This window comes from Natrix helvetica (genome assembly GCF_964273705.1).
Source record: "Natrix helvetica genome assembly, chromosome: 1".
Taxonomy (NCBI): Eukaryota; Metazoa; Chordata; class Lepidosauria; order Squamata; family Natricidae; genus Natrix; species Natrix helvetica.
In genome coordinates, this window is record NC_138548.1 from 39,787,355 (window position 1) to 39,931,533 (window position 144,179).

Consider the following 144,179-nt stretch of genomic DNA (forward strand, 5'->3'; position numbering starts at 1 on the left):
GCCCTCTATAACAGTGTTTCTCAGCCTTAGCCAAGAGGAATGATGGGTCAGTGGCTTAATGATGCTGGAGAGGGCCTGTGCTCCTGTGGCTTGAGTCCTAGCACTGTGTGGTGGGATGAGCTCTCAACATTTACCTCAGCTTCTGCCCACCTATGAGTTTGAAACCATTTTTTATGCGAGTAGATAAACAGGTACTACCTAGGTGGGAAGAGGAGCTGGCACTTTGTGGGGATGGTCAAAAGCCTGCCAGCTCTGTGCCTTCCCGGATCAATGCCCATTTGCGAGGTAACTTTGTTGGCGGGAGAAGGTCCCTGAATGCTGTTTGTTTTTCTTTCTGGTGTGGAGCTAGCTCACCCCCTGGGTGCACCTTGTAAAGTGTGCGAGCATGAACCAAACGGGTATAGCAGTCATAGAAAGCCAAACGACTATGTACTCTCTATTGGCATTGTAGTCTCCTGGATAAAGTAACATCGACATATGCTAAACAAACAAACAATGATTGACCAAGCAAGCAAGCAAGCAAGCAAGCAAGCCTTGGCCACTTTAAGATGGGTGGACTTCAACTCCCAGAATCCCCCAGCCACAACATTCTGGAAAGTGAGGCCCACACATCTTCAAGAGGCCAAGGTTGAAAAATATTGCTCTGCAATTATGGTATTGGCATGACATGAAGTGAAAAAAATAAGTAACAAAGGAAGGAAAGAAAGAAAACAAGAACATGAGTTTCTAGTTCCAAGAGGTCATAGAGTTGAGGGAAGCATGATGGAAGAGTACCCATTTCCTTCCTCCTGCATAGTTTCCTAACTATAGAGGTGGGAATTAAATTATCTGGATTCAACTGAAGACTAGAAGGTTTCTGGACCTTTCATAGTAGAGCTGGTGTCTTTTTTCCAGCTTCCCATGAAAAAAAACAGAAGTTCACTTAGAAGCTTCAAGAAATACTTTTCCCCTTTTACGTTTGGCCATTTTGAACTTTTGGAAGGAAGCACAGGTGCAGACACTGAAGATAATAAGGCAAGAAGGCTAGAGAGATTGGGAAGCAGCAACACTTGTAGGTAGAAAAAAAAAAGACAAATGGCAACTTTGCAGCAAAGGACACAAAGGAGAAGGAAGATAAAAAGTAGGAAACTCATGGAAGGTAAGTGCTCAATGCCAGACTGCTTCCTTTAGATGTATGATGTATGTATGTATGTATGTATGTATGTATGTATGTATGTATGTATGTATGTATGTATGTATATCCAAAACCCTCAGTTCAAAATCTGGGTGCTCCAGCTAAGGCTGGGAAGGAGCCCTCTTTGACTGAACTCTTTCTTGGACAGTGCCTGTTTCTGCTCCCTCCTCCAAAAATTTGGTGACTGCTGGTTTCAGCCTACTTGGACTAGGGCCAGGCAACGTTGAGGCCTTCAGCCCAGGAAGGCTGAATTAGGTGGGATCATGAGCTTTGCATATGGCCATTTTTGTTCTTATAATGTTTTAAAGGAGTTTAAGTGTTTCCCAATGTGGGGCCCACACCCCATAGGGGGGGCAATTTGATTTTTAATGGGGGCATATTTGAACCTTGTTTAAACCAAGTTAATGGCCTTTCAGGCTTCCTCCACATGAGTAGAGTTCACCTTTTGAGTAAAGTAAGAATTATATGTGGGAGGGGGGAGGCACCAGGATTTTAGAGAGGCTTAGGTGGGGCGTGGCCAAAAAAGTTTGGGAACCACTGGTCTAAAGGTTGTTCTTTTATGGGCTGATAATGAGTTACAAGAAATACACAGCTCTTGTGATGTTAAGACTGCAAAATGTAGGAGTTGGTCAATTATTTTGAATCAGTATTATACATAACAGTATAATAAGTAAATGTAAAGGTTCTCCTCGCACATATGTGCTAATCGTTCCTGACTCTAGGGAGTGGTGCTCATCTCCGTTTCAAAGTCAAAGAGCCAGTGCCGTCCGAAGATGTCTCTGTGGCCATGTGGCTGGCATGACTAAATGCTGAAGGCACATGGAATGCTGTTATCTTCCCACCAAAGGTGGTTCCTATTTTTCTACTTGCATTTTTACATGCTTTCAAACTGCTAGGTTGGCAGAAGCTGGGACAAGTAATGGGAGCTCACTCCGTTATGCGGTGCTAGAGATTCAAACTGCCGAATTGCCAACCTTTCTGCTCAACCAGTTCAGCGTCTTAGCCACTGAACCATCACATCCCTAACAGTGTAATACATGACATTATTATATATAAACAATTATGTAGGAGTGGGTCAGTTCTTTTGAAACAGTATTTCTTTTGTTTGTTCTTCAAAAATATACTTGGGGCTCGTTTAAACTAATCCAATATATAGCTACAATATTGGTTGCTCTTTATAATTGTTTTTAATGTTCTATACTTTTTTACATGACAGGCAATATGTGAGTACTTTAAGACAGAAATAAAAATATGAGCCATAGTTTGTCTAGTAGATGAAGTTATGCTTGTGTATCTTATGCCTTACGGGAGGGCACATTGTTGTTTTAGGCTTTAGGTTAAATAGTGGCAAGTAAGTACTTCTGTGTGATATGCATGTACAGTATATGTCAAATGCATACGTATCTTTATGTATACATGAGCTGCAGATCTCCAGATCATCATTAGATGGCAGCAGAGAAAACTCTTATTCCATAGCTTGGTTGCTCATCAGTTATAACTGGGATTACAGAGTAACAAGAGGAAAACATTAACCATTAGATCAAGGAGTGTATTTTTCTAACCATTTTTTTCTATTCTTTCTCAATAGTGTCATGTGATTTAGTGAATGCAGAGAAAAAATCTGCTGATATAGAACGACTAGCTTACAGATACACGGTAAAATCATTTTAAAATGCTGGGTTTCAAAAACAAACCCAGTTAAAAAACTGATTTATTCCACCCGGATTATTCTTGGCTTTAAGTGAACTGGTAAAATGTCTACAGATCCACAATGTGAGGCTTGCATGAAGCAGCTGCCCTGGGACCATCTGCAAATGTAGAGGAGGGCAGATGAAAGCAGCAAAGCTGGCTGAGGAATTCTGGGAATTGAAGTCCCCCAGGCCTAAAGTTGCCACGGTTGGAGACCCCTGGTCTAGGGTATTTGGGCAATATCAAGCTCTGTTGCTACTTTTATAACATGCTGGTGTTGCCCAGCCTCCATGAGTCAATTAACTCATACCCTTCAAGGCCAACTCAATGGACTTCTTAGCTTATCAGAAGAATGATCCATAGAAGCTAAACAAGGCTGAATCTGCTTAGTGCATGGATGAGAGACCCCTATGGACTCTAAAAACTGAGGGAAAAAATCCACTTTATTCTTATGGCCAGGGAGACTATCTGGACATGTCTATAAAGTCCTTAAATATTAAGCTTGACTTGAATATCCCTAAAATATCCCTCCTGAAAGCTTAAGTTGAGCACAGTACATGTTTTACCTCCCATCTTTTCTTTAGATGGGAATGGTGCATCATTTATTTCTTGAATAAATAAATATGGAGATCCTCTCATCACTTTGTGAATCTAACCAGGGTAATTTGTAGATGAAGTACCATATGACATCCCCTCCCCCGGGGTGTTTTTTGTGTGTGTGTGTGTTCAGATTTAAGCAAAATTTAATGTGCTTTTGGATCTTAGCAATGATTGCGTGACAGCAGACAGGAACTTTAGCAATACTATTATCACCTTTTGTGGTGAGAACTATGATTAGGAAATGAGATTCATGCTTTTAAAGTAAATAAAATTTCCCATTCCCTTTTGCTTCTCCCTTTCACAGCAAAAGTGTTCTGTTGACTCCAGCACAGGATCTGACTCTGATGCTAATGTAGAGGTAAGATGCCCAATTGATAGATAAAAGAGAAAAGGGTTTCTTTTCATACCACTGGGGTCCGAGTTATATGCTTATATTTTGCATGCAGAACTTAAACACACTCCTGCTATTAAAATATGCAATAACAATTGTTGCTTTAGTTTGTGGATCCTTACGATGGAGATGATGAAGACCTCTCAAGCAACTCAGACTGTGATTTGGATTTTGATGACTCAGCAGTGGTTTCTCTGAGTGACCCCATCATAGAGGGACAGGCAAGGAAATACCATCTGCCACAAAATTATTCTGAACTGCTTCAGACTCCAGCATCAGAACCACTCTGGTTTGCAACTCCAAATTCTGAAATGTCAACTTCTGAAGATACATTGCAGTCCATGTTAGTTGATTCTGACTACAAATTATGTGAAGAGCCAAATGGCAACAAGAAGCAAAGGCGACCTGCTCTAGAATCTGGAGAAAAGTTAAGAAAGAGGTTGCGGGTGATTTGAGGTGACAAATAGCTTAATTTAGTATACCTGAATTTGGCCAGCATGAACAGGTATTTAATGTTGCTGAATATTCCCACTGCAAAGGGCTCACTGGTGGCACAAATAAATAAGGTAGAAATGTACATGTTCAAGTATTTTTTATTTATTAGATTTGTGTAACGCGTCTTGTTTTTTAATCTTCAAGTAATTCACTCTTCTGAAAGATTGCCTTCCATCGGGTCAATATAAGAAATATTTCTTTTATCTCACTCATATTTGGAGGCTGAGGAAGATAAACTTTTATTATAAATGAATCAAGGGGGGCCTGATTGTATGCTCTGCCTTCTTGATGTAAATCAGACATACAGAGTTACTCTGAGTAAAGAACATATCTGACAAAGGAGAGATACTCCAAATTCATCTCTAAGTCACAGAATTCTTAGGTAAGAGATGAAAGATGATTGAACAAAAAGATGGGCAGGCTATATGAAGCTCAACGAGCATTAAAAAGTTGTAAATTGCAGCTAACTAATATTCATTAAATGTAAGAAAGTAACCTTTCATATCTGCCAATGGGACATTTGAGGTCTCTATCTCTCAAGGGTTTTAAAAACAAGCTGTCTAGACACCTGGTCAGGTACTATTTCTAGACAAAGGATAATGGTGCTCCAAATACTAGGAGTCCCTGCGGATTTTACTCCACTGCTGACTATAGGGGGTGATGGTCATCTCTGTTTCAAGACCATTGACCAGGTGTTGCCCAAAGATATTTCTGTATGTGGCCAACATGACATCACAAAGTGCTGTTACTTTCCCACAGAAGTGGTACCTATTTATCTATTTGTATTTGCATACTTTTGAATGCTAGGTTAGCAGGAGCTGGGGCGAGAATGGGAGCTCACCGCGCCACATGGCACTTGGGTCGTGAACCTGGGCTGCCAAGCCCAGTGTCTTAACCACTAAGCCACTGTACTGTTCCCCAAATACTAGACCACTGCTTATTTATCTTGCTGCTTAAGTTTGAAAAAATCAGAGGAAGCAGCTGCTACCTTAAAGTTGATCTACATTTTTTGAATGGCACCTATAATGAGTGGGACCCATGTAAAGGAGAGAATGGATATGTGATTGTAAGAGAAAAGCAAGTAGTAAGCAAGAAACGAATGAGAGAGAAAAAAAGTTCCTTGCTAATGGACAGTACATAAACCCATTAAGCCATTTTTAGTCAAAAGAAGCTTTTATTATAAGCAACTTGTTTCTAGGTACCCCCAGAATCAAGTATAACTTGAATAATATAACATGTAATGTAATGCTGGCTTTTATTGGAAGAGAAAAATTAAGATTAGATGAACCAATGGAGAAAGTTAAGTTCCAAGTCTTATATTTGCCCTATTACTCCTAGCTTTGTTATACATTTATTACATGAATGTAAAAATTCTATTGGAGCGTAACAACAAATGGCAATGAATGAATATCTTAAATTAATGTAGTTTAATACATAAAATCTAAAAGAAGTGCAGGATTTTTTTTCTGAAGCTCAACCTAGGTGTAGGCAAGAAACAGAACCGAGGAAAAGGTTCTGTGATTTCTTCCTTCCTGTTTAGTATATGAAATCAATCCAGGTTTGAATGCCTCCTTGCATTACAGAATGTCATTAATTACTATTATCTTAGCTGTTCATTTACAATTGATCTGTTCAAGAAAGTACAAACTAGAAGTAATGCTGTAAAGTTGCATTTAATTATTAATTCAACATTAATATAGAACCATTTTACTCAGTGCACAGGACAGCCACACCACGCTCATAGAAGCTACGAGGATCTTCCTTGGTAGCAATTTCAAAGTCAACCGTGAAGATCAGATCAGCCCGAGTAAAATTTAGATAAACAGGCAGGGTCACCTGTAGAATAAGTTCAGAAGTTGGTTAGAAGGATGGAAATACACAAGGAGAATAAAAATACAGCATGCCTAGCTGAAAAGCAGAAGTGAAAGGGCCCCCTTTCTTACCACATTAGACTTTTTATCAGCATTTGTCTGTTTAATCCAGCGAAGTTGAGTTATGGGCAGTACGGTTGAAATAGAATTGGAAAGTGACAACTTGTTGTTATTACAAGTGGCTCCTTGAAGTTTCAGTCCTACAAAGGAAATAGAAGAATGCTATTTGAAATGGCACAGAAGGACACTAAAACTCTGCAATGTTCAAATTTACCACTTCCTCAATGAGAGTGCGTGGTTAATATATAGGTTACATACAATAATACAATACAATAGTAGAGTTGGAAGGGACCTTGGAGGTCTTCTAGTCCAACCCCCTGCCTAGGCAGGAAACCCTATACCGTTCCAGACAAATAGCTATCCAACATCTTCTTAAAGACTTCCAGTGTTGGGGCATTCACAACTTCTGGAGGCAAGCTGTTCCACTGATTAATTGTTCTAACTGTCAGGAAGTTTCTCCTCAGTTCTAAGTTGCTTCTCTCTTTGATTAGTTTCCACCCATTGCTTCTTGTTCTACCCTCAGGTGCCTTGGAGAATAGCTTGACTCCCTCTTCTTTGTGGCAACATACGGTATTCATTTCAACAAACAGAAGGAAGTAATCCAACATCAAAGAATGATATTAGAAGCACTTCATCAGAACATTTTACGACAGCAATTTTCAATTGTTTCACCTTGTCCAATTTAAAGTGTTTGAAATGTATTGACTGAAAAAACATGCAATCGCTTTCATATATTTATTCAGTTCCTCAAATGAGTTCAATGCATGTTTTTCATTCATTATTTTCACATTCTAAATTAACAACCATCTTGTAAGATACTTTATACCAAGAGGTGGTGACTAACCCACAGACACCCAGTGAGTCCCACTGTTAATTTGGTTCCCCATTGCTCTCAGTCTGGTACTTGGATTACAGGTAGTCCTTAACTTACAACAGTTTATCAAGTGACCGTTCAAAGTTACAGTGTCACTAAAAAAAACCTGACTTATAACTGTTTTCATATTCACAACCATTGTAGCCTCCCCATGGCTATGTGAAAAAAAATTGGATGCTTGGCAACTGGCTCATATGTGTGACAGTGTTGCAGTGTCCCAGGGTCGTGTGATCACCTTTTGTGACCTTCTGACAAGCACTAAGTCAACGGGAAAGCCAGATTCATGTAACAACTGTGTTACTAACTTAACATCTGCAGTGATTCACTTATCAACTGTGGGAAGCAAGGTTGTAAAGTGGGGCAAAATTCACTTTAAAATGTTTCACTTAGCAACATAAATTTTGGGCTCAATTGTGGCCATAAGTTGAGGACTACCTGCATTACGATACACAATACAATACAATAACAGAGTTGGAAGGGACCTTGGAGGTCTTCTAGTCCAACCCCCTGCCTAGGCAGGAAACCCTATACCGTTTCAGACACAGATTCTCAAATTCTCAGCTTGTAATGGTCACATTTTAAAATGTGTAAGGGTCCTCTGCCTGGATATCCCTACTGTAGTTGATCGTTCTTTAAAAAAAATTACTGTAATAGTGAAATATAAACAAAAACAAAGAAAACATGATAGAACAAAAGAACGGCTACCAAATATATATTAAGAGCATTATGAAGCCTCTCTGGCTCTTCTCTTCCGTATGTATCTCCAATTGATGGCCAAAGTGGTACTAAATGATAAAGATCATTGCTGGTTTCAGTTTAAGTCCTAGAAACCATATTCCAAACGTCTAATTTGTCTTGCTCTGCAATGTATTCTATATAAGGGAGCCATTGCTATTTAAATTTGGCTATTATGGATATAATCAGTTCAGCCATGGCAGCATATCCTCCAGTTACTATATGAAATATTCCCTGCCAGGTTTCTGTTTTCCAGTCTTGTGCCAACTTCCTTCTTGAAGCCGTCAACTTACATTTTAGTAAATTGTGGTATTTTAAAATTTTGCTTTCCAAAATTATACCTACTGAAAACATCCGTGGTTGCAGATAATAATTTCCCTTTATTTATTTGGATCCTACCTTTTATTATTTTTACAAATAATTTAAGGCAGCGAGCATGTCCAACACACCTTCTTCTTCCATTTGCCCCCCAAAACAACACTGTAACTGAGTGACTGGCCCAAGGTCGTCCAGCTGGCTTTCCTGGCTAAGGCAGAACTAGAACCCACAGGCTCCCCTTTTGGCGCCTTAGTTTGGACCAATTGCTCAGGAAGCTTCCAAGGAGAAAATGATTTCTTAGCAGCCACTTGGGATTGAGGCTGTTTTCCTCTTGCAATATTCCTTGCGATCAGTCACCAACATAAGGCACATACAGCTTAACAAGAGAAAGTTAACAAGTTTGCTTTTTCCTAACTGGAGAAACAAGCAAACAAAAAGCCGGGGGCAACTAACCGGTTACTCCAAAACTGCAGGCATCCAATACTGCATTCTGAGTGGTGGTTACATTGACTTCCAGGCAGAGTTCTTCCAGAGACCAGCTGTTAGCTTGAGCTACATATTGCCTTGTAGCAGTAATGTAGGCCTCGGGTACAAACAGGCCTCCCAAGCACACATGGATGTTCTGTAAGTAACAAACGTGTAAGTAGGTTAACGTGATGGATGTTGTCGCATGAAATCAATACTGATAGGCGATTTTAATGAGAATTTTTTCTCACATTTTTTATGCACCCCAATTTCCTTCTTAAATTTTTTATAGCACTTGCCAAATTTTATTATCCCCTTCATAGGAGTCCTAGGCCAGAATCAAGATTTGCTGGGATTTTTAAAAATGTTCCATTAATCTAATTAGTTAGCCTTCTCTGCCGTTGCACCCCCCTCCCCCCTCCATGGAACATCTTCCCCCAGAAGTGAGGTACCAACACAAAGAGAGGCGTGTAATCCTGGGGGTGCTTAGTGGCCTGAAAACACTCCTGCCACCTTTAAATGTTTAACTCTTCTTTTTCTTGGCTCCCAGGTTACTGAATTTGGTATGCATTATGTGTTTACATAGTTTTTATACTTTTATCTGTAAACCACTCAAGAGTTACTTAGTGAGATGAGTGGTACCTAAATTTGAAAAATATAATTTTTTTCAGTTTAAAGCAGCACAATTTGTAAAAACATAGTGTTTTGACAATGTGATCAGAACTGTTTTAGGATTGAAAAAAATAAAGTGGTTTTGGGTGCATATGCAACTGATGGGGTGTCCTTCCCAACTCAAGGGCATTTTGCTTCAGTTTGAGAGTTTGCCCTGTGCCTCTAGGATATATGCATTTCAGAAATTGAAGCCAGAATTGGGAGATCTGTTGTCATAAGTCTTCTACAGTAGTACATTTTAAAGGATTCTTGCAATTTTATTTCCTGTCTTTCATTCAAGCTTTCTATCAAAGACTAAATCAGTGGTGGGTTACGGCCGGTACTCTCCGTTCCAGTACGGTGCTCCAGAGGGCCCACCCGCCGTCCTTGCCTGTATTTGACCCAAACGGGCCATTTGCGCACACGCATGGAGCATACGGTGCCTGTGCGACGCTCCACCGAGCAGCTGGAGCGTCGCAGGTGATGGGTATGCATGCACGTGCACATGGTGGACGCCCGGCCCCGTCGCAGCGGACCGGTTGCGACGGGATCCAGAACCCACCACTGGACTAAATGCACTCGTTCCAATAGTAAAACTACATTCAAACGGATATGTTCTATCCCTTCGTAGCATTTTGAGATGAACAGTACTGCACTTAACCGAAAATCAATTCCAATCTACCTTTAGTTCCTTTGCACCACCTGAAGCTGCGGCCTGCGAGATATTTTGCAGCTGTTTAATTCGGTCACTGAAGTCAGACACCCACTGTATGACTGTCCTGCCAGCAGGCACTGTATAGTGAGACCAGCTATGAGGCAATATACCTAAAAGGGAAAAAAAAGTGTGTTTTTTGTAAACAGAAAGACCAGAATTTCAAATTCAGAGGCAGCCACCCTACAACTTGTATTCAGTTCCTCTTTCAACTTAACTTTAAATCTACACTTTGGTCCAACTGAAACTCCAGTAAGTCTGATATTGTCGTTTGTAGAGAGAACTGCTAATGGCGCAGGAAATATTGGATTACAGAAATCATTTTGCCCAAAGAGAAGATCACTTTACGGGATAATCTTGCTGTAAAAAACATTTGCTAAAAATCAGAACAATGGACTTCATACCAAGTGTCACAATCATTAGAATCTTAGAATAATTAACAGTGGCATATAAACCAGTAACTAAGTTTTATAATGAGCTTGTGGAATGTGATATTATACATAAGCTCTGAATAATGATCTCTCATGAAGTAAAAGTTGTTTTCAAAATGTGGAATTAATTTCTTTGAAGAAGGTTGGTTACAAATATTATGCTGTAAGCATTTATATGCTTGGACTTTTTCCTATTATTGCTACATTTTTGGCTGAAAGTCATTAAATTATTAGCATAGATTGAGAATGCATATATTCTCAACTATATCCCTGTATTTGGAAGCTATCAAAATTTGGGGTGATGGCCAAAAAAGCATCACTGTGCAAGAGGGAAAGGAAGAACATACACTGGATTGCCATCATGTTATTTGTAAAGATGTAATAAAATGAAATGTTGATAAAGAAGCAAGGAAGACTTTTGAACAATTTGGTCCCCTTCGTTGCAGTTGTATGTATAATTTTCAGGCCTTTTTCCTGTCTTTTATCAGATCAGAAATTATCACATCACAATATATAAAAATCATCTTGTTTAGTTTCATAACTTAAAAAAAGCCCCAAGAATTTGGGTTAATCTACCCCTCAGTGTAAAACAAGCTTTTATAGACCTTTCATAATTAACAGGACTGTGCTTTTTTAATGTACAAGATTTGGAAAAGCCTACCTTTTACCAATTCATTAATCAGCATCCGAAGATAATTGGTCTGTTTCTTCTTTCCTTCACACACTTGAACTACATCTGCAAGATCTTGGCGAACATCCTGAAGGAGTTTTGCTCCCATTTTCACTTCTCTTTCGAAGAATCTGAATAATGGATCCTTGGTTTCAGAAAGAAAAATAAGATATTTGATATATAATAACATAACATAATATAACATACCTAATATAATTAATATAATATAATTAATATATAACATAATATATAATATAATATATATTAGCTTTGATAATAAGACTCATGAACATTTAATTCTTTGGGACTAAATCTTTGGCTTTTGTGTGCCTTATTTGTTCTGGAAAATGCACCATTTTTTACCAATCAAAGAATGTTTTTTGTTGTACATTTTACGATATTTTAAAATAATATTTGTACCTGATTATATTTCAGGATTATATGATACTTTTTGTAAACCAGTGTCTATAAGTATAATGTAATTTTTTGGGTTGTTCTCCCCTCCCCCCCCCAGCTTTTTTAAAAAAGCATTTTATTTTCATGGACATTTATTTTCATAGTGTTTAATTTTTTAAAATTGTTCTGTAGTTTAGATTTTTCTTTTAACATAATTTGAAAAGATGATTTTTTTTATTACTGAGAGAAGCCTGGCAAATGTAATTAGAGGTTTCTTAAATGTAAAACTCTTTTGGGGGGTAATTTTAACAGTTTTTTTTAAAAAAAAAAACATGGCACTATTATCTCTGACTCCTCTGCTTTCTTGTAGTATAGAAGAGGGTATCTGTAAATAAATAACTCCTCTAATTTGCTTAAATAGGTGGGAATGTGCAAAGTAGAGTTAAAGCTTTCCTGCAAAGAGAATCACCCTGCGTTTCTATATATTGCTTCCAGTTTTTTTACAGTACAGTTGCGCAAAAAAAATTGTTCTTGAAAAGCTCAAATTTGAAATAATCCATTTCATGCTGAGAAAAAGCAGTTTTGCCTTCCAAATGGGATGTTTTATGAAGTTCCATTCTTAAAATGAAACTTTTGTACAATCCTCCATAGAATAACGTTGCAATAAAATAAATAATGAGCTCTTACCTTAATGTTGTCCACAGTTCGTTTTAGATGATTCAGAGTTTGTGGAATGAGATGGAGCCAGTTGGAAGCTGTAGCGTGCAGTGTTCGCATCCAGGAAGGACGACCGTCTGATGTAGAATCTGTTCGTGCTTTCTTCTCTGTCTCTGCATAGGCTAAATCATCTTCATCCTCCAACATCTGCATTTTCAGCATTTTACTGATCATATCAATCCCTGAAAGGAAGAAGACAAAGTACCTTTGCTCTTTTGTCACAGTGAAATGCTTAAAAATTTTAGAGAGATCTTTAACATATGTGTTTCTATTATGTCTTAATTATTACTAATTTGGTTTAATTAATGCATAATTCATTTTTTAAAAAAGCAAACTGCAAAACTCTTCAGCTGTTTTACCATATACTGTTTGTGTTGGGCCATGCATTTTCTAATGAGATTTGCAGATTTAAACTTTTCATAGGCCGAATTTGCTATTATCTTGATTTTCAGAATTCATTCCCTGTTTGATTTACCCATTTTATGTCCAAATACCACATTGAAGCGGCTTACAAATGTACACCATTATACGTGATTGTTTTAAGAAAGACCAGGATGTTTCTTATTCTGTTATTTCAACATGCAGAAAATTGTTTTATATATGTCAGCCTTATTGCTTATAAAGATGAAGCAAGATATTTACCTTGTGTGGTGAGAAGAACTTTCTCAGCATTATTTGGTAATCCAAGCCAGGAAGGAGTCTGTGTATCTGGCAGCAATTCCACCCACTGTACAAATTCTTCACGTCTGTCAAATCAACAATGCCAGATAGTGACCAAGATATTCATAACTATAAGGAATACACACGCGCTAACTCAGATTTAACCCATGCTTAGTTTTAGAAAGAAAATGTTAATACCGGATTCCATCTGGCATTTGAATATCTTTATGCCCATCAACTTTGGAAGCCAATTTGAATTCGCTGTCGAAGCTTAGTGTGGTGAAAAGTCGCTCCAGGAACGTGTTCAATAACCGTTGGTCAAATTCGTTATCAATGCGGCCGCCATAAATTGACTGAGCCATCAGCGTCTTCAGGGCAGACCACGGAATCTTGTCAGGTGAGATGTTCTGACGACCCTGAGATTGGAGACATCTTTGTGATCAAAGGAACAGCTAACCCAGCTACAGGGGCAGTGGTATTAACAAGAGCTAGTTTAATAAAATACTGCTGATCCTTCACTAGAAAATTTTGTCTCCTGAAATAAGGGATGGTCTCAGCAGAGCATCTGGATGTTAATGACATTTGGGCTACCTTAGCTGGGTTCTGGTAATTAATTATTTTTACCGGTTTGCTGTTATTTTGCTGGACCTTAAGTACCTTACTGCCAAAATGAGGGTGGGTGGGTCTATATATTAATTATATAAACAAAAGCCTTTGGCTATCAGTTTCAATCAAATCCAATAGATATGGGTGATGTTAAGTCCAATATAGGAATGATGTATACTTCCTTCTGCTGCTTGAACAAAAAACTGTTCATATCCTTTGGCTAACTTATAATTATTGATTTGTCCTTTTTAAGAAGTAGAATTTTTCTAATCATTTCACGCAAAGGAATAAGATGGGAATTCACTTACCTTTGCTGTATCATCAAGCCACGTATCTATTGTATCGCAGGCAGATCTTAAATCAGATTCTCCAAATTCGTATTTTTTCGACCAGCCAAGAGGAGCATATCGCAGACGCTCTTGAATAATAGCATGGAACCATGCAAGAAGGAAATAGAGACGTGCACGCTCGTTTGGTGACTAGAGGAAGGAGACAAACCAATGGACAAACCATTCTTATTTTGAGTTCAATGGAAAAAAGAGCAACCTAATTAACAGAACACAGTAAGACTTTATTTGAGATTAAGTATATTTTCAAATTCCGCATCTTTTATTTCAGATGAAAGAATCAACCCCTTTTCCTTACTTGCTGTATCTTATTTTCAGGTACTTGATGTATAAACTCATTTAGATGAAGAAAGGGCTTTTAGAAGAGGATACAACACAAAAGTCAAATCATGTGTTAAACGAACAAATGGTATTTCCTTTACTTTTGTTATTTCTCCAAACTTAAAACAGTCCTTTACTGGTTAGAATATAAAGTGGCTGGGGCATTTGTATCTATGAAGCAAATGGAAATTGTTGTACGTTCAGCAACAGCTACTGAGCAATGCTCTGAGCAAAGCTTCTTAATGGATTCATTCACTAGCACTTTTTAGTAAAACCATATTAGTGAAATTTTGAGTAATTAGTTTAAAAACTTACCTTGCACATTCTAGACACAGGGATGCTGCTAAAGGTTCTCAGCATATTGGCCTTTACACCAGGTGGTGGTTCAAAGACAAAAATTCTTCCAGCACGTAACAAGTTGACTGGCACCTGAGCACAAAAGACATTATCCAAATGTGAGAAATGTATTAATCAGATTTATATAATTGCCAATGTCGCGCGTAATGACCATGGAGCACTTTTAATAATCCTTTGTTTGGGGAAGTGCTCTTTGCTCCCAAACCTGTACTGCTGGACAAACTAAAATGATTCCGTTGTACTGAACTTTTAATTTATCACCTTAGCATGGAATAACTAAAAGAAATAAAAACCACATAACTTGACGGGAGATCAAGATCTAATATGAATTGGACAACAAAAACATCTAAAGAAGTGAACACAGTATTTTGGGGTTGGTTCCATATTAAGACCCTTGACTTTGCACACACAAAGAAGTACTAATTTCTCTCATTTAATAAAGAAAAAATGAATTATGCATAACAGGATAGAAACCTCACAAGATGAGGATAAACCTCCTCTTTTACAATAGCAGAATTTAGAAAAGAAATGCGATGGTTATTTTTTTTTACTCTTGATTGCTTACTTTTGGATTTATCTCCATTGTAAGGAACAATCTAAAGCATGCATGAGGTTGAAGGGAATGCAGCTTCTTTTCCAGTTGCATCAGCCATCCAGGTGCCAAGTGGACATTCTTCAACATGACCCATCTGAAAAACATATTTAAAAAAAAACCAGACAGATCAATGCTTTAGAAGTCTCTATCATACAGACGCCAAATTGATAAATTGCAAATCATACCATTAAGAAGAACCCACCTGCCTGACTTCACAGCTGTATTGATTGCTTTATCAGCTTGGTTAAATCCTTCAGCAGAACCTAGAAGGACAACATTACCATGTTTAGAAATGTGTACCAGTCTTCCGCCGCATTTGGTATGACAAAATATATGAAAATGTTACCAATAGCAATAGAGGTGATCTGTGTATTTTGCTCTGCAGCAAGGTCTTCAACATGTCCACTAGCATCATAGCCAGGTACAGAACACATCAAGACAGGTGTGTTAGGCTTCACCTAAATTCCAAGCATAGGAAAGAAAAGGGAAAAATCAGGTATGTTTGCTTCAGAGGAAGAGGCAGTTCTTCTCTTTGTTTCAAGAAGTTTTCAGTTTTTCTAATACTGAGAAAATCTCAACTCTACAATGTCAAAAGTGCCAGAAAAGGGCCATAATTTCTATTTCAGAAAGCTAAAAGCATTTTAGATAGACAGAATGAGTTAGATCCTACGCCATTTAATAAATTAAAAAAATCAGCATTCAATGCAACGTTTACTTTAATAGCAGACTTTAAAACATCATCTGCATCATTCTGTGATTCTGGGGACCAATGTGTGTGTGTGTAATTAAAATGTTTACTTGCCTCAGTATCTACAATGTGTGCCAGGTCCAAAGGCTGCTCCATAATGGACATAAAACTTTCTCCAAGATTTGTGGAAACAAACTGATGTGCCATGGCTAATAAACGATCAGGGCGGAAAGCTTGGATCAAAAGCAAGCGGTGAATGGCTTGTCCAATTGATGCTGAGATATAGAAAAAGGAAAAATAAAACCTTCATGTTGTATTTGGATTGTTCTAGCAATTCGAGACTAAGATGATGGCAATATGGCTAATAGGTTTCTGTTTCTTTCTCTCCAAGAAAATAAGGAGGTGTAGGAATAAAACTGCTTTCATCTTTACTCCCCTCCACAGACTATTTAGGGAGAGATGGCATTCCGTAAGAAGTCCAGGTCCAAAAACATAGGTCTGCTATTCCTGATCATGTCACTAGGAGGTCTCCTCCAGCTTTCTAGAAAACCATGAAACTACATAACAGCCTCCGATTCTGAAAACATTGTCTAGCGCTGCTCTTAACACGATACATTTCACGTAGGTTCTATAGTATTTCACATGAAGACTAAAAAGATAATCTCTATGATAATTGGGTATAAAGCGATCAAATGCAGGACCCTTTCTAGCAATTGTATTTGTTCATTCCTCCTATCATTCTAAATGATACTTTGTGTCTATGTGTATTATATAGCCATAAGACAAAATGATCCTTTAGAAATTACCTTGGGGCAAGTGGGATTACACTTTTGTAAATTCCAGTGGGGGGAAAAAGGAAAAAGAACCCTGTGCCAGGAAAGGTATGCAACAGTCCCACATGATGATCTGGATGGTGAGTTATCCTTGATGTTATCTATTACCCAAGGGTAGAGCAGTTTCTTTAGGAATGATATTCCAAGCACTAGCACCAGCTCTGTACCAGATCTAACCAGCAGGTAATACAAATTGATGCCCTCACAGAAGGAGATCAAATACACCCTGTGAGCCAGCTAATGTTTTTCTAAGCCGACCAGCCCTTGAGTGACAGGCGAATCAAAATACCAACTCTGTACACTGATTCCTCTAAGGAAAATATTCTTCCATTCAGTCAAAAATTCACCAATTCCAAAATCCATGGGCTAACAATCTATGTTTACTCCATTTTTTATCAGAATTCACTCTTAAGCGCACTGACATTATAAAGACAACACATCTCCCTTTCTATTGATAACATCTTTATTGTAGGCTATTAGTAAGTCTGAATGGTTCTTCATGCAATTTCTTCCGGTGAGTGTTCCACAAACATTTAACAAAGCAAAACAGAGATGGAAGAAATATATGAACTTACTTGCAGTTTTGTCGTCTGTCCAAAGATGGGGTACAGTCTGCTCGGGTGAACTGCTTTCCAGCCAAATGCAGAATTGCTGTAGGTCAGATTCAGTTAAAAATTATTATTTCTGAGCAATATATAAGAATCTTGTATTAGATCTAAGACCAATGAGTTTCTTCACATGAAGACAGATCAAGGATATTATGTTTCCCTAAAGAACACGTTCCCTCTGTGAGAAGAACATGTTTTTATACATAGTGATATACTTTCTGATTAATATACAGCTCAGTCAGCATAAGCTATCCAACTCACATATTGGTAACAATGTGTATGAAATGAAGTTGGCTATAAGCTGCATATATACACAATGAAATGTTCTTATCTGCATTAATGAGTCACTTTAAAATTCAATAGTTTTTATATTAAAAAGTAATCTTACATCATCAGATTTGATTTTAGAAACAAGGTCCTTAAATGAAGAAAAGCAGCTTAGTCTCATCATAGCTTCCACCTGTTCTAACGTCAGGCCACTAATTTTGGGGAGAACCATATTGGTGAGTACAATTTCTTTCCCTCTTAGGAAATGCTGGAATTCTGCATCATATGTAGGCTCCCTTCAATTGAAACAAAAGAAAATCACACTGAGAACAATTCTCTCAAAGATAAAGAAACCTAACTATCCCCTAAGTATAATTCTTTGGATTACTGATATATACAAGAAATCTGGGAAAATCATTAATTCTGCTTAAGTGCGTATGTCTGTTAGTATGCATAGCAGTTTAAAATTGACAATCTTTTGCAAGAGATTTAGGTAAAGGTTAAACCATGCTTTTCATCCATTTTTTTTACAGCATATCTAAATTGGCCTTTCTGACATTATTTGTATTGATTTGAACAGAGATATGGAATTCCCTGTGTCCCTCTGTCATCTTAGGTCACACGAATTAACTTTAAACCTATAAATGCTACTGCTGGATACAACTTTAGTCTGATTTTCAGAGTGCTTTTTGTTTTGCTTTTCATGAAATTCCTGTAATTCTTAAATTTTGGAAAGACTTCACTCTTCAATACTGGCTTGTTTAATAAGTGAATTTGCTTACCCTATAGTGCCTTTCAGTTTTATTCTAGCCAACAGCATTGCAAAGGTTATGTGATCCTGGTGTAGCATGCCACGAGCAACTCTATTGAATGCCACCTAGAAATACAAAATTAGGAAGATCAGCTTTGTAGAAAGTTTGTGAACAGGGGAAAAAAAATGTCTGAAATGTTTTGAAGTACAAAATATGCTTTTTCTTAACCTGGAACAGATCTTTTGTGATAATAGAAAGACGTTGAGTGTGGTCTGTAATTCCCTTCAAGTTTCGGTTCTCATACAGGACATTATGATAGATATCCAGGAAAAACTGAAGAGAATACTGATACAGGAAGTGTATCTAAAGTGGAATTCAAATGGAACAAGCGTGTTAAAAACAACATGTTAACTTGAATGGAAATGGCATCTTGCAGTATTTAAAAAAAAAGAAATCTGGAAAATAGAAATCTAAATCATTGTACCTGCTTCAATGACTCCATTGTGAAGTAAATACTGCTGCATGCAGTGGAAAGTGGGAGGTATTGCTGAGACACTGTTTCCACCTCTTGCATGACAATATCTGTTTCTTCCACTTTTCTAGTAACCTCAGCTGCCTCTTTCTTTAAGTTCTCCAAAGTGGTTATGATGGTATCATCATCTAAGATACGTCCTTTTACTTCATTGAGGGCTTGGAGAAGAGATTTTTCTAGCTGCCGCAAACGCAGCTGGAATTCACCTTGAAGAAAAATAGAGACCCTTAAACAAAACTTGAATCACATTCTGACCTGCTTACCTTTTAATAGACAAAGCACAAAGCAACAGCAAAACCAGAGGTCTTCAAAGTTGGCAACTTTAAGTCTTGTGGACTTCAACTCCCAGAATTCTTCAGCCAGCAGAATTCTGGAAGTCTACAAGTCTTAAAGTTGCCAGGTTTGAAGACCTCTGAGCAAAACAATATTAATGAGTTTCGCTTTTTAATAGAGATGAGAATAATTTAAGAGTCTGGGCTGACAATTGCTGTGAAATTCTTATATTTATTAAGTTTATGTACCGCCCAGAATCATTTGGAATAGTGAGAAAAGCATACAAAATAACGTACATACATATATATTTTGGATTCTATTTAACTTGAACTCTGAGTTGATCTTACAAGAATTTTTAATCAACACAAAGAAATTTTAAGTATCCTGCCTAAGTAAATTAATTTTTTTTAGAAGCATAAGGTATTTGTGTAAATAATGAAGGGTTTTTTTAGTTATGGAAGTTTGTCTAGGAAAATAATTGCTTTAAAAAAAAAGACTTAATGAGGGAATGAGATCTGTTTTCATAATCTTCTTAATTAGTTTTAAAAAACCTAAGAATCTGAGTTCTTTTTCTGGTAGCCATATTCAATAGAACTGAATCTCAATTTTACAGAATTATAATGATCAATTGTTTGCTAATAAAATTGATCCTACTACAGAATAGAAATAAAATTCTATTCCTTTCTTTCTGCCGTTCTCTAGGTGCTAAAAAAGGTTCAGGATTCGATTTTTCAGTGACTATACCTTGAAGTTTGAGAAGATCAGAACGTTTCTCATCCACATCTGGCCTTTCAGCTTTCAGTACTTCATTCAGGCATTGACTCTGTAAGCTGCTACGAGTTACTGTGAAGTTGACAAATGTCACACGAGAACAGAGATCTGGTGGAAACTCAACCTATAAAACACAAAACGTTCAATGTAACCTTTAAAGAGCCTCTCCTAACCACTGCCATCAACTACTGGCCTCGTAAAACAAGTTTATTACTTACTGTTGGGTCTCTGGTGGAGAGGAATATTACAAACGATGGTGATAAATCAATATCTTGATCTCCCAAAGTGATAAGAACTCGACCACCAGTTCTACGGACTTCACGGTTCAGCACAGGATTCAGAACAGGGTCATAGCTTTCCACATCCTAAACAAGATGACCAAGTGATCAGGCATACATGGAATCAAGTTGAAATCCTCTTAAACTAGTTTCTGAAAGAAAGCTATGACTTACTTAATGACTGCACTGCTTAGTGACCAAAATTCTAGGCCCAAATATATGTCAAGGATTACTTAGTTTTTCTTCACATATTCTATTTGCTTTGAAGAAAACTACCGTAGGTTCTTTCCAAAATAATTTACTCAGATTTGTTGACAATAAATTAATGAAGATTGTTTTTCTTATCCTGTCTTCCATTTGGATAGGTTAAGTGCCTTAAATTCAGGCTCATATTTTTTTTAGAGAAATCTAGCATTTCAATAAGTTGAATCTTTTAAAAATATAGATTTAAATATACTGTCTTCAAAACATGGAAAGGAAAACAGTCGTGATGAAGGTTGTGACATCATGGTCCAATCCATGCCTCTTTTGTAGTGGGCTTGTTGTTCGTAACATGTGTGAATATAAGGGGAGGGATTCCGGTCACAACACTGCAACCAACATTTTATGGTTTGAGGACCCTAACATTTTTGTTCAGAACTGTTTACATTTTTCAATGTGATAATTTCAATAACTGTTCACTGATGGAAACTATTGTAAGATATATTTATTCTGCAACCTAATTTCTGCTTACCAATTACAAGAAACAGCACGAATTTTAAGGTATCAATTTTAGGTAAGTTCAGAAGTAATGTGACCTAGGACAAAGGGGGATATTCTTGTCAATTTATTATTATTAGCGCTGGTTGCTAAGTGTTTTTAATTCAGTGGTTTCATGAGGTATTCAGACAACTCTAGATCTTGTTCTTTACAATATTACATGGGTTCCATACTACCAATTGTACTTGCATTTTTTCTACATTTGAATTAGAGATAAGTGCTGTTAGTTTTAATAAAAATAAAAATTATATGAACTCTCCTTAGTTTTAGAAGGTAAAACATGCAACAGCAACAAACCTGGACAAGCAAAGGATTACCAAATCGCAGGGCACTTTCCAAATTCTTTCTGAACGCATCATCCAAAAAGCTAGTACGAGTTATTTTACGGTCCTTGTATTCATTCATGATGAATTCTGTAGCTTGGCCCGAAGGATCAATAATTAAGGGATACCTAAAATGTAATTTATTATTAAGTTTTTAAGGAAGCTACCAGAAAGATATTTTACTCATATATTCACTGGAATAATTTTTAAAAAGTTAATTTAACACTGTTGTATTAGATATTTTTCCAATGCCACTGCTACAGTATTACATTGATGATTCAAATTCATGATGTATATGTTGAAAACTGAACACTTCATTCATTATTTACATCAAAAAATAATTCTGTTGCCTTTACATTTTATTTTTTGAGCTTCCAAATTTCTATTGAATTTGCTATTCTATTGAATCTTGCTCTTCTAACAGCTTTACTACAGTTAAGCTGTTTGACTGCCACTCGGGAGTTTTTGAGCAGAAATAGTGAATATTTATTCAAAGCATGTAAGATATATATTTGAAAATTCCATTTTAAACTATGCTATGCCTAATCTGTTAGAACACAATCTTCACATACCTAATAAATATTTAACATAATTTTTGCCCATCTTCTTATAAATCTTCAAAGTATCCTAGACATTTTGTAATTATTCTTAAACAATGCTTGAACTGATTGATATCTTATTTTGAACTTTTTTTTGAAACTATTAAATCATAAAGGAAGGCATAGCTGAGAATGTTGTATAAATATTCTGATACTGTGGCATTTCCCAGAATCTTCTGATGTAGTATGGCTAATACTGAATGGTTAATAATTGTAAGCATCTTTTCCCCTAAAAATAGCACTGGGAATAATACATTTATAGGTCTTATTTCATATATCATGAAAGAAAGTCATGTTCCAAAAACGTAGTGTGCATAGCTATATCACTGTTTTAATAAACCAGTGACCCTGGTTTTACTAAAGAAAAATATGCCATCTAAGTCTCTCTTACATAAGATGAAAAGAAATTCTCATCCCAAAAGTTACCAGCAATTCTGTCCTAGGAGTATAGCAAAACTAATGTTTCTCTTAGAAATAGCTGAAAATCATAAAATCACAAGAACAAAGGTTTAGGCAGGAATAATTACCACAAGTGTTAAAATACTAATTTTCTGAACAGTTTTTTGGATGAAAATTTGTCTGAAGAAGAGTAAAGTACCTGTTAAATCTCTTGAGCATAATTGCATTTTCTGTGCACAAGTCATCTGCAGGGAGAGAACTTGCTTGCCAGCGAAGACGTTCATCTGCATTCGACAAGTATTCTGTTCTAGCAATATCTGTACGGAACTGTAAAATGAACATTGGGACTTTCTCAAGAGAAGCCAAGAATTGACAAACATCTGTGGGTTAATAAATGAATTTTCGCGCCCAAACAAAATGGCCTCTGGGGCTAAAGAGCCTATGGGATGATGCCACGAGGTAGCCGAGGTAAGCGTGGGCGATGCAGGCCCTGCGGCAAGGCTTTGGGGCCAAGGGTGAAGCCGCGGAAAGGCAGCGGTGGCCAGAACGTCAATGGCCAGGTACAGCGGCAGCAGCGGCGTTTTCCAGCAGCGAGGCGGCTCCACATGGCTTTTAGGGGCTCCCTGACGCTTTCGGAGGCTCCTGGTGGTGGCAGTCAGCAGAGCAGGTGGCAAGGCAGAGGCCTGGGATTCCCTCGCTGAGGAGAACATGGCGAGCAAAGCCTCTCACGCCTATTGCAGTCTGTGCTGCTGCTCCAAGAAGCCTCAGAAGCCCGGAGGCAATTCAAGGCAAGCCTCGAAGAAACGAGGCAAATACTCTCCAGCCTCCAGAGGCTATTGAGAGCTCTTTTTCGAGCTTCAGCCGAAGCCCAGTCCAGAAATCAATTTAGACGAAGTAATTTTGTTTGTTGTTTTAGAGAAATCCAATTAAATTGAATTAACTTAGCCAAATATTCAGAATTAGTTGAGGAGAAAGCGATTAGCACAGCCAGTTCCAATCGAACTGAGTCTAAAAAAGCGGGAGCATGCTCCTCAGAGGCGATGACATCACTTTGGTAGACTCAGTTCTATTGGTTACTGACTGAGTTAACCCGTGCATGACCGCTGTCTCCAGCAATTTGGGAGAATATTGTTAATCCTTCAGCAATACCCTTCATCCATTGATTGCAATTTGGGTCCAAGTATGCATATCTTTAATCAAAATGGGTGAGTATTGGAGAAACATATTTCAAATGATCCAGGCTGTTCAGCTGTAAATACTAAGGCAACTATATATCAAGGAACAAGATACTGAAGTGGTGTTCCCAGCTCCAAACTGTTGGCGCATAATGCCACACAATAAGTGACTCAACTGTTTGTAATAAATGGTGGTGAATGATTTTATGATCCATTAATTTTTTTTTACCTGAATATTTGCCTGTTGCAAGTGATGGGACCAGGTTGTGAACAGGTTTTGCCGCATCTGCTGGTCAAAGTAACCAGCGTAAGCAATAAATGCTCCAGAGAGCAAACAGTCTCCTGCAATTGTGGACATCTGATTCTTGAAGGTTTCACTTGTTTTCTCCCATCTTTCACGTTCAGCGGACAAGCTCTTCAAAAGAGCTGTGCTACGATTTACCTGGAAGTGAAGCAATGAATATATTCAAACAAAAACCAAATTCAAACATTTTGATGTCATTTCAGGGCAAACACAATTATTAAAAACTTGGCCCTAACACAATATCAGTGGGAAATGGGGGGGAGAAAACAAGAGCAAAGTATAGAGCTCCAGGAAAACTCTAAGAAATTTTAATCATAGCTGAAAAAAGTTCTACAACATATCATAAACTGTGATTAGCATCAATATTACATTTCCCCATTAATTCTCTATTTTTCAAAGAGCCCTCCAATCAATAACTGAAATGTGTAGGCTGTTAAGTGCCAGTTAAGGAATGCGGGATTGCAAAGGTAGCGGGGGAGGGCCTGGGAGGCTTGGTGCAGACCACATACAAATTGGGGGAAGGGCAGTGCTGCAGAGAGGTATGAATGTAGGAGGTCAGGTGTGGTGTATGCAAGCAATGGAGGGGAAGGAGGACATAATGCGTGTGAGCGAAGAAAAGCAAGGAGTGCGGGGAAGCTTACCCAACTGCCAGTTTTCCCATTGAATTTGCTTGTGGGAAGCTGGCAGGGAAGATCGCATAAATAGCGATCACATGTTTGTGGGACACTGCAACCTGATTTTAAGTGTAAGCTGGTTGCCAAGTGCCCAAATTTTGTTCATACGATCATGGGGGCCAAAACTTTGAGCACCTTTGAGGTCCTTTTAATACATAATAATAAAATAATAATTTTGTTCATATTGTCATTAATACTGAATGGTTGCTGAATGAATGTTAAGTGCGGGCTACCTATTCTGACACAACAGTCAAAACAAGCGTCTAAGATTCGGTGGTAATTTAAAATGGAATTCAGTGCTCACAAGAAAAGTAAAACTCTTGACTTTGGTCTAATCAAAGCTCAACAAAAATTAACAAACATTTAACAAAAAGTGGCAGTCTCACCTTTGCTTCCACAGCAGCTAGATCTGCCTTAATAGCCTGAGCTTCAGAAATCAGAACAGCATATTCCTCCTTGTAACGAGCAATGCTGGTCTCCAGGTCTCTAATCATCTGCTCAACTTCATTGGCCTTCTGCTGGTTGTCTTTGGCATCATCTTCAAGTTTCTGCAGTTCATTCCTCAGGGGCTCTACTCGCTTCAACATGTCAGCATAGTTCAACTAGAAAAAAAAAAAAAGACCAGGCGCTCAATTTCACACAATTTGGGATTTTACAGTCTTCCATAAACCCTCATGTCAATAGTCTGATGTGAGAAAGTTGCTAAGATGAAATCCAGTGGATTAATTTCACTGAAGAAATATTTTTTGTTTGTGAAACTGAAAGGGAGGAATTCTTCCTCTCCCATAGAAACCCACCAACTCCAGTAGGGGGTAACCTCAGGTTTTGAAGATGTATGCGGAGCTATGGATTTCTGTGGGGAGGACAAATTGGAGGAGAAAATTCCCCCCCAAATCCAAGTCTGCAGCTTCACTCTTTGATTTGGACAGTGGGAATGCTGAAGAATGCTTACTTCAGCACTAAATCAGACTATAAAAAACTGAAATGAATAGAATAGAACAGAACAGAACAGAAAAGGGAGTCTGTTTACCAGTTCTGAATGGCACTGAAAGGGTTTTTCCCTTTCTGTCCTACAAATACTTGACAAAACCTGCTTGGTAGTGTTTTCCATTTTTTTTAGCATTTTTCTTTCTTTTGGTCCTAACATTTTCGTTTGTTTCCTTTTTCTTTTTTAAATCCAAAACGGCTTTTTCTACAAAGCATTTTGCTTTCCACTGACTGCTTCATCAGCTTGCAGGAACGAAAAAACCCTCTGCAGCCCCAGTTCATATCTCTTTATTTTGAAAATACCATCCTTCCAAACAGATTGCTTACCTGTGCAATAGCCCATTTTACCATAGGCCCACAAGCCAGAGAAGCTCTGTTCACAATTTCATAATTGTAGCTTGGGTTTGATAAATAGTTCTTCTTCATCTTCTCTCGGATGGCATCACTAGAAGAGCAAAAGAATTTACAGAACCATACAGGCAAATATTCATTCGATATACACATTCCAATTGTGCGACTATCACCATCACCACATTAAGTAGAGCTAAAACTACAAATACCTTATATCTTCAATATTGAAGTTGACAATGCTGCTGATGAAATTATCTTTGAGAATAACTGGCCTGATCTTTTTCCAGTCACTTGTCTCCTCACCCAATAAGAGACAGATGGATTCTAAAGCCAGTTTTACTGCAGTAGGTGGATTGGCCATGGTTCTTACTTCAATAAGATGCTGTTTCTTTATAGAGCTCACCGCTATTTAAGGGATGGAAAAAAGCACTGAGCATGCAACATACACTTCAGGCTGCTGATGGGAATGGAGAATAAAATTCTCCTTTATTAGAATGAAATTTAGTTCAAAGACTGCAATTTTGTCACTGTTGTAATAATATATGGACTGCTCTAAACAACAGTCTTCATTTTAATTGGTCTCACAGACCTCAAGCACCCTTCCTCAACCAGATACAGGTTAGAGATGGCGGGCAAGAAAGAGATATGGTAAAGAAATGACTCTTTCCCCCCCAAAAAGATTTATTTACATATACAGTACGAAGCAAAAATCAGTTCCTCATATTTTGTATCTGTAATATGGCCATCTTTCAGAAGTCTCTGTGAACAATTTCATTCCGATCCCAGAAGCAGCTAAAATACATTTCCAAATTATTCACCTGATCTCCTCAGCAGAAAAGTTTACAATGGTTGGGATGAAGTTTTCCCTCATTATGATGGAACGTATCTGTTTCCAATCAGTTGTACTTTCACCCAAAAGTAGACAGATTGATTCTAGTGCCAGCTTCACTGCCGCAGGTGGGTTTGCCATAGAACGGACCTCCACCAGATGTTGCTTCTTTATTGATTTAACAGCTAAGCAGGAACAAACCCAATCAGCCAGGCATGAAAGAAAATGATTTAAGAGAAAACAGCAAAAAGCAAATTCAGAGATGATTTGAACTATTTTGATTTTACACACATACACACACACACACAAATTAATTTTAATTTAAACAATTTATGGGTAAAATCAGTAAGATTTTTTTATTAGCACTAGTAGTGCTCCTAAAGCACAGGGGGAAAAATCACTTTTCAGATATACCATCAGCTACCATGAACCATCTAATGGTCTTTCACTGTAGCCATCTTCTTCCTTTTTAAAGTCATGTTACAGTCTAATATTTTGTATTTTTAACTCATAATAAGGCCATCAAAAGCTACAATAGCTTAAATGGCAATATGGGCAGGTATTCTGAAAAGCTGTGCAATTATTTCTTTGTGTGCAGTCAGAGGAGAACATGATTACTATTTGTTCCAATTATTATCCCAAAGCTTAGATGTAATATTGTTTTTTTTACTATTAAATTTCTGGGAGCAATGATATACCAAAACCAAGCCACCACTGAAAAAGTTTGTTGAATAGCAGATAGCAGAGCATGCTGCAGATTCAAGCTGATATATATATATATATATATCTATGAAAACACACACACACACGCTCACTCCCCTCTTTCATTATATCTGCCTACCATTCTGGGCCTCAATAACTGCAGGCTCTACTTTATCCAGATCTTCTTTCACACTCATTTGTTTATCTGCAATGCCCTCTTGCTGTTTGTGTAGCTGTTCTTGAATTTCTTGGCTCATAACCTAGGGAAAGTTATACAAAGTGTTATTAGAATCTCAACCACTCACGCAGTAGTCATTTTCATGTTATTAAACCAATCACGGTCCTCACCTTTTTCTTCTCTGCTTCTTGTTGATCTTTTACCATCTTTTTCAATTTATCATTAGCTGCTGCATTCTTCACTTCAAGCTCCTGGCTTTTTATTCTTAAGTCACGGCGCAGTTCTTCCACCTGGAATAAGTAAGATATTCTCAATAAGGTCAACGTGCATTAATGAAAAGTGCCATAATAACTTCTAGGGCAGGGGTCTCCAAACTTGGTAACTTAAGACTTGTGGACTTCAACTCCCAGAATTCCCAGCTATGCTGACTGGAGAATTCTGGGGGTTGAAGTCCACGAGTCTTAAAGTTCCAAGTTTGGGGATCTCTGCCCTAGGGATTGTCTCTCTTCTCCCCCCCCCCCCCCAACTTCTCCTTCATTTAGGTTTCTACCTGGTCCACAGTTTCCTTGATTTTCCTGAGTCCGACATTCAAATGCATCTGCTGCTCTTCCAGTTCACTTCTCTTTTCATTGAATAAATTTGCATAATGGTTGATGAAGTCCAAATAATGACGAGGAGTGATGGCCATTGTTCTGCCACCTCGTTTTGCTAGTCGAGCGTTAGCCTGCCATCAAATAAAATGTTGATACCAATCAGTAGGTTTTTAAAATTCCCTCCGCAAAAACCAAATGCAATATTGTCTTCTAGGATTGTACCCTATTGCCTGATAAGAGCACATAAAGGCATTATCAAAATAAAAAGCTGAACCTACCTGATGAAGTGTCTGATGAACAAACACGCAGCTGTTTACAATAGCTTCTCTGTGTGATGGCAGCTGTGGCAGCTTGTCATAGACAACTGGCATGTAATCCGGCACAATGTAATTTGGTTTCTCAAGATCCATTTTGCTAGTGAATTCTTTACCAACTTGATAAAGTGCCTCAGTGGACCAGTCTCCAAACCAGTTCAAAACACACCTAAAACAAGGTAAGACAATATTACCACCTTTTGAAACAAATGAATGAAAATTATTCATTCATAATATATTAATGGTGCGGTACCTATTGAAGAGAGCTGGAGATGTAGCTGCTCTATCTTTCAACCCTTCTGAAGATGGATTCATGGTAAAGACTACATGGAGATTTCGGATCACTTGGCTAGTGAACCACTTATAAAGTTCTTCATGTGAATCCAACATTAAGCCTTCTTTCTGGGCTCCTTCCTTACACTGAGTCATAAGTGTGGCGTATTCGTCTCCTTCAAACAGTCCAGGGACCTATATTGAGAAAATGCACATTAGAAATCTAATTGATTCTGGAAACTCTTAGAGAAGGGCTGAATGCCAAGTTTTTGGCAACACAAATACATAGAGTTATACAACAGTTTTACGGCTGACTGGCTGGTCTTCAGCTCAGAGATTAAATTTCAACTAAGCACGGTAACTGATGGGACAATAGCTTTTTTCATTTTTAAAATACAGAAATATAGATCCAGCTTTTCCCTAAGCTTTTCATTAAGTTACCTCTCCATTGGCCAGAAGCGTGTTCATTCTCTCCAGAAATCCAGAATCAAGTACATTTGATTCATCCATTATGAAGGCAATTTTCTCATTCTTGCAGCCAGACCGTCTTAATACCGTTCTTAGATCTTCATCAAAATCTTCACCAGTGTACTTTCTATGTACCTGTGAATCACAATTGTGGGTCAGTTTTTGTTTTTATGCAGTCTATAAAAGCAAAATAACATAAAATGCTTTTAGTTTTACTATTTGAAAGATTGGCTGTAACAACCTTAATTTGGTAGACACTTAGGCCATTCATCCATGCCACAAATCGAGACAGCGTTGTTTTTCCTGCTCCACTGACACCAATGAGAAGTAAGTGCCCCTGAGGTTGGCGGAAGATCCTGAAAAGATACTTCATTTAGTGAATATAATGCAGGCTACCAGTATAACCCATTTCCCTTTGTTGGAAATATTTATTCATTCCATTCAATGGAATTTTCCTACAGGTGAACATACACACAATTATAGTCTTACGGTATTTTATAAACTTTTCCCCATTACTAAGATAACAGTATTGGAGATTCGTCTGTGGTATGCAGTTATCCAAGAAATCATTAAATAGCATTCCTTCTTAAAAAGGAAATTAGATTAAGTTACTAATATACATTTTTCTTAGTAATATACATACCTATCAATTCGTAGCACATGATCTAACACTTCATTGAATAAAACAAGTGGCACATCGAGTTCTTCTTCATAGAAAACTTTCAGTCTTGCTTTCACATAATCTCTTAACTCCTCTTGATCAACTGGGATATAGTCCTAACAAAAAATATAACAAATACTGGTATTTCTGTATGTACACACACATACATAAATGCTGAATCTGACTATGCTTAGGTTAGTATCTTAAGATGCTTAAAATGTTCATATGTGAAGATGCTTGATTCCCCATTAAAAACTGTTTCATATTAAACATTCACTGTCTTGACCTTTCCCCCAAAATAAACAAAGCTGGTAGTAATGGAGCGTTTATTTCCACATCATGATGCTGCAAGAAAAGTACTGATGCAAAATAAATGGAAATAATAAAAAAGTAGCATTGAAATTCTGAACAATCCTAAAGGAATATCACAATTTATTCATTCTATACACAGAAAAAGATGAAACCGCTTTAATATAAAATAAAATCTCGACCCATATTTTCATTTAGGTTAACTTTTTCCCTCAAGGATATAAGAATGAAATAATTACTTAAATTAAATTTACATTTTAACATGAGAGTCAAGAATCATATTCAGCTACACAGGCTGGGTTTTGCAAACATTTCATAGTAAAACTGGTCAACTAATATTCAAACCAACATACCAGAGTAAAACTAAAAGAGTTGCCCTCAATGACCTTTATGTGCTATTCACCAAAGCAGCTGTCTAAATCACGTTTACATGGCATGTATCTGTTAAGGAGAATGCACTACTTTTTTACTTTTTTTACTGCTTCGGATGTCCAGGGAGATATAAAGTTCTGGCTTGCTCTTCCAGTGACCTCAACCAGAACAAAACGGATTAAGAACAGTTGCAGGAACTGAATACATATAGTTTAATGAAAAGAAAGACTAGGGGGGACATGATAGCATTGTTCCAATATCTCAGGGGTTGCCACAAAGAAGAGGGAGTCAAACTATTCTTCAAGGCACCTGAGGGTAGAACAAGAAGCAATGGGTGGAAACTAATCAAGGAGAGAAGCAACTTAGAACAGAGGAGAAATTTCCTGACAGTGAGAACAATGAATCAGTGGAACAGAAGTTGCCTCCAGAAGTTGTGAATGCCCCAACACTGGAAGTCTTTAAGAAGATGTTGGATAGCCATTTGTCTGAAATGGTATAGGGTTTCCTGCCTAGGCAGGGGGTTGGACTAGAAGACCTCCAAGGTCCCTTCCAACTCTGCTATTGTATTATTGTATTATAACTGTAGTTATTATCCTTTTTTGACTAACTTAATAAGTAAAAAAATTTCCATACAGAATTTTAATCTTCTGAATCAATAGCAGATGCAGAAAATGGTAATTTTACATCTTTTAAGTATACCCAATTGTGTTTTGTTGAAAATACCTATTGACGGTGAAGATTCTCCATGCCCTAAGATATCTCCATGTCATAAACTGAACATTGTGCAACTTAACCACAGAGAAGCTAAGTTTTTCCTCTTACCTTTGAAAGCCAATTGCTGTAGAGAATGGGCCTGCACATGGCTTTCTCCTTATCTATATTGGGGAAGTGTTTCAGAGCAACCATATCAATATTTTCATCAGTCCATCGTCTCTCCTCATCTTCCACAAGCCTGGATAAACGCAGGAGATTGAGAGAGGAAACAGACAGGACTTAAACCAGGATAAAAGTAGAGAAATAACAGCATAATAGAGCTCTGAGAAGAAGAAAGCTGGAGGCAATCCTCACAATTGTCTTCCCCCCAACTATCGTGCAGGAAAGATCCCAGAAAAACCTTTTAAAAGGAAAGGTTTTGACAGCATACATTTCCTAGAAAATGTTTACATTTTATCCTTTCTGGACAGTTCTTAGGGGATTCATCTACAACAACATGCCTACAATTTTAAAAAAGGGGGAATTATTTTAAACAGAAGTCTAGTACACAATATTTATTTGCTACAATCTCAGTACGTCTTATTGAGTCTTAACTCTTATACTGGCAAATAAAATTAAAACAAACGTATAACTTTGCATCCCTAAGATTTACCTGTCCTGGAACAGACGCAAGGCTTCATGTGCCCAAATTCGAATGAGTCCTTCAACGGGCAACGTTTCCAGCGGTCTCAGAGCCTCAAAGATACCTCGCACCCACCGAGTCATTTCACGAGGTGAATAGATATAGTGTGGCTGAGTATCTTGAGTAAACCTTTCCTGTGTGGGGAAAAAAATATGATGAGTGCTTACTAGCATTTCTCTCCCAATCGCTTAATCACTTAATTAAAATCTATGAAAAACCTTCAGCCTTGTTACCTGTGACATTGTGTAGAACTCAACCATTGCAGCAGTGAGGGGCTCTGCATATGTACGGAGAGATGGAATAAGTCTCAACATAGCACGATTGAAAGTACCATAAATCTGAGTGAGTGAAGCTGGTCCAGGGTAGTCCACATATACAACAGGAACATGGCGCAAGAATCTGAAAAGATATTCAAAGGACTTAACTTAGGAAAACTATCTAATAGTATTTTATTAGACTAGAGAGCCAATTTGCTGTAGTCGGTCAGACCAGAAAGCAAGAGATTGTGAGTTCTAGTCCTACTTAGGCACAAAGCCAGTTGGATGACCTTGGGGCAGTCACTCTCTCTCATCCCAAGGAAAGAGACAATGGCAAACCACCTCTGAAAACTTGCCAAGAAAACTTCAGGTACTTGTACAGGCAGGCACCAGGAATCAAGACAGACTTCAAGGCACAAATACAAGGCACAAAAATGTAGACTGGCTACATCACGGGTGTCAAACTTGTGGCGTCACGTTGCCATCACATGACATTTTGTGACTTTTCCCCATTCGCAGAGCTAGGGTAGGTGTGGCCTGCGTGTGACGCATCCAGCCCATGAGCCACCAGTTTGACACCCCTGGACTCTAAGAATTGACAAGTATACACCACAATAAATTGTTTCACAGAAGGTTCTGAGAATCATGCAGGATAAAATATTTCATCATTTCTTTCTATTTGTGAGTAGACTTTCTAATGAAAATATCATTCCGGGGGCCAAACTACAGGAATACAGTATTATATTGCACCAACAGGGCACAGGTATTGTAATATTACATAGAGAACTAAAAACTTGATTGTGGGAGAAAGCATTAGAGGATGTTAGATTTGCTATTGACTCCTCCTGTTCAGTGCCATTAAAATGCACATTGTTTAAAACTGTTATGTTTCATACAAACCCCATCAGACTCAGTTGGCATGAACATCCATATTGTATTATAGTCATATTACCTATGTGAAAGAGGCTTTCTTCCAGGATCTGTAGGTGGATTGCAGGCACCAACAAACTGAATTCGTTCCAATTTCACCCAGGTCTGGTCTGATGTACGGTAGAAACCTCCATGCTCTACCATCTGATGAAGTTAAGAGTCTTGGTTAGAAAAGAGATGGACCTATCACGCTGTTCCCTTTTGGGAAACACATTATATGCAAAGCATGGAGAAAGGCAGAAAAAATGGACAAAAGATATTTTAATTAAATCTTTTAGGAAAACATTTACACCTTTTCATCACACCTTTCTATTTTTGCTTTGACTCCATACATTGCCTTTTTGTTTTGCAATTTAATCCTGATACCCAAAAAAGATATTTTTTTTCACTTATTAATACTTGCCTGTCTGATAAAGGATATGACCCTCTGTGTGCCATATTTATCCATATCTGGCAGGTTGATTTCATCACAGAAGAGTACCAGCCATTTTCCCAGCTGAACCGGAGCTAGTACCACACCATTAGGTGTACGCCTGTACTCACAATAGTGATCAAATGTTTTCAGGAGAAGTTCTGGAGTGGTAGCACTGGAGAAATTCAAGCCAACCACCTGGAAAGGCAAAAACAATTTGAGAACAGGAAATAAAAATAAGAACCAAAAACAACCTTCACCTGCATAACATTTTAGAAAATGCTGCAATCTGTTGTTGATGGTCGACTATTCCCAAATCAACATTTTAAGCTATGTTTTAAAAGTCTGGTTCTTGAAAAATATGGGTTCCAATATCGATTTTATGTATAACAAAGTCACATTAATTCATACTGTGGCGGTATTCTGCATTGGCTTATAATGTCCTTTGAAGATGATACGGCTATTATAATTACAACCAATAGTTATATTGTGTTAACTGTGCATGTAGAACAGGTCTTAACAAACTTGAATCAGCAATATTTCCTCTTGTTGATTCTAATTCAGGGTGCCAGTTTTATTTTACTTAAAATCTTAAGTGATTAATGATCAATACATCTCAAAATCTATCTATTGAGACAATCAAGGGCATCCAATTTTCTGGAATGAAGTGAATGGAGCTGTGGAACAAGTTCTCAATCGCTATTGGAACTACTACTTTGTGATTAAAGAATTATATTTCTCCTGTTCTGCTAGAAGGAAGAGTAACTCACTAAAATATTTTCAAACATTCAGAATGGGGAAATACCTCCATGTCAGGCAAAGCCCTGAGGGCACTAAAAAGAGTCATGGTCTTTCCAGATCCTGGTGGGCCACAGAGTACCAGTGGTTTGTGCTCTGCAAGCCAGGTATACAGCAATGCTTCATGGCGGACAGTGTCAAGTGTTGGCACAACAACATCAGGAGCTGCAACTTTGTGAGTCTCAACTTCGATCTGTGGGACCTTTGACTGCCAAGGCACCCATTCACCAGTGATGGAGACCTATACAAAGGAAAATAGAATCTGCTACTTTCTGCTTTTGTTGCAGCCAAAGATTTTAACTCTAACTAGAACTTTTAACTGTTCAAAAATTAAGAAATTGTCAACAAATTGAAATTGTTCAAGGAATTGAAACGGCTTTTAAAATGATTCCACATAAAATGTACTTGGATTCCTCTCAGTTCTGAGAAAGCATTATTGTCTGTGTAGAGGACATGTCATCCAGATAGACACAAAATGACCAACGAAATATATTTTTCTTTAGAATGCTTACTTACTCTCATATGCCATTTTATAGTGCTTAAGCAACAAATCCAGGAATGTGTTTTTGATACTCTAATTAGTATCAAAACGTAATTTTATTAAGCGCATGATCTCAAAAGATAGAGGTGTGCATGGTAAATTAAGTAACAAATATTTTGTACACTGTTGCTAGGCCTTTGGAACTACTTGTAATATCGTACAGATAGTCCTCGATTTACAATAGCAATAGGGATTGGAATTCCTAAGTGATATGGTTGTAAAGCATTTCTGGAACTGACAGCAGTCCCAGTTGCTGTCATTAATCAAATTCCACAATCATTAGGTGAAGCAACTTCCTGCTGACTTCTTTACAAACAATGTTTGTAAGGAAGCTGGCAGGAAACTCCCTTGCTGAAAGCAGATTAAGTGGCTGCTGCTGAATGGGAGAGGGAACATGGGAGGGGAATAGGGGAGGGCTGGGGATATACGCAAGAAGGTGTGGGAGAGGCACAACATAATTCAGGGAGGATGTGCAGGGCTGTGTGACAAGTGGAAATTGGGGAGTGTGCTTGAAGATGTGGGGGAGATATGTGAAGGGTGATTTGTGAGAGGGTGAATGAAAAGGAGGGTCTGTGGGAATGCATGGGAGGCACATTGCAGGTTGAGGAGGCTGTGTGAAGGATGGGTGGCAAGGGTAGATGAGAATGTGAGGGATCCAAGAATTGGTCATAAACCACTATTCATTGAGCACAGTCTTAACTTCAAATGGTCGCTGAACAAATGGTCATAGGTTGAGGACTACCTGTATTTGCGGTACTGATTACATTTTTTTCAAGCATTGCAATAAGCCAGCAGTCACAGTAAGTTGATTTTTTTAAAAAAAAAAGTACTGTAAGAATACAATTGTCTTTACCTCATAATCAATTATGGGTATATTTGGTGCACTAGGCAGGGGCACTGTTGTTATTCTTCTGATATATTCACCTAGCTCTGCTCTCATTTTCAGACGGCTGTCTCCCGAGAACGACCACAGGATTGCATACACTAGGTATCTCTGAAATGACAGTAAATCATCAGTGCTGATGTGAGGAAACAGGATTGTACTTAAGAAACACATGGAAATCAGCACCAAGGGTTTAAAAAGCCTGGTAATTTTATTGCCTCAGGATTATAGTCTTTCGGTGAGACAAGACTTACCTGGATGTAGCGTTCTAGCTGATCTATTTGCATTGGAAAATCTGGATGGTTGGCATTATACTGTGCTACGTTGCGGCACGCTTGGTGAAGCATGGAAAAGAGAGAACCGAGACATCGTAGTCGGGTGAGGTCCATAATGTGCTCCAATTTAAAAGCATGTTCAAGTGCCTTTGTCACCAATCCATTAGATGTGAAGTATGGCTGCATTATTGTAGCTGCATCTCTTTGAATCTGTCAACAAACCATTTCAGTAACATTACAGCTAGAAGTTACCAAACCGGAAAACAGAGCTAAACAATTACTCATTTGTGTAGTGAAGCGGGGAAATCTAGACTTCTAGGTTTACCTGCAGCATTGGAGATGCTGTTTCTTCGCTTTCATCTTCTTTTCCCTTTCTCCTGCGCTGAGCTTCTTCTTCACCTTCATCCAGAGGAATACTTCTCAGTCGGGCCAAGAAATTATTGAAAATCATGTCAGTACTTAAAACATCTTCACTGAACCAAACCATGCCGCATCGTGACACTGTGGCTAGAGTGGCATATTTCAAATCTTGAACTTCAAACATGATGCGCACCTATGGAAAAAACAAAAGGGTGGTTTCTGAAAGCATTTAAACCAGACTTCTTTATGGTTTCTGTTTAAAACATCTTTCTTCAACTACCCTTCTCCTCCTTTCGCGTTTAAGGTAAGCAAAAAGCAAAGCATCAGAGAAAGAATCTCCTGGCATGGGCAGTTGAAAGCTACTGCAGAAACTCAGTGGAAGAGTTTTCTTTAAAGATATTGGGAAGCCAAGTTGCATGGACAGTACTCCAGGCTAGAAGGACTGTAGACATTCTGAATACAGACTCATTCTGGACACAGAATCTAAGTATTCACAAGGAACAGATATTCTCACTTTTGTTGCCAGCAGTTTAGACATTAATGGCTGTGTGGTGCGTTATTTTGAGGGGACAGCACATTTACAGTTATACAAGCTGTACGCTCACTACTTTACATTGTAACCAAGTGTCATTTCTTCAGTGTTGTCACAGGAAAAGATATACATAAATATTTACAAAATGTGAGGGGGTGTACTCACTTCTGTGATATACTGTATGTGCTAGACACTGCCTAAGTCCCTCTCTGTGTAGATAGGAAACAGTGAGATTTAATATCTTCCCACAACCTCAGAATTAACTGGCGGAAATTTCTACAGAAACCCAGGTAAAAGAAGCAACAGGAATGCCTCTTTCAAGAGCCTTGTTCATTTCTGTAGGTAAAGGTTTTAAGCAGGAATTTGAGATTAATTTTTTTATTGATTTTGATATATGTGTACTGATTAAATCTGTGTAATTACTTGTGTCATAATCTCTACAGGTAAGCCTTGCGCTTAAGGACCACAACTGGGACCAGAATCTTGGTCACTGAGTGAAGTGATCATTAAGTAGGCCATCACACAATCTCTTTGCTCAACAACTGCAATCGCAACACCTCTAGTTCTGGTTGTTAAGTGATTTCATGAGTCCCAGGTAAGGTGTGTGGAATGCCTCAGGGAAGACCCTGGAAGGCCTGGTGCAGATCAGGTGCAAGTGTCTCCCAGCTCATAATCTAAAATTTCTCTCTCAAAATTCAAGCAGCAATTTAGCCTGAGCAGGTAAATACTTGTGCACAACCTGTACCAGGCCTCCCAGGGCCTCTGCCACCACCGAGGCCTCCCATCCTTACCTTACAGCACTGCCTCCCTGCTCCAAGACTGTAAATCCTTTGTGGAAGAAAATCCTATCTCGATTTTTCAACTTTTATTCAGCCAACCCCCAGAAACCAGGGGGAATCCTCTTGTCTTTGGGGGCTGACTGTGAAAGCCCTGTGCTGCAAACACTCTGTGCCAAAATACTGCTTGGATTTTGGCATGGACCCTCGACAGCCAGCCTCCATAAACCAGGGAGATTCCTATTGGCAGCGGCTTGCGATCTTCCCTGCCAGTTTCCCTACTAACTTTTTGGAGAAGCCGGCAGGAAAGATTACAAATGGCAATTACATGATCGCGGGATGCTTGGCAAACAATCGTTAAGTGCAAATGGGTTGCCAAGTGCCCAGACCACAATCATGTGCCCGCGGAAGCACTACAACAGCTGTAACTTTGGGTTCGAAGTCCCTCCGTTCAATGCCATTGCTATTTCAAATGGTCAAATGAACATTGATTATATTAATTATAATAATTAATGATCATTCAAATGATCGTTAAGCAAGGACTATCAGCATATAAATTGGGGAACAGTATGGATTGTTCATAGATCATACATCTTGTATTCATAAATCTAGCTTTATCGACGTTAAGTTGTAGTTGAGTGATAAAAAGGCAAATTGCAGCAGACTAGTAGCATCTTATGATTTGAGTGGTTCATTCAATTCCTTTTCTCTTTTTAATTAAGTTATCAATGCTGCTTTCCCATGAGTTGGGCAACTCTGAAGTTACCCCTTTTTTGCACTTTGATATTTGAAATTCAGAAAGGCTTTCACCTTTGATTATTTTTTCTGATCAGAATACATCAGCATGCTACTGTATAAGAACCGAGTCAATATTCTGATAGTCTGTTGTCCACATTTAGCTACATTAAATCACATGGAAATACCACCTTAAATATGAAATTACTGTGGATAGGCTTACATTTGGTGGAAGACTGAGACGTTCCCCATTTGGTAATGTCAGCAACTTGTTGTCATCCAGAACAGAATTCAAATTTTCAACCCACTCGGGATCAACATCTCCATCAAAGATAATCCACTGTCGTTTTTGTAGTTCCCCTCTCACATTATCTATAATTCTAAATAAGATAAGAATGTAGTACAAAGTTAGGCAAATGTTCAATCAGTTTAAACACCTTCTCTGGAAATCTTCCTATTTACTTTCACCACATCTTATATATTTCACACTTACTTTCTCAAGACATGGGTAAACAACCCATCTGTCCACTCTCTGGTGTTGGGATCCAAAGTACCATAGAGATGGTCTTTGCTGATAGCTTTGGGATCAATTATATGTGGAACACCTTCCACCCCTTCTAGTCTCTCCAGAGCTTTCAGAAGTACTCTCCAAGCCATGCTCTTTCCACTTCCAGAAGGGCCGACCATCATCAAGCCATGGTTGATCTGGGTAATTTGATACAGCTGAAGAACCTACAAAAAGGAGTAGAATGGGGGAAGATCTTTAATCTAGAATGACAACGGTTACAATAACCTTGCTTAAATTTTTAGAGAACTATTTACAGCCAAATCTCATAGGATTTTATATTATGTTGTCAATAACTGTTGCAAAGCCATACCTTTTCCACCCACATGCTACCAATATCTTCTCCATCACCATACGTGAGGTACATTTCCTGACAGACTTTCTTAAGTTCTTCTCGCAGTGCAGTCATTTCTCCTCGGTGATACTGAATGCCAGGGAACACGTCTGACAAGAGACTGAAAAGCAGTGGTATATCTTCTGCAACCAGTTTGGGTACCATAGTTTCACAGACACTCTGGATCAGAATCTACATGGGAAAAACATTTATTAGACAAACTAAGAAGCAAAGTTATTTAATAGTGCAGGGTTCAAAGACTGGATATAATAATGTTACTATACTGAAGTTTAAACTGGACATTATATTTTCCTTGGGTTTTTTTAAGATAACTTGAGATTCTATCAAATACTATTTGTGTGGTGGTTGGTCCAGGTGCATTTTTGTTCAAACAAATTACTGTGACTGTTATTAACTGATTAACTTAACATTTATAGTAGTCCAGAGCATTAAGACTACAACTAGTAACGTATGTAAAAATGGGATCTGTTTCAAGTGGAAAACAATAATGGGCTCTTCTAACCATTTTGGAAATTTTCAAACATAGGCCAGCTACTTTGTATTTGAAGTGTATAAAGCTCAAAACGAAGCCTCAAACACATAACAGTTGTTTTGCACTCCAATCTGGGTGTTTTGAATTCAAAATGAATTGAACCTGAAATGTTATGCACACTTGTACTGAATATTAATTGCAATCCAAATCAAAATCCTTGTATGTTTTTGCACTTAAGGATCAGTGTCTTACATAACTGTAGAGTGCATTAACCACTCCACGTAAAGTATAGGGCATACCTCCTGTTCTGGTAAATTTTCAGCAATTTCTCCTTCATCAACAACTTCACCACGCTCTTCCTTCTCTCGTTTTATTCTCTGAATCCTTTCTCTTTTCACATTGCCAGCACTGATCAGTACACTTTTCAAAGCTCTCAAGCCGAAATCATAATGGCTTTGAGAAGAGAGCTGTTCATCACAGAGCCTAAGAAAATAAAGATGTCACTCTCACCACTATGTTTAAATAAAAACATTGGCTTCAGAGATGAAGACACATTATTATCACATTCTAGAACATTACTTCACAATGTTTCAGCTATTTTATTAAGTAGTTCAGATACTTTCATCTGTCTCTAGAAAATACATAGCAATGTAGGCAATTAATTAGCAGTTTTCAGCTACTTCTTCATGTATTTTGATCTACATATAATAAAATAAGAATGGTAACTACAGTAATGCCAGCATCTCATTTAACAGTAATCCAAGAATAAATCATCCTACATCCCACTGCTAACAACGATACTTACTTAAAGAAGGGGACAATCTTGTTGGCAAGCACTTCAGCTGTCCGAAATCCTTGGGAATACAACATAACCTGAGCAATCAGTTGACGATCAGGCTTTGTCATGGCCAAACTACGGAAAAGTTTCTTCAAGTTGTCTGGAAGATTTGATCGACCAGCATAGCCAGGGTTCATTGTGATGAAGATTGCCATATCTGGGCTCACTTTCACTTGTTTGTTCAGCAATTCGCAGGTAATGGGGGCAGCAGCTGAAAGCAAGCATCTATCAGTAAGTACACTTTTCACCCCACCACTTTTCAACAACTGACAGAAAAGGAATCCAGAAAGGCTGCGGAAGATTACTGGTATGTGTATGTATATAGTATATTTTATATATTTTTAATTTTATTTTCATGACTTCTATAGCTGAATAGCTCCTATAATGACTCTAGGCAGCTCAGAACAATCCATATAAAACAAAGTTAAAAACACAAAAGGTTCACAAGTACATATATTGCTCAGAGGTGATATTCAGCAGGTTCTCACCAGCTCTGGAGAACTGGTAGCAGAAATTTTGAGTAGTTCAGAGAACCAGTAAATACCTCTGGCTGGCCCTGCCCCCATCTATTCTCTGCCTCCCGAGTCCCAGCTGATCAGGAGGAAATGGGGATTTGTATTAACCTTCCCCTGGAGTGGGGAGGGAATGGAGATTTTACCATTCCTGGAGTGGGGTGGGAATGGAGATTTTACAGTATCCTTCCCCTGCCATGCCCATCAAGCCACACCACGCCCATAGAACTCATAGTAAAAAAATTTGAATCCCACAACTGATATTGCTATATTATATTATGAACCAATAGATTAAAAAATATTGAGTGTAGTGTTTCCAAAAGTAATTATATTTCATAAAATAATAACAGCATTGAGATACAGAAACTATATACTTGAAAAACTTCTAAAGCACTGCAAAAAATAGCTTTTCTTTTAAAAATACATACATTTGTCATAGTTTGGATTTGAGTGTTCTCGCAAGGCTTCCTGTATGCACTGGACTTGCTGAGAAACAGCAGAAAGCATTCGCTCTTCAAGTCTGTTGAACTCATCAAAGCAACCCCATGCACCTACTTGACAGAGGCCCACAAAGATGCGGCCCATTGCCTAAAGAGAAAAAAAAAACCATGTATACATGAATTTGAAAAGGACGGATAAGATATTAGATGTAAATCATCATCTGTAAAATCGGGGATTTTCCTCATGGTTTTTAAGAGGCAAAATTGCTATACAGTCTGAGTCTTTCATTAAATATTATAGACATATACAGGAGCTTCCCTAGCACCAAAATTTAGGCTCATAATAGATAATTGGATGCAAGATCCTGTTTATTAATTTGGATTCCAGAGTACAATTGGAATTGTACCTATTGTACCAGCCTCCCTGTTCTACAGCAGTTTTCCTCCCTCCTCTGTGGCTTGATTGTTGGTGGTGTTCTCCAGGATTATGGTCCTGAGGGACTTTAACTTGCTCTTCCAAGAATTTAATCAAGGTGGCTGTTCATGGCCACCATCACAGGTATGGATCTGACCCAAGACATCAGGGGCCTGATCACGGTGCTCGGAAATTAAGAGATATTGCCATACTTTTGTCATGGACTGATTAATTTCTGATCACCCTGGAGTGTTCCAATGCTGTTCCTTGACACAGGGAGGCAGAATCTATTTCCCTGATATAGTCATGGTGCTTGGTAGACCCTGCTGGATTTCAAAGACTGCTATTAGGGCTATTCTTAAGGTTTGGTGCACAGTTCAGTTGACACCTTCTTGCAGTTTGGAATGGGAGGAGAGCTGGACTAAATTAAGCCTATATGGTCTCTCTTCTCCCATGTACCCCGCCCTTTGGAAAATCATCTGAAAGCTGCAGGTGTATCAGAATGCAACAATAAAATCAATTTCAGGCGTATAAGCTTTATTTTTTCAGTACACTTAATGTTACTTTGTGGATTTTTGAGTTGCGTTGGCTCCCATCAAATTTTTGTGTAATTCAATATATTAGTTGCTACATTTAAATCTCTTAGGAGTATAGGACTAGGATATTTCAGGTGCTTGGTCTCCGTTTGTCTCTGCCCGTCCTATTTTGGAGAGGATACAGTGATAGAGTGTGAGATTGTCAGCAAGGATGCAAGGGAATGTATTTGAGGTGCAGCACATGTTTGGAGGTGATTTGAAGCACCGGTCAAGGCCTGCTTGAAACGTGTGAGTCAGGGAGGAAATGCAAGAGGCTGCAAGAGGTATTGTGTGGGTTAGGCAAGGTGCTTGAATGTGTGAGGTAGATGAGTGGCTGTACCATATGGTGGGGATCCTAACCCTATACAATGAAAAACCAAGAATAACATGTGGTGATTTTTCCAAGCCGGTTTATTTAGCGTTTCCACACCTATAGATAAGATCTTGCAAAATTGAAGCACTTTACTACCTGCATCTAACATATACTCTGATAACTATATGTGTTCTCCCTATATGGGGCTGTGCTTTAACCCTTTCCTTCACACAAAATATCTGGGCTACATTGTCTCTTAATGCACTTCCTCTATTCTGGGAATCAATTCTACTACATGACATCCAGTGACTTGTGATCTTCCCCGCCAGCTTCCCCAGTGACTTTCTGGGGAAACCAGCAGAAAAAAACACAAATGGCTATCACCTGATTTTAGGGTGCTTGGTAACCAGTCATAAGTGTGAACAGGTTGCTAAGTACTCAGATTATGATCATATGATTACAGTGGTGCTGGGGAAGCTGGAACTCTGAGGACCAGTCATTACCACCATTCGTTCAGCACCATCATACCTTAGAATGGTCACTGATCAAATAATGTCTATCTATAAATCAAAAAAATGAACACATAAAACTGGCTGGGATTGTTGTTCTTTCCAACAAACCATGTGACTTAAAAATAGGAATCATGTTGTTTGGAGTTCATTTTATTTTCTAAAAGTAGGTTATGTTGAATTTAATTTTTGAATGATCAAGATTGGAAATTGTGAAGACATGACTCAATTAATTTTAATCAGTGAAGGCTTTACAGTTAGCCTATAATTAACCCTAATCCTAACATTATAGTATTGCTAGATTTATGCAAAAATACTAGCACTTTTGACATAGAGATACAACTCAAAACTTTTCTAAAATAATCTAATTATAGATGGAAATGCTATACCTGGAAATCAAATGTTTCATCACAGTTGAAAACAAGAACAAATCGTCCAAGCTGATGGCCAAGAGCTTTAACAGATTCTGTTTTACCAGTTCCAGCAGGTCCTGTTCAGATATAAAAGAGGTAGATTACTTCTGCTCTAGAATTACAGCATAATCTTGACAGGAAAATAATGTATGAGCAACAACTTACCAAATGGAGATCCTCCCAGTCTGGCCTCCAAAGCTTGTGTCATTGTCAGGTAACAACGATCAGTGAGAGGCGTCTGCACCAGTTTATCTTGGACTCCAAGGTACTCAAAGCCATAGTTGAATTTGGCATTAGCCATCTGAATGGATAGTTGCTGCAGTACGTCAGTTTGTTTAGGATCAAAGTAGAACCTCATCTGGCTCAACCAATCAAATGATTTGGAGTTGTCAATTTTGCTCTTGACCAATGATCTTGTAACATCTCTTTGGTGAACCAATTCGGTGATCTTTTGAAAAAGCAATAATCAATCTTAGTATGTGCACATAATTAAAATGTTATTAGGTCATGAAATGCATATGTAAAGTAACATGAATGTCTGACCAAGAGGCAATTAGTTAAGATGATAACTTACCAGGTGTTCCAGTTTTCTTCTACGGAGAGGAGGCTGCTCCATCAGTACAGAATCTGCAAGCACAGTCAGTGTCGCTTCGACATTGGTTAGCACAGATTGTAGAGGGGTACTATCACCACCTCCCCCCATGCTGTTCAAAGCAGACTCCACATTTTCTGACCAGGCAATCTGAGCTGAAAGGACAACGAGTTGGGCCTAGAGAATTTAAAAAAAAAATGTCTTAAGTGTTATCGGTTATTTGGGCTTCCTTTCTCTCAAAGCATTTTATCTTATTATAATGCAGAAAGTAAAAATAAATAAATAAATAAATAAATACCTGATATTTGTCAATCCATGAGATGTAAGTAGCTGGATCAATTGAAGTTCCTTTGCCGAAGATCTCAATTTCTGTTTCAGACTCAGCAAGAAGTTTGGCAAGTGTTACCCTCATTTCTTTTTCAACAAGTGTGAGCCATTCATTGATCTTGGGATGCTCAGTGATTGACACAGGAGTTTTGAATATCACCTGGAAACAGAATTGTAAGCTTGTTATTGGCTTTAAGAGAAAAATGTTTTATGCCACCAGTTCCAGAAAACACATCTATACCTCTTCTCCCTCACGCGATGATATTCCCAGAACAATAGAGCTGTCTTCATTGAGGATAATGCTCGATACACCAGCAAACATCTTCTTGAAATGTTTCTGCAGTTTCGCTACATTTTTGCTGTTTCCGATGATTTCAAGCAAATCTTCATCCCCAACAAAATAGAACCTTGAAAATAAAGTTCAGTATTTCAATAGATCCACACATCAAAACAATGAAGCTTAGACCAAAAACAGCTGTGATTTTTCTTTGCAAATTGATCAATCAAAGCAAAAGAAAAACTTAAAACTATTGCTTATTGAATTTAGAAGTCATTTACACTTATGTAGATGAACAATTAATTCTGAATTAAACTGCTTACCGAGGGAAAGAAGCCCTCTCTCTCTCCAGGTATTCTCCCAAAGCTTTTTGGATCTTTCCAAGCAAGTCTGCTAATCTTTCCAGAGATCTCTGTACCCCCTGAATATTCAAAACATCCATCACCAAGGGAGACTTTGATACCTTTTTCATCAGAGCCAGAAATTCTGTGCTGATGCTGAAAAGCCAAGAGGAGAGAATGCTGATGCGCAAGACATATAATATCTTCCACTTTATTTACTTATATTTTTATACTGCTGAATCTGAATCCGCCAAGACTCAAAACCGTTAACAAGTGTTCATCATGATGTAATATAAATTAGGTCATATACAGTGAATAAACCAAAATTAAAATAATTGGATCTAAAAATGCAGTCAGTTCTTACCAACTGCAATAGGGATTGTCAAGTTAAGTGGTGTGATCAATAAATGTGATGTTAACTGACTGCACTATCTACCTCAGTTCTGGATGGGGTCATTAATTGCGATGTCACATGACCACAATTTGCAATTTCCTGCAGGCTTCCTCATTGATTTTGCTTGGTGAAGCCTGTTCTGAAGGTCGCAATTTTTGATCACATGACCCAGAGATACTTCAACCATCATAAATGTACACTGGTTGCCAAATGCCTGAATTAGGGTCAGATGAGTCATAATTCTCTTATATTCATCATAAATTCAGATAGTCACTGAATGAGTTTTCGGTAAATGAGGTCTACCCAATGTTACACAAACCTGATGGAATACTAACAACTGATCTAAGGAGAGGCTGGTCTATAGAAATTAACACATAATCAAAACATCATAAGACACCGGGAACAACCAGTAGCCTCTTCGGTGATAATTCCATAGAACAACACACACATACATACATACATATATATACATATATGTTACTGTGAAAGTCCGAAATCTGGTGAATGTCGACATTCACCGGTGAATGAAAGTCCGAAATCTGGTGAATGTCGACATTCACATAGTCGCTTGGTGTATGTCCTTATCCTCTCGACACCCTTACCCTAATACCCTTACCCTAATACCTCGGCTCCTCGCTTCCTTTTAAGCGTCTTCTATTCGCGGGCTTTTTTTTTTTTTAAACCTGTGATCCTGCCCGGTTAGAACGAGTAGTTTCCAGGACCGCGAATTGAAAAGCCAAAGGAAAGCATTACGCTGAGATTTCGGACTTTCACAGTAACAATATGTCACCGTGAAAGACCGAAATTGGTATGTGTCGACATTCGCCGGTGAATGTCGACATTCACCAACATTCACCGGTGAATGTCGACATTCACCAATTTCGGTCTTTCACGGTGACATATATATATGTAGCCAACACCAGGAACCATTTTGTAATATTTCCAGTTTCCAAGTAGACTTTACAGGGAATTATGTAGCGATTGTTGCAATGGTGATAAAATTACTACTACTGAATTGTTCCATAAAAAGTTCAAAACCAAACACAATATTAACGTTCTCATGTTTACATCCAAAATTGGGAACAGACCATTACCTTTGGAACCTCTGAGTTTCAACTGGTAGCAGATGTTTGATATCAGCACTACCCGTGAAGATGCCTTCCAAATATACCCATCGCCTCTGGACATCAATCCAGACATCAAACAGTGCCATAATTCGATTCAGTTTGTCTTCCCAGCTAAGGGCATCTTCTTCAAATACCTAGAAATAAATAATAAGCTTCAATTAATGAAACAAATTCACAGTAGGCTTAAACTACTAATTAAGGCATCTATTAATTTATGAGTCACAATAAAACAATTATATTTATTCAGTAAAAGTATTGATTGTATCTCCATAAAGATCACAATGTGATATACAATAAAATATAATAAACAAATGTTAAAACTTTTAAAAATTGCATTTCAAGCCTGAAATTAGAATGTTAAATGGCCAATGTAATTTAATTGTTTTTCAAAATATGCATAGCTTTTGCTACATTTTATTAAACAGGCTCTGCAAATGATGATGTTTCTCTTAGAGATGTTTAAAAAACAGGCAGAGTAGTCACACAAGGAGATATTCAGATAACTGGGCAATAAAACCATTCAAGCTATGAACTGTGATTGCAAACAATTGTCATTCACTGTGAATAGCCTAGCTGCCACATTTTTCTGCTATTGGGACCTCTGGATATTCTGCCAATGATCATAATTTATAGATAGTTTTGTATAGAAGCTTGCACTTTGTGCTTATATTTGTAAAGTTTTTCAAGAATAAACTGAAGCATGGTTTAACATATACTGTTCAAAAATACTGTGATATGTAGAAGATAAAATAAATATAGCTAGTCATTACCTTGTAGTATGGCGAAAGCTTCATTGCAGATACACTGTTGATGTGCTCCTTGACCTTGTTGAAGAGGTCATCCCAACCACGAATCAAACGGCATTTGTTTTGATAGTTGACCAAGTCCAACTCATAGGTATTCCATACTTCACGTATCTTTAAACAAAAGGAAGCAACAATGAGACCTAGAGCTTAGGGTAATAAAGACTATAAAACGTCTTTACAAAACCCTGATACAAAATACAATTAATTCATGAAATGGTATAGAAATTAAAAATGAATTGCTACCTGTTTCAAGAATTCTTCCAGTGCCATCTCTCCTTGCGCCACAAGTAGCACATCCTTCACAATCAATTCATTCCTTTGCAAGTCAACATCCCAAATCTGCCCCAGAGTTAGTTCAGAAACCACCCAATTGACATGCAGCCTCTTCATCAATTGTTTCCAGTGACGATCCTTAAGAGCTTCTGATTTCAGCTCAATTACCAACATATTTATCTGGAAGAAAAAAGAAAAAAAAAGCATAAAAATCTTTCTTTTAAAATCAACATACTGCTTACATTGAAGTAGTTTTCAAAAGCAACCTTACCTTCATGTAACCCTTCAGAAGTCTCTGAACATATTCATAGGATGCATACTGACGCAGCCGAGCAGGAAAATTTTTCAGCTGGTTTAGTAAGCCATCTAAACTTTGGCGAAGCTGTGGAAACAAGAACAATTTAGAAAAAAATGGCAAATCTTGAAGTCTATGAATCCATGCGTCATTACATACTTTTTAACATATTTTAAACTAAAGGAGTCTTTATCTGTGATGCTGACCAGCTGTATACCTATTATGGTTTTCAAATATAAATGATCATATTAATTCCCTGTAAAATTTCTTAGCCTTACTTGGGCTTTATTCTAACCCTACTTATATGATTGCTATCTAGTATTGTCAAACTGATAGAAAGTAGATATATCAAACCAATTTTCCAAATCTACTCTGGAGTCTTAGGGGATGTTGCAAAACTAAGGGTACACTAAAGTTGTAGCTCAAAGAGCCTCTAAAATTGCATCAGGCTTTTGTCCCCCCCCCCCCCCCCCCCCGTAGTTAAAGTTAACTCAAATCATCCAGTTCCAATCTTTTTGAAAAGAAGGAGCTGACGTCTTACCTAAGATACAAACCAATAAAACAGAAGTGATATCAAAATAATGCTCATGTAATATATGTAATAGTAAAATAATGAAAGAAAACTTATCTAAAAAATCTAGATCTCTGTAATATGTTTCATTTCATAAAGCAGCTCTTCGTGTTTTTAAAACTACTTTCCCCCCTCTGGCAATAGTGTCACTTCTATTTTTTTTGTTTTATTTTACTTCATTCAACAAATTACTAGAACCACTCAACTGCCCATACAACTCTGTGACGATAGGTGAACACAATCAAACTACAGCAATTCAATTCAAAAGAAACTGTGTCAAGGACCCTAACATAGTATCAACACATCAAACACCATACCAATCAATGTCCTGACCCCAGCCTGTGCTTGTTTAAACATTATTTTGACATGGATATGCCACATTTCATTCAGTGATCAGAACAGTTTGTAGTAATGCAAGTATTAAAAATAAAAAATAAAATAATATACAATAAACAATGTAGTAAAAATTAATCGAAGGGTGTCACACCAAAAATGGGTGCAATGTTCAAATACCCTTCCCAACTAATATTCATATTAAGTATGTATAACGCTATACTGAAAAAGTCAATTTTGATGGAAGTAGGAACTTAAAAGATAGTAGTATGGAGTATCAGTCATCAATAGGTTATCTCCAAAGGTTCTTAGTTTCTAATATGGTTAAATAATAGAAAAAAAGTGATTGAAGTTCAGTGATTTATCCTTGTGGACTCTTAACAGGCATACTAAAGTTCCTAGGCTTCTTATTAAGAGATTATCCAATCTGTTCTAATGAATGTTTTCCCACACATCTAAAAAAAAGGGTTTTAAATTTCTACATTGTAAGAGGTAGGGACATAAAAGAAGATATATATTTAAGAATGGATGATGCCCCCTGCCCCCCATTTCTACATTCACATGAATAGCTGAAGTAATCTACCTTTCTGGGTTGTACAGAAACCCAAGGTTGTTCCTTCATTTGATCAATCTGTTCCCAAACTTTTGAAAGTTCAGACCAGACTCCTTTAAGGTCCTGTAACTCTTCCAAAGCAACCTGTGATGGAAAAAAGTTAAAAACATCAATACATTAAAATAGGTATAGATTCAGTGATAAAATATATAATTTCTGAAGAACCACTGTCATTATAGCAGGACATACGTATGGAACGTTTCTAATTTGAATCTCATAACTATAAAACATGCTTTAACAATTCTTGGAATTCAAACTGTGATTTTGCTTACTTGGACACGTTCTTCACTGCCACTGAGAAGTCCTGTATCAGTAAGCTCCAGGGCTTCTTTGGCCTTTGCGCATTTTTCACGGTCATCTTTCAATCTTCCAAATTTTCCTTCATAGATGGTAAGTGCTTGGAGAGCCTCCTCTGGACGTAGGTTGCCCTTAAGAAGGAAGTTATGAAATTTTAATATAAAATTTAAAATGTTACTTTAGAAGTCACTATTACATAATTTGACACTGGCACTTATCATATTTTAGCCTTACAGCTGCTATAAAACACCCTTAACTAATTTTGGGATATACCTTACGTATTCCGAGGCTACGATTGAGTATTGTGTAATTCTACCCAGGGAATTTGAAACAATGTATACTTGTCAGGTATACATTGCATTAGGTCTATTGTTTCAATCACTGTGTTCAACCAGAGCACCAAAATTAATTATAGGTTTGTGGTATCATCAAGGAGAGCCACCAAAACAATATTGAAGCCATGCAGATATATGGAGTGAAAATAATAAAATAGATCTACAAATGCAAATTTAAGCTAAAAGATAAAAAAGAACTGGTTGAATTAATGGAAACTTACTGTTACAGGCTTTGTTTTCTCCCAGTCTGTCAACAAGTCCACTGTGCGGGTTTCTACAGCTCGATCTTCTTGAACAATCTTCATCTGCAAGTTTGCTACTTGTTGCTGAATGGCAGAATCCTTCCGTCGCATAATATCATTAAAAGCACCCCATTCTCCTTCAATATTGTCAATATACAACCAGGATGAAGGAAACTGGAATCTCTGCTTCTCAAGCAAGCGTTGGCCATTACGGTATAGCTACATGGTCAGCAAAAAGAAGATATATGGTAAGATCAAAAGATACCCAAGCTGGAATTTTAAATTAGCAGCTGCTACTATAATATGAAGAACATAATCATTTTATTAGTTGACGAGGTATTTGGGTTTTTTGAAGTCTAAAATTGACCAAGAATTTATAATCAGGATGTATCTTTTCAAAACATTTTTTTAAAAAAATATGCCAAACAAGCTTACCTCAACTTGTTTCTCAAACTGCTTGATTTTGCGTTTCAGTGACTGCACATATGTGATAAATGTGACAGCATCAGATGTACTAGCTGTATCCACTGAATGTTGCTCCAATTCTTGACGGGACTACAAGAAATGGAATAAAGCACTAAATTATAATTATATCAGGAAACATCAGAACAACTTACAACAGTGAAGCCTGCTCTAAAAATTGATAGGTCAGAAAGGAGATGCCACTGTTACTAATGTTCTCTCCCCCCCCCCCCCGATTCCTAAATCAATAAAAACTATGAAAAAAGACAACTCTTTCATCTTACCTATAAGTATAATATTAGATAGGATCAATTAGTTTACCTCTCTTTTGTTTCTGTTTTGGGTAACTTAATATAATAAATGACGATCACATTTACTATAGACTATTTTTACCTTGGAAATCTGAGAATGGAATTCTGTCATGTTTTGGCCCAGCATTTGACCAAATTTGCTGAGAACTTCTTTATGCCAGGAGTCATACTTCAAGTTCACTTTGGATTGAACCTACACAATGAAGATAATGATACTTTTATTCGATACCTTTCTATCTCTGTAACACAAACACCTACTTTTATATTTGTATTACATTTCCTCATTCATTCTCATTCTTTTAATTTTTTTGCATGTTAAGGGAAAGTAACTAAAAAAACGAGCAATATTTATGGTTTTGACTTTTAAAATGTGCTTTACAATCTGATTAGGTACCAAATTAACAAACGGACAATATTACTCAATAGCATGTTTGGAAATGTTTACCTTTCCATAATCTATGATAACAGGCCCAAATTCCTTCCTAGTTTCTGCATTGTCAAAGGTTCCTCTGGCTTTTCTGATTTGAACCAACAGTGCTTGCCACTTGTTTAAGTCTTCTCCAAGTCGGTTATAGATATTTTCAGCTTGCATGTCCCATAAACACTGGTACTGCAGCCAAACCTATAAACCAAGCACACAGAAAGAAAATTAAGCAATTTTAAGAAAGAAGTCATCATTTCTGAACAAATTGAAAACTACTTTTATGAATTTAAAGTCCTTCAAAAAATACAAATTCTCCAACTTATAAAATTAATGTACATGGTAGGAGCGTTAAGGCAGAACATTCAGCAATAAATAATCAGTCAATCACACAGAATACTGATACGTTATCTCAAAATGAACCCCCAAGAAACAAACTACAATCCTACCTTAACATATTGCTCCACCTCTGTTACAATCCCCTTGACAGCAGAATAAGCTTCCTCCAGAGCTGAAGGACCATCTGGCATCCGTGTCAAAGCATTACGATAAAACTTTTCTTCTTCTGATAACTCATAGTGAACACCAACCTAATCAAATCCAGAGTTAAATACATTTTTTAAAAAAATAAAACAATTAGCAATTTCACTAAAATTCTTGAATGTCTCAAGAATTCTTTGAGTTAAAAGTATGCGTGTGCTATGTTTTACCTGGTATCTCTGACTTTGGATTCTAGGCAGTGAGAGTATTATTGTCTTCCAAGCAAACAATTCTTGGAAGAGTTTGTATCTGCAGTCTTCAATTGGTGGATTCAAATAGATCACCTGATTGGTTATTCGTAGTTCATGTACAACATTCTATAAAAGTATAAAGGCCATGTTTAGTTTTCCCATACTAGATAAAAGACATAGTATTCATTTAAAAAAACCTTCCAATGTTATAGTTGGAGAAGAGGTTATAATGTGATAGACTAGGCTGGCCAGATATACCGTATTTTTTGGAGTATAAGACGCACCTGTTTACCCCCAAAAAGAGGGTGAAAATCTGGGTGCGTCTTATACTCAGAATGTAGCTCCACCCACCCGCTCCGCGCGTCACATTTTCAGGGGGTTCCATGCGGCGAGGATCCTCACTTTCGGAACCTGATTCCCGAAGCTGCCTGGGGAACTGCGATGAAAGCCTTTTCAATGAGTTTTTGGGCTGTAGGGTCCCCTCCTCGATTCCAAAAAGGGCGCATGCAGAGGCCAAACAAGTGCATCGTGTTTCAGGTGGCAGGCAGTTCCAGCATGCGCTGCCACCTGAAAATGCTTTCCTTCCCAGTTCCAGGTGCACATTGCAGAGCCACACACCCTCCTCCTCCTCTACATACTCGCCGCCTGCCTGCCACCTGAAACACGATGCACTTGTTTGGCCTCAGCATGCGCCCTTTTGGGAATCGGGGAAGGGACCTTATAGCCCAAAAATGCTTTCATTGAAAAGGGTTTCATTGCAGTTCCTCAGGCAGCTTCGGGAATCAGGTTCCGAATGAGGCAGCAAAGATGTTAGCCAGATGAATACTGATGGATGCTGCTGGGAAAGAGGCAGAAAGGTTTTTTTTCCTGATTTCCTCCCCCAAAATTAAGGTACGTCTTATACTCCAGTGCGTCTTATACTCCGAAAAATACGGTATTACTGCATCTAAAACTGACCTATTCTATGAAATTATTTCATTAACTGTTTAATGTTTGCAAAGCCTAAGCACCAGAGTCAACGTGTTTTTACATATTCCACCACTTTATTCTTCTATTCTTTCACAAATCATATTCACATGAAAAAAGACTTTAGGACAGAGGCCTGTCCCTTTTGACTATGAAACTTACATACATTTATCTTATTTGTTTGACATTCCAATAGAAAAGTCAAATTCAGTGAGATAAAGACAAGAGAATAAATATGAGAAACATGAACAGAAATTAACATAATCCATACGCTGGAAACCAGATTGAAGGTTTGAGAAAACTATTAAAATATTTAGCTATTGACTAGTCATAGTAGAATGCAGAATCCCACTTTTCTCTTATCCCGAAACTTTAAATAAATTGCCAATATGACACAAGCTAAAAAATTTCTAGTAAAAATCTGGATCATAGCTTCTCTGAAAAATTATATTTACTGCATTTGTGCAAATATGAATAAATTTCAACAAAATCACTACTAGTGTCCTTCAACAGATAATAGTATTCAAACTGCACAGATATAGTTTAAAGTTAAAACTTCACTTACTTTGATTTTGGGCTCTCCACCTGGTTTATGACTGACTTGTGGAGCATCTGTATCCATATCTACTTCGGCTTTGTCATCAGCTTGACCAAGAAGTACTTGTGTCCATGCTCTCAACCCAGCTTGTAGACGAACTCCTAGTATTCTCTCAATCTAGGATGCAAATATGTTCAACAATTGTATCACTTGACAGCATTGTTTATTTTTATTCGTATTTTAAATGAAATTTGTTTGCCAATGGTTCCACTGAAAGGCTACAGAATATGCAACAGAAGGGCTAGTTAGACCCAGTTCACATAATACATGGAGTCATAATGACTTAGGTCTGCGACTGCCATTTTTAGCAACTGATAGAAGTTATGATGGTAGAGAAAAAGTAATTCTATAGCCAGTCCTCACATTTACAAGCGCTGCAGCATCCCCATGGTCTGTGATCAAGATTTGGGTGCTTTGCAACCAATGGATGTTTATGAGAGTTGCAATGTCCCATAGTTATGTGATTGTCATTTGTGCGCTTCACACCCAGCTTCAAGAAGCAAAGTGAATGGAGAAGCTGACAGTAAAACGCAATTCATAGACACATAGTGTCTTGCTTAACAACTGCAGCTAGTGAGGTCATAAGTCTGTGTAGTGACATGGTCTCACTTAATGACTGATGCTTGACTAAATTGCCAGTTTCAATTGTGACCATTAAGTGGGACTACCTTAACATAAAACAAGTATCAATATGACTGCATATTACATGAAAACTGTGTCACTGAAAAATTTGGAGAACAGAAAATCCCTTTAAATTTTAAAGTAAAATATGGTTAAAAATGATATTTCCAAACATTATTTGTGGGCTACTGACTAAAATTTGACATTTTAAAATGTTACCCTTAATATGATTCGAATAAGTCTGAACAGTTTAGAAAAGGCGCCAAAGTAAAATCAAAATAATTGACGACCAACAAAATATATCCTTTCCACTGCTATATTGGATCACGTAGCTTAACAGTTTTAGCAGTGTGCTTAATAACCAAGGAAAAACATATTTCTAGAACGGGTTGTTTGTTCAATTCTTATTGTCTTTTATCTCATAGAACATTTAGTCATTCTTCAATATGCATTTATGCATGTTGTCATCTGAACAGAAAAACTGATAAAAATAGTATTCTTATCAATCATAAGCAAACAGATCAAATTTTAAAAAGATTTAAGCATAAATAACATTGTACTACTATGTATGTTTGCAGACATACAGTGAGGACTATTTTCAGGCAAGTATATCAACTTGCAATTTAGAATAGAAAGGAAAGAAAGAGAACTATGGATTCAATCACCTATTCATGTTTTTCCCCAAGATATAAGCCAGAGAGCTTAGGAAGAAATACAGTCAGTGAAGCTTACCTCCATATCTAACTTATTCACCCAAATTGGCAAATTGGAATATGAGTGAAGATTCAGATCATCCACAGCCTTCTGAACTCTGTTTAAAATTTCAGAGAATGTTTTGTGATCATACATGCATGTTTCCAAGGATCTGACTTCCAGGTCTATTTTCTCTTCAATGATAAGCAGGTCATCCACCTAGAAGATAGAAAACAAGCCTTTAGTACTTAACAATTCTTCTCCCCCAAACTTTGGAAATGTCATTACGTAACAATTAACTTAATAGTCATTGGGCAAAGCAATTATGGCTGTCAGAGAACACAGTGGCCAGACACTATCAAAGCTGACACCAGCCAGAGTAGAGGAAAACTCAAAGACATAGTGCAAGATCAGGTGTGCAGAGATCTGGCCTACAGAATCACCAAGAGTCAACTGTATGTATAACATTGTCATCATAATTTACAGAGCTAGTTTGATATAGTGGTTAAGGCACCAGGGTAGAAACTAAGATTCTGTGATTCTAGTTCCACCTTAGACATGAAAACTGCCTGGATGATTTTGGGCCCCTCCCAGCCCATGATGCCAGGCTTCCGTGATAATACTTGGTTAATCCGAAAAGTGGATGCTAGAAAGGGTGGGTGGGTGGGTGAAGTACCATAAATTGTATCCGCTAAGTCACCTAGATATTTTAGTATATTTAGGAATTGATACGTCTATTACTTTGATCTGTAGAGAAATGTCTGCAGAAACAGAAGATATAGTGAGATTTTTTAAAATAAGCAATACTCTCATTGAAACATTACTGGGTCACCCATCCATTTAAAACCCCAAACTTGAAACAAGGCTGACAATAAACTAACCTTTTCCTGGAAGTTGAAGACCGTCTCTGCCAATCGCTGAACGTAAGGATCAAGTTTGTAAGATTCCCATACCAGTGCAATGCCCTCTGCAATCAAAGCCTGCACTTCTTTTTTAAGACCCGCAACCAAGAGAGAAATGGTATTTCGTTCTTCTACTTTTTCACAAGTACGTTCGTATGTGCGAACACTCTCAATCAAAGAGATGGCGAAAGGATAGAGCTGATTGGCTTGGTGAGCTTTGTTGACTATTGCAAGAGGAACCCGAAATCCAAGCCACTTGAGGTTACGGACTTCTTTGGATAGTGTAATTATTTCTGGGAGGAAGTTAACCTTTAGCTTGAGGACATTTCCTGTTCTGCCTCTCACACGAGTGCTCTCAATGGTAAAAATGCGCCCAGAGACACCAAGGTTTCGCTGCTGAACCTTCCGAGCCCAATCATCAAATATTTCTTGAGTGTTGAGCTTCATACGGAAGCTGTCTCCATCTTGCTTTAGCTTCTGTCCTTCTACATGGTTCTCCCAGCCCTTCCCAAGAACATCTTCAACACGCTTCATGTAAGCCGTAAGTTGCCTGTCAATCTGTTTAGCCCAGATGATAGACCCTGCGACAGGAGGCAAATCTCGAACATGACTCATTTTGCAAGCTTGACTTTGAGGATACTGAACTTTGAATTTGTCATGAAGTGATTCTATGTCGTCTTTCACACGTTGGATTAACTGTGTTTGGTATTCACGGATGGCACCTCTAATATGCGGCCGAACAAACAGAGCATTAAATCTGGAGAAGATTCTGAACATTTCATTGGCATTCTTGGCTGTGCCAAGCTGATCCCTGAGGCGAGCAGTAATGCGGGTTTCAACTCTATCAATTCTTTCATCGTATCGCTTCATTGCAGCTTCCCAGGCTTCTGTACCTTCTTTGGAAACATCCAAGCCATCTACTTCTTTCACGTTCTCATAAGCAAGATTTACTTCCTCAATTGCATTAGCATCAGCGGCGTCAAACAACACTTCTGCTACTTTCATATCTTGAGGCTCAGGCACATCTCCTTGATTTTGCTGGGCCACAGCGGTAACCTATTTAAAGTCATAGCAGTTAATATGATAGTTATCATTCAGTATTCAGAAAAGTAGGCTTCTAACACTCAAATAAAAATTGGGTCTTAATATTCAACAAGGTTTCTAAAAAAACAGTCATGACCCGTTCATTTAAACCCAAGATGCCAGCATGCTTGCTATGAGTTTTCACCATCTATTTTACTATGTCTTTGCAATATTTATCCCCACTTGCCAATTGTGGGAGGATTTTTTATGCCATTCAAACAATTATTTATGAAGCTGACTTACCCCTTTTCAATTAAAAAGAGCCTTCACTAGAAGCCTATGAAACAAACACCTGCAAGATTAAATGCATGCTTAAGATTTGGAAAACCTATCAATATTTTAACAAAAAGGGCAATATGTATTACCTGAGGCCGTAGGACTCTGACAATGACTGCTCTTAGCTGTTCATGCTGTCTCCGAAACTTCCTCATTTGATCAAGACGAGCCTGCAGCTTTCTGTGGGCAGGATTGATACGCCATACCATCTTTAGATTCTCTTCTCGCTTTCTTTTCACAATGTCTCTTAGTAGGACCTGAAGTTTCTCATACTCATCATCCCAAGATTGGAAGACTTCAAAGCATGCAACCATGACCTGAAATAATATTGAATAAAGGAAATGAATATATACTGTAACTTTTTTTTAGTTCATTATGCATTACATAGTTTACTTAAAATCCATCTTAGTACAATAGCAGAGTTGGAAGGGACCTTGGAGGTCTTCTAGTCCAACCCCCTGCCTAGGCAGGAAATCCTATACCATTTCAGACAAATGGCTATCCAACATCTTCTTAAAGACTTCCAGTGTTGGGGCATTCACAACTTCTGGAGGCAAGCTGTTCCACTGATTAATTGTTCCAACTGTCAGGAAATTTCTACTCAGTTCTAAGTTGCTTCTCTCCTTGATTAGTTTCCATTCATTGCTTCTTGTTCTACTGTCAGGTGCCCTGGAGAATAGTTTGACTCCCTCTTCTTTGTGGCAACCCCTGAGATATTGGAACAATGCTATCATGTCTCTCCTAATCCTTCTTTTCATTAAACTAGACATACCCAATTCCTGCAACCGTTCTTCATGTTTTAGTCTCCAGTCCCCAAATCCTCTTTGTTGCTCTTCTCTGCACTCTTTCTAGAGTCTCCACATCTTTTCTACATTGTGGCAACCAAAACTGAATGCAGTATTCCAAGTGTGGTCTTACCAAGGCATTATAAAGTAGTATTAACACTTCACATGATCTTGATTCAATCCCTCTGTTTATGTAGCCTAGAACTGTGTTGGCTTTTTTGGCAGCTGCTGCACACTGCTGGCTCATATTTAAATGGTTGTCCACTAGGACTCCAAGATCCCTCTCACAGTTACTACTATTGAGTAAGGTACCACCTATACTGTACCTGTGCATTTCATTTTTCTTGCCTAAATGTAGAACCTTACTCTTTTCACCACTGAATTTCATTTTATTGGATAGTGCCCAATGTTGGCTATTCCTGCCAGCTTGGCGTCATCTGCAAATTTGATGAGTTCCCCATTTATTCCCTCATCCAAATCACTGATGAAGATGTTGAAGAGTACTGGGCCTAAAACAGAGCCTTGGGGTACTCCACTGCATACTTCCCTCCATTGAGGACTACATGCTGAGTGCGGTTAGTCAGCCAGTTACGAATCTATCTGGTGGTGATGCTGTCTAACCTACATTCTTCTACTTTATCTAGTAGTAGGTTATGGTCTACCTTATCAAATGCCTTACTGAAGTTCAAGTAAACTATATTGATGGCATTCCTCTGGTCTAATTTTGTCACTTTGTCAAAGAATGCAATAAGATTAGTCTGGCATGATCTGTTTTTGACAAACCCATGTTGGCTTTTGGCTATTACTTTGTTTACTTCTAGGTGTTCGCTAATTCGTTGCTTGATTATCTTTTCCAGAATCTTTCCTGGTATTGAGGTCAGGCTTCTTGATTTACAGAGAGACACAACTAGTAATCAGCCATTATGAAACAAATACTATTTCAGGGCTGTTTGATTATGTCTCCAAAATGTCAGAATGTTTTAAATTGAAATCTGCACAAAAGCTATCTTTGAAAATAGTTATGCAGAATCACCACACAGTCAATATGAGTAAATCTCTTCAATGCTATGGTTTTTGTGCAGTAAAAAATAAGCTGTGTGTCTTTTGAGTTCAAGCTAATATTCTGTCCCAATGTTTGGTCTGTTCCCCCATCATATCTGCATGTTAAGCAAGACTTACCTTCTCAAATTCTTCATAGGCAACATGCATCAGTTTTCGTGTGCCCAATACTTTGAGTAACTGGGAACTTAAGTCTCTTGAAATGGCTTCCACTAAGCGCAGAGCTCTTTGAATAGGATATTTTGTATTTCTGATTTTTCTCAGGTGAGTGAATATTGCCACCAATGCCTGTCGTATTTTATCCAGTTCGGTTGCAGACAACAAATCATTTAGAGGGAAGTCTTTCATCAATGGATTATAATCATTAACAGTCTCCAATGCCTGTTTCAGACCTGGGTGTTAAAAAAAGAAAGAAAATGGATTTGATTTTTTAAGTGTTAAAGCAGTTAAATATATAAATATATAAGTATATATAAATATACATATATAAATATAAGTACACATACACACACACACATACAAACACACATCTGCCAAATTCTGCTTCTGGATAGCTCTTACCTGTGTCTGTATCAAAGCTAACAGTAGCATGAAAACGTTTGCCATGTTTCAAAATATCTAAAGTTAATAGAACTTCAGGGCTTTCACGCTTCTCCTGAATACGGTAAAGAGCACGTTCCAAATTTAGCCAGAAGCTGATTTCTTGCAAAGCGGTACCTGATGCAGGATCTCTATCCAATTTGGTCACCTAAAAAAAGCAAAACAAAGAAACATATTTAATGAATTAAGCCATAATTTAACGTGATGTGCAGAGTGTTTCTTTTCCTTATTATGCTTCAGTCGCTTTAATATATAAACAGTGAACAGAACAATATGAACTTGTGAACATCAACCTATCTATAGAAAAGCAATTATAGCAGAAAACTTTACTTACTTATTGTATGCAAGTAATAAAAATTTGGTAGAATTCAAAAAGTAGTCAAAAATGAGCAGGTTAAAATATTGTGGGATATATTAATACAAACTGATAAAATCTTGGCTGGTAACACAGTAGATTTAACTGTGGCTGAAAACTAGAAAGTGTGGAGAGTTAGTGTGGCAATAGCAGAATTTAGTAGAATAGAAGACAAAGAATAGGATAAGTTCACAATATATCAAGGTCTGAAAATTGAAATATTATACCATAAATTGGCCATGGTGACCCCACTGTCTATTGGCACAGTAGGTGTCGTATTAAAATATATTAAATAGCATTTAGAAATTATACACATTGACAAAATTTCTGTCAGTTACAAAAGGCCACACTGCTTGGATTTGTGTGTAAACTACACTAATATATTATGCTATCCTAGGTTCTTGGGAAAAGTTGATGAGTATGAAGACCAACACAGCTAAAGAAATGTCAACTGTGATTTCATACTTTTATACATATATAAAAATAATAATACATTTCCCAATTTACCTTTTGGATTTCTCTAATCCAGCGATTAACTCCAGATTGTAGCTGGTTGAGAAAAGTTGGGTCCTCAACTTTATCACCAAAATCTGTAACCTTTGGCTTTTCTCCACGTTCATAGCATTGCTTGGCAACATTAGTGATAATTGGATGAATTGGTAAACTAATCTCTGGTATTTCAATATTCTGCTGCAAATGCAGAAGTCCCATTTCAAGCTCTGCAATTTTTTTCTCCACTGAGGGAGCCATTTTATCCCCATCCCTTAGGAGAAATACAAAATAAAATAAAAATAAAATCTACATATGTAATTAAGGCATTTACAGTACATAAGCATGCAATCCAGAATATGTTGCCCATCAACACAAACAAGATATTAAGATATCACTACAATTTAAAATAAACTTGATAAAAGAATGAGATGTGCCACACAGTTAACTGCTGTTGCAATGTTTTCACGGGGAATGACACATTTCAGAAAGTTGCCTCTTTCCTATAAGGAGCCATGGGAGCAGCATCAAATATAGCTTGAAAGCTTCAATCTTCCAAAAAAAACCACACCCCTTCTTTAAATGTCTTCTAACAGTTAGGATCTTGACTATCAATAACTTTACACGTATCTTCCCATATTTCTTCTTCTTTTCTAATTCACTCGTCCATATCAGAAATACAAATTGTACCAACTAGCGTAGTTACCTGTCTGCCTTGCCAGATTCTCTGATGTAAGACTTGAAGAATGGAGCAACAGCATTGCTAATGAAGGAATGCAAAGTTTCATAGGGAGAATCTTCGCTGAGAGTGAGAACTCTGAGCTGGGATGACACAGGCTTGTCTGCATCAATTATTGGTGCCCGCTTAATGAAAGCCAAACTATAGATTACAAAAAAATAATAATTAGTGAGCATTTACTTAGTTTAACATGAAGACATTCAAGTCTTTTTGGCACTGTATGCATGTGCGCTGGTCACCTGGTGTTTCAGGGTCTGGCACACATGCATGCACGAAGACCAGCTGGCGGGTGCGCATGCGCACCCCAGAAACCAGAAGCTCAGCTTTCCGGTGCATGCATGCCAGAACCCAGCAGAGCAACGGGTGACGGCTGGCGTGCCCGGAGAGATGGCTCTGTGTGCCACTTCCGGCATGCATGCCACAAGTTCACCATCACGGTCCTAGGCAGTTTTAATTTTTGTTAAGTGTGTATCTTATTTCCACTTCAAACATGTACGCAACTAGCTAGTAACAATACTAAATAAATATATTATCAAAACCTAAACATTGGTTAAATACTTTTGTAGTATCACAGAACCTATTTTATATTGTCTGTCTGTCTAAGTCAGTCAGTCAATCATCTAATTTATATGGCTACGCAGCTCACAAACAAGTAACTGGGTGGTATTCAACAAAACCAAAACAAAATCCTACCAAATTACTTGAAAGGCCCCATGTCTAATAACAGCAATTTGCCTGATGAGAAGTAACTTATCCTTGAAACAATGCTCAAAACTACTGATTTCCATGAACAGATTCATGCAGTTTTCTTGTCCATAATATAGAAATGATTTGAGATTGCCTTCTCCTGGGGAGGTTTTGACTTCCCATTTAAGCCTAGTACCATAGTATTTTCTGGTAGTCTGACCACAAAAATTAAACTATTAAAAGAGTATTTAAACCAGGATCAGACAAGAAAGCTTTCCCAATGTGAATCGCCACACCACAATGTATGTGCTGCAACCTAAAATGATAATAGGACAATTCAGCATCAAATTATTAGAATTTTCAATTTTTGAGAAAAATAAAACCCTTGAATAATTATGTAAGCTTTTGATGTGCTTAACAGTTTTACTAAGCAATTGATTCCCATTAAAAAGGAGGGGATTGAGCATCTTGACCCTATTCTTTCCAGTGACTATATAATTCCTTACAACCTTGGAACAAAAAAAAAAGCCTAATAAATGTAGTTTCTGATTGCAGGATACTTATCCAGATCTTCTTTCAATTCAGGCCTTATGGGAAATTAAGATCATTACTCATATGACATATGTCATGATTCGCCTTTTCAATATTTTTGTGTCAGAAAGTGAGATATGCTTCATAGAATCATCTAACTTCAACACTGGCATGAAAAATCTAAATTTACGGTTAAATGATGAGAGTACAACCAACCTGTAAAGTTCACTCTTCAAAGTAGGGCCTTCTCTGTAGTGGGCCCCACCCTTTGGAATGACCTCCCCCCAGACATCAGAACTACAACCGACCTTCGCTCCTTCCGTATGAAGCTGAAAACCTACCTGTTTCGACTAGCTGACCTGGCATAACTCTACAACCTCCCCAGCCCAGGGCATTTTTAATTGTAATTTTAGTTTTTAAGGGTTAATTTCACTGGGGTTTTAACTTTTTAAGTATTGTAACTTATTTATTTATTCTTACCTCCTCTATACGCTATATAATACCTTTGTACGTCGCCCCGAGTCCCTGTGGGGAGAGGGGGCGACTAATAAGTTCAAGTAATAAATAATAAATAAATAAATAAATAAAGGAGAGAGGAGTAGAATAATCCTGCTCTCTAATTTGTCTTCTAATGCACTAACAGAAATTCTGTCTTTTTAATTTAATTCCATTTAATTTATAATCTGCACTGAATATGGATCTGTCATTTTCAGGTAGGCATGTATGTTAGACATATTTAAAGGCACAAGACTTCATACTGAGCAGCATATTTACAGGGAGTATCTTGACTGACCTGTTTGATTTTATACCATAATGAATATCAGTGCTTATTCCGTAAGAAATAAATTCTTTTTCTTCCTCTCCTTCGTCACCAACATCCTCTGCAAAGAATTAAGAAACCTTACTAGCATCAGTTTCTCCACAAATACATGTTTTTATTTTGATATATGAAAAAGAAAAAAAAGAACAAGGGGAAACATTAGCAAAATACAGGAAGTCATGTGATTATTTAAAAGAGATCATTAAACACCAGCTGCACAAAACAACACTTTCCATTACCTCATATATAGAAAGCAAGCATGTTTCAGTAATTGAAAACCTCAAACTTGAGGTCATACAATCTCTTCAAAACTGAAGAGTAATATTTTTCTTGCTTTGTAGAGGCTTAAATTTAGAAAAGTATAAAAGCCAGGAAAGTGCTAAAGAGATTGGGAAGTTGGCGGGGGGGGGGGGGGGGCTCCAGAAATGAAGATTCCTAAAATTAGAATTGTTTATTGCTGTTATTTATACTATTTTACATAAATTGTCTTTTCATGAAACATTTTTGCATTTGAACTATGACGGTTTATAGTTTACAAATGAAGAGCTTTCTGCAGAATTCTAATTTGTCAAGATTCAGTACAAATAACATTTACACTTAATAAAAGCTATAATTCTCTCAAATATTAGAGGATTCTTTATACGGGAAAACCTCATAGCTTAAGGAAAATGGGACTCGATTAACAATTTCTTAGCTGACAATGCTATAGTAATGACACCACTGCAATGCAGCACTGTGACGTGCTCTCTGGGAGACACACCCAAATGGGGAAACGGAAAGAAAAAGCAATGAGCTTGAACAATACATCCCTAGAGACAAAAATACTTAAGTGAACTTTCAGCATTTCTCATAGTATCAAGGACTCAGTTGACATAATTGACAAATGTGCTTATTGTTTTATTAAAAAGCTAAAATACTTTTAGCAAGGTTTACCAGATGTTTGTGTTTTAGAAAGGGGGAAAATCCAATTCCTGGAAGTTGTAAGATTCCAGGGGGTATAAAGATGCTCCATTGTATGCACAACTTTTTGTCAGAAAGCAACATACTTTGTTTCTAAAAACAGACTGTTCTTTAAAGTGCTTCAATATAATTTGTTACTATTTCTGCTTTATACCTTATTCTAAGTCAAGCTTTATTTTTAATGCAATAAAATAAATGATGAAATTTACAAAAAAAAGAATTACATTTTGGTGTCATTCAGGTGAGAAATATCCCATATTATCAGATTACTCCTGAAAAGTCTCAGAAAACTGTAATTACTGCAAAATACCGAGACTGGTTTAACTATTGTAATAAGGATTACATGAGTCTCTACTGTGGTGAACTATCTGCACTGCATACCAATTGCTTACTGATCATAATTTAAGGCATGGTCAACACTCCAAATGGTTTAAGTCTGATTATCTGAGAAACCATGTCCTTTTATGAACCTCTGTGGACATTAAAATGCTTTTATCAGAATTAAATCTATCTGGGTTACAAGAGAAGACCTTTTTCCTATATTCCCAGACTAAGAAAATTACTACTATGGGTTTCATGATTGGCCTAATTATCTAAGCACTGACAAAATATTTTAGGTTTTAATGATGTAATACCTTTTAAATATTTGTTAGCTACCATGACTGCTTGTTTGAAAATAAAATACTGTGAATATAATACCAGAACTTGCAGCTTAAACTTTACAAAATTGTATTACATCTCAAGTCAGTAATTTGGGACATACAATTTAGATTTGCTTGATAAGCTTAAGAGATTTGCATGATATGATTCTTAACATTCTGAAGCATTTTCAAAGGCTCTATTAAATTACAAAAAAGCAGTCTAGACTTTTGTTATAGCTATTTGTCAGTGGCATAATGAACAGAATTAAAATGCTTTAAATTGCACTATTTTGATTATCATTTACTACTAGTTGATCTCATTTAAGTGATACTAGCAATTACTGTACAACACATTTCAAAAAAAGGCTCTTCCCAGATTATCATAAAGGACCGAAAGCTAAAAATTCCTTACTTTTCATTACAGGTTCATTTGGAAATAAGAAGGGTGATTTAATCAGGCAAATAATGAAGTTATTGCCTCATCGTTACCATGTTTTAAAATGTAATCCACAAGATAGTTACAACAAAATCTGTAAAACTATTAACAAAGTCTATAATAACTTTATGAAAATTGTTTTATTCATAAAAGAAAAGACCATAAAAAAATCTACAATTCAATTTGGAAAGCACCCATACCTTTCAAAAATACTTAGTCAAAAAATGAATCCTACCGCTAATTTAGATGTTCTGGAGAATTAACAGTACATGGAATTGAATAGAGAATGCTTATTAACAGTTGTACAATTCTTCAACCACAAAGAACATTTAGAAGAAAGCATGTGTTTACTATAGTAATTAGTACTGGAGTAATTAGTGTTTTTATATAAAGCAAAAACATTCTATATTACTTTCTGAAATTTCAACAATACCTATCAATATTTTAAATATTACAAATGATTACTTCTAATTTTATAGGAACTATCTCCTTTTAGAAGTCTCCTGAATGACTTCTAAACCTGCCTAAAGAAATTGCAGACATTTGGATGACATTCTTTCTTATCACCCCCGAGTTATCAAATTTAACCAATTAGTAATTGTATTTGGCCATTAATATTTTCATTTTTAGAAAGGTTAAAAGTCACCTCTTGAACCAAGCCTTTCATAATGTGTGCTTTTAGATTTATATTTGTTTCTAATCTTTTATAAAACCAATAATTGTTTGGACAAAGAAACTGAATTTTACTTACAGAAAGTTTGCCTTTATGCTATAATAATATTCTTTTAATTGCAAGACACTTATCTGTAAGCCATGTAAATATATAAACTGCTGTGCATATGCAACTGCGATAATGCTGTGGGGGCCTTATTGATGTCCCATCCTGAGAACCTTTTTTGTATTTATTAGGAAATGCAAAATATTAGTATGTTTTCACAAACATTTCTTAATCTTGTTGTTAAATATTTTATAATGAAAAGGCACATGAACAATATGTAATAGAGGTTATTGTGCAAAATACAGATATTTCAACTCAACAGTTAAAGAAGTGTTAAGGTAGAACGGGTCAATGACAGATTCTAGTATATTAGACTGACAAAGGAAATCTTGATTGTTTGATTTCCTAGCTATCTGATGACACTATTCTCACTTAAGGCCAGTATAATCCTGAATGGTTTATTAAAAGTTCACTCCAAAATAGGTACTATTGTCCATTTTCTCTTGTATCTTATTTATTCATACACTGATCAAACTGTTATATCCTTTGGACACGCCTAAAAGTGATAGTATGTGATGGGGCAGATCGCTTTGGCGAATCAAAGGAACTCTCCCAGATAGTTATGGCCCACATTTTCAGGCAACAGAATCTGCCTCAACCTATGAAGTTTTACAAGGAGTCATGGAAGGAAGACATGGATTGTGAGCAAATACTTCCACACTGGAAGGCGAAAATAATCAGGTGCGTAAATCAGCTTCTTAGGATCTGGCGTTCAAAAATGAAACCTGATTTTATTGATAAAACAAACATGGCCGATTCGGGCAAGCCGTGTTTATTATTGTCATCAGCTGGGCATCATCCTTTAAGGCCCTGGCAAAGATTCAATTACTGCCAGCATTCGCCAGATCGAAGGGAGATAAAGCCCCGTACAACGAAGGACACACGCACCTCCCCCCCCCCCTTTCGCCTGTCTTTCAAGGCCGGGACAGGAGTTAGATAGAGGGAAAGGCAGAGGGACTTTTTCCAGACGGGCTTCTTCTATTCAAGAGCTAATGGGTGAGGACTGCAAAAAGTCGGGCGGCCACAACTAAAGGGAGCAACACGACCCTCTCAAGGAAAGGGGCTGCTGTCATCGAGTCCTCTGGGCGGAGGCAGCTATGCCCCGGCCGACGATGCAGACAAAGGAGCAAACAAGCCGGGCCGCCATTTTGACAGCCGCCTGCCTGCCTGCCTGCGGCCACACCCTCTCCATCCTTTCCACCCCGCGGAGCTGCGGCTTAACCGCTGGGCGAGACCCGCTCTCCGTTCTTTCCTCCGCTCCCAGCCAATTCCTTCGGCAGCCCTATCCGAGTGAAGCCCCGGGGGCGGCAAGCGCGGGAGCACCGCCGCGGGTGACTCACCCTTGAGGGTGGAGCGCTCCACCAGCACTGCGTGGACTTGCGGGTCCGAGAGGAACTTCCGCATCTGTTCCACGGCGCCCTTCTCCTCCAGCGCCGCTTCCAGGGCGGCCGGGGCCTCCCCGCCGTCTTCCAGCAGAAGCGGCACCAGCTTGCGCAGGTGCTTCTGCAGCACAGACACGTCCGCCACATTTTGCACCGCCGAGCCGGCCGCTTCTAGGCCGCCGCCGCTGTCCTCCCCGCCGCCGCCCGAATCGGACATGGCTGATGGGCTTCTCGGCTGTCGAGATGGACGGAGCCGCCCTTACAAAAGCGCTCCGGAGCTTCCCTGCCGCGGAGTTCTGAAACTTCGCACTGAGCCCCGCCTGGTCCACGACGCCGTTCTTTAACGGTGCCTTCCTCGCGACAGCCCCGCCCCGGAGGATCCTGGGAAGTGTAGTCGGGAATTATGCGGCTCGGAAGAACAGGCTTTCTCTGCGGCGAAGTTCGATGGAGTCCTCGGCGAGCGAGTCTAGAATAGAACAGAGGTCTTCAAACTTGGCAACTTTAGCTGGCTGGAGAATTCTGGGAGTTGAAATCCACAAATCTTAAAGTTGCCAAGTTTGAAGACCTCTGGAATAGAATAACAGAGTTGGAAGGGACCTTGGAGGTCTTCTAGTCCATTCCCCTGCTTAGGCAGGAAACCCTATACCATTTCAGACAAATGGCTATGCAACATCTTCTTAAAGACTTCCAGTGTTGGGGCATTCACAACTTCTGGAGGCAAGCCGTTCCACTGATTAATTGTTCTAGCTGTCAAGAAATTTCTCCTCAGTTCTAAGTTGCTTCTCTCCTTGATTAGTTTCCACCCATTGCTTCTTGTTCTACCCTCAGGTGCTTTGGAGAATAGCTTGACTCCCTCTTATTTGTGGCAACCCCTGGGATATCGGAACACTGCTATCATGTCTCCCCTACTCCTTCTCTTTCATCCAAAGTCACGTGAATCGTAATTGGATTTGTAAAGTCCTAATTAATTATCCCCAAGGCATTGTTTAGTTTGTTTCCGATGCCATAATACAACCATGCTAACCGAAAGATCGCGAAATGCTTAATAAACTAGCTTTTCACTCTGCATTTTAGTTATAGGAGTTTGTGAATCGCTTCAGTTTGTATTTATGCCACAATTGTATCTTTTATATTCTGGACTTCCCTTAGTCGAAGAAAAAACAGCCCCTGTAGATCAGGCAGCTCTAACGTTAGCTTTAACTACAGCCAAACTCAGATCTCACAGCAAGTTTGTTAGGTTCATTCATAGTAAGGTGACCAATTGTCCTCCTTTAGGGAGGACAGTCCTTCTTTTGTAAGTTCTGTCCTCCCTCAAAAAGTGTCCTCTTACATGTCCTCCTTTTCGATATTTGAAGACTAATCTGTTGCGCGTTATGTGACGTATTTGTATTTGACATGACAATTTGTCAAGGCTCGGTATAGTGCGGTATAAAACGCGATTATGAGATGCATGCGCTCCGGACAGGAGACCTTGAGAGCGCACCGCATGTAAGTGGCTTTGTTTACATCTTACCAAAACACGACACGGCACATACGCACTCAGTAGACTCACGGCACGTCGGCAATTGAATGACTCACGGTAATTATTTCTTTCTCAGTGAATATTCAATTATACAGAGGTAAGTACAATTCACGTTTTATTAATTCATTATCTATTTAATAATTTCCAAATATGCATAATTTTATTTACAAGTTTATACAACCCTGTTGTCAACAGAAGTGTAAAATAATTTAAATTTTAATTTTAGTGAAGTTTATAAGCTTATGTTATTAAAGTTTCAGTTGTAATAATTAATTTTATTTATTCATAATGTGCTTGCATCGTTCGTGTAGCTTTATATTTTATTTTTAATTTTTAATTTCATTTAGGGATGGAAAAATCAAAAAAGAGGAAATGCCATTTCAACGATCAATTGAAAAAGGAATTTCCATTCCTCATATCAAAGAAAGATGCCATTGTTTTCTGCAATATTTGCAGAGGAGAATTTTGTATTGCAGTTGGGGGCAGAGCAGCTATAACAAAACACTTGTCCACCAACAAACATAAGCAATAATTAGATGCATCAGCTTTCAGTCGTAAAGTAGCAGGTTTTTTTTAAACTTCAAATTATTCTGAAGATGAAAAACAGTTAGCTGCCATGCAGGGAACATTTGCATTTCATACCATAATTCACAATCAAAGTTTTCGTAGTATGGATTGTACAACTAAATTATTGAAAAAGTTTTGCAATGCTAAATTTTCATGCACCAGGACAAAATGCGAGGCTATTATTAAATCAGTATTTAAAAATTACTGTGATAAAATACAGCAGACTTGAAAATTGCAGTATTTGTAACGGTTTTATCTGATGCATCGAATCATAATGAAACCAAATTGTATCCAATACTAGTAAGATATTTTAATATTACCAAGGGGATTCAAGTAAAAATTTTAAATTTAGAATCCATTGAGGGTGAAACTGCTGAAATTTTGTCAAACCATCTATACAGAGTAATAAATGAAAACAATTTGAAATTCAAAGTTGCTGCACTAACAGCTAATAATACAAACACAAATGTTGGTGGGCGAAGACGCAAAGGGGTGACTAATGTGTATGTAAAATTACAAGATTTATTCCAAAAGAAAATACTAGGAATAGGTTGTAATGTGCATATTTTGTCAAACGCAATCAACACAGCGTCATGTGCCATGCTAATTGATGTAGAAGTAATAATAACTACAATTTATTTGTATTTTAGTCATTTTACCGTTCGTGTGGCTACTTTAAAACAATTTTGTGAAGAAGCGAATGTTGAATACAAAGAACTTTTAGGATGTTCAAAAGTTAGATGGCTTGCTCTAACACCTGCTGTAGAGCATGTTCTACAATTATTTGAGCCTCTCCGTTCATATTTTTTAAGTTTAGACAAAAATCCTAAAAGTCCTAAAATCCTGGAATCGTTTTTCAATAATGAAACATCTGTGATATTGATGTATTTTGTACATAATCAAGCATCTATTTTTCACAAAACGATTCAAAAGATTGAAGGTGAACACATTTCAGCTACAGAAGTTAGTCTCATTTTGAACAACTTCATCCTTCAATATAAATCTCGATTTGAAGATAAATTTCTTCCTTTAATTATAAAAAGAAAATTGTCAGACTTAGAGGAATCAAATCCGGGCATAACGGAAAAGTTTATCAAAGAAGTGCAGAATTTTTACCAAACATGTGTTCAATATATCGAAGAATGGTCTGAAACAAACATCACGGGGAATAACAGTTTTCAATGGTGTTTTTTAACTTCATCGCAAGTATATTGGACAGATATGAATCTTGTGTTGAGTTTTTATCTAAAGAAATGCCAGACATTAAAATAGATGACAATAGTCTCTTTGAAGAAATTAGAAGACTGAATGTATATTTAAATTCTGAAAAATTAATACAATGGGAAAATCAATATGTTGAAATTGATAAAAAGATGGGTGGATATTTTCAGCCATTTCAAAAATGAACATATTCCATGTGAAAATTTATTTATACTTGTTCAATTTACGTTGTGCTGCCCTGGAACTAATGCAGCAGTTGAAAGAGTTTTTTCAATTGCCAATGATTTTTGGACAAGTGAGAAATCGAGATTGAATGTTGATACTCTAGCTGCAGCACTTGCCGTAAAATTCAATATGAAGGATATTTCTTCTTCAGATATTTCCAATATATAGTTAGAAGATGATACATTGACAAAAATATTAATTCAATGGAAAAGTACTCATTTAAATAATAATTAAAAGGCATGTAAGCATAATTACAATATAAAATATTACAAATGTTTTTATTATGCATATATCATATGAAAAAGTTAAAACAAGGGTTAACCCTTAATGGATTCTGAAAAATGTAATTGCATCACTAAGGTTGGGACAGATGTGTGATCCAAGCACAGAACTAATCTTCATGCAGTGTTCCTTGAGAGATCTTGATAAAAATGAAGGGACGACTCCAAGCCACTGGCCCCAGAATTCATAGCAACTGCTCAATATCGGAGTGAAGGTTAACAAGATAGGAACAGCTTTGGAACTTTTTGCTATATGTGGAGAAACCTTTATTTTCCTGCTGCCTCAGCCTCTTCCTGAATTGCAGAATAGCTGGAAGAGGGCCAGATACTGTATTATGGCAACTGTCAAGTAGTTATTAACCACTGATATAGATGAGACTTATTTCTGAATGAACTTGTAGCAATTATTTGTGACGTTTAATGCATACCTGGGAACATAATTTGGGAACTCTCAGTGGCCTTTTATACAGCATTATGCAAAATGAAAATTGTTTTATAAATACTATAAGCCGCTATTTGTTGGATCAATGCAATAATGCAACTTTTGAAAGTTCAGACCAGACTCCTTTAAGATCCTGTAGCTCTTCTAAAGCAACCTGTGATGAAAAAAAGTTAAAAACATCAATACATTAAAATAGGTATAGATTCAGTGATAAAATATATGATTTCTGAAGAACCACTGTCATTATAGCAGGACATACGTGTGTAATGTTTCTAATTTGAAACTCATAACTATAAAACATGCATGTAACAATTCTTGGAATTCAAACTGTGATTTTGCTTACTTGGACACGCTCTTCACTGCCACTGAGAAGTCCTGTATCAGTAAGCTCCAGGGCTTCTTTGGCCTTTGCGCATTTTTCACGATCATCTTTCAATCTTCCAAATTTTCCTTCATAGATGGTAAGTGCTTGGAGAGCCTCCTCTGGACCTAGGTTGCCCTTAAGAAGGAAGTTATGAAATTTTAATATAAAATTTGAAGTGTTACTTTAGAAGTCACTATTACATAATTTGACACTGGAACTTATCATATTTTAGCCTTACAGCTGCTATAAAACACCTATAACTAATTTTGGGATTATACCTTATATCAGTGATGGCGAACCTATGGCGCGCGCTGGCCAGCTGAGTTCACCCTTTTTTAAAGCCATTTTTTGCCCTTCCCAGGCTCCAGAAGCTTTATAGGAGCCTGGGGAGGGTGAAAACAGCCTCCCCCACCCACCCCCCAGACGCCCTCCGAAGGCGTCAGGGAAGCCTCCGACGGTCTCTGAAGCCTTCAGAGCGCTCAAAACGACCCTCCGAGCAAACCAGAAGTTCTCTGAAGCCTCCGAAGGGCATCCGGGAAAGCGGGAGAGGCTGTTTTCGCCCTCCCCAGGCTCCTATAAAGCCTCTGGAGCCTGGGGAGGGCGAAAAAAGCATGTAAAAATGGGGGGGTCGCGCCTGTAGTGCGCGCATGCGCACGGGGGGGTCGCGCATTGCATTATGGATGCAGCATGCCTGCACACAACCCCCCTGCACTCCTTCCACTTATGGCACGCGAGCCAAAAAATGTTCGCCATCGCTGCCTTATGTATTCCGAGGCTGCGATTAAGTATTGTGTAATTCTACCCAGGAAACTTGGTGTGTATTTGAAACAATGTATACTTGTCAGGTATACATTGTATTAGGTCTATTGTTTCAATCACTGTGTTCAACCAGAGCACCAAAATTAATTATAGGTTTGTGGTATCATCAAGGAGAGCCACCAAAACAATATTGAAGCCATGCAGATATATGGAGTGAAAATAATTAAATTGATCTCCAAATGCAAATTTAAGCTAAAAGTTAAAAAAGAACTGGTTAAATTAATGGAAACTTACTGCTACAGGCTTTGTTTTCTCTCAGTCATTCAACAAGTCCACTGTGCGGGTTTCTACAGCTCGATCTTCTTGAACAATGCGAGTTTGCTACTTGTTGCTGAATGGCAGAATCTTTCCGTCGCATAATATCATTAAAAGCACCCCATTCTCCTTCAATGTTGTCAATATACAACCAGGATGAAGGAAACTGGAATCTCTGCTTCTCAAGCAAGCGTTGGCCATTACGGTATAGCTACATGGTCAGAAAAAAGAAGATATATGGTAAGATCAAAAGATACCCAAGCTGGAATTTTGAATTAGCAGCTGCTACTATAATATGAAGGACATAATCATTTTATTAGTTGTCGAGGTGTTTGTTTTTTTAAAGTCTAAAATTGACCAAGAATTTATAATCAGGATGTATCTTTTCAAAACATTTTTTTAAAAAATATGCCAAACAAGCTTACCTCAACTTGTTTCTCAAACTGCTTGATTTTGCGTTTCAGTGTCTGCACATATGTGATAAATGTGACAGCATCAGATGTACTAGCTGTATCCACTGAATGTTGCTCCAATTTTTGACGGGACTACAAGAAATGGAATAAAGCACTAAATTATAATTATATCAAGAAACATCAGAACAACTTACAACAGTGAAGCCTGCTCTAAAAATTGATAGGTCAGAAAGGAGATGCCACTGTTACTAATGTTCTCCCCCCCCCCCCCCCGATTCCTAAATCAATAAAAACTATGAAAAAAGACAACTCTTTCATCCTACCTATAAGTATAATATTAGATAGGATCAATTTACCTCTCTTTTGTTTCTGTTTTGGGTAACTTAATATAATAAATGACGATCACATTTAGTATAGACTATTTTTACCTTGGAAATCTGAGAATGGAATTCTGTCATGTTTTGGCCCAGCATTTGTCGAAATTTGCTGAGAACTTCTTTATGCCAGGAGTCATACTTCAAGTTCACTTTGGATTGAAACTACACAATGAAGATAATGATACTTTTATTCGATACCTTTCTATCTCTGTAACACAAACACCTACTTTTATATTTGTATTACATTTCCTCATTCATTCTCATTCTTTTAATTATTTTACATGTTAAGGGAAAGTAACTAAAAAAACGAGCAATATTTATGGTTTTGACTTTTAAAATGTGCTTTACAATCTGATTAGGTACTAAATTAACAAACGAACAATATTACTCAATAGCATGTTTGGAAATGTTTACCTTTCCATAATCTATGATAACAGGCCCAAATTCCTTCCTAGTTTCTGCATTGTCAAAGGTTCCTCTGGCTTTTCTGATTTGAACCAACAGTGCTTGCCACTTGTTTAAGTCTTCTCCAAGTCGGTTATAGATATTTTCAGCTTGCATGTCCCATAAACACTGGTACTGCAGCCAAACCTATAAACCAAGCACACAGAAAGAAAATTAAGCAATTTTAAGAAAGAAGTCATCATTTCTGAACAAATTGAAAACTACTTTTATGAATTTAAAGTCCTTCAAAAAATACAAATTCTCCAACTTATAAAATTAATGTACATGGTAGGAGCGTTAAGGCAGAACATTCAGCAATAAATAATCAGTCAATGACACAGAATACTGATACGTTATCTCAAAATGAACCCCCAAGAAACAAACTACAATCCTACCTTAACATATTGCTCCACCTCTGTTACAATCCCCTTGACAGCAGAATAAGCTTCCTCCAGAGCTGAAGGACCATCTGGCATCTGTGTCAAAGCATTACGATAAAACTTTTCTTCTTCTGATAACTCATAGTGAACACCAACCTAATCAAATCCAGAGTTAAATACAATTTTTTTAAAAAATAAAACAATTAGCAATTTCACCAAAATACTTGAATGTCTCAAGAATTTTTTGAGTCAAAAGTATGTGTGAGCGGGTGTGCTATGTTTTACCTGGTATCTCTGACTTTGGATTCTAGGCAGTGAGAGTATTATTGTCTTCCAAGCAAACAATTCTTGGAAGAGTTTGTATCTGCAGTCTTCAATTGGTGGATTCAAATAGATCACCTGATTGGTTCTTCGTATTACATGTACCACATTCTATAAAAGAATAAAGCCATGTTTAGTTTTCCTATACTAGATAAAAGACATAGTATTCATTTTAAAAACCTTCCAACGTTATAGTTGGAGAAAAAGTTACAATGTGATAGACTACGTTGGCCAGATATATCGTATTTTTCGGAGTATAAGATGCACCTTTTTACCCCCCAAAAGAGAGTGAAAATCTGGGTGCGCCTTATACTCCAAACATAGCTCCACTCACCTGTTCCGTGCGTCACATTTTCAAGGGGTTCGATGTGGCGAGGATCCTCACTTTCACAACGAGTGAGGGGAGGGGAGAGTCCAGCAGCGGCCGGGGCACTTCTTCGCCACTGGCAGGGATGCCAGGCAAACATCTTGCTGCTGTTGTTCGGCGTCCTTGAGGCACATAGGCAGGAGGCAGCGGTGGCCACGACGTGGGTTTCCTTTGCTGCCTGCGCACTCTGGGTGGCCAGCAGCCAAGCCAGCAAGCTGGCAATTGGTTGCCTACCTTTAATCTGCCTGCCCTGGCAGGGGATGGGGTTCCCGGCATCCCTGCCAGTGGCGAAGAAGTGCCCCGGGTGCTGCTGGACTCTCCCCTCCCCTCGCTCATTGGGGCGGGGGTGGTGAAACTTCACCCGGCGCGCTGCCTCTCCTCTCCTGTCGGCTGTTATCCAGGAGAGGGGGTGCAAAACCGTGGTCGCTGGCGGCGACACTTAAGGGCATGGGCAGTGAACTCCAAGAAGCAGCTGCCAGGGCACCCCATTCCCTGCCCCACCTGCCACCCCCAAATTGTGCCCCACCACAAAATGCACATTTTAATGGAGCCAAAGGGTTTCCTTTGCCGTCTGCGCACTCCGGGGGGCGAAGCCGCCAAGCCGGCAATCGGCCGGCTGCCTCTAATCTGCCTGCCCTGTGTATGAGCTCAGCTCCTGCGCTTTCGCCTGAATGCGCTACCCTCTCGCTTTTCTCCCTGTCTTCCCCAGCCAACGGTGCTGGCCAGGAGAAAACAGGCGGCGAGTCTGTAGAGGAGAGGAGGGTGCGTGGCTCTGCGATGTGCACTGGGGAACTGGGAAGGAAAGCATTTTCAGGTGGCAGCGCTGCTGGAACTGCCTGCCACCTGAAACACGATGCACTTGTTTGGCCTCTGCATGCGCCCTTTTTGGAATCGGGAAGGGGACCCTACAGCCCAAAAATGCTTTCATTGAAAAGGCTTTCATCGCAGCTCCCCAGGCAGCTTCGGGAATCAGGTTCTGACTGAGGCAGCAAAGATGTTAGCCAGATGAATACTGATGGATGCTGCTGGGAAAGAGGCAGAATTTTTTCCCCCTGATTTCCTCCCCCACCGGAAAATACGGTATTACTGTATTACCGTATCTAAAACTGACCTTTTCTATGAAATTATTTCATTAACTGTTTAATGTTTGCAAAGCCTAAGCACCAGAGTCAACGTGTTTTTACTTATCCCACCACTTTATTCTTCTATTCTTTCACAAATCCTAAATATTCACATGAAAAAAGACTTTAGGACAGAGGCCTGTCCCTTTTGACTATGAAACCTACATACATTTATCTTATTTGTTTGACATTCCAATAGAAAAGTCAAATTCAGTGAGATAAAGAAAAGAGAATAAATATGAGAAACATGAAAAGAAATTAACATAATCCATACGCTGGAAACCAGATTGAAGGTTTGAGAAAACTATTAAAATCTTTAGCTATTGACTAGTAGAATGCAGAATCCCACTTTTCTCTTATCCCCAAACTTTAAATAATTTGCCAATATGCCACTCACAAGCTAACAATTTTCTAGTAAAACTCTGGAAGATAGCTTCTCTGAAATATGAATAAACTTCAACAGAATCACTACTGGTGTCCTTCAACAGATAATAGTATTCAAACTGCACAGATATAGTTTAAAGTTAAAACTTCACTTACTTTGATTTTGGGCTCTCCACCTGGTTTATGACTGACTTGTGGAGCATCTGTATCCATATCTACTTCGGCTTTGTCATCAGCTTGACCAAGAAGTACTTGTGTCCATGCTCTCAACCCAGCTTGTAGACGAACTCCTAGTATTCTCTCAATCTAGGATGCAAATATGTTCAACCATTGTATCACTTGACAGCATTGTTTATTTTTATTCGTATTTTAAATGAAATTTGTTTGCCAATGGTTCCACTGAAAGGCTACAGAATATGCAACAGAAGGGCTAGTTAGACCCAGTTCACATAATACATGGAGTCATAATGACTTAGGTCTGCGACTGCCATTTTTAGCAACTGATAGAAGTTATGATGGTAGAGAAAAAGTAATTCTATAGCCAGTCCTCACATTTACAAGCGCTGCAGCATCCCCATGGTCTGTGATCAAGATTTGGGTGCTTTGCAACCAATGGATGTTTATGAGAGTTGCAATGTCCCATAGTTATGTGATTGTCATTTGTGCGCTTCACACCCAGCTTCAAGAAGCAAAGTGAATGGAGAAGCTGACAGTAAAACGCAATTCATAGACACATAGTGTCTTGCTTAACAACTGCAGCTAGTGAGGTCATAAGTCTGTGTAGTGACATGGTCTCACTTAATGACTGATGCTTGACTAAATTGCCAGTTTCAATTGTGACCATTAAGTGGGACTACCTTAACATAAAACAAGTATCAATATGACTGCATATTACATGAAAACTGTGTCACTGAAAAATTTGGAGAACAGAAAATCCCTTTAAATTTTAAAGTAAAATATGGTTAAGAATGATATTTCCAAACATTATTTGTGGGTTACTGACTAAAATTTGACATTTTAAAATGTTACCCTTACTATGATTTGAATAAGTCTGAACAGTTTAGAAAAGGTGCCAAAGTAAAATCAAAATAATTCATGACCAACAAAATATATCCTTGTCACTGCTATATTGGATCACGTAGCTTAACAGTTTTAGCAGTGTGCTTAATAACCAAGGAAAAACATATTTCTAGAACGGGTTGTTTGTTTAATTCTTATTGTCTTTTATCTCATAGAACATTTAGTCATTCTTCAATATGCATTTATGCATGTTGTCATCTGAACAGAAAAACTGATAAAAATAGTATTCTTATCAATCATAAGCAATTAGATCAAGTTTTTAAAAGATTTAAGCATAAATAACATTGTGCTATTATGTATGTTTGCAGACATACAGTGAGGACTATTTTCAGGCAAGTATATCAACTTGCAATTTAGAATAGAAAGGAAAGAAAAAGAATTATGGATTCAATCACCTATTCATGTTTTTCCCCAAGATATAAGCCAGAGAGCTTAGGAAGAAATACAGTCAGTGAAGCTTACCTCCCTATCTAACTTATTCACCCAAATTGGCAAATTGGAATATGAGTGAAGATTCAGATCATCCACAGCCTTCTGAACTCTGTTTAAAATTTCAGAGAATGTTTTGTGATCATACATGCATGTTTCCAAGGATCTGACTTCCAGGTCTATTTTCTCTTCAATGATAAGCAGGTCATCCACCTAGACGATAGAAAACAAGCCTTTAGTACTTAACAATTCTTCTCCCCCAAACTTTGGAAATGTCGTTATGTAACATAACTTAATAGTCATTGGGCAAAGCAATTATGGCTGTCGGAGAACACGGTGGCCAGACACTATCCAAGCTGACACCAGCCAGAGTAGAGGAAAACTCAAAGACATAGTGCAAGATTAGGTGTGCAGAGATCTGGCCTATAGAATCGCCAAGAGTCAACTGTATGTATAACATCATCATCATAATTTACAGAGCTAATTTGATCTAGTGGTTAAGGCACCAGGCTAGAAAGTAAGATTCTGTGATTCTAGTTCCATCTGAGGCATGAAAGCTGCCTGGATGATTTTGGGGCCCTCCCAGCCCATGATGCCAGGCTTCCGTGATAATACTTGGTTAATCAGAAAAGTGGATCCTGCATTTGCAGGAAAATGCTGGAAAGGGGGGGGGGGGGGGGAAGTAGCATAAATTGTATCCGCTAAGTCACCTAGATATTTTAGTATATTTAGGAATTGATTGATACGTCTATTACTTTGATCTGTAGAGAAATGCCTGCAGAAATAGAAGATGTAGTGAGATTTTTTAAAATATGCAATGCTCTCATTGAAACATTACTGGGTCACTCATCCATTTAAAACCCCAAACTTGAAACAAGTCTGACAATAAACTAACCTTTTGCTGGAAGTTGAAGACCGTCTCTGCCAATCGCTGAACGTAAGGATCAAGTTTGTAAGATTCCCATACCAGTGCAATGCCCTCTGCAATCAAAGCCTGCACTTCTTTTTTAAGACCCGCAACCAAGAGAGAAATGGTATTTCGTTCTTCTACTTTTTCACAAGTACGTTCGTATGTGCGAACACTCTCAATCAAAGAGATGGCGAAAGGATAGAGCTGATTGGCTTGGTGAGCTTTGTTGACTATTGCAAGAGGAACCCGAAATCCAAGCCACTTGAGGTTACGGACTTCTTTGAATAGTGTAATTATTTCTGGGAGGAAGTTAACCTTTAGCTTGAGGACATTTCCTGTTCTGCCTCTCACGTGAGTGTTCTCAATGGTAAAAATGCACCCAGAGACACCAAGGTTTCGCTGCTGAACCTTCCGAGCCCAATCATCAAATATTTCTTGAGTGTTGAGCTTCATACGGAAGCTGTCTCCATCTTGCTTTAGCTTCTGTCCTTCTACATGGTTCTCCCAGCCCTTCCCAAGAACATCTTCAACACGCTTCATGTAAGCCGTAAGTTGCCTGTCAATCTGTTTAGCCCAGATGATAGACCCTGCGACAGGAGGCAAATCTCGAACGTGACTCATTTTGCAAGCTTGACTTTGAGGATACTGAACTTTGAATTTGTCATGAAGTGATTCTATGTCGTCTTTCACACGTTGGATTAACTGTGTTTGGTATTCACGGATGGCACCTCTAATATGCGGCCGAACAAACAGAGCATTAAATCTGGAGAAGATTCTGAACATTTCATTGGCATTCTTGGCTGTGCCAAGCTGATCCCTGAGGCGAGCAGTAATGCGGGTTTCAACTCTATCAATTCTTTCATCGTATCGCTTCATTGCAGCTTCCCAGGCTTCTGTACCTTCTTTGGAAACATCCAAGCCATCTACTTCTTTCACGTTCTCATAAGCAAGATTTACTTCCTCAATTGCATTAGCATCAGCGGCGTCAAACAACACTTCTGCTACTTTCATATCTTGAGGCTCAGGCACGTCTCCCTGATTTTGCTGGGCCACAGCGGTAACCTATTTAAAGTCATAGCAGTTAATACAATAGTTATCATTCAGTATTCAGAAAAGTAGGCTTCTAACACTCAAATAAAAATTGGGTCTTAATATTCAACAAGGTTTCTAAAAAACAGCCATGACCTGTTCATTTAAACCCAAGATGCCAGCATGCTTGCTATGAGTTTTCACCATCTATTTTACTATGTCGTTGCAATATTTATCCCCACTTGCCAATTGTGGGAGGATATTTTTGCCATTCAAACAATTATTTATGAAGCTGACTTACCCCTTTTCAATTAAAAAGAACTAGAAGCCTATGAAACAAACACCTGCAAGATTAAATGCATGCTTAAGATTTGGAAAACCTATCAATATTTTAACAAAAATGGCAATATGTATTACCTGAGGCCGTAGGACTCTGACAATGACTGCTCTTAGTTGTTCATGCTGTCTCCGAAACGTCCTCATTTGATCAAGACGAGCCTGCAGCTTTCTGTGGGCAGGATTGATACGCCATACCATCTTCAGATTCTCTTTTCGCTTTCTTTTCACAATGTCTCTTAGTAGGACCTGAAGTTTCTCATACTTATCATCCCAAGATTGGAAGACTTCAAAGCATGCCACCATGACCTGAAATAATATTGAATAAAGGAAATGAATATATACTGTAACTTTTTTTTAGTTTATTATGCACTACATAGTTTACTTAAAATCCATCTTAATACAATAGCAGAGTTGGAAGGGACCTTGGAGGTCTTCTAGTCCAACCCCCTATTTAGGCAGGAAACTCTATACCGTTTCAGACAAATGGCTATCCAACATCTTCTTAAAGACTTCCAGTGTTGGGGCATTCACAACTTCTGGAGGCAAGTTGTTCCACTGATTAATTGTTCTAACTGTCAGGAAACTTCTCCTCAGTTACAAGTTGCTTCTCTCCTTGATTAGTTTCCATTCATTGCTTCTTGTTCTACTGTCAGGTGCCCTGGAGAATAGTTTGACTCCCTCTTCTTTGTGGCAACCCCTGAGATATTGGAACACTGCTATCATGTCTCCCTTAGTCCTTCTTTCTATTAAACTAGACATACCGAGTTCCTGCAACCGTTCTTCATATGTTTTAGTCTCCAGTCCCCTAATTCTCTTTGTTGCACTAAAGTAGTATTAACACTTCACGTGATCTTGATTCAATCCCTCTTTTTATGTAGCCTAGAACTGTGTTGGCTTTTTTGGCAGCTGCTGCACACTGCTGGCTCATGTTTAAATGGTTGTCCACTAGGACTCCATGATCCCTCTCACAGTTACTACTATTGAGCAAGGTACCACCTATACTGTACCTGTGCATTTCGTTTTTCTTGCCTAAATGTAGAACCTTACGCTTTTCACCATTGAATTTCATTTTATTAGATAGTGCCCAATGTTCAAGTTTGTCAAGATCCTTCTGTATCTTAAGCCTATCTTCTGGAGTGTTGGCTATTCCTGCCAGCTTGGTGTCATCTGCAAATTTGATGAGTTCCCCATTTATTCCCTCATCCAAATCATTGATGAAGATGTTGACGAGTACTGGACTAAAACAGAGCCGTGGGGTACTCCACTGCATACCTCCCTCTGTGTAGATGCAATTCCATTGAGGACTACACGTTGAGTGCGGTTGGTCAGCCAGTTACGAATCCATCTGGTGGTGATTCTGTCTAATCCACATTCTTCTACTTTATCTAGTAGTAGGTTATGGTCTACCTGATCAAATGCCTTACTGAAGTCCAAGTATATCGATGGCATTCCTCTGGTCCACTAATTTTGCCACTTTGTCAAAGAATGCAATAAGATTAGTCTGTCATTATCTGTTTTTGACAAACCATGTTGGCTTTTGGCTATTACTTTGTTTACTTCTAGGTGTTCACTAATTGGTTGCTTGATTATCTTTCCCAGAATCTTTCCTGGTATTGAGGTCAGGCTTCTTGATTTACAGAGAGACACAACTAGTAATCAGCCATTATGAAACAAATACTATTTCAGGGCTGTTTGATTGTCTCCAAAATTTCAGAATGTTTTAAATTGAAATCTGTACAAAAGCTATCAATATGATTAAATCGCTTCAATGCTATGGTTTTTGTGCAGTAAAAAATAAGCTGTGTGTCTTCTGAGTTCAAGCTAATATTCTGTCCCAATGTTTGGTCTGTTCCCCCATCATATCTGCATGTTAAGCAAGACTTACCTTCTCAAATTCTTCATAGGCAACATGCATCAGTTTTCGTGTGCCCAACACTTTGAGTAACTGGGAACTTAAGTCTCTTGAAATGGCTTCCACTAAGCGCAGAACTCTTTGAATAGGATATTTTGTATTTCTGATTTTTCTCAGGTGAGTGAATATTGCCACCAATGCCTGTCGTATTTTATCCAGTTCGGTTGCAGACAACAAATCATTTAGAGGGAAGTCTTTCATCAATGGATTATAATCATTAACAGTCTCCAATGCCTGTTTCAGACCTGGGTGTTAAAAAAAGAAAGAAAATGGATTTGATTTTTTAAGTGTTAAAGCAGTTAAATATATAAATATATAAGTATATATAAATATACATATATAAATATAAATACACACACACACACACACACACACCTGCCAAATTCTGCTTCTGGATAGCTCTTACCTGTGTCTGTATCAAAGCTAACAGTAGCATGAAAACGTTTGCCATGTTTCAAAATATCTAAAGTTAATAGAACTTCAGGGCTTTCACGCTTCTCCTGAATACGGTAAAGAGCACGTTCCAAATTTAGCCAGAAGCTGATTTCTTGCAAAGCGGTACCTGATGCAGGATCCCTATCTAATTTGGTCACCTAGAAAAGCAAAACGAAGAAACATATTTAATGAATTAAGCCATAATTTAATGTGATGTGCAGAGTGTTTCTTTTCCTTATTCTGCTTCAGTCGCTTTAATATATAAACAGTGAACAGAACAATATGAATTTGTGAACACCAACCTATCTATAGAAAAGCAATTGTAGCAGAAAAGTTTACTTACTTATTGTATGCAAGTAATAAAAATTTGGTAGAATTCAAAAAGTAGTCAAAAATGAGCAGGTTAAAATATTGTGGGATATATTAATACAAACTGATAAAATCTTGGCCGGTAACACACTAGATTTAACTGTGGCTGAAAACTAGAAAGTGTGGAGAGTTAGTGTGGCAATAGTAGAATTTAGTAGAATAGAAGACAAAGAATAGGATAAGATCACAATATATCAAGGTCTGAAAATTGAAATATTATACCATAAATTGGCCATGGTGATCACTGTCTATTGGCACAGTAAGTGCTGTATTAAAATATATTAAATAGCATTTAGAAATTATAGACATTGACAAAATTTCTGTCAATTACAAATTACTGCTTGGATTTGTGTGTAAACTACACTAATATATTATGCTAACCTAGGTTCTTGGGAAAAGTTGATGAATATGAAGACCAACACAGCTAAAGAAATGGCAACTGTGATTTCATACTTTTATACATATATAAAAATAATAATACATTTCCCAATTTACCTTTTGGATTTCTCTAATCCAGCAATTAACTCCAGATTGTAGCTGGTTGAGAAAAGTTGCGTCTTCAACTTCATCCCCAAAATCTGTAACCTTTGGCTTTTCTCCACGTTCATAGCATTGCTTGGCAACATTAATGATAATTGGATGAATTGGTAAACTAATCTCTGGTATTTCAATATTCTGCTGCAAATGCAGAAGTCCCATTTCAAGCTCTGCAATTTTTTTCTCAACTGAGGGAGTCATTTTATCCCCATCCCTTAGGAGAAATACAAAATAAAATAAAAATAAAATCTACATATGTAATTAAGGCATTTACAGTACATAAGCATGCAATTCAGAATATGTTGCCCATCAACACAAACAAGATATTAAGATATCACTACAATTTAAAATAAACTTGATAAAAGAATGAGATTTGCCACACAGTTAACTGCTGTTACAATGTTTTCACAGGGAATGACACATTTCAGAAACTTGCCTCTTTCCTGTGAAGAGCCATGGGAGCAGCATCAAATACAGCTTGAAAGCTTCAATCTTCCCAAAAAACCCCACAACCAATGTTCCCTCTAAGCTGTGCGCCTGCGCGGCCGCACACATAACAAGAAAATACCGCGCAGAAGTTTCAAACTGCAGCGCAGTGTTTTTTAATGTCTGAAAATATGACTGAAAATATCCCCCCTCCTGCCCTTCTCTCTCTCTCTGCACCGAACTCTCTTTTCCATCTGTGTTGGGTGAAATCAAGAAAGACTCTGCCCGGAGACAGATGACGCTGCAGAAGGAAGAATTCCCATTGGTCCTATAGGGCTTCGTTGGGTCCTGGGAAATCATGATTCGCTGGTTGTAGCCTGCTTTTCTCTGCACATCCGGGGTTTCTCAGGCATTGAGTTGTCTGAAGCCCCATTCTGGACTGGGCAATCTTTCTGCGATCCCTTCGCTTTGGGGAGAGAGGGAACCAGCATGGAATTGGAATGTCTGAGCCAAAGGGGTCCACGGGATCTTGAGACTTGATTTTTGAGCAGTACCAATCCTTTCCACTCTTTCCTTTCCCTTTCTGTCCTTCTTCTATCTTCCTTTCCTTTTCCTTTTCCTTTCCTTTCTCTTTTCCTTTCATTTCTCCTTTCCTTTCCTTTTTCCTTTCCTTCTTTTCCATTTCCTTTCTTTTTCCATTTCCTTCCTTTCTCCTTTCCTTTCCATCTTTTCCATTTCCTTTCTCTTTTCCTTTCCTTTTCCTTTACTTCTTTTTCTTTTCCTTTCTTTTCTCCTTTCTGTTCTCTTTTCCGTTTCCTTTCCTTTTTCTTTCAAATACTCTAAAAAGATTATTTAAACCAGGATCAGCCAAGAAAGCTTTCCCAATGTGAATCGCCACACCACCATATATGTGCTGCAATCTAAAATGATAATAGGACAATTCAGCATCAAATTATTAGAATTTTCAATTTTTGAGAAAAAGAAAACCCTTGAATAATTATGTAAGCTTTTGATGTGCTTAACAGTTTTACTAAGCAATTGATTCCCATTAAAAAGGAGGGGATTGAGCATCTTGACCCTATTCTTTCCAGTGACTATATAATTCCTTACAACCTTGGAACAAAACAAAACAAAAAAGCCTAATAAATGTAGTTTCCGATTGCAGGATACTTATCCAGATCTTCTTTCAATTCAGGCCTTATGGGAAATTAAGATCATTACTCATATGACATATGTCATGATTGGCCTTTTCAATATTTTTGTGTCAGAAAGTGAGATATGCTTCATAGAATCATCTAACTTCAATACTGGCATGAAAAAATCTAAATTTAAGGCTAAATGATGACAGTACAACCAACCTGTAAAGTTCACTCTTCAAAGGAGAGAGGAGAGAATAATCCTGCTTTCTAATTTGTCTTCTAATGCACTAACAGAAATTCTGTCTTTTTAATTTAATTCCATTTAATTTATAACCTGCACTGAATGTGGATGTGTCATTTTCAGGTAGGCATGTATGTTAGACATATTTAAAGGCACAAGACTTCATACTGACCAGCATATTTACAGGGAGTATCTTGACTGACCTGTTTGATTTTATACCATAATGAATATCAGTGCTTATTCCGTAAGAAATAAATTCTTTTTCTTCCTCTCCTTCGTCACCAACATCCTCTGCAAAGAATTAAGAAACCTTACTAGCATCAGTTTCTCCACAAATACATTTTTTATTTTGATATATGAAAAAGAAAAAAAAAAGAACAAGGGGAAACATTAGCAAAATACAGGAAATCATGTGATTGTTTAAAAGAGATCATTAAACACCAGCTGCACAAAACAACACTTTCCATTACCTCATATATAGAAAGCAAGCATGTTTCAGTAATTGAAAACCTCAAACTTGAGGTCATACAATCTCTTCAAAACTGAAGAGTAATATTTTTCTTGCTTTGTAGAGGCTTAAATTTAGAAAAGTATAAAAGCCAGGAAAGTGCTAAAGAGATTGGGAAGTTGGCAGGGGGGGGGGTCACCTCCAGAAATGAAGATTCCTAAAATTAGAATTGTTTATTGCTGTTATTTATACTATTTTACATAAATTGTCTTTTCATGAAACATTTTTGCATTTGAACTACGCCTGTTTATAGTTTACAAATAAAGAGCTTTCTGCAGAATTCTAATTTGTCAAGATTCAGTACAAATAACATTTACACTTAATAGAAGCTATAATTCTCTCAAATATTAGAGGATTCTTTGAGTCTCTACTGTGGTGAACTATCTGCACTGCATACCAATTGCTTACTGGTCATAACCGCTGGGCGAGACCCGCTCTCCGTTCTTTCCTCCTATCCCTGCCAATTCCTTCGGCAGCCCCATCCGAGTGAAACCCCGGGGGCGGCAAGCGCGGGAGCACCGCCGCGGGTGACTCACCCTTGAGGGTGGAGCGCTCCACCAGCACTGCGTGGACTTGCGGGTCCGAGAGGAACTTCCGCATCTGTTCCACGGCGCCCTTCTCCTCCAGCGCCGCTTCCAGGGCTGCCGGGGCCTCCCCGCCGTCTTCCAGCAGAAGCGGCACCAGCTTGCGCAGGTGCTTCTGCAGCACAGACACGTCCGCCACATTTTGCACCGCCGAGCCGGCCGCTTCTAGGCCGCCGCCGCTGTCCTCCCCGCCGCCGCCCGAATCGGACATGGCTGATGGGCTTCTCGGCTGTCGAGATGGACGGAGCCGCCCTTACAAAAGCGCTCCGGAGCTTCCCTGCCGCGGAGTTCTGAAACTTCGCACTGAGCCCCGCCTGGTCCACGACGCCGTTCTTTAACGATGCCTTCCTCGCGACAGCCCCGCCCCGGAGGATCCTGGGAAGTGTAATCGGGAATTATGCGGCTCGGAAGAACAGGCTTTCTCTGCGGCGAAGTTCGATGGAGTCCTCGGCGAGCGAGTCTAGAATAGAACAGAGGTCTTCAAACTTGGCAACTTTAGCTGGCTGGAGAATTCTGGGAGTTGAAATCCACAAATCTTAAAGTTGCCAAGTTTGAAGACCTCTGGAATAGAATAACAGAGTTGGAAGGGACCTTGGAGGTCTCCTAGTCCATCCCCCTGCTTAGGCAGGAAACCCTATACCATTTCAGACAAATGGCTATGCAACATCTTCTTAAAAACTTCCAGTGTTGGGGCATTCACAACTTCTGGAGGCAAGCCGTTCCACTGATTAATTGTTCTAGCTGTCAAGAAATTTCTCCTCAGTTCTAAGTTGCTTCTCTCCTTGATTAGTTTCCACCCATTGCTTCTTGTTCTACCCTCAGGTGCTTTGGAGAATAGCTTGACTCCCTCTTCTTTGTGGCAACCCCTGGGATATCGGAACACTGCTATCATGTCTCCCCTAGTCCTTCTCTTTCATCCAAAGTCACGTGAATCGTAATTGGATTTGTAAAATCCTAATTAATTATCCCCAAGGCATTGTTTAGTTTGTTTCCGATGCCATAATACGACAATGCTAACGGAAAGATCACAAGATTCTTAATAAGCTAGATTTTCACTCTGCATTTTAGTTATAGGAGTGTGTGAATCGCTTCAGTTTGTATTTATGCCGCGACTCTATCTTTTATATTCTGGATTTTCCTCTGAGTCGAAGAAGAAACAGCCCCTGTAGATCAGGCAGCTCTAACGTTCGCTTTAACTACAGCCAAACTCAGATCTCACAGCAAGTTCGTTAGGTTCATTCATAGGCTTATGCTGAAAAGGTTAAAACAAGGGTTAACCCTTAATGGATTCTGAAAAATGTAATTGCATCACTAATTTTGGGACAGATGTGTGATCCAAGCACAAAACTAATCTTCATGCAGTGTTCCTTGAGAGATCTTGATAAAAATGAAGGGACGACTCCAAGCCACTGGCCCCAGAATTCATAGCAACTGCTCAATATCGGAGTGAAGGTTAACAAGATAGGAACAGCTTTGGAACTTTTTGCTATATGTGGAGAAACCTTTATTTTCCTGCTGCCTCAGCCTCTTCCTGAATTGCAGAATAGCTGGAAGAGGGCCAGATACTGTATTATGGCAACTGTCAAGTAGTTATTAACCACTGATATAGATGAGACTTATTTCTGAATGAACTTGTAGCAATTATTTGTGACATTTAATGCACACCTGGGAACATCATTTGGGAACTCTCAGTGGCCTTTTATACAGCATTATGCAAAATGAAAATTGTTTTCTAAATACTATAAACCGTTATTTGTCGGATCAATCCAATAATGCAAGTTGTAAACTTTGGTTTATAAATAACAAAATCTAGGTTTGTTCATTGTGCTGAGCTAGGATTTCCTTCTTACTTTACATGTGTGACTCCAGCCAATTATGGCTTATTCAGCAAACTATGAAAAATAGCTTAGCATAAAGTAAGAATATAGCTATATAACTGAGCTACGTATTTTTGAATGAAATTGGGACTATGAAAGCTGCATAGAAGTTGGGGGACCTCTTACAAGTAAATGACAGGGAATTCTTTCTAAATTCCAGAATTCTTTCTAAATTCCAGGATAATTACACAGAATGTCCAAATTATACTTATTCCCAAAGGAGAATATTTTGAGCTTATTTACATGACACACTAAGTCACCAAGTTGACTGTTGACCAATTTGACTAGTATTCCTTCACAATGGAAACACTGTTTAAAATATAATTGTCAATTTTTAAAATGGATTTCATTTTTAATTAAAACAAAGACAAAAAACCAAAGACAAAATAATGTTAGTCAAATTGGGATCAGAAAATGAAGAAATATTGACTTTCCACTTATCTCTTCATCTCCAACTGAGAAGAACTAATGATTTGGCTACACTGTTCCCATTTTATGGCTACTCCATCTTCTTATCCCCCTGAATCTTTCCCTTATTATACCTGGCTACAATTTGAAGCCAACCTGGCAGATTCTTCATTCTGTCATTCCCACCATGATATCTCATTCACAGACTAATGGGACTTAAGTTATTTTTAATGGAAGCAATGCTAACATACAGTATTTCTAATACCATCCAAGGATAGCTTTAAAAATACAGCCTAGATCTGTCAGTTGCTGGGAGCAGAGCAATGTAATGGGTCTAAGCCCCCTGCAGTGGGTGGTGTTGCTAGAGAGGCCCATAGAAATGAAGGGGTGATCCGATCATGACAAAGGGAACACAAAATTGTGACCATGCTTCTGAATTGGGCTCTAGGTGACTTGGAATAGGCTCACAGTTGCAATGATCTCCTAACATGCCTCAGATGGCATTTCTGGGGAAGGCAGATAAAAGTACTCCAGGACCATTAATCTGGGGAACTCCGCCACTAACCCAAAAAGTAAATTAAAACAAAAAAATTTTGTTCCAGAATTTTCATTTTTTCCATAAATCAGGAGTGAGTAAACCTCAGATCTGTAGAATCTATACAAACAAACAAACAAACACATCACTATTCTAAAATCGCTGTTCTAAAATCCACCAGCTTGAGTTTGGAGACAAAATTAATGGTCACACCAAAAAGCACTACAGGTAGTTCCCAACTTGTGCATCAGTTCATTTAGTGACCATTCAAAGTTACAACAGCACTGAAAAAACTGACTTATGACCACTTTTCAGTTACAACCATTGCAACAACCCTAAGGTCGCCTGATCAAAATTCTGATGCTTGGCAACTGGTTCATACTTATGGCGGTTGCTGTGTTCCAAGATCACGTGACCCCTTTTTGCGACCTCCTGACAAGCAAAGTCAATGGGGAAGACAAGTTCATTTAACAACTGGGTTACTAATTTGTCCACTGCAGTGATTCACTTAACAACTGAGGCAAGCAAGATTGTAAAATGGGGCAAAATTCACTTAAATGTCTCACTTAACAACAGAGATTTTGGGCTCAATTGTGATTGTTAAGGACGACCTGTACTGGCTTTTTCTCAAGTTTCCTTAATACTGGTATTAGCAATCTAATTTATCCTATGATTTATTCTGTTGCTATCACTGGTAAATAAGCAGAAGTCAAAAAACCTTGTCAATCTACAAATTATAGTACAAGATATACTAAATCCAGGTGTTCTGCCTACCCTTGCTTTAGATTTTCTTTGAATATATGCCTGTATAAGGAAAGGGATCCCCCATCTTCACTATTTTATTAATATGAATACACAAACTGTTTTGTTATTTAAATATTGTACATATTTAGAAGAATTGTGAGGTCCTGAATTTTTACCCAACCTTTGGTGAATGAGACTTCACCTTTATCATACTTGTTATTATTATTATTTTTTAAATTGTTGAAAATTGTTTCAATATTAGCCATAAGTTGTTGGGAGTCAGGCAGCATAATAGTTTAATAAAATATTATGTAGAAAAACAGTAGCATAAGCTCTCTATATGAAAAAGTACCTAGATTGTTACTAATACTGTGTTTCCCCGAAAATATGACATGTCCTGATAAGGCCATGCCACATTTTTCTGGTGGGCAAAAATATAAGCCCTCCCCTGCAAATAAGCCCCCTGGACAACCCCCCACCTCCTACCACGCAGAGCGCCACTCACCAACCTAGTGGTATCCCGAAGGTGCCAAGCCCTGGGAACCGGGGACGGGGGGCAAAGGTGATTGCATTGCTTGGTGCCTTCGGGATATCTCTAGGTTGGTGAGCGACACTGTGCCCAGTTGAAGAGGGGGGTTGCTGGGCAGCTGCTCTCTTGCGAGCGGGCTCCCAAGGAGCTGGGCACAGCAGCCACCCGGCAAAACCCCTTTCCAGCAGTGCAGGTTTAGGTTTTAGGTTTATTAAATTTATAGACCGCCCCCTCTCCCCGTAGGGTGCAGAGCGCCATTCACTGATTGTGGGGTATCGCCAAGCCACGTGAAAGCCTGTTTGCCACTGCCCAGCTCTCATGGCTTGGCGCCTTCGAAATGCCAGTGAATGGCGCTCAGCACAGCTGGAGAAGGGGGTTGTACGAGCGGCTGTTCCGCTCCTGCTTGCGCACATCCCAGCCTCATGATGCCCTGGCCCTGCAGAGCCAGGGCACCTCCGCTGCCGCCATCGCCATCCCAGCATGGCTTTTACAGCAGCTTCCAAACTGAGTCTTCCGGCAGTGACCGCTCTGGGCATATGCTCTATGGTTGTGGGCTGCCTGTCGGCAGAGCATACAACCATAGAGCGTATGCCCAGAGCGGCCACTGCCAGAAGACTCGGTTTGGAAGCCGCCAAAAAAGCTATGCTGGGATAGCGGGGAGGTGTTAGCGGAGGTGCCCTGGCTATGCAGGGAGAGCTGGGCCAGGGCATCGTGAGGCTGGGAGGCGCGTGGGCGAGAGCGGAAGAGCCGCTCGTGCAACCCCCTCTCTCCAGCCGTGCACAGTGCCTTTCACTGGCATTTCAAAGGCACCAAGCCATGAGAGCTGGGCAGTGGCAAATAGGTGCTCACGTGGCTTGATGATACCCCTAGGTCAGTGAATGGCGCTGTGCCTGGCTGGAAAGGGGGTTTGCCGTGTGGCTGCTGGTGAGCGTGGTCGCTTCATGGCTGTTGTATTGTGCTGCTGCGACAGCGCAACAGAGCCATTCAGCCATGAGGCTGTGCCCGGCTCTTTGGGAGCCTGCTTGCAAGACAGCAGCCGCGCGGCAACCCCAAACAATAAACCCTCCCCTCATAATAAGGCCCAAGCCATATTTTGTGTAAAAAGAAAATAAGACCCTGTCTTATTATCGGGGAAACACGGTAGTTTAGACTGGATTTCAGAAAGGCACTTTAATTCACATAGAAAATATTTTCAAATAATTTTTTTTCATGTATGTTACAAGCTAGAGTACTATTTAACTTTCAACAGTTGTACCAAACTGATTTGCATTTAAAAGTTAAAACTTAGTTCTATGCATCAAAATTTTGCAATTGGACAATTGCAGTAGTTGGGAACTCTCCACACTGTGTGATTGGTTTTTATACTTCTTCTTTCATATGTCTCTAATTCATAGTCGCTTTGTAGGACACTGGCCCATCTTGTTCATGAGGTGTCAAACCCAAGGCCCGTGGGTTGGATCCAGCCCGCGGGGCCAGCCTGGAAATAGCAAAGGACTGGCCCACGGTGCCTCTGGCAGCCAAAATGGGGCATGGAGGGGCCATGTATCGCCCTCTGCAGTCCTTTTTTGGCCTGGACGGCACTGTTTTCAGTCTGGATGACACTGTTTTGGCCAGCAGGGTGCTGCAGGAGGTGTTTGTCCTGTCCCTCCCCCCCCAGCCCGTGGAGAACAATGCTGATCCGGCCCTCGAAGAAATCCAGTTTGACACCCCTGGTTTAGATAATCTTTTAAAGTAATGTAATAATTTGTATCGGTTTAATAAGTATACATACAATGGTACTTATCATTAATTGGTTTTGAGAGAGAAGATGAGTATCAAAAATGATGAATACCAAGTGATTTTTTCCTATAAGGAATAATGTAGTCACAAGGCAGCCAACACTGACAAATTCTAGCTTATACGTTGAGTACCAAATAAACAATGAGTACAGGGACAAAATTTTCACATCAAAATGCATCGAGTGCCAAATTTGATGAGTTTCAAAGCAGTTGAGCACTAAGATGTCACTGTATAAGCCTTTTGTGTAGTACACCCATGCAATAATAAAAACATGCTATCCTGAAATGCACAAATTGATGACAATAAATGTCCTGAGAATTCACTTGCTATTCAGGTCATTGGTTACATACAGTATAATAGCACTTCACTCAGGCAGAGGACGAGTATTTATTTATTCTCCATTCCAGAGATACTGCAGCTTTCTTCTGTAAAGATAATCTAGAGCCTTGACAACCTATGTTTGGGTGGGAGGGGAAGATAGGAATGGAAAAATTAAGTGATGCTGCATTTCAAAAGCTGGAGGGTATAACTCTTTATGCATTTCCTCTTAACTGAGGAAGACAGATTACAAAGGCAGTTATGAAGATGCTTTCTATCCTCTATTTTATATGAAGACAGGGAAAAACTGAAGTTTTGATGTGTGCAATAGTTTCATAAAATAGTATCCATGACCCCATAACCCACATTAGGTTTTCTAAAATTTCTGGAATATGCTAAGTCTTAAGACTTCAAAACATGGTAATTAAAAATATACTATTTTATGGAAGCGCTGCATTACTGAAGTTTCATACATCTTCTAAGTCACTGCAGACATTAACACAAATGGCCATTTCTGGTCACTTAAGTATATTATATGACAAATAATTTGTCAATTTATTTGAATACTGGTTTATTACTAGTTTTTTTTTTTACAATTTGATGTCCTCATGATACAGTGGTGCTGTGTATATTTTTGACTCATTTGTTTGATTCTCTTTAACTAGTTTTGGGAAGTGGCAGACAGATCATATTTTAAACTAAAGTATATAAACATCATGTTTATACAAAAATACTGAACAACTGCTATGAACACTGTAACCCTCAGACAATTTGAGAAAGGCAAGAATAAAAAATTGCATTAGGTAACAATCAATATTCTCTATTTAACATTGTCTCTTCAGATATGCCTGAAATCCGGACAGGAAAATTTATGTCAGCTATCTTGAGTTTAACTGAAGAAAAATGCATTCCATATTTTTCAGACAATGGTTTATAGGGCTTACATGGTGATAAGTACTATTAATCAGAAAGGATGCGGGTCAGAATTTTTCTGTTAGTGGGTGGAACAAATTTCCTCAACTTCCAAAATTATCAGAGGATCAATTCAGTGGGATCAGGATAACCATTGTAGTATTTTTTTCCCCAGGGAATACTGGGGCTATAGGAGAAACTGGATAGAAAGCTGTCTGGAAAGTTCTCTCATTTGCTTTATTATGGAGAAAGACCATTGGCTTATCTGAACAGTCGTTCTCTGGGCGCTGCGGGAGAGTCCAAGCATGGGTTAACACAGTCTAACTGCCCTAGGACTGAGTGAGTTTTTCTTGACCACGGCTCCCTTTGCCTCGTGCAATTCAGTTTTAAAAACGAAGAAAGTCATACTGGACGGCTGGTCCTTAGTCCATTCAAGTTCATAGTCCTGACCATACATCAGGCCCTGGGTGGGGTTGGACTCTCCCGCAGCGCCCAGAGAATGACTGTTCAGGTAAGCCAACAGTCTTTCTCCTGTGTGCTGCTTGGATAGTCCAAGCATGGGACATACCCAAGCTATTGTGTTCCAGGGCGGGTAGAGTCCAGAGAGTCCGTAGTCTCCACGACCTTTTGCAAAATTTGTTGTCCGAAAGAGGCTTCTGCCGAGGCAAAGGTGTCAATCTTGTAGTTCCTGATAAATGCCGTGGGTGACGCCCATGTGGCTGCTCTGCAAATATCAAGGATGGAGGCCTGGGTCGTCCATGCTGCTGAGGTAGCAGTGCTCCTTGTTGAGTGCGCTGTCACACGGCGCGGCGCAATCTTGCCCTGATGTTCGTAGGCAAGTTTGATGCATGCCCGCAACCAACGCCCAATTGTGTGGGACGATACCTTGTGACCAATTGACCCAGGGTCGAATGACACAAAGAAGGATTCCGAATGTTGAAATTCCTTGGTCCTTTTTATGTAAATACGAACTGCCCTCCTTACATCCAGCTTATACCAAAGCTTTTCTTTTGGATGAGCGGGATTAGGGCAAAAGTTGGGAAGAATCACTTCCTGGGATCTGTGGAAGGGAGTGTTGATTTTTGGAATAAACGTGGGGTCAAGTCTCAATATGACCCTGTCAATATGTACAATGCAAAGGTCTTCCCTCACGGACAGCGCAGCTAATTCTGATATTCTGTGCGCCGAGGTGATGGCTACGAGAAAGGCAATCTTAATAGTCAAGTGATGGAGGCTTGTCTTCCATATAGGTTTGAAAGCTGCCCCCGTTAGAGCCCTTAGAACGAACGGCAGGTCCCAGGACGGGTAACGATGAACCACCTGAGGGCAGACATTCACCGCGCCCCTCAGGAAGCTCTTGACCTGTGGATGTTGACTCAAGGGTCTAGAAGTGTTACAGGTGAGAATGGTGGACAGGGCCGCCACCTGCCTTCAGAGTGTGTTGGGCGCAAAACCCCTGTCCAGACCCTCCTGGAGAAAGTCAAGTAATTGTGGCACTGAAGCCGAAATGTCTCTCACGCCACTTTTTTGACACCAGTTCGAAAAGGCGGCCCACGTGGCCTCATATATCCTATTAGTGGAAGGTCGTCTGGATGCCTGAATAGTTTTGATGACCTTGTCCGAAAGCTTCTGTTTCCTCAGGAGTTCCCCCTCAAGTGCCAGATGGCTAGTTGAAGCCACTGGGGATCCAGGTGACTGATGGACCCCTGGATGAGGGAGATTTGCTCCTGAGGAATCCTCCACGTTTTTTGAATGGAAAGACTGACAAGGTCCGCGTACCAGGATCTCCTGGGCCAGTGGGGTGCTACAAGGATTTTGTCGGCCCTCTCTGTCAGCAGCTTGGCTACTACATGTGGTATGAGCGGCAGGGGGGGAAATGAGTACAGCAGTCCTGAGGGCCATTTGCTCCTCAGCGCATCCGTCCCCTCCACCAGCGGTGATTGGTAATGAGAAAAGAAGCGGGGCAGATGTGTGTGGCAAAAAGGTCTACTTGTGGTTTGCCGAACCTCCTCACGATCTGCTTGAACAGATCTGGGTGTAGTTGCCACTCGGAATGGTCAATTGTCTGTCGACTCAGCCAATCCACTTCCTGGTTGTTGGACTCTGATATGTGGTCTGCCCTTATGGACGCCAGGTGTCGCTCCGCCCATCTGCCCAGGGACTCCGCCTCCTGCATGAGTCTCCTGCGTGCCGCCTTGCCTGTTTATGTGGGCTTTCGTTGCCACGTTGTCTGTTAGTAACAGTACATGAAGGCCCACAATCTGGGATGCAAACTGGCGTAGGGCAAGTCGGGCCGGTCTCAGTTCTAGCCAGTTTATGCTGTGAGCGGCCTCCCTTTGGTTCCACTTGCCCTGAGCGAGCTGGCCTTGGGAGCGCGCTCCCCATCCTTTCAGGCTGGCATCTGTTGTCACCACGATTCTGTCGGGTTCTTTGAATAGACAACCCTTCAGTACAGCCTTTGATTGCCACCAATGTAGGGAGCGGATCACTTTCGGCGGTAACCGAACGCGCCGTGGTGAGTTGCTGGCCTTCGCCCTCTGCATCGGGAGGAGGAACCACTGTAGTTCCCTGGAATGTAATCTTGCCAAGGAAACAACCTTCAGGCACGATATCATGATGCCTAGGAGTTGGGAGAGCTTGGCGATCACCACTGACCTGGACCGCTGGCAAAGATGCACTCTGCTGCGGAGGTTCTTCAGTCTGTCTGGTGACAGGAACACCTGGCAAGAGGTAGAGTCTATTACGGTGCCAAGGTGTTGGATGTGGGTGGTCGGCTCGAGATGGCTCTTCTCCCGGTTCACAGAGAACCCGTGTTGCTGAAGAGCCCTTACGGTCACCTGAACGTCTCGTTGGGCCTGGTCGCAGCTGGACAAGTGGATGATGATGTTGTCTAGGTAGCATTCTAGACGAATTGGCCGGTTCCGGAGGTGAGCCGCCACCACTGCCAGGATCTTCGTGAAGGTTCTGGGCGCGGACAAGAGGCTAAAGGGCAGAGCCCTGTACTGGTAGTGCCTCCCATCGTAGTGGAATTTCAGAAACCTTCTGTGCGCTGCGTGAATGGGAATATGCAGATAGGCCTTCCTCAAATCTATGGAGGTGAGCAGATCTCCCTGTCTTATGCAGTCTAGGATGGAGTGGAGAGACTGCATCTTGAACTGTTTGCAGGCCAGATACTGGTTCAAACGCTTCAGATCCAGGATGGCTCTCCACCCCCCTTGGGGACCAGGAAAAGAATGGAATAGAATCCCCCCTTTTCCTGCTCCTTTGGCCCTGGTTCTATGGCCCTTATTTGGTACAGATGGAGGATCTCCCTCTGCATGAGGTCCCTTTCCAGGGAGTTCTTGGGAGTCGGACACCGGATGAATGTCCATGGGGGAAAGGACAGGAAGTCCAAGACTAGGCCCTTCCTGACAGTGTTGAGGACCCACCTGTCTGATGTTATCTCCTCCCACCTGTCGGCATACAACTGGAGCCGACCACCTATGGGAGGGATCCTTTGATGGTCACTTTCCCTGTCAGAATTGGCGGGAATTCGCTCCGCCACGAAAGGGCTTCCGAAAGGAATGCTGCTGTTGTTGCCTCCCCCTTGACCTGTAGGAATTCCTATCCAGGCCTCTATCTCCAGTCTGGGTGTAGGGCCTCTGATAAGTAGAAGAGGTGGATGCCTGAGGAGGCTCCTGTGCTCTGTATGATTGTTTCCTAAAGGAACCTGAGCCCTTACGTTCGCCCTTCTTGAGGGTGGCTGGAAGAACCTTTCATTTGTCCTTCGTTTCGATGACAAACTTATCCAGTGCCTCTCCAAATAGATGGCCCCCTTTGAAAGGGGCGGAAGCGAGCTTCCACTTCGCCTTCATGTCTGCCTGCCAGTGGTGGAGCCACAGCAGGCGACGAGATGTGACATTCGACGCCAGAGCCCTGGACGCGAACTTAGCCGCATTCAAGGAGGCGTCCGCTGAGTATTCAACTGCGGTAATTATTTTATTGATGTCATGTTTCCAACGAGATCCCCCAGAAGGAAGTTTAGATCTCAGTTGGTGTAGCCACAGTAGGGATGCCCTAGTGAAAAAAGAGGCAGAGGTGGATGCCCTGACAGCCCAGGCAGCCACCTGGTGTGAATGTGACATGCCTTCTCGGATCTCTTGTCTTCGGCCTTGAGGCCTTCAAGAAGGTCAGCTGGTAAGTTCGAATTGGAAGTTAATGACACCACCGGGGCATCCACCTCTGGCAATTTCAGCACCTCCTCCATTCTACTTTCTACAGCCTAGAGAGACTTCTCTCCACCGCTGGGATTGGTGAGAGTACCTGGCTGGACCCACTGTCTTTGGACTATGTCCATGAATAAGTCTGGTACTGGAATTAGATCAATGGTAGGAGCAGGTTAAACAAGCCTTCCTTGTAGTCTTTAGTGGGCGGAGGAGTGACAGTAGCACCTTTAGGTGTGGAATCCAAATTGGTGGCCGCTTTGGCCTTGTGGAGAATAGTTTTAAATAGAGAGGGTTTGAACAACCCCGTAAAGGCAGGTTTATCTGGAGGAAGATCCTCGTCCTCTGATAACTCAAAGTCATCAATCTCGCCCTCTTCCCAGACCAACTCCTCAGTAGCCATGAGGAGCCCGGAGAGGGTGGCGCCTGGTCCCTTGCCTGTGCCGTGGAAGGCTTAGACTTGGGCATGCCAGTAACTCGGGTCTCCCTCTGCTTAATGCCCTCGGCAATGCCCTGAGAGATGGCCTGCGCAATCACCTCCCTCATCTCGGCTGACAGGGCCGGGCCTTTATCCTCCCTGGGGCGGGATGTAGATGGGGCAGAACACCTCCTGCCCCCTTGCAAGGGGTTTCCCTCCTCCTCAGGGAGCATGTCCTGAATGGGTTCTAATTCCTCCCTGATGGATGAGCTGGGAGTCAGGGTACCCCCAGGAGGCATCCGGGGAGGATTCCCTAGAGATCTCCCCAACTGATAGAGGCGACCTGTCCCTTTGGGGGGACCCAGGTTCCCTTTCCCCCTCCTGAACCGGGGTTGGTTCTGGCAATGGCTCCACATGATTGGGAGACCTATCATACCTGTGGGGTTGTGGGGCTTTCTGCCTGCGAGGCCCCTCCTTGGTTTTGTCAGTGCCCCCTGAGGGGTCTGGGGATGCCCTCCTAGAGCTGCTCTTGCTTCCCTTACTCCCGTTAGGGGGAAGATCTAGCCTGCTCCGCTTTGAGGAGGGCCCAACCTGCACGTCTTGTGCCCCCAAACCTTTGTCTGCCACACTAGCCTGCTGGACACAGTAGGGACAGACAGAGCAGGTGAGGATTGAAGAGGAGTGGTGACAGGGTGGAGGCCAGCCGGTCCAGAAACGCCCGTCGATCCTATCACCAGCTGGAGGGAAGCTGAAAAGGACAAGACCCTCTCCACACTGTGGCCGCCTCTATGGTTCTTGGTGGGTACCCGAGGCAGGCCTTGCCGGCTTTCCGGACCAGGCCCACCTTTTGGCAGCTTCACTGTAAGTGCTGAGGGCCCAAATAACATCCTCCACGCGGCTCCGGTCACTCAGAATGCTGCGCGGCGCTGTAAAATGGCCGCAGCTGCGTGCGCAGCCTCCTCCCTTAAGATGGCTGGGTTTGCGGTGAAAAGCGCGCAAAACCCCTTTAAAATGGCCGCCGTTGTTGCCGGGCAAGTTAACAGCCTCCGCTGCCGTCGGAGCACTTCAACGCTCCTCCCGGCCAGCAAAACTCGTCCGTTGGGAACAAAACGGACGGGAAGCCTCCCGCCGCCCCTTTAGCTCGCTGGCAGCCGCCGGACAAGCCTCACACCGTGCGCTTGTTCATGTACAACAGGTGATGGGAGTCCCGGCAGACCTCTCAGCAATTAATAACTTGGCTTAAGGTAACAATTCTTCAAGGCGTGTCAATTAAATTTTATCTTCTCGCTTTTTATGGGGAGTCCAGTGTAACTGTTCTAAGACTGAGGAGCTCCCCGGATACAGTCCAAACGGGTGGACTGAGTTTTTAAAACTGAATTGCACGAGGCAAAGGGAGGCGTGGTCAAGAAAAACTCACTCAGTCCTAGAGCAGTTAGACTGTGTTAACCCATGCTTGGACTCTCCAAGCAGCACACAGGAGAAAGGGTGGGTAAGAATAATATTCTAATAAAGGAGAGTATTTGTAGCTCGGGGTTGAAATGAGGGGTCCTTGATGCTCTCTGACTTGCTTGTTTTCTTGTAGACATTTTGTTACCCAAACTAGGTGACATCATCAGTGCTAGTAAGGAGTGTGGTTTGCTGTTTATATTTTATTTCTTTCTAAGAATAATTTTCTTATTGCTACCACCTGTACAGATTTGTCCACTGCTGTAAGAACATAGGGAAATTTGAGTGGATATTCTATAAAATTGGATGTTTGCTCAGTATTTCTTAGATGCTTATGTAATCCACATTCACTTTACAATGTTCTATATTAGGGCTAAAAGCAGTGTTATGATGAGCAGGTAAAATTCCATTTCTTCTTTATTTAATCCATAGAATACACCATTTGTAGAATTTAAAAACTAGATAAAAGAGCATATTAAATGGCAGGTGTATGAAGTTTATCCATAAACAATGTCTGAACAAAAAAATCCAAATTACAAAATATTAAAAATATGTTCGTACATTAACATAGCATTCCACTAAAGCATAAAGATACAGGTATAAAGAAAAATTGTGCCACTTACCTATTATTATTTTTTGCTGTTTCTAGGAATGTTTTATTCTGTACATAGGACCATTCTGTACAAAATATGAAGTCTACATTTTTATTACTCATTACAATAAAACAAAGTACAATGTATGTACAATATTAAAATGAAGCCATACTAAAGCCACACAAAAGAAGACACTTGTAATATTCTTTTGACATTCCTGATGTACAGGCATAAGGTTCTGGAGAACATGGGAAGATAGGTAACACTGAACTTTATGAAGAGTAACAATCACCAAAACTGTTTTTTATTTGTACATTTTATTTGGGATGAATTTGTTTTAACAATAATTTAATACATAACTTGTATAGAGCATAACATGGTGATAAGAAGGAAGCCAAACAAATGAATACTACTAAATCTGAGTATTGCTTAGGCAAGTTTGTGAACTAGCCTGATATTTCTAGAACAAATTGTGATGGCAATAATGCTACCTGCTCCAGAATAGTTAATTTTTGGTGAATGTTTATCTTCAGTAAAGAGCAAAAGTAAAATTTAGACAGTGAAAGATCTTATATGCTGAGCGTTACACAGTCAACCAAACATTGATATACAATATTTTTTCAATCCCCCATTCCCCAGGTTAAAATTAGACTGCTTCTTCTCAAAACCCTCTTTCATGAACCTACTGAACAGCCAAATTATAAAGAAAATATTCGATAAATTATCAGCTAAAGATGGGAAGTTCAAACAATGGCATATCAAAATACATACAGACATTGCTTTATGCAATTATAAAAGCACCCTTCCCCTCATCAAAATGGAGAAGACATATTTAAACTGCTTTTAATTATTTGTATTTCATTATGGCAAAGCATATTATTTATTTTCAAGTTTAACAGGTATTATTTTCACAAAAAATAGGTATTTTGTTTGAAGCTTGGAGTGGTATTTATATTCAGTTTTTTCTTATCAAATTCCCATCATTCTCACCTGATATGATCTATTTTTAATTTCTACTATATACTTTTAGACTTTTCATATTTGAAACCAACCAGGGCCCTGATCCCAAAATGCCTGCTTTGTAAAGAATTTATTATGGATCAAGATATATTAGATATATTTAAAATAACTATTTTAAAGAAATTGCAAATTTTGTTAGTGGTAGAGATAAGAAAAGAAAAAAAAGTCACTACTTCTAAATCAAATTGGTCTGAAACTGCCCTTGAGTTACTAAAGTCTAAAATATTGGCTACCCTTAGAACAATCAAATATTAAAGACAAAGCACAATACACTTTTTTTGAAAATTTATTTGTGCTTTCCCATCTAGAAGAGATAAAAGAAAACTCAACATGCAAGCAATGTTTTGGAATACATAGCAGCATTTGAAGATAAACAGTAATGCAGATGGATTTTCTTTTTTTTCTTGAGGTGTGCATGTTCTAGACACTTATTTCATCAAAATATATACTGACAGCAGAATTACTATAGCTAACTTCTCAGCTTTTAAAATAGGTATCTGAAAATGCTGGAATGCCATTTGAGGGAATTTGTCTATGCTAAATTTTCTAAGATTCATCTCTCTAAACAATAACATCCAGAGAAATGTATCCCAAATAATCTATGTCTTGATGTCTATAACAATTCTTAGCAGATAACATATTCCATACACTAAAAACTTAAAAAAAGAGAGAGATAAAAACGGGAAAGCCATTTTGATAAATAACAATTCTGAAACCAAAAAATATATGCAATTACTTTAAAAATGCTATTTACTTTTAGCCAAGGCAGACATATTTTTATTTTTAGGAGCACAACTTCTTTACCAGCTCAGTTCCTAAATATTAATTTTGTACTTCATGCTAATGGACCAGAAAATATGGCTTCAATCCATACAAAGTACTCAACCAACAGTGTCTTCTATCTGGAACCAAATTTGGATTTAACCATTTCTCTAGAAATTAGACGTGATTAAGATTGTCATGAAAATTACCATTCTGTAATAAAGAATTAATAACTTTCCAAACTGCCAGAATATATCAAGGCAGTAATGCATTTTTTCCCTCTTCAGGTATTTTTCTCCCCCGATTTATAAAATGCTCAATAGTTATATATGAATTGGGAAATGTGACCATTGCCATGGTACTAATGGCAGGCAGAGATGAAGAGAGGAAAGAGAGAAAGAAAATAGGCTCCGTTCATCTGGCACTGGTCTTGTGCAACCTTCATTATTTCAGTGGACTTACATAAGAAAAGCCATGCAAGGTCGCTTCATCTTATCCTCGTTATAAGCTGATCGAAATAGGAAAAAACATGGAACTCCTGTGTAGATTGTCACACATGCATTTCATTGTATGCACATGGATATTATGGAGAAAAACCTGGAACTGCAACCAATTTAAAAGCACATGTACGGATATGAAACATGATAAGACATTATTGTTTCATGCCTTTTTCTATATAGAGTTGCTTTCAATATACAAACAAATAATTATGTTTGAAGAGGCCTGAAATATCTGAATGGTTGCTCAGCAGCAGTGCTTGATAATTTGCTCTCCTTTCAACAATAACTGGAGAAAATGCATGCTTCCCACTGGTTGGTACTTTGCCAACAGCACCAAGAAAATGTCTTTAATACTAATCAACTCAAGCTTCTGATTACAGAATTAGGTAATTCACCATTGTTTGAACTACTTATCTTGAGCTGCTTACACTGTATTGAAATTATTGCCTAACAGAATGGGGTTGAACAAAAGCTTTGACTTGTGTGTAACTGATCAGTATGGCACAAAAAAAGTTAAGTTCTCTACTGCGGAACAGAGTCCAGAAAAAAATTGTTTTTCTCCAAATAAGATATCACTTGACTAGTCTAATGCCCATCATGTGTTAGTAGATCCTCAGCTCGGCAATGAGATTCCAAGGCTTTCATGGTATAGATATCCTGAGGCAATTCAGACTTGCGTCGTACTATAGGACGTTCCCTTTTTTGCTCAGTCAGTACCTGAAATCAAAAAAGCAACGTTTAAAGAAAACAGAGATTTCTTACACCAAAAAGTGCCCGCTTATTTATTTATTTATTAATAAAATTTATGGGACGCCTACCCATACATAAGGGTAACTCTGGGCAGCTTACAGTTAAAACATAAAAAGTTAAAATCAAACATTAAAACTTGGTTTGTTTTAAACAAGACTGAAAAAGCTTTAAAAGAAAGCAGATTTCAGTAGAACAAAAACACCTGGTCTGTCATTTTTGGATTTTGCCATATCATTCTATGGCATTCCACTGAAATTGTTTCTGTTTGTTTCCGATGCTCCAGGAAGTCATTCAGTACAAAGTTTATTTGCTCTATCTATATCATATAGAGTAAGTAAGCTTATTGTTGTAACCACAGGTCATAATATACAGTGTGTCATAAAATACAATAAAATAACAGTAAAATACAAAGACTATTTAATAAGAGTATTAGATATAAAATGGTTACAGCAAAACAAAGCCAAAGCTACAATTACAAATTTAAATATTTCTTTCTAAGTTTTGACAACAACTTGGTTGCTGACAGTTGGAAACATCAGTGCAAGAAGATAGTTGAATTTTCCAAGGTTGGGTCCTTGAATTCACCTGCTCTCAGTAATTTTAAATGAGATTATCATTAAATGAGATTATCATTATCATTATGAATAATGTCCTCCACTTGACCAAAATCACAAGGATAGAGGTGATGTCCAACAGGCAGTTTACAAAAACTCTTATCAAGATATATGGAGGGCATGGTCTGCAAACAAAGGGATCTTAAAGCCTTTCTCAATGAAGCAGTGGTTATATTGACCAGGAATCTATACCATTTGAATGTAAGTCCTCAGGGTACATTTACACTATTATCATGATACAATTATAGACTATCATTTAGTTTATACCCAAGTTGCTGGTCCAACTGTGGCTGCTAAGCAATGACTAATTGTATGTACCTAGTATAATGTAGATGACAATAACCTTTGAGAGGTAATGGATGCCCCTAATGACTCTGGTACATCTAGCAGGACTATAGTGAGAAATATTGTGGCCAGAATTGTGTAGTATTTGGTCACAACGTGATATAAGCCATTCAGGTTTAGGATGGAGGCATTTGCTATATCTGTCAGCTGGGTCTTTTCCTGGTCTCTTATGATAGCCACAAAATACATGAAATTAATGAAGACCGCAGGGGAGTGCAAATTCAAGGTCTCATAATGTAAGTGGTAATAGATACTTTATCAGATCCTCTCAATACTATTTGAATTAAGGCGCCCAAGCAACAGAGATTACAAGCATCTGTTTCTTCTCTCCTGTACTTAATCTTTATTCTCATGCTCTGTACTGGTATTCAGTTTGTTGGCTACATACAAGTGTAACTTGTATTAAGTTGTAGTCACAAATTTTATTTACCATTTACCAAATGGTAAATAAATAAATAAATATTTAAATAGCAATAGCACTTATATACTGCTTCACAGTGCTTTACAGCCCTCTCTAAGCCGTTTACAGAGTCAGCATATTTTACTGACCTTGGAAGTATGGAAGGCTGAGCCAAACTTGAGCCAGTGAGAATCGAACTGCCGGCAGCTGGCAGCAGTAGCCTGCAGTACTGCATTATAACCATTGCACCACATGGCTCTTTAATACTTAATATTCTTCAATAAATATTGTTATAAAGCACTGCACTCCAATAAGACTTATAAAGTTTTATAGCATTAAAAACCATATTTTAAGAATGTGTTTTCAGTTGCATGCTCCTTAACTCTTCTGTTTTTGAACAATCAATAAGCATGGTGAAAAACGGGTAGCACATCATATACTTGTGCTGACAAAGCACAAAACCTAATGACATCCCCCCTGCCTCCTGAGAAAATCAAACCACATATTCAGATATCACATTTACAATCAGTCATTAAGTGAAAAACAAACCAGAGTTTTGAAGTGCTTTAAAATAGTGATTTATTCAATAGCCCCATGTACACATTTTGACAGTAATGTTTCAGTAGCTATGGGTGTATTTTGTAACCTTTTTTTTGCCTCTAAGAACTTTAAGAAACATGAATATTACCAAAGTCCCAGGCCTGGAATTCTTGACTGTTTTTTGTCTGTTGTTTGCAAGCCTTTAATGCTATACCCATTAGAAGCATTTATTTTAGTACTTTGTGCAAAAGAGTGAAAAGTTCAGTTATTATGATGTTGTTTTCCATCTTTTCTTCTTTATGATCTTGGGTAAAACTAATTAGAAGTAGTATGTTAGTTTATAAGGCTAAGCATAAATAAACAATTATTCAATTCAAATACAAAAGTGGGACCAAATTTAGCATGTATTAAAACCATTCTGCTAACAAGCAAATGAAGTGATAATTTAAAAATTACTGTTCATTTCAATTTCTTGCAATTTCAGAGATGAATTGTACAATTCACAATTAAATAGTTGAATCAAATTTGGAAAAAGTAAGCTATTTTTCTCTCTCTCTCTCTCTCTACAGGTAGTCCTCAGTTAACAACTGCTGATTTAGTCATTGTTCAAAGTTACAATGGTGCTCAAAGAGCGGTAATTATGACTGATCCTAAAGGTTCCAGCCATCTAAGCACCCTTACAGTCACCCGAGCATGAGCTGTGCACATGGCAACCAGTTTGCACTTATAACAATTGCAGCATCCAGTGATCACGATTTGCAACTTTCCCTGCAGTCCTCCCCACATGAAAAGTCAGTATGAAAACTGGCAGGGAAGGTCGCAAGTTGCATGGGTAAATCTCCCCCACCCAATGCATCCTCCCTGAGCCTTACCACACTTCCACTACACTTCCCTGGTCACTTGGTCACCCTCCCCCGTTACTCATGCACCCTCATGCACCAGTAAGCCTCCCCTATCCGATAGCAGCATCCTGAGTGTTGCTGAGCTCATGTTGCACCTCCCTGCTATATTCGCACATCCAGCAGCAGCCACCGCAAGCCCAGCATGCGTGCCTCACTTCCCTCCACCACCCGCACACATCCGGCAGCAGCTACCCCTTGCTCCTTTCACTTTGCATCTTCTCCCACCTGGCAATAGCCATTCAAGCCCCTGCTGTGCTCTCACCACACCTCCGCCACCACTTGCTCACCCTTTCCTACCCAGCAGCAGCCACTTACTTGCGTGCTACCCTTCTTGCAAACTATCTCAGACTTGCAACTTCCTGCTGGCTTTTCCACTGACTTTGGTTTTTGAAAGTCAATAGGAAGCTGCAGAGAGGTATTCACTGAATGACCCATAGCCCTCCTTTAATGATGGTAATAATACAGGAATTCCCATAGCTAAGTGAAGTGGTCATGTAATGTCACACTTTACAAGTGCATTGCTTAGCTACAGAAATTCCAGCTCTAAATGCTATCTTAACTGGAGGACTACCTGTATATGCTTACCAGACAAGCTTCTTCCTTCACTCCCTTTTTCAGCACCTGCAAGTCTTCAATTAAAGGCCCATCTGTTTCCATTGCAACAGGACTGCTCACTAGAGAGGTGTCACTATATACTGAGTACTATCCAAATACAAAAAGTTATGTCAGATTTTTTAATAGCAAATCTCAGATCCTTAAAATTGTTAGAATCTACAACAATTCAGGCACTTCATTGCCAGAAATGTTAACATCAGTCCACATTTGGATGAACAAATCAGAAATAAAATGTAACTTTCTTTTTTTTAAAGCAAGAGATTTGACAAAGCTTCAGGAAGATTAAAAGGAAGAAATTCAAAGAGCATTTTATTTATGGAATTTCATTATTAGAGATATTGTCATGGCCATTAACTTTGATGGCTTTTAAAGGTTACTTCATAATGGAAAATGATCTTGTTGGTCATTACTAATTAGGGCAATAAAGAAATAATGGAAAATAACTAAGAATTGCTATGGCTATAGATTTATGCTATGTGCAGCTAGGATCAAATGGTATTCTGAATTCCAGATGCTACAGAGCAAGAATGGCAAAATCTGGTTTTTTATGGATTTGGTTTTTTTGAGGGGGAGGGGAGAGGGATTTTAGGCTATCATATGGTTCCTATGGTCAATGGAAGTCATTAAAGGATATAATTATAAAGCTACATTCCTACAAAAAAGAGTAAATAAATGTTACTTTGGCAACCTTTATTCTTCCAGTGAGATCTAAATTAAAATATTCATCCTCTGAGTGCCTTACCTGAGGATTTGATTTGGCTAGATTTTCTATTTTGACCCAAGCTTCTTCCCGTTCCTTCATTTTTAGCTTTTCCCTAGGGGAGAAAAGGATATTCACACATACTACGCAATGCTTAATGAATATAAAGGAATTAAATTAACACTAAAATGATAGGAAATACAGGAACTTTTCACATTTATTGTTTTTGAAATGTTGCATACATTATAAATAGAACAAACTCCTTTATAGTGAGGGGACAATAAATATTAGAATTATGGATAAACAATAATCCAAGAAGAAAAAGGGCAGGAAGCAGAGATTTAAACACACACACACACATACACACACACACATACAGGGTGGGGTGGGGGAGGGAGCAGAGGGAGAGACCATTCTTATAATCAGCTATACAATTGCTGATTTGTTACTTTCTCTACACTGCCCACATTTTCATAACTTAAAGTATGAACCATGTATGGGTAGGCAAAATGAATAAAAAACTCTTTTTTTTAGGGAGGGAGGAGGAGGAGCTTCCGGCGATGGCAGTCGCCTCCTGAAGCTCCAGAATACCACGGAGCTCAGCGATGGGCGAAAAGGTTATTTCCGACCCTCATTTCCATCTGAGGGTCGGAAGTCAGTTAGCATGACCACCCTGGCCCATTTTCGACCCATTTGGGTCTGCTAGGGTGAATCAGAAGACTGGAGGGAAGGACAAAGCGCGAACGATCTGTGGAATGGGGGAGAGAGACCGGCATCGGAAATGGCGGCGTGTGTGGAAATGGCAACGTTCGGAGCGTTTTGGAGCGCTGTGGAGCGTTTTGGAGAGAGTGCTTAGAAAGAGGAATTGTGAGGAGAGGCTGGAAGGAAAGAGGCTGAGGCTGGAAAGAGGCTGGTGAGCTGGACGTTTGTGACTGCGTTTTGGAGTGTTTTGGAACGTGAGGCTCGAAGGGAAGAGGCTGAACGTGAGGCTGGAGGCTGGAGCATTTTGGAACGTGATGCTGGAGGCTGGAGCGTTTTGGAACGTGAGGCTGGAGGCTGGAGCGTTTTGGAACGTGAAGCTGGAAGGGAAGAGGCTGTCCCGCTGGTGAGGAAAGAGGTTGTGAGCTGGAAATGGCGACGTTTGTGACAGCCTTTTGGAGCGTTTTGGAATGTTTTGCAGAGAGCGACAGGAAGGAAGAAGGTGAGAACGGCTGGAAGGAGGAATGTGAGGTTGGAAGGAAAGAGACTGGTGAATGGGTGAACCGAGAGGATTGGAAGGAGCGAGCTGGTGAGCTGAGAGGTTTGGAAGGAGAGAAGGAGAGACTGGAAGGAAAGCGAGGAAAATGGAGAGAGAGGAAAAAGAAGGAGTTGGAAGGACACTGGAAGGTGAGAGGCTGGTTTCAACAGCAGCCGCTGAAAGAGCTGTCATGGATGCCAGTAACATCACTAGGACATTGGGACTATTTGGATTATACCTTAGACCATCTCTCCTCCACCCAGACCACCATTTGGTCATCTAAGAACTCTTCCCCCCCCCCTTTCTTTCTATGACTGACCACTTACCATCTATAACATTTTGACCCCACCGTGTTTTTTAAGATTCTAAGATTAAGATTATTTATTCGAGGTTTGACTTGCTCCGCCTGCGGGAGACCCCCATCTCGCAGGCATGGCCCTTGACGCTTGCAAGGGCCCGCCTTGATGACGGGTTTATAGACCCCGAGAGGTGGAAGAAACGGAGGCTCAGGGGGTTTTTAGTTAAATGTTTTTTAAAATCTTTTAGGGGTTTAGGGGCTGGGGGGTGGGTGGGTCAGATCAGGAGCGATGACAGAGCCAGGTCACCAGGTGGGGTCACGAGCAGAAGGAGCGGAGAGGAGGAGGGGGGAGAGGATATCATTCCTATACAGGGCTCTAAAGAATTGATTCCAACAGTCGTAGGGAGGGGCAGATACGAGGACAGATTAACAACTCGCAGTCGGTTGGGAGACCGTGGGTGCTGGTTACACCCGTTCGCTTGTACCAACCCCCGCGTTCTAGGTGGTCAGGATCTGCAGGCCCAGGGCCTGAGGCTGTTGTTATGCAATGCGAGGTCCGTTGTTAATAAGGCCCCCCTCATTCATGATCTAATATTGGAGGAGGAGCCGGACCTCGCGGGAATAACGGAAACCTGGTTGGGCCATGAGGGAGGTTTACCCCTCGTGGAAATGTGCCCACCAGGTTACCAAGCATTTCACCAGCCCCGGGCCCGGGGAAGGGGCGGTGGGGTAGCAGTGATTATCCGGGAGGACTTAGAGCCGAGGGAGTCCACTGTGCCACAGACGTCCGGATGTGAATCCCTCGTTGTGAAATGGGGCCCTGGGAGGCAGTTGGGCCTGCTGATAGTATACCTGGCTCCCCGCCATACATCAGCGACCCTGCCTGAGCTCCTCGAGCTGATCGCATCGGTGGCGGTTGAGACCCCCAAACTTCTAGTGATGGGGGATTTTAACCTGCCATCGGTGGGTGAAGCATCAGAGGGGGTTCGGGAGTTCATGGCTTCCATGATAGCCATGGACCTGACTCAAATGATTCAGGGCCCGACACACGAGGGAGGTCACACCTTGGACCTTGTTTTTGTCTCTGGCCAGTGGTTGAGTGATCTGGGAGGAGTGAATTTAACCATCACTCCTCTGTCATGGTCAGATCACTCACTCCTCCGACTTGACTTCCCTGGTGCTACCCCTCGCTGCGGGGAGGCGGAACCGGAAAACACTAGATGGTTCCGACCCAGGCGCCTGATGGAACCAGATAGGTTCCAGACGGAGCTTGGGCCACCTCCTGCAGCCCTGACCCGCCCTCGGGTAGAGGACCTGGTGGCCGCGTGGAATAATGCGACTACCGGGGCCTTAAACCGGGTGGCGCCTTTGCGGCCTCTCTGGCGGCAACGATCCACCCTGGCTCCTTGGTTTACCGAGGAGCTAAGGGTGATGAAGCGCCGCAAGAGATGCCTAGAGAGTCGTTGGAGATCCTCCCGATCCGAATTTGACCGAGCACAGGTACGAGCCCATTTAAGGACGTACCTAGTGGCATTGAGAACGGCCAAACGCCAATATTGTGCCGCTCTCATTGCATCCGCAGAGAACCGCCCTGCCGCCCTGTTTCGGGTGTCCCGCTCCCTTCTGTTTCAGAGGCCCCTTTACAGGGTAGGGCAGAGGAATTTGGGAAATATCTGCAGGATAAAGTCGCTCAAATCCGGAAGGATTGGGTCCCCTTCAGTGGCCCAGTCGAGATACCAGTGGCGAGTCTTGAGAAACCTTTTTGGGAGGAGTTTGACTTGGTTGTCATCAAGGATTTGGACAGATTGCGTGGACGACTGCGACCTACCACATGTTTACTGGACCCGTGTCCCTCCTGGCTTGTACTGGCATCCTGTTAGGTTACACGTGACTGGCTCCTGGGCTTAGTGAACGCTTCATTGGGTGAGGGGTCTCTTCCGGCCGCCTTGAAAGAGGTGGTGGTGAGACCCTTGCTCAAGAAGCCTTCCCTGGACCCTACGGAGCTGGCCAATTATCGTCCTGTCTCCAACCTTCCCTTTTTGGCGAAGGTTGTAGAGAGTGTGGTGGCTTCTCAGTTCCCACGACATCTGGAGGAGAATGATTATCTAGACCCGCGCCAGTCCGGCTTTCGCCCCGGGCACAGTACAGAGACGGCCTTGGTCGCGTTGGTGGATGATCTCTGGAGGGCCAGAGATAGGGGTTGTTCCTCTATCCTGGTCCTATTAGACCTCTCGGCGGCTTTTGATAGCATCGACCATGGTATCCTGTTGCACCGACTGGAGGGGTTGGGGGTCCGGGGCACCGTTTTGCGGTGGTTCGGCTCCTACCTCTCTGGCCGGACGCAACGTGTGTTGGCAGGGGAGCAGAGGTCGACCCTAAGCCCCCTTACTTGTGGGGTGCCACAGGGGTCGGTCCTCTCGCCACTCCTGTTCAACACATACATGAAACCGCTGGGTGAGATCATCCGTGGTTTCGGGGTGGGATATCATCTGTACGCTGATGATACTCAGCTGTACATTTCCACCCCGAACCACCCCAACGAGGCCGTCGAAGTGATGTCCCGGTGTGTGGAAGCCGTACGGGTCTGGATGGATGACAACCGACTCAAGCTCAACCCTTCCAAGACGGAGTGGCTGTGGGTTCCGGCCCCCCGGTTCAACCAGTTAATCCCATCTCTGGCCATTGGGGGCATTCAACTCGCCCCCGTGGAGCGGGCGCGCAATTTGGGCGTCCTCCTGGATGCCAGGCTGTCCATGGATGACCATGTGACAGCCGTGGCCAGGGGGGCGTTCCACCAGGTGCGCCAATTGCGCCCCCTATTGGACCGGGACGCCCTACGCACAGTCACCCATGCCCTGGTGACGTCTCGCCTGGACTACTGTAACGCTCTCTACATGGGGCTTCCTTTGAAATGCACTCGGAGACTGCAGTTGGTCCAGAATGCGGCCGCGCGGGTGATTATGGGGAGTACTAAGTACTCCCATGTGACACCTCTCCTGCGCGAGCTGCACTGGCTCCCTGTGGTCTATCGGGTGCGTTTCAAGGTCTTGATTACGATCTTTAAAGCGCTCCATGGCTCAGGACCTAGTTACCTGCGGGATCGTATTCTGCCCCATACATCCCTACGACCCATCCGCTCGCACAGAGAGGGACTTCTCCAGGTGCCGTCCACCAGACAGTGCCATGGGGCGGCGCCTAGGAGCAGAGCCTTCTCTGTGGCGGGCCCAGCCCTGTGGAATGACCTTCCCCCGGATATTAGGACCACCACTGACCTCCGCTCCTTCCGTGTAAAGCTCAAGACCCACCTATTCCAAATAGCCGGCCTGGCTCGATCATAACTTCATAACGCTCCTGATGGGTTTTTTAATTCAGTAATTTTATTTAATGGGATTTTAAATTGTGTTTTTTTAAATTGTCTTTCACTTATGAGTTTACCTCCTCCATGCACATGTATATGTCTTTGTTCTTTATGTATGTATGTTTGTCTTTATCTGTATTTTATCTGTTTTGATTGTACGCCGCCCCGAGTCCTTCGGGAGAGGGTTGCGGCTAATCAAATAAAATAACAACAATAATAATAATAATAATAATAATAATAATAATAATAATAATAATAATAATAATAATAATAATTATAAAATATAACAATTCATATTAAATTGAATTTGTAAAAGACATTATTTGACAAGTTTAATATTTTTAAATTCCTCTTTACTTTACTTTTGAAGAAAAACTGTTAATGAATGAATATCAGAATGAAGCCATTGTCTATATCTTTCACGCAAAACTTTGTTTAGTCGTAAGCAATATATTCAATTATGAATATATTGCTTAATGAATATATATATATTTAAGTATAAATATTTTAAATAATTAAATGTTTACCATTCCATTCTGATCCTTTCTGAATATGCTCAAAATTTCCATTGATGATTCTGACGAATGTACTACTATATTCTTTATTCATATAGCATAAGAAATTATTTGAATTTTATTCTCCAAAGATGTTTTAACTTGGAAGCCAAGATGAGTAATACTTTTTGCAAACTGATTGCTTGTTTTACTACTACTTTTAATATGGGAAAGCATGGAAAAGCAGATGAGATTGTTTGACAAACTGGAATCCTGACAATCCTGGTGACAGATGAGATATTTTCTCACAATTTTGGATTTTGGAATTTAATGAGAAAAAGAATCTCAGACTTTTATTTATTTTTTTATTTATTTGATATTTAGGGACCATCTATGTCCTCACAGAGTGACTCTGAGTGGTGTAAATAAATAAAATGTTAAAAACATGACAACTAAATATAAGATTTAAAACAAGCAAGGATAGTTAAAGTTGACATTGACAGTTAATTAAAATTCTTTTCTTAAGAATTTCGTCTCAAAAGCCATTCCATTTTGAATTAAGACTGGTTTCACTTACCATTGAGTAAATAGTGTGTATAGATAATCCTTGATTTACAGCAGTTCATTTAATGACCGTTCAAAGTTACAACGGCATTGAAAAAGTGACATGATCGTTTTTCACACTTATGAACTTTGAAGCATCCCCATGGTCATATGATCAAAATTCAGATGCATGTCAAATAACTCATATTTATGATGGTTGCAGTGTCTCAGGGTAATGTGATCACCTTTTGTAAACTTCTGACAAGCAAAGTCAAAGGAGAAGCCAGATTCACTTACTAACTTAACAACTGCAGTGATTCACTTAACAATTGTGGCAAGTTAGATCATAAAATGGGGCAAAACTCACTTGTCTCACTTAGCAACAGAAATTTGGGGTTCAATTGTGGTTCTACGTTGAGGACTACCTACCCTGTTTTCCCCAAAATAAGACCTCCCTGGATAATAAGCCCAACCGGGCTTTTGAGCGCATGCGCTAAAATAATCCCTCCCCTGAAAATAAGCCCTCCCTGAAAATATTGCAGCACAGCAGCAGCCATGAGGGGACCATGCTCGCCGCCTCCTGCACCTCAAAAACAGTAAGACCTCCCCGAAAATAAGGCCAAGTGCTTATTTCGGGGGTTGAAAGAAAAGAAGACCCTCTCTTATTTTTGAGGAAACACAATATATCTACAGAAGTGCAATACAAAATTTATAGCAAGCACAGCAGGAGGTTTTCACAGGTCTTAAGAACGATAAATAAAGGTGAGGACACATTAAGAAGAAACTCACTTAAGTTTTTCTGCTTTAAATTGTTGAGTGCAGTCATCAAACAATTTTTGGTTCATTTCCATGAAGAGTTTCAGAGCATTGTAAATCAAGCCATGTATTGTCCTATAAAGTAAAAAAAAAAATAGATTGCAAAACAGATTCAGGCTTTGCAGTGCATATATATTCACAAAAAGCCCCAAAGCAAATGGATGTTTCCATTAGCTAAAAGCGGCACACGGAAACTAAAGATTCAATGAGGAATATAATACTTACGAATTCTGTGAACACACACCAATGTGTTCTGCATCTGTGCAGTTGAACATATCCCAGAGTTAGAGTGTTTGGCAGGAAACTGCCATCTTGCCCACTACATATGCACTGGGAATGGTTTCTGCTGATTCTGTTAGTTGCTGTGGAGATATCCTCAGAACCAGTGATGCACAGCACCTAACAGGGATGGATAGTAGGCTGTGTGAATTCACAGACGACCACTTGAAGAACCACAATTCAGGTCAGTAACTAGTTCTTCATCATCATGGTCTCTGAAATTCACACCAGTGGGGGAATAGTAAGCTGCATCCCTGAATATGGGAAGTGGTCCAGAGATTTATAGATGGAAAAAATTGCTTTCTCAAATTCTACCTCCCTTTTAGAGCAGAGATTCTTATACCCAATATGCCTCATTATGTCATCATGATGATAAGCATGACTAATCTAACGAGGCAACAGTAATCTTTTGTCTGCTTCCCAATAACAAAAGAATGACATGAAGCTTGCTGAAACCTCTTAAAAGTTCAAAGCAAATCCTTGAAGGACGTTCAGGATGTGGAGTGATGATCTAAAATAATGACTGAGAATGGAAAGAAGGATGGTCAAATAATTATCTAAATCAAATGGAATTTTGAGATTGACTTTGTAAGAAAATTCTGACTCAAGAACTAGCTTGCTATAAAAGATGAAAAGAGATGGGTCTGAACATGTGATACAGAGCTCACTTATTCATCTGGACGATAATTTTCTAGGATAAATTCGAGATAAATTCCAAGTGGTAAATAGGAAGGAAAAAGAAAAATAATATGAACAATTTCATAAAAATTTGTCTAACATACCAGAAAACATAGAACTACCATATTCACAGAAATAGTATTCAGCAATCACCATTAGAAAAATTATTAATGAAGCAAAAATCAAACTGGCATTTTTCATTTTTAATAAAAGGAACCAGCAGATGAGGGACCTTTTTCTGGATGTCTTTCTTTCAGTCAGACTTGACTACTCCCATATAAATAGACAAGTCCATGACATTTTCCTGGCAAATCTTTTTGGAAATAGTATGCCATCTTTCTAGGGCTGAAAGGAAATGACTGGTCCAAAGACATTCAGTTGGCTATTGTGTCTAAGGCAGGACTAGAACTTGTAGTCTGCTATTTCAGTGCCTTTAACTAATTACTAAACTGGCTCTCATATGAGGAATATATCAAGTATGAGGATCAAAACATCTTTAGGATCAAAAATCTCTCTTTTCAAATTTGGATACTGTCCCCTTTGTAAACAAATTACTAGTCCACATAGACAGATTACCTATCTAGAATCTGTAATCTGTGCTCTCCAAGCAGAAACTAGGTGTCTACTTCAGCCATTCCTCTCTATGGAGATGCCATGCTATCAGCCTCCTCTGCCACAAAGATCTTGCAGGAGAAGAGCAGTCTGGACAACCGTGGGATCTGGCAGGTTGAGAGCTGTGAACCATAAACACAAAGCTTTTGCTGTGACCCAGCAAAACAGATATAATGCCCTTGCTGACCTTAATGGGGACACTAAAGAGATAGTTGGAATCACAAGGTAGTTGTGATAATGATGACTCAAATAAGCAGGGGATCGTGGTCCAAAATGAAGAACTTTCTTTGGAAAGGCGAAATGGGGAACCAGGTATCACACATCAGTCACAGAAGAAGAGCAAGGTATACATAAAGAGAAGCCACCTTCTGGTTGGTGATTCACTCGTAAGGGATGTAAATTTAGTAGAGGATATGGAGGTTTTAAAAGAGGTCAGGTGTCTGCCAGGTGCTACTGCCAGCAGAGACAAGAGGCGTATTCTTAAGATAGTAAAGAATGCAAGTAAGGACTGTGACGTTGATGCTATTATACATCTTGGCACAAATGATCTGTCCCAGAAAGATGTACTTTCTGTGCAGAATGATTTCCAGAACTTGGGGTATGAACTTAATAGTATAAGTTGTAGGCTTATCTTTTCAGAGGTTTTACCAGTATATAAGGAATAAAAAGGGAAGGGCCAGAGTGTAGCAGAGTTTAATGTGTGGCTAAAGGAGTGGTGTAAAAGGGAAGGCTTTGGTTTTATTAGTCATGATGTCTGTAGCTGGTCCAATGAAAAACTGTACAAAAGAGATGGGTTGCACCCATCCAAGAAAGGGACTGAGTTAATTGGCATTAAATTCACAGATTTTCTTGATAAACATTTAAACTGAAGAGCAGGGACAGAGAATTAATAGATACAGAACATTTCTGTCCCCAGCAAACTGAAATTCATAGGATTATAAGTGCATGTAACATAGATGTGTGTGTGGGTAAGATTATCACTCCTGCTGTCAAGCAAAACCAAGCATTAATAGTGATTGCCATACCATGTGCATGAATCACACAAGTGGCAAGAAAATAGGGGCAGTCAGGCATAACACAGGTTATGTAGACAGTAAACACAAGATCAATCAAAATGGACTCAAATGTCTATACACCAGTGCACAGAGTATGAGGATTAAACAGGGCGAATTAGAAATTCAAGTAAAAGAGGGCAGATACGATATTATTGCCATTATAGTCCCTTTCGGGAGAGGGGGCGGTATATAAACGCTAATAAATAATAAATAATAATAATAATAGAAACTTGGTGGGTTGAAACCAACAAGTGGAACATACAGCTAGAAGGATTTAAATTATTTAAAAGAAATAGACCAAATAAAAGAGGAGGCGGAGTTGTACTATATATAAGAAATAATTACCTCCCTACAGAAATGGAGCACAACAATGATGAGAACTATCTTGAATGCATTTGGGTCAATATTAAAGGTTGTGGGGGGAAATGACATTGCCATAGGTCTATACTACAGGCCACCCAACCAAGCAGAGGAAGTAGATGAACTTTTTGCTAGTCAGCTAACTAAAGTATGTAGGAAGCACACCACAATAGTAATGGGAGATTTTAACTACCCTGACATCAACTGGGAAACAAACTCTGCACCAAGTTAAAGATCCAACAGGTTCCTAACAAACCTAGCAGACAACTTTGTTTTCCAAAAAGTAGAGAAGGGAACAAGGGGATCAGCCATATTGGACTTAATTCTCACTTATAGAGAGGAAATAATAGAAGGTGTTGAAGCCATAGGAACCCTGGGGGCAAGTGACCATGCAATATTGGAATTCAACATTATGCAAACACAAGTAGTAGAACGAAGTCAAACTAGAATCTTGGACTTTAAGAAAGCTAATTTCAATAAACTTAGAGAGGGCTTGGGAAAAATTCCATGGATGAGAATCCTCAAAGGGGAAAACAATTCAAGAAGCTTGGGAAATTTTGAAAAATGAGATTACAAAAGCCCAGTCTAGCACAATACCAATGAAGAAGAAAAATAACAGCTCCCAAAAGAAACCAGCATGGCTGCATAAAAAACTCTCTGACAAACTGAAAGACAAAAAAGGTAAGTATAAAAAGTGGAAGGAGGGGGACATAACTAAGGCAGAATATCAGCAAATAGCCCGAGCCTGTAAAGATGAAGTGAGGAAAGCTAAGGCTCACAATGAAGAAAGGCTTGCCATAAAAGTAAAAATTAACAAAAAAAGCTTCTTCCAACATGTTAAAAACAAGAAAAAAGTTAAGGAAACAATTGGTCCCTTGCTAGGAGAAAGTGGCAAGAAGGTGACAAGCAACAGGGAGAAAGCAGAACTATTTAACTCATGTTTTGCATCTGTCTTTACACAAAGGGATAAAACAGTCCAACCTATCAAAAGCAGCACCACAAAAATCAGATTAGGAACACAAATTGAAATAGGGAAGAAAAAGTGAGCACCTGTCTACCCTAGACGAGTTCAAATCACCAGGACCGGGTGGATTACACCCCAGGGTTCTGAAGGAACTAGCAGACGAGATCTCAGAACCACTGAATTATATCTTTCAGAGATCCTGGAACACTGGGGAACTACCAGAGGACTGGAAAAGAGCTGATGTGGTTCCCATCTTCAAAAAAGGGAAAAAAATAGATCCAGGAAACTACAGACCTATCAGCCTGACCTCAATACCAGGAAAGATTCTGGAAAAAATAATCAAGCAACGAATTTGCGAACACCTAGAAGCAAATAAAGTAATAGCCAAAAGCCAACATGGATTTGTCAAAAACAGATCATGCCAGACTAATCTTATTGCATTCTTTGATAATGTGACAAAATTAGTGGACCAGAGAAATGCCGTCGATATAGTTTACTTGGACTTCAGTAAGGCTTTTGATAAGGTAGACCATAACCTACTACTAGATAAAGTAGAAGAATGTGGGTTAGACAGCATCACCACCAGATGGATTCGTAACTGGCTGACCAACCGCACTCAACGTGTAATCCTCAATGGAACTGCATCTACATGGAGGGAGGTATGCAGTGGAGTACCCCAAGGCTCTGTTTTAGGCCCAGTACTCTTCAACATCTTCATCAATGATTTGGATGAGGGAATAAATGGGGAACTCATCAAATTTGCAGATGACACCAAGCTGGCAGGAACAGCCAACACTCCAGAAGATAGGCTTAAGACACAGAAGGATCTGGACAAACTTGAACATTGGGCACTATCTAATAAAATGAAATTCAATGGTGAAAAGAGTAAGGTTCTACATTTAGGCAACAAAAACGGAATGCACAGGTACAGTATAGATGATATCTTGCTCAGTAGTAGTAACTGTGAAAGGGATCTTGGAGTCCTAGTGGACAACTATTTAAATATGAGCCAGTAGTGTGCAGCAGCTGCCAAAAAAGCCAACACAGTTCTAGGCTGCATAAATAGAGGGATAGAATCAAGATCACGTGAAGTGTTAATACCACTTTATAATGCCTTGGTAAGGCCACACTTGGAATACTGCATTCAGTTCTGGTCGCCACGATGTAAAAAAGATGTGGAGACTCTAGAAAAAGTGCAGAGAAGAGCAACAAAGATGTTTACGGGACTGGAGACTAAAACATATGAAGAACGGTTGCAGGAACTGGGTATGTTTAGTTTAATAGAAAGAAGGACTAGGGGAGACATGATAGCAGTGTTACAATATCTCAGGGGTTGCCACAAAGAAGAGGGAGTCAAACTATTCTCCAAGGCACCTGAGGGTAGAACAAGAAGCAATGGGTGGAAACTAATCAAGGAGAGAAGCAACTTAGAACTGAGGAGAACTTTCCTGACAGTTAGAACAATTAATCAGTGGAACAGCTTGCCTCCAGAAGTTGTGAATGCCCCAACACTGGAAGTCTTTAAGAAGATGTTGGATAGCCATCTGTCTGAAACGGTATAGGGTTTCCTGCCTAGGCAGGGGGTTGGACTAGAAGACCTCCAAGGTCCCTTCCAACTCTACTATTGTATTGTATTATTATTATATTGTATTAGTATAACATAGAAGATGTACAAAAGCCAGAGTCTGCAAGGACTTTACAAAGCATCAGAGGGAAGGTGTTAGTCAGAAGGGTACAAAAATTTTTCCAGGGCATTGGATATGCCATGGGACACAGTAAAAACAGACATGAACAAGTGGAGAAAATATGTAACAGGGATATTACCAAGAACTGCATGTCCCTCCATAATTGATGGAAAAAGAAGAAAACTGGTCTGAGAGATTGCCAAGAAGCCTACAACAACATTAAAGTAGCTACAGGAATTTCTGGCAAGTATTGGTTGTGTACTATATGTGACAACAATCTCGCATATTCTTCGTATGTCTGGACTATGGGGTAGGGTGGCAAAGAAAAACATCCAAGCCTGGCTACATTTTGGAAAAACCTATATCAAGTCTGACAAAAGCATGTGTTATGATTTGATGAGATCAAGGTTGGCCATAATTGTTGTATGTTTTTATTACTATTTTCCTCCCTAAAAGATTTCAGTTTGTTTTTCAATTGAATTGCACAGCTTACATGTTATATTAAATGTAGAAAAAAAAATGGAGGTGATTTATCTTGGTCTCATTTTTTTTACATCTCAAAAAACATTTTAACAGGGGTCTTTAGATTTTTTATATCCACTGTATGAAAAAAAAACCTGCATGATACATATTTGTCTTATGTCTAACAAAAAAGAATTGAAAAGATTAATGTGAAGTATGATTATTCTATGGATTTGGACAGGAAGATGAAGCTACCACAAGAAGTTCAAACTCTGGGAAGTTCAAATGGTGGTTTGAGCAGACACAGAATCTATTGGTGTGGATCACAGAGAACAAAACAAACTATTACTTTTTATTAGCAAAACAAACTTCTGTTTTTACCCCATATTAATATGCAGATAAGTTTAAGAATTGAAGTCTGGCATAATTTTGCATAAAGCAAAATTCCACACAGCAACTTTTGCAGAAAAGATATATTCATCCCCAAACAAATGCTGTAGTGTAACATGATTATCCTGACAATGTAAACATACCTAACTGAAATACATATTACAAATATTTCATGATAAAAATTCCCAATGAACACAACTATACAATCTAAAAGTCTGTATTCCATTATAAACATATTTGGGGGGAAATAATTAGGTTGCTTCATCAACTCATATATCAAACTAATATAGCAATTTAGGAACTGACATTGCAAATATAAAAGTCAGACTACAATCATTTAAGAGAAATTAAATTATTTAGTTCAAATAATCTCATATAGACTCAAAAGCAAACCTGTAATAATTACACTGCTTACTTACTTTGTATTTTTTAATGGTAGATTTATTCAGCATCCTTGGTTTACCCTATAGGTAATTTTTAATTTATTTGAAGCTTATAGGAGAAACAACTTTTATTTCCTCTCTTCTACATAAAACATTTTTCTATGGCTGAAAGTTCTACCCACATTCTTAGCCACATAACCTATTATCCACCAAAAAATAATCCCTTTGTTATACTGTAAGACAAATTATTGATTTGAGGGATGTATGGCAGAGCTGATTGATGGAATGGCCTATAAACCCTATAAATAAAATTAATAGATATAACATTTTTAAAATAGTGGATTTGGGGGGCAGGATGTACAAGCACGCATTTGTATTACCCATGTATATTGAGCATTTGGCATAGTGGTGTAGAAATGCTCTCATGTTAACCTGATACTTAAAAGTCTTTTGTATGTTGTGCCAATGTCAAACTTGGGCAGGGGGTTGGTCTAGATGACCTACAAGGTCCTTTCCAACTCTGTTAATCTGTCTGTTTTAATTTGTCAGCTCTTGAAGAAGGTGAGCTGAAAATTCAGAACGAATTTCACATGGAAGGTTCTGCACATTTGCCCAGTCCCTTATAAGATGCAACGTATAGTTTCACTGATTGCACTGAAGGAATAGTCTCATGTTCTTTATATTCATGGGAAATTCAAGGGCACTACGCAAACACTACCATAATTTATAAAAAGTCTTCCAAGTGAGCTGTTAGATTTTATGTATCAAGAAATATAAAACAGAAAGATTCTTACTTGTTCCAGTGAGTCTTTGAATTTCGATACAAGGATGGAAACATGATAGGTAAAATCTTAGCTGCATTGTCACTGATTAAGCTCATAATATATTCATTATTCCAGTAGTATAGTGCTCGTTCTGCCACCTAAGGTAAATGAGATAGTTAGCCATTTAGCAACTTATACAAACCACATAATTTCTACTATATTCTCCTTTTGATGATGCAATTGTGCTTTGATCTTATTTGAACTATTTCTAGCAGTTCATCTGTTCTCTGCATGCAATGTCTATTGTATAAATGGTGGTATGTGATTGGTAGCTGCTAGAACTGCCACTACTCAACTATCTAATGCTCATAGAAATGTCAGAACTGTGTTCTGACAATATCCCTTTGCTAATGTCACAGAAAAGGTCTTCACAACTTATAGCATCAGATCTAATACATTTTCTGCCATGAGTTTGCCTTGGAAAAGCTGCAGCATGCTGTATTGCAATATATTTACAAAGCATACAGGTAGTCCTCAGTTAACAATGATAATTGGGATCAGTATTTCTGTCGCTAAGTGTTGTAGTCATAAAGCACATTTAAAGCAAAGCCTTAAGTGACCATGAACTCAGACTTCCTGCCAGTTTCCCCATTGTCTTTATTTGTGGGAAGCCGGCTAGAAATATCACAAATCATGAGCTTTTGCCTGCAAGATGCTGTTCTGGCCAGAAATCTGAGCTGCTTGCTGAGCACACAAATCATAATCATGTGACTGCAGGCCTGCTACACCACTCAGAACATCAAGGACCAGTTGTAACAACCACTCATCCAGCACTGTTGCAAGTTCAAATAGTTACTGAACAAGTGGTCATTAAAGACTGCCTGTAATTCGAAGTGACTAATAACTGACTATTGGCATTCCATGTTAATTTTTTTAAACCCCCCCCCCCCCCCCCAGAATTAACTGTATTAAAGTGACCAACCTGAAAGTGTGGACTTGAAACACACTTTGCTAGCTGCCTGAAAAGAGGTTCCATAACCTTCACAAATTCAGTTGGTTCAATAACATCTAAAATTTCTTCTAATTCATTTAAAAACATAACTTCTTTTGGACTATGAGTCTTTGGCCAGTATTTGAGTAACGCCATCACCACCTGAAAATAAAATATGCAAATATCCAGGTTTCTATTTGCTTGCCTCAAATATTACTCTTATATATCATTAATGCCATATATAATACATATTCTTATAATCAGTGGGCATTACAAGGAAACTTTTGATCTTTTGACCAAGTTAGCTAGAAATATTGACTTCAGCAAACATGATTGAACAAAGTTTTGAAATTTTCACAAAGAGTGATCTCAAAGAAAGAGTACCGTTTATTCAAGTGAGAAATTATTATTTTCTTATTTAGAACTTTTTTGTGTATGTGCAGGAAATAAACCCAAGTCAGTTAAGAGAAAAATAGCATAGTGATTGGGGCTTCTGGAGATTAAAATGTCTTTTATTAATTCTTTTTTAAATCACCAAATAGTACAGTATTTAAAACCAGTAATTAATTAATAGTAACTAATAATGCAAGTTTAGTTTAGTTTAGTTTAGTTTATTAAATTTATAAACCGCCCCCTCTCCCCGAAGGGACTCGGGGCGGTGTACAGACAATAAATATATACTAGACAACAAAACAAAGCACAAAGCCCCAGAGAAAAACAACTTTAACACACAGTCTGTACAGTACCATAAACTAACTAATAATTAAAACCAATTTAAAAAATTAAAATACCCCAAAATTTAAAAATTTAAAATGCCATCCAGGAAGGTCAGGATTAGATTATACTTATACCTATCATTGCGATTAGGCCAGGCCAGCTAATTGGAACAAGTGGGTCTTGTTCCTACTGTATCCAAGTAATACTCAATGGCTTATTGCCTGTATAAACATAACTTATTTCTATGTATATTTATCTGTATTTTTCCTTTATTACGTTTACAAATAATTTATGGTGGCGAAGATGTAATATTCCCTCCTCCTCCTCCTCCTATTTTTTCCAAAACAAAACTGTGAGTGAGAGAGTGTTACTGTCCCAAGGTCACCCAGCCAGCTTTCATGCTTAAGGCAGGACTAAAACGCACGGTCTCGTGATTTCTAATCTAGTATCTTAACCATTAGATAAAACTGGTTCAACAGTGAGGTAAAAACCCATAATAATAATATAGCTTCCATGCAGAAACATAAACAACAAAACCAAAGAATAAAGGATTATTGCTAATTTGGGTTATATTGCCATTTAAGCGATTAAGAGATTAAATAATAAGAGATTAAAACATTTATATTTAATATGTTCATGATATAAAGGTAAAGTACTTGTGGGAATGAATTATGAAACAACAACATTTCTTTTATTATTCTGGTGTCTTTTATTATTTCCATTTTCTTCTGAAACAATGCAATCCAGAAAAAGAAATTTTAAAATGAAATATGTGTGTTTATGTCTGCTAATTAATGTGACTACTTTTATAGTAGTAGATTAAAACCAGAACTATATATACAGATATTATTCTGTAAACTCTAACTGTAAGCAGTCCACAAATTGTTCAATTTTAAATAATTTTTAAAGGCCCATTGTCTTTCTGTTTAAATTGTTCAAGCTGTACTATTGTGAACATATGATATGACTAGTGCACTGTTCAAGTTAGCTGTTGCAGATGCCTAAGTAATAAGATCACAATTTTTAAAATATGCTGTTTAAATAATTAGATAATATAAAGAAGAAGAAAAACTAGACTTACTGGCTCAGTAAGTGTGCTGTCCTTTTCTAAAAACTGAACTACGCAGTAAGCCAGCTAAATTGAGAGAAGATAATGTTATTAAGCTGGGGTTCAATAAAAATCTAACATATTAATATTTAATGTTTATCTAGGGTGAATAAATAAAACAGAATTTCAAACTCAAAAGAGCACAAAAGAAAAAATATCATCTGAATTTCAGAGAAATTTTTAGTGAATGTTTGAAAAAAATAACAATAAAGAAACATCTAAAAAATAGAAGTAAAATCATCAGTGGAGAAAAATTTAAAACCATAAATAATTAATTGTTCTTTAAAATGCCTGGGAAAAATAAAAAATAACGACTTAATATCCAAAAAGCAATGCCATGTACAAATAACATGTACCGTAACTGCATAGATTTTTCCAAAGTTACATTTTTGAGGCCCCAGATAATGAGTCAAGTAGGAAACTTTCTTCTACTCATGTAGTGATGCCACTACATGTATTTGCCATGGCACCCTCTTTTTCTGGGATTGTGAGTGTAGCTTAGTACTCAAAATTCAGATTAATCCTGAAAGTAATATATATGCACCCCCATATATAAATAGTTGGCTGAATATGATGAAGTAGTTTGTATACTTCAGACCACAACAATAGAACTCATTTAATATTCCAGGTTCTAGACCCGTGATGCCGAACCTATGACACACATGCCACAGGTGGCACACGGAGCCATATTTGCTGGCATGCCAGCCATCAGCTCCAGAGGGCATGCGTGCTCCAGCCAGCTGTTTTTCGGCCTTCCAGAGGCCCGTTTTCACCCTCCCTAGGCTTCAGGAAAGCCTCCAGAGGCTGGGGAGGGCGAAAAACAGGCCCAATGGGCCAACCAAAAGTTTGTTCTCAAACTTCCGGTTGGCTTGTTGGGGCCTTTTTTGCCCTCCCCAGGTTTCAGGAAAGCCTCCGGAGCCTGGGGAGAGGTTGTGCATGCATGCGTGGGAGAGGGGTCGTGCATGCATGCGCAGGTGGGTGGGTGAGGATTGAATTGGTGTGGGTACATGTGCATGCATGATAGCGCACATTTGTGGCACGATGTAAGAAAAAGATTCGCCATCACTGTTCTAGACATTTCAATGCTGCATTAACTGTGACAATTAAAGCTTGAATTGAGAAATTTAGTTTTCACATACAAAGTACCTTTCTGAGTCTTCTATTATTATGCTTATCTATTTCATCAGACTATAAGATATTGTATTATATTTCAATGCACATTCACACAAAACAGCAGATCACACAAAAATCTTAGAACACAGGTAGAGCAAATCTAACAATGCTGAAGTGGAAATCACATATATGGCAGGAGATGCTACTTTCCATGCCTGTCTGAACTCATATAATCCACAGGTAGAGAATAAAATTATTTTTAAAAAAAAATACTAGGCATTTATTTCAATTTCTTTCTCTACTGTTATATAAATAAATATAGTACTGTTCATTAAGTAGTACTGTTAATTATGTTCTTACTAGCAACGGATCAATTTGGGGCATTAATCTTACCTGAATTTCTACACTAGACTCCACACTCTACTCCTACCAAGTTGTAGCTACTAACATGCCAAGATTTTGATTTCTGTACTCCACTAGATGAAGCATATTTCTTTATAATCACATAATGAACTTCTATCACTTCAAGTGAGGTGTGTTCCCCAATGAAGCAGTAGTAACCTACGTTATTCAAATAAATGAAGCTGTATGAAACACTACTGAAGGTTACAATATCAATGATATTCTACAAGTAATCATTAGAACATGAAACTGTGTCTGTAGAAAAATGCACATCACTTTGCTTCTTGTTAGAAAAATGCCATGCCAGTTATTGCAGATTTTTTTTTCTTTTTACGACTCTGTAATCCTTTTTATTGGGCTGGAGTCAGGGCGACTGAATTGAGTTGACTGTTTACCGGCCAGATGCTCTTCCTGACATCTATGTGGAGTTTGCAGTAGATATTTTCTCTTTGGACCATAATTGAGAAACATCTGTCACTGCCTAAGATTGAACTCTTAACATTCCAAGTGGGAGGCAAGCATCTTCACCTCTAGATCACTGCACTGCTCTTCTAATTTATTTTTAAGGACTAAGGACAGAGAAAATACTCAAATAAATACTCACAAAGAAGCATTTTACTACTTATCCAAGAAGTGCATATTCATCTATTTTAGCAGTGTTCGTAAGAAAGCCTAAAATATTTGAAATTTAAAAATCTTCAACTTAAACAAAGCAATTTAACCATTAAGTTAAAAAAAAACCCTAAGAAAACATACGTTTTCAGGATTAAAAATCATTTTCTTTATCTCATAGTTTCCTACTTAAAATGTGCAGTTATGTAATTTATGAATAATATGAAAACAAAAAGTACACATCAAACTATTTACCTGTGGATGATAGACACTGAGTGATTTTACTTTGTGCAAAGGTAGTAATACTTTGAGAAGGAAAATTTTGTGCTCTTCTTTTAGTGGTAAGGCAAATCCATTGATTATACTGAAGAAGAAAAAAGTGTTTTAGAATTAGAAAATCTATCGCATTGCTGCATTTGAATTTCATTTTTTTAAAAAAGAAAAACATATTCTTCCATTAGCATTACGATATGCTTTCATTCAAATGTTTTTGATAGACTTCTCAAATAGCTTACAAATACAAATAGACAATAATTTAGGAATTATTTCCCAGATTTCTGTAATGGTAAAGCACTACCCCATTTTGCTACTCCAATTCCAGTGACAGACTTTTTCAGTTATAACTGACAGAAGCTATGCAAAATGTTTATTGTTTTGTTCAGTCCAAGATCCATTTTATAAAACCCAGAAAGATTTAAGTTACAGCAGCAGTATTGATTATGAAGCATAACTATTAAGCAGTTTACCTTCCCAATATTTCCAGTAATTCTGCTATGCCATTGTGATGTTCTGTCTCATAAATAAACCTGGGAAAACAAATTCATTATCATCAATGGTGCAATGTATTCAACAATATGCTTAGTTGGATAAAAGGCACTAACATAACTTACTTTCATCAATTTAAAACCATATTGTGCCTATTTGTAGATTCAGAATTTTTATTGTTACTCACCCTCTTTGCAAAAGTAAAGCATGTGCTAAATGAAGACATAGCATAAATAGCTGTATATCTGGCTGGCTGATACAGGTAGTCCTTGACTTACAACCACAACTGAATCCAAAATTTCTGTTGTTAAGTGTGACATTTGTTAAATGAGTTTTGCCCCATTTTATGGGGTAGTTTGAAACTTACATACTGGGAGGTCTATTATTGCATTCAGAATGCACTTCAACCCCTATCCTTAAATATTTGGCAACTACATTAAGATTGGTTTTCAACAAAGGCAAACAAAAAAACCAACACACCATAGGATAAAGAAAAATACTGTTTTGCCGTTTCACAAATTTGATTAAATTCTTTTTATTTGCTAACTATTTTGGAAGGCAAATCGGGGAACATCATTAGGCTTTTACTTGTATATTCCAGCAGTTTTGATTTTCGAGAGAGCTAAGATCCTCCTAAATATCTTCATTACAATTGGACATGATAAAGGTTGAAATCTGGATGAAACCTAGCATATTGCATTAATTTCAACAGAGCTGGAATTGATTCACTGAGATGGTTCTCAGCAATGTCTACAAGAAGCTTCTCGTCAGCAATATAATGAAGATAGAAAATTCTGAGCTTCTTCCTCCATAAGTGATCTTGAATCTGTAAAAGCTCATCTTAGTGTACCAGAATGCATTTTTTTGAATTTTTGTAAAGTCTGTTTTCATGAAATTCAATTCAAATTTTTCTGAAGCTTTTTCATTTCCTTTTAACTGAGAATTAACTTTTGTTGGAGTATATCATTGTTTAGCACATCTACTATAACTTCTGCTTATTGACTGCATTACAAATATAGTTCAATGTTTGATAACTATCTTGGCTTTCTTCATTTAATGGAAGCTCTGGAGTTAATAGCATGTGAACCACATAAATAATAATCTATCAGCAGAGAGCAAGTTTCTCAGGAACTAGCCTTGTAACAGCCACAAACTAGGAGTTAACTTATGCTGATGGGGATAATTCTTCCCTGACAGGCAAAATAGAAGGAAGAGGGCTTTCCCCCCCCTGTTGAGGCATATTTCCTCCCCAAACCTCAAAATTCACTAGAACTGTGATGGTGAACCTATGGCACACGTGGAGCCCTCTCTACGGCCATGTGAGCCATCACCCAGCTCAGCTCCACCGTGCATGCGCATGTGCCTCTCACCAGCCAGCTGATTTTCGAGTCTCTGCCATGCATGCAGGAGACGCACTTGCATGCGCAGGAGCATCATGTGGGAATACATGGGGGCAGGGGGTCTCACACACACATGCAGAGGGGGTGGAGGGAGTGCGGCGTCCCCCCTGTGGCCTGTTTTTGGTCCCAGAAGGCTTCAGAGAGACCTGCTGGCCCAAAATGGGGCACAGGGGGTCGTGTGCATGCGTGGGGGACTGCGAGGGGTTTCAACACATGCGCAGGGGGTGGAGGGAGCATGGGGGGCAGGCGCACATGCATAGGTGGGCGGGGCGCATTGCATTATGGGTGTGGGCACGTGTGCATGATTTCAGCACGTGAGGAGAAAAAGTTTAGCCATCACTGCACTAGAAGATTTAAGTAACATTTTTGTTTACCATTTTTAAATAAACAATTCAATTACAGTTTTTGAGCAGCTCAGTGGGAAAGAGAAAATGAAGGGTAATTAATATACTATAAGTTCATCTTGTCCACAGGTCATTTTTGGGAGGCTTTATTATATTGCTTTTGCCTTTTAGGGTTTTTTCTTTATTTCTATGGCTATGGCAATGTTTCCTATTTTTATTTCCATTTTTATTTTTAATATATATAAGTATGCTTTGAGGTGCTGAATATAGTTATTTTTTTCTTTTTCTTCTATTCTAAATCATCTTGAGTCCTCTCATTATTTTGAACAATTTTAATTCTTTCATGAAAAGTTAAGATCTAAAATGTATATATCAAAGAGATTTTTTTTACAAATTGAAACCTAAGTAGTTTTTTCTGTTATTGCTGCAAAAATAATGTTTTCTTTATGGAAACATTTGTGGTAACATGCTGATATATATCTGTGGCAAATTTTACTACAGGAGTTACTATTTCACTTAAGAGTTTTTAAAATTATAGAATTATTTTTTTTGTCATATACCAAAGGCTATTTTATATAATGTTGGCTATTAAAGCTTTTTAGGGTTTCATTGGTTAGTTATAAAAAAATCAGTAGTTAGCTTTAAAAGTCAGAATATTTTGTGGGAATATATGGGAAAAATTTAATATTGCAGGTTGAAGAAGAAATATAACTTCTAAATTTTGTTTCATTCTAGTATATATAATTTTCTAGAATTGTTAGAACATTGTTGCCAAAGATGGAAGAATAATCTGAACTGATCATTATATTTGTTAGAAAATGGTCTACTTTAACAATCAGAACTGGAGCAATATATCAATGCTAAAACATATTAGTTTTCTCTACGACATTTGATTTAATTTTCATGTTCTTCTATTGAAAGTCCCATTGTTGCATACTATTACAACATTTACATTCTGCATTGATTTAATAATACAGTATTTAATTTGTTTGGTTTCTGAGTTAGAGTCTATTAATAATGTGCAAATAGGGCCCAACAATTTTTGTGTGATAAAATTTCAAGTTTAGTCAACCTTGTTTCTGCAGCTTTTTAAATGCTAGATGACTCATTTGAAGACACTGGAACCAGACAGATAGTTAAGGCCATTCCAAAGTAAAAGCTGGAAAAGATTTATCTTTATCCTAATCAAATCTTGTAATTGAGGCATTAGCTTTCCAGAACCTAACCTCCTAATTATAATGTGACTATTATCTTTAGTTGAAAACTAGAATGTAACCCTTATAAATAATTAAGTCAGTTGTATATCCCATTTCAGTTTAAATCTTTTTCAAACAAGGGACATTGATGGGATGATTGTCAGCTCTGGCCAGCCCAGAGGCCTGGAGCTGCAGTTGAGGGGAGAAACCCGGGCCAGCTGCCAGGCTTCACTCCTATACAAACAGCTGAGTAAATCTACAAAGTTAGTGATAACTGACTGACAACAATCCACGATTAATTGTCAGGGTGTTTGTTTTGGGTTACAAAGGGATGGGTATGCGCACGCGCGAGGTGCAGGTTATCCTAATTACTAAGTAACTATAAAAGGTGGTGGGGCGCACCGGGTGGCAGCTCTGACAATTTGTTCATTGCCTTAGTGCTTTGTTGGTCAGTTAGTGCCGAAGGAAGAATACAAACTGCATTTACAAACCGTTTCTCTGTTTGGCTGTTTTCATTACCTTTTGCAATACACTGTCTATACATATCTTCTATACATAAAAAAATATCCTGCTATGAATTCACATACCAAAATGCGGTAATACAGTATTGTTAAAAGTCATGGAACTCCAATTTTAAGTAAATAAAAAATGCTTTGACCTGCCTTTTAGAAAGAAAATTACATTACTAGCTTTGGTATTGACCAGACATTTAATGAATTTTATACTTGTTTGATTTTAAGAAATTTTTTGTCTTCTATCAAAAAAGTTGTAACATGATTAAAATACTTTACCTATTACTGAACATCAGCACAGAATATAGACATACCTATAAAATATGTTGTTAATTTGCTTCCTGATGTAAGCTCTTAGGCCTAAGAATTTTCCATATATTCTGTGCAGAGTAGTCTTAAGAAAATCTCTTTCACGAGGATCCTCACTGTCAAAAAGCTCTAAAAGCTGCAAAAGATGAATATTTATTTGCTTAATCCATTTCAAATTAAATGAAACTTAAAGTTTGAAGATATATTCTTTTTTAACCTCACCTGCAATACAAACTTCTGATCAATATATTTCTTAGCTATATTAGGTTGGAAATCTGGAGATTCTAAAAACCTTAAGAAAAATTCATATACAAGCTGAAAAAGATCCACAAAAATAAAAATTAGTTTTACAATATAAATCAACTTGAATTTTGAAAAGCTGTTAAAGACAATACTAAGTTTTAAACACTTTCCAAGAAAGACCCAAAATCATATCAACAGGTAGTCCTCGACTTATAACAGTTCATTTAGTCACTGTTTGAAGTTACAATGGCATTGAAAAAAGTGACTTATGACCATTTTCACACTTATGACCATTGTAGCGTTCCCATGGTCATGTGATTTACATTCGAATTCTTCACAACTGACTCACATTTATGACAAGTGCAGTGTCCTGGACTTATGTGATCCCCTTTTGTGATTTTCTGACAAGCAAAGTCAATGGAGAAGCCAGAATCACTTAACAACCATGTTACTAATTTAACGACTACAGTGATTTACGACAAATGTGGCAAGAAAAGTCATAAAATGGACCAAAACTTACTTAACAATTTTCTCACTTAGCAACATAAATTTTGGGCTCAATTGTGGTCATAAGTTGAGGACTACCTGTACGTGCAATTCCTTCAGCTTTCTATGTTCTTCTGTTTTGTTTTCCTTTAGACCATAAATCATCTTGAACCATTTTACGCAGGCTTGGCAAGAAGTTGTTCATAACAAATTGAGCATTTCCCAATAAATATTTACTATATTGATTTCACAATGTTTGCATTCTGAGCCAATTAACATGCAATGACTATTCTGAATTGTAGATAAAATGTTGGAAGATGAATGCAAAAATGTACATTCTCCAACAGAGGTTTAACTAAGGTCAATACATGTATCTGCGATGTGCTGGAATTGGTTTTAACAAATATGTGAGAAAAAATTATATATAAATAAAAGCTAGATGGATTTCCCAATGTATTTTATGTAAAAATTTAATAGCTACTATACTTAGTGTGAATTTACTACCTGACACATGCCAGAGATACTGGGATTAGAAATTCCAGAATTCAGAGCTAGAAAGGGTATTCATTATTAAGTTAAAAACCTTTGGAAACTGTAATTTCAACAAATCTGGAAGATGCCAGTTTAGGAAAATTTGTCTAAAGAGAAAAGTAACGATGGGAAGAGAAAAAAGGTTGACCTTTTAATCATAGAGTCTCACAGCGGATCAGTGGGTTTGATGTGAAACCCAAAATACTATTTTACTTAAAATTATATGAATGTTTACAATTGCATTTATACCTTCTGTTCAATGAACCATAGGTGCCACAAATCTTACCTATGTTTAAACCTTAAATCTCAAAATTATAATCTTATTAAGATTATATATTGCATTAAAACATGCTGTTTTATTTATTTAAACATTAATCTAACTGCATAATGAAACAGCAGTGCTAGTATACATTAATATGCAGATTTTAGACCCAACCAGATGAAAAAAAAAATCAATATCTAGATTTACATGTTCATTCCACAGTTTGGACTAATTTTGCCATTCCCGAGTTAGAGTGAAAGTATGTATTTCAGTTCTACCTGTAAGTGAGGCCAGGCAGCTTCTAAAGTTGGTTCATCTTCCTCCGGGTCAAATTCTGCTCCCGTTGGATTGGACGAAGGGGGTAGTGTGCGAAACATGTTAACTGCAAACTAAAATCACACCTGATTAAGCAAAAGTATTTTGAAAAAAACCAATTTTAAAAAATATGTTCTTGCATAAATATTTTTTAAAAACAACTAAGCAAATACAAATGTATGATAGTTTCTCCTCTATTACAGAAACTTTTCTTTTAAGAAGTTTCTCAGAAAATTCTAATTTATTAAGGGGGGGGGGTAAACAACCCAGAATCTTAAGAGGAAAATGTCAATTTAGAAAAAATGAAATTGAAATGTAAATTTAGAACAGTTAACTAGAAGAAAAGTATAATTTATCATACAAAGTGATACATTATTTGTGCACCACCCAAAGTCATGTTTTGTGAGGTGGGCAGCTACATCGATTTGCTAAAAAAAATATTGAAAGATTTTGCTAATGATCTGTTTCAAATTTTCTTGCACAAAATATCTTTTTCCTCTAAAGTTAATTCATATTAAGAATTATTCTTGTGCTCATTAGAACAGCACTTATTGAGGGCAGCACTCCATCTATTGGTGTAAGAAAGTTGTAGTATGGAAACTCCTTGGTTAAAATATCATTTTAATATGAATTTGTAGGTAATAATTACATAAAAAATGGCAGATGAAGATCCACAATCTTCAAAAATTATCCCTAGATCATCTTCCTAATAAAATTTATTAAGTTTTGAACTGCAGTGTATCAGTGACTTAGTAGTGGCTTTCTACTCTACATCAACCGTAGAAAGTGAGCATCTTGAAGCTCTTCTGAGTTTAATGTTTGAACGAATGGATTCCATCTTTTTGTTCCAGCGTCATACCCTCCAAAGAAAAGTCACATCATTGCTAAATTTTGGCAATATGATAGTAGATCTCTAGGGGGCATTAACTAGAAGCTCAATGCAGTATGTGGTTTGCAGGTTGCTTATTCCCGATATATAATTTAGGTTGAATTGAACTATGTTGTCCATTTAAGAACAGTCTGGAAGATGGAGAATTGTTTTGAATCCAATGTGCCCAAGCACTGGTAGTATGAAAACCTTTCTCTGCTAGCTCTAGTTAGTACCTCACCACTTCCCAGACAAAGAGCATCTGTCTACATTGATATCAAAATAATTTATGGTTGTTGTAATACACAGGTTCTTTAAAAGTGCCCTGCGTGAGATCACCTATGAAAACTGTTCAGAAATTATTCAAAATAATCTGTCAGACTGCTATTGGAGACATGTGAAACTCAAGGAACCATTTTCAATGTTTGGGATAGCAATAGCACTTAGATTTATATACCAATTCATAGTGCTTTTACAGCTCTCTCTGTGGTTTTACAGAGTCAGCATATTGTCCCAACAATCTGGGTCCTCATTTTACCGACCTTGGAAGGACGGAAGGCTGAGTCAACCTTGAGCCTTAAACTGTGAGATTTAAACTGCCAAACTGTAACCAGAAGTCAGCTGAAGTAGCCTGCAGTACTGCACTCTAACCACTGCGCCACCTGGGCTCAATATCTTGGTCATTTCCTCACATTTAGGCTACTTGTATGTTATTCAGAGAGAAGTTGCAGTGTCTCTTCACAAATTGAATTGCAATAAATGATTTTCCCAGAAAAGAAAGAACGTCCATCTAAAATGTTGTTCTTTATCACGGAATTGGGCTGAGAGCAATCTGAAGTGGGACCTCAATGCCACTATGCTAGTTATAAAGCTACATTCTAATAGTCATTTCAATAAATGCATATGTTATTTATTTATTTATTTATTTTGCAAGCAAGTCTCCCAACCTTAACTTCTCCTAATATACTACTGCAGTTGAAGAAGAGCAGGGTGAATGTTAAGCTTAAACATTCACTTTGCATTTATGATAAATTTAGAACATATCTATGAACCATGCAAATTCTAATAAAATTAAGAATAGGATCTATAGGATCAAAATAAACAGTCCACTCTTCTGAATAATAACTGAACATAAACTGTTATTAGAAGTTAATTATTTAGTACGTATCTGATTGTACAATACTATATGTTTCCAAAAGCCAAGCCTCTTCTGTTATTGTTACATATGAGAAATCTGTTTAGCAGAATAAGTCAAAAGGAAGGGTTTTAAAAATTGTATATTTAATTTTAAACAACTTACCATATGTACTACTTCTGGGTAAATGGGCTCAGTAATTACATTGCGATTATGCGTGATGTACTCTACCATTTCACTTAAAGCTGCTCGCTTTACTTCTTTCCACTTCAGGTCACTTAGTGGATCAGAAACAAAGTCGAAAAGGACACAACATTGTCGTAGTTTCTGGATAAAAAGCTTTTCTTGCTCAATGGGGGGAACATCTGAAAATATTTTTAAAATTGTTATACTTTTTTTGCTTGTAAATCTTTGCATTATAGTGAATATAACAAGATTTACTGAAGACAAACTCATTCAACTGTTGACACTTTGTTTAATGCTTATAAATATACACCATAATCCTCTTTCCCTGGGTTTATTCCTCTAATTCCAACTGGTATTTGGTAATAGATGAAATAGTCATCATTTACAATATACATCAATATACATCAGCTAACCTGAAATTTGATGCCCATCCAATTTAACATTCTTTTACCTGACCTAGAAAGTTGATATTTGTTATACCCATCACATAGAACACTCTCATATCCATAAAAAACATTGCCTGTTTTATGTATATCTGTCAAAACTCAGCATTTGAAAGCTCCTTCAGAAAGGACTGTACTCAACACAGAGTTAGCAAAATAATATAAATCGATCAGAAGGTCTTCTAGTCCAGCCTCTTGCTTAAACAGGAGACCCTATACCATTTCAGGCAAGTGACTGCCCAGTCTCCTAAAAACCTCCAGTGAATAAGCACCCACAACTTTTGAAGGCAAGCTGTTCTACTGGTTAATTGTCCTCACTGTTAAGAAGTTTCTCCTTAATTCCAGGTTGTTTCTTTCCTTGATTAGTTTTCACCCACTGTTTCTTGTCTTACTGTCTGGTGCTTTGGAAAATAAACTAACCCCTCCCCCCCTTTTGTGGCAGCCTCTCAAATACTAGAATACTGCTATTATGTTCCCCCCTAATAAAATGTTAGGACATTCACTGAAACCAGCAGCAAAATGCTGTGGCAATATTACAGAAGAACTCAGCCATGATGATCTGTTATATCCATGGGAGAAAAATGGACTTGCTGTTGTTTTAATCGCCATACATCACTCAGACATGAAGCTAAAGTATCAAAATATGAGGAGGAGGAAGGAGAAAGAAGAAGAAAAGGAAGAAGAAAAAGAAAAAGGAGGAGGAGGAAGAAGAAACAACAAGACGTAAGCATTGTAGTTTCTGGCAAGTATTTATTTAGAATAAAAATGTCACCTGGCATTCTCTGTAAAAAACAAACTACAAAAGAATATGTGGTTCACAGGCTCGATGGAGTTGTTCCTACGTGGTAATAGGCATTGATGTACAGGGGTGTTTTTAAAAAGCCCCCATGGGAGTATGGAGAGTAGTGCATTTAACTTGGCTATCATTAAGGCCTGGTAAATTTCAGAATTAGAATGGAGGAATGATAAGATGATGGCACATGCCCATTTGATAAAAATCCACAGACTGGGAGGATTGGATGCTAGACTTAGACTAGTTTGGAAATCAATATCCTAGCTATTCTGCTTAAGGTGATTCCTGGCATTTTCAAATTGTAATAGGCAATCTCCAGTAGAAGACATGGAATCTAAAATTTTGTTAAGCCAAGTTGATTTAAAATGGTCTTTGAGAACCATTCAGACTAGAACCAAAGGGAAAAAATGTTAACCAGAAATTAATGAGATAATACTGTCAGGTTCCGAAGGGTTAATGAAACCAGCCAAACAGAGAAACAGTTTGTAAATGCAGTTTGTATTCTTCCTTCGGCGGGAACTGACCAATAAAGCACTAAGGCAATGAATACATTGTCAGAGCTGCCACCCTGTGCTTCCCACCACCTTTTATAGCTACATTGGTAATTAAGATAAGCCACACCCCACACCTGCACACACCCTTCACCTTGTGACGCAGAGTGAAACCACCCAGCAATTAATCATGGATTGTTAGCATGAATTTCTTCAGTTTGTGTAGGTGGGACGGTGAGTCTTGGCAGCTGGCCCAGTCTTCTCCCCTGAATGGCAGTTCCAGGCCTCTGAGCTGGCCGGAGCTGACAAATACAAGGCTCTGGCATTCAATCCTGTGTCTAGCCATAAGGCAGTATTCCTAATGCATTTTGGAACTACAAGGATAGGTTGTATAAACATTATTATTTTGAAAGGAGATCAGGAAAAAAAAAACCTACCACTAATACATTTGCCAAAATTTCCTCAAAGGCTTTTCCTAAGCCTTTTGATCTATTTCTTTTTTTTTAAGCTAGGAAAATATTTTTATACAACCGACATTTATGGAAATTACATCATCGATTTGAATTTGTAATCTACCAATGCAATTTACTAATTTATTCCAATAAGTAAAAACACCTTTTACAATACACCCTTACATTACTTTTAAATAAAGTCATGAATAGGACTTTAAGTAAGACATTAGAGATAATTATTGTATAAGAATATATTAATAAGAAATAAACATGAAGATTCTAATCTGCCTTGCATGCTTAAAATGAAAAGATTTGAAAGAACGTATTTTCTAAAATTGCAGGAAATATATTTCCTATGCTGATGGCTTCAAGCATAAATAGAAGACAAAACTATAGTGGGTATCTGATGACTTTAAGATTAATATTAAGTGATTAAACACTTAAAAGGCAATTAAACATTGCATTAAAAGGGTTTGTTATTGTATGTTCAGATTTTAGATATTTAATGCTGTGGTTTAACATGTCCGAGACTAACTTAGCATAGGAGCACAGACAAGTAGAGATACAATGCTAAGTGAAATTCAGTTGCTGCTTTCGTCATTGTTACTAGGAGACCAGTGATAGCAAAGAGTTTAGTAATCACAGAGAAGGTGCTAAATGATAGCTATTTATGAACAGAATACCATTCTTATGACAACTGGCTTGCTCTGAGATCCTTAAATATAAAGAGAAACTAGTGTTAATACATCACTTTAAATTGTATTGTTGATTTGGTTTAACCTAGCTTATTGTGTGACCCCATCATGATTTTATTCAATATATTTTGATCAAATAACTTAGGTTTAGACAAAATTATCAACTTTATTTTCAGAAATTTAAAATGAAATTAAAGTGTTCTTCACATCTTTCCAAACATTGTTTAATGCAAATATTATTCTTGTAACATAAATTGCTAAAATTGAGTTTGCACATTCAGTTTAAGGAAATATTAGGGCAACATTTTCAATTATAATAATAAAACATCATGGAAAATTATTAGTAGATCCAATTTACTGTACCATACATTATGCTTTGTTATTGTGCTTTTGGCTGTTTATTATGAATATAATTTATGTTGGGCCCAAACCCAGAATAACTTGTATGGTATAGCATCTGTATACAAGATGGTCTAATTTAATATTAACTAAAAACAACACTCCACAAATAATGTTTTATTTAAACAACTAACTGTATTATTAAAAGGATGGCAAAATGGGTACAAAAAATGACTACTCAGCAGTGATTTCAGGACTTACTGCTTTCGCTAGGATGATAAAAATATACATTGTGCCATCAATCCCACCCTTTCAATTATGTGATAGAATAGAATAACATAGTTGGAAGGGACCTTGGAGGTCTTCTAGTCCAATCCCTTGCTTAGGCAGGAAACCCTACACCACTTCAGACAAATGGTTATCTAATCTCTTCTTTAAAACTTTGAATGTTGGAGCATTTACAACGTCTGAAGCCAAGTTGTTCCACTGATTAATTGCTCTAACTGTCAGGAAATTTCTCCTTTGTTGCTAAGTTGATATCATACCACACGTACAAAAGGGCTGTTTTGTCATGCTTCTTTCATATGTTTGACTGCTTTGCCATCCATCCCTGTGACTATTTCTTGAGAGTGTGAACAATCACTGTATTCCTGAGCATACACAATCAAAATACAACTGATGATAGTCTTCCTACATCAGACTGATTGATGGAAATTGAATAAATGTTTACTATTCTTCAAAGAATTGTAAGATATTATTTATTTATTTATTTATTGAATTTATATAGCCACCTATTCACTCATGGCAACTCAAGGCATCTTACAGAATATAAAACCACATTTAAAACAATAAACCTAATAAAAAGAATCAAATAAATTAATATAGTATAATATAATAAAACCACCCGCCACCCCCGCCACCCCAGCAACAGCAGATAACATGAGCCATTTAATGGGCTCCATCCCACTCTGGGTTCCCCAGTTGCATCAAATTCTGTGTAAATGATATTGAATAATCCTTATTATCTTACCGTTTTCCCAAAAACAAGACCTCCCCGGATAATAAGCCCAATCCGTTTTTTGAGCGCATGTGCTAAAATAAGCCTTCCCCGAACATATTGCAACACAGCAGCAGCCATGAGGTGACCACACTCGCTGCTCCTGCACCTCAAAATAATAAGACCTCCCCAAAAATAAGGCCAAGCGCTTATTTCGGGGATCAAAAGAAAATAAAAATAAAAATAAAACCCTGTCTTATTTTTGAGGAAACACGGTATTTTAAGTAAGGATTGCACGTTAATCATTAAAGACAGCGGTAGAGCCAACACTGTCTTTTAAAAGAACTGCATGTGTAGCAAAAAGTGAAAAATAAAGATTCCAACAAGTTAAGTTCAGCTCCAAGTAACTGCAGTTATGTGATTTATTGCCAATATTATGGAAGTGATTTTTCATGATCTTCTTTCTAAGATATTTTTTCAACTTCCACTTTAGGCCACTACCTTGGAATTGTGGACACCAACTTCTATTCCGATCAGAATATGAAACATATACCACAAACATGAACTCGCACTCTTTGAACAAGGCTAGGGACAGGCACCACTTGAGGGAAATCAGTACCTGAGAGGTGGCCTCGACCTTGGCCTGAGAGCTGCTGGTATTGGCCCTCCGGAATGGTATGAGTCGCCATTGCAGAGTCCTGGCGTGCAACCGTGCCCACGGTACTACCTCGATGCAGGATATGAGTTTTCCCAACAAACTGGAGAGAAGGGCTATAGGAACATAACGGTCCCTGCGGACCTGCTTAACCATTTTAACCAAACTGAACCTATGGTCTGGGGAGAGGAAAACCTTCCCTGCACGTGAGTCTATAACCGCCCCTAAATGAAGTATCCTTGTGGATGGGGTGAGAGAACTCTTTTCAAAGTTAATAGAAAAACCTAACTGTTGAAGGGTGTCTATGACATGCAGAAGGTCCGCCTTCGTCTGACTAGGGCAGGGGTGTCCAAACTTGGGAACTTTAAGACTTGTGGACTTCAACTCCCAGAATTCCCCAGCCAGCATGGCTGGCTGGGGAATTCTGGGAGTTGAAGTCCACAAGTTTTAAAGTTCCCAAGTTTGGACACCCCTGGACTAGGGGGATGTCCCCTGGACGAGGCCGTCATCCAGGTAGCAATGCAATCTAATGGGGAAGCCCCTTAGGTATGCCGCCACTACCTCCAGCACCTTGGTGAATGACCTGGGTGCCGAAGACAACCCGAAAGGCAAAGCCCTGTATTGGTAATGGCGCCCCAGATATGAGAACCGGAGGAAACGCCTACGTCCGGGAGGATGGGGATATGGAGATAACCCTCCGTGAGGTCTATAGATGCCATGTAGTCCCCCTCCTATATGCCCGCCAAAATGGACTTAAGTGAGGCCATCTTGAACTTGTGGTAAACTAGATATTGGTTCAAGAACTTCAAGTCGAGAATAGCTCTCCAACCTCCCCCCCTGAGGCTTTTGGCACAAGAAACAAGTTTGAATAGAATCCCCGACCCACCTGGTCCGAGGGGACCGGTTCTATTGCGACAATGTCAAACAGATGCTTAATAGCCTGACGCATCCACCTGCGTTTGTCTATATTTTGAGATGGGGGAAATGGGCGGAAGAAGTTCGGGGGCCTGGAGAACAACTCTAGGTGAAGCCCATGTGTGACCATGCTGATCACCCCAGCATCCGAGGAAATCTCCGCCCCAGGCCTCGGAGAAAAGAGCCAGGTGACCGCCAATGAGTGGGGTCGAGCTTGACCTATTTGCCCCGGCGGTAAGGGTGCCCACCTCCCCCTCGAAAGGGCCGCTTACTCTGTAGTTGGAAGTGGGATCTGTCCCTATTGTAGTTGCACTCAGATTGCTTCTCTGACCTGGGGGAAGAGCACCTACTCTGCTGAGCTTCCTGTTCCTGGGTTCAGTACGAGGGCTTGCGGTAGAACGGGGTAGACCTTTGCTCCGCCTTCTTTGCCAAAGTGGGCAGGACTTTTTTCTTATTGTCCTCCACGAGGAGCGGTTCCAGGGCGGCCCTGAAGAGAGAGCCCCGCGCGTAGTCAGCTGACACCAACTGCCACTCTGACTTGCTGTCCGCCTGCCACCCCCAGAGCTAAAGAAGGTGACGGTAGGTAACGGAAGACGCCATAGCCCTGGAAGCATATGTTTAGCGTGGCATCAGCCGAAAATTGCGCCACTGGCACTAACTTGTTTAGGTTCTGGTGCAGCCGCACATTTTCTGGGGGGATGCATTCCTGGATCTTCTCCATCCACAGGATAGCTGTGCAATTGAAGAATGAAGCTGATGCTGCTGCCTTGATGGCCCAGGCCGTAGACTGAAATGTCTTCCTCAGGGTCATCTCCGCCTTCCTGTCATCTGCCTTAAGGTTGTCTGCCACGTCCTTGGCCACCAGAGATGCCGGAGATGCCAAAGCCACCACAGGTGGGTCCACAGTGGGTAACTATAATGCCTGGGAAAAATCTGGCTCAATATTATAAAAACGTCTGTCATTGCTGCCAGGGTTTGGGAAAGTGGTAGGCTTCTCCCATTGTTTCTTCACCACCTCCAGGAAGAGGTGAGGGGCAGGGATCTCCTCCTTCACCACCTTGGGTTCAGAGAAAACTGGACCCCAAGGCTTCTTTGCTGCAGCCCCCTCTGCTGCTCCCTCCTTAGCCCCCTCCTTCGATCCATCCATCCCCCCTCCTCTTCTACCTGTGCAGCAGCACACGCCTTGCACAGAAGAGATCGGAATAAATTTGGGGGAAATAGGCCAATGAAGGCCCGAGGCTCTGGCTTGTCATTCTCATTCTCAGATATGGTCAGGATCTCTCTGGGGCCTATCCCCTTCTACTGAGCCTTCACTAACTAGGGAAGGGGAGGCAGGATGGTTCACGGGAGCGGATGGAGGGTGGGCCTGGGATGAGCTGGCTCTAGGGTTCCCACCTTGATCTGGTGCTAGGGACTGAGCGGCCTGTTGCTGTAAGCCATTAGCAATTCCGGAGGAGATTGCTCTTTCGATGAGATTCTGCAAACCCCTTGGGAGATTGTCCACATCCAAAGAATCCCAGATGGAATTCTCTGGATTTTGAGCTACCCCAGCTTGGGGAGCTAGGATGGGCCTGGGCAAGGCCTGCTCCTCCATGGGATCCACTTGGACACAGGGGTCTTCCAAGTCCATGTCCTGGTCTTCCAGGGAGAGGGGTGGGGAGGGGGAATTTTCCCCAAAAAACCTCCCTAAGGAATCTGGGAAACCTGGAGGGGGTTCAGGATGAGACTCACCCCCCAAGGGAGATCTGGACTGGGGGGGAGAGGTACTGAGCCTACCCTGCAAGGCCCTCAGTTTCTCAGACATGGAAAAGGTCTTCAAGATGGCCTTGTGCCTCCTAAGTTCATCCTTCTGGGTGGCACGAGAGGGGCGAGGGTTAGTAGCCTTTTGAGCCCTGGCAGAAGCAGTGGGCTGCTGTCTGGATGATAGGCCCTCCCCAGGGCAACATGGGGGTGAAGGGGACCTCTCTGCCTCCTCCGCCATCTTGTCCACGTGGTAAATAAAGAAATAGTATTCACCCTCCTTGCGAGGCCTCTCAGCTCCCTCTCTTCAACTGCAACAGGCAAAGGGGAGATAAATGCAGGACCAATGCTGCTTCCTCCCCATCTGGGCAGCCACTGCATCAACACTGAGAGTGTTGCCTTGGCTCGATTCGACGTCCACGCACTCTACACCGCTCCGCGGCGCGCCCGCAGCCAGTAAAAGTCTTTTCGCACTCTTCCTAGCGCTCTGCAATTGCCGCGGCTCGAATCCAGCCGCCGAAGCCTTTTTACAGTAAATGGGAGCAATGGGAGGCCTTGGGGCTGGAAATCCTGAGCCC

General features: G+C 39.0%; 5 protein-coding genes across 11 annotated transcripts in view; 1 reads left to right on the forward strand and 4 right to left on the reverse strand.

Moving 5' to 3' along the window:
• The first annotated feature begins 591 nt into the window (after positions 1–591).
• Positions 592–4,431, forward strand: LOC309387035 (uncharacterized protein). Its single transcript, XM_081943132.1, has 4 exons — positions 592–1,138; positions 2,763–2,830; positions 3,768–3,821; positions 3,962–4,431. The coding sequence occupies exons 1-4, from the start codon at positions 1,075–1,077 to the stop codon at positions 4,307–4,309; spliced, it is 534 nt and encodes a 177-aa protein (XP_081799258.1). The 5' UTR covers positions 592–1,074; the 3' UTR covers positions 4,310–4,431.
• Positions 4,432–6,003: 1,572 nt separating this feature from the next.
• Positions 6,004–68,192, reverse strand: DYNC1H1 (dynein cytoplasmic 1 heavy chain 1). 2 transcript variants are annotated; one of them, XM_081943098.1, is made up of 78 exons: positions 67,817–68,192; positions 63,635–63,722; positions 61,591–61,764; positions 60,903–61,158; positions 60,002–60,188; positions 59,561–59,832; positions 57,686–57,913; positions 56,217–57,293; positions 55,375–55,554; positions 53,989–54,138; positions 52,437–52,583; positions 52,176–52,316; positions 51,751–51,927; positions 51,388–51,498; positions 50,968–51,087; positions 50,512–50,751; positions 49,931–50,086; positions 49,629–49,742; positions 48,118–48,228; positions 47,817–48,026; positions 47,538–47,684; positions 46,735–46,901; positions 45,229–45,402; positions 44,870–45,035; positions 44,600–44,788; positions 44,284–44,478; positions 43,875–44,157; positions 43,686–43,786; positions 41,473–41,632; positions 40,500–40,743; positions 39,994–40,177; positions 39,181–39,393; positions 38,796–39,034; positions 38,526–38,682; positions 36,225–36,452; positions 35,879–36,109; positions 35,595–35,735; positions 34,208–34,441; positions 33,394–33,600; positions 33,013–33,134; positions 32,037–32,202; positions 31,774–31,937; positions 31,230–31,359; positions 29,709–29,842; positions 29,307–29,421; positions 29,039–29,200; positions 28,578–28,792; positions 28,289–28,493; positions 27,968–28,141; positions 27,588–27,707; positions 27,379–27,499; positions 25,918–26,113; positions 25,685–25,802; positions 24,757–24,972; positions 23,622–23,834; positions 22,417–22,544; positions 21,194–21,347; positions 20,078–20,224; positions 19,833–19,983; positions 18,768–19,021; positions 18,512–18,646; positions 18,314–18,408; positions 17,653–17,827; positions 17,232–17,307; positions 15,938–16,098; positions 15,482–15,593; positions 15,338–15,398; positions 15,106–15,229; positions 14,499–14,612; positions 13,824–13,994; positions 13,108–13,325; positions 12,892–12,995; positions 12,220–12,431; positions 11,128–11,281; positions 10,006–10,148; positions 8,661–8,829; positions 6,293–6,420; positions 6,004–6,185 (listed from the first exon to the last, which is right to left on the reverse strand). In XM_081943098.1, exons 1-78 carry the CDS (start codon positions 68,073–68,075, stop codon positions 6,057–6,059), a joined length of 13,944 nt encoding a protein of 4,647 aa, XP_081799224.1. In that variant the 5' UTR covers positions 68,076–68,192; the 3' UTR covers positions 6,004–6,056. The 2 variants fall into 2 exon arrangements, with proteins under 2 accessions (XP_081799224.1, XP_081799223.1); XM_081943097.1 differs by lacking the exon at positions 25,918–26,113 and adding an exon at positions 26,527–26,722 and having other exon boundaries at positions 67,817–68,191.
• A 3,467-nt stretch (positions 68,193–71,659) lies between these two features.
• Positions 71,660–84,603, reverse strand: LOC309387028 (cytoplasmic dynein 1 heavy chain 1-like). The gene is made up of 15 exons (XM_081943119.1): positions 84,360–84,603; positions 83,467–83,653; positions 83,034–83,305; positions 81,227–81,454; positions 79,766–80,842; positions 78,904–79,083; positions 77,518–77,667; positions 75,454–75,600; positions 75,184–75,324; positions 74,759–74,935; positions 74,396–74,506; positions 73,980–74,099; positions 73,534–73,765; positions 72,460–72,615; positions 71,660–72,270 (listed from the first exon to the last, which is right to left on the reverse strand). The coding sequence occupies exons 1-13, from the start codon at positions 84,600–84,602 to the stop codon at positions 73,559–73,561; spliced, it is 3,240 nt and encodes a 1,079-aa protein (XP_081799245.1). The 5' UTR covers position 84,603; the 3' UTR covers positions 71,660–72,270; positions 72,460–72,615; positions 73,534–73,558.
• Positions 84,604–85,017: 414 nt separating this feature from the next.
• Positions 85,018–87,738, reverse strand: LOC309383223 (cytoplasmic dynein 1 heavy chain 1-like). Its single transcript, XM_081935489.1, has 3 exons — positions 87,252–87,738; positions 86,411–86,498; positions 85,018–85,747 (listed from the first exon to the last, which is right to left on the reverse strand). The coding sequence occupies exons 1-3, from the start codon at positions 87,508–87,510 to the stop codon at positions 85,591–85,593; spliced, it is 504 nt and encodes a 167-aa protein (XP_081791615.1). The 5' UTR covers positions 87,511–87,738; the 3' UTR covers positions 85,018–85,590.
• Positions 87,739–101,157: 13,419 nt separating this feature from the next.
• PPP2R5C (protein phosphatase 2 regulatory subunit B'gamma) overlaps positions 101,158–144,179 on the reverse strand; it is a 75,986-nt gene continuing 32,964 nt past the window's right edge. For 3 of the 6 annotated variants that reach the window (XM_081935675.1, XM_081935680.1, XM_081935678.1), the window contains 13 exons: positions 136,061–136,260; positions 133,856–133,966; positions 132,278–132,370; positions 132,061–132,191; positions 128,276–128,335; positions 127,785–127,893; positions 125,376–125,429; positions 123,569–123,739; positions 122,617–122,744; positions 114,928–115,029; positions 108,251–108,323; positions 107,479–107,595; positions 101,158–104,059 (listed from right to left, as the gene is read on the reverse strand). In XM_081935675.1, coding sequence (XP_081791801.1) covers positions 103,928–104,059; positions 107,479–107,595; positions 108,251–108,323; positions 114,928–115,029; positions 122,617–122,744; positions 123,569–123,739; positions 125,376–125,429; positions 127,785–127,893; positions 128,276–128,335; positions 132,061–132,191; positions 132,278–132,370; positions 133,856–133,966; positions 136,061–136,260 — 1,481 coding nt within the window. In that variant the 3' untranslated portion in view covers positions 101,158–103,927. The other 3 variants (XM_081935677.1, XM_081935679.1, XM_081935676.1) reach the window with 2 other exon arrangements.

Coding starts and splice junctions, on each gene's coding strand:
- LOC309383223 (XM_081935489.1), bottom strand. CDS start 87,510: ATGTCCGATTCGGGCGGCGGCGGGGAGGACAGCGGCGGCGGCCTAGAA. Junction 86,499..87,251: donor GGAGCGCTCCACCCTCAAGG/GTGAGTCACCCG, acceptor AATTCTTTGCAG/AGGATGTTGGTGACGAAGGA. Junction 85,748..86,410: donor TATGGTATAAAATCAAACAG/GTCAGTCAAGAT, acceptor TTATCATTTTAG/ATTGCAGCACATATATGGTG.
- LOC309387035 (XM_081943132.1), top strand. CDS start 1,075: ATGGCAACTTTGCAGCAAAGGACACAAAGGAGAAGGAAGATAAAAAGT. Junction 2,831..3,767: donor GACTAGCTTACAGATACACG/GTAAAATCATTT, acceptor TCCCTTTCACAG/CAAAAGTGTTCTGTTGACTC. Junction 3,822..3,961: donor ACTCTGATGCTAATGTAGAG/GTAAGATGCCCA, acceptor TTGTTGCTTTAG/TTTGTGGATCCTTACGATGG.
- DYNC1H1 (XM_081943098.1), bottom strand. CDS start 68,075: ATGTCCGATTCGGGCGGCGGCGGGGAGGACAGCGGCGGCGGCCTAGAA. Junction 14,613..15,105: donor CAATGGAGATAAATCCAAAA/GTAAGCAATCAA, acceptor TTTTGTGCTCAG/GTGCCAGTCAACTTGTTACG. Junction 10,149..11,127: donor GATTAATGAATTGGTAAAAG/GTAGGCTTTTCC, acceptor TTTCCCTTTTAG/GTATATTGCCTCATAGCTGG.
- LOC309387028 (XM_081943119.1), bottom strand. CDS start 84,602: ATGACTCCCTCAGTTGAGAAAAAAATTGCAGAGCTTGAAATGGGACTT. Junction 81,455..83,033: donor CCTATGAAGAATTTGAGAAG/GTAAGTCTTGCT, acceptor ATATTATTTCAG/GTCATGGTGGCATGCTTTGA. Junction 75,601..77,517: donor GTGGAGAGCCCAAAATCAAA/GTAAGTGAAGTT, acceptor ATTCTTTTATAG/AATGTGGTACATGTAATACG.